Source organism: Phascolarctos cinereus, unplaced genomic scaffold, assembly GCF_003287225.1.
Source record: "Phascolarctos cinereus isolate Bilbo 61053 unplaced genomic scaffold, phaCin_HiC Scaffold_4;HRSCAF=312, whole genome shotgun sequence".
NCBI classification, from domain to species: Eukaryota; Metazoa; Chordata; class Mammalia; order Diprotodontia; family Phascolarctidae; genus Phascolarctos; species Phascolarctos cinereus.
The window spans coordinates 623,008,297-623,145,927 of NW_027555847.1; the positions used below are offsets into that span (position 1 = coordinate 623,008,297).

Consider the following 137,631-nt stretch of genomic DNA (forward strand, 5'->3'; position numbering starts at 1 on the left):
TGTGCCTTATCTGGTTCAAAGCAGGAGGTTGGCTGGGGGTTCACTTGAGAAATTTTTATTGGCTATAAACTGGTTTGGGACATGGTTTGCTCTGCTGTATGGAGGAGTGTTTTATATTAGAGGCCATGAGATCTTTAACTCAAGCTCTGTACTCCTGGGCTAGACAACTGCATTTATAAAATTCTCTTTGGGCCATGGAAGGTTGAATTTTCCCCAGGGCTGCCGTGTTCCTGGGGCTTTGACATTCAGCTCCAGAGGGATGTTTGTCTGAAGACAACTAGCATTTCTTTCCCCAGTTTGTTTCCTTGCTTTTGCCCCCAACATTCTCCTCACTTGATCAGGAACAGTCTGCTTTTTCTATTAGGAAGACTTGTTTATAGGATATATGATATATTTTCCTTTTTCTCTGTTGTCTCTTTTTATAACCTGCATTTTCCAAAACACTTTCAAAAAATTTCTGGGTATAGATATACAAACTATGATTATAAAGTAATGTGACCAAGCTTGGCACGAAAGAGAGATATGGGAAGCCACCTACCCCCTACTGAAGTGGGGGTTCATTGGCATGGAATACTGCATATAATGTCAGATAATTTTTCAATAGTTAGTTTCATTGGTTAATCTGGAATGCTTTCCTTTCCTTTCCTTTCCTTTCCTTTCCTTTCCTTTCCTTTCCTTTCCTTTCCTTTCCTTTCCTTTCCTTTCCTTTCCTTTCCTTTCCTTTCCTTTCCTTTCCTTTCCTTTCCTTTCCTTCCTTCCTTCCTTTCTTCGTTTCTTTCTTTCTTCCCTTCTTCCCTTCTTCCTTTCCTTTCTTCCTTCCTTCCTTCCTTCCTTCCTTCCTTCCTTCCTTCCTTCCTTCCTTCCTTCCTTCCTTCCTTCCTTCCTTCCTTCCCTCCTTCCTTCCTTCCTGTAATGAGAGGGGATGGGGAGGGCTGGCAATGAGTACTGGAAACAGGCTTATCAAATGCCCATGCTCCCAGGACTGATCCTTGATTGACCAGTCTCCTGTTACATATATCATAAGAGATGACTCTCTGAATAAGGGGAAGGTTACAATAGGAATTATAGTTGATGTTAAAAGAAGAGATATCAGTAACAATTTATTTAAATAATAAATGAGATATTCTGCAAAGTACCCAAGAAAAGAATCACATGATGACTGTCACACTTTGTTTCTCTCTGTGTGTTGTGCTTTGTCTTTATTTAATATTTATTTTGAATATGTATTCAAATATATTTATATAACTGAAGGAATGGTCACTGAGTCCAGCTCTTATGAGTATATACAGTGTGCCACTGATGTAATTCCCACATGGAGTAGGCCGGGATGCCAGATTCTAGAACAGCTGTGACAATGTGTAATGGAAGTGCTTTGAAGAGACTTTGGAGCACATGGAGACATTTTGTAACTGGTTACAATCTACTTTTCTTGTAGTGAGAAGGAGTCTTTAAGATTGTTGGAAGTACTTCCATGAGGCAGAAGCCAAGTAAAGTGTTAGCCTCTCTGTCTCTGTCTTTCTGTCTGTCTTGGTCTCTGTCTCTGTCTCTCTCTGACCACTTATCTTCATTTGACTTCTTCCTGGATGATAGCAACCAGTAAGAGACAGTTCCTTTCTGTAAGAAGAGCAGTCTTAGGCTCTCTCATCCAAGACCAAAATGTGGCCCTGTGAAAATGGGCCTTGGTTCTTGACCCCTGCATTGGTCCACTTTAGATGGAGGAAGTTGGAGTATGACCTTATTAGTTTTGAAAGGCCAGGAAAGAAAGCCACTGGGGAGTTCTTGAGACTGGGAGTTGAGTACAGAATATATACCCAGAGGATAGACCTTCTAGTCCCAGCCTGAATGCGGCTGAGATGTGCACACGTTTGGCAGTGTTGCCACATTTGTACATGAACTTGGTGAAACCAATGCAATGTAGAAACTTTTTAGGTTTGATCCTACTCTCCCTGGACGTGGGATAAGAGAGTAGTCTATGCCCCTTCCTGTATCCTAGTTGGGGCTGAATGGGTTGTACTCCTGTTCTTTTTCCATTTTCTCAGTGAATATCTCTTTGGAAAAGCTAATTGATGTTAATTGGTTAAATGATCCTGAGTCACTATTCACTGGAGAATATCAATAATATAAGGGAGATGCTATACCCAGTGAGTGATGTGGTGGGAGAACACACACTAGAATGGGTGCTCAGGCTAATAGCATTAGAAATATGCCTCAGGGATATAGCCAGCCTCACTCTGGGGACCCAGTGTTTCAGGTCAAGGGGAACTTGGGATATGGATGCCCATAACTACAAAAGCTACAACAGAGTCATAGAGTTTGAGAGCTGTAAGAGACCTCAGGGGGCATCTACTCTAACCTACAATGTTCCTGGGATTCAATGTTGTTATTTATAGAATGAGGGAGTGGATCAGATAACTTCTTAGGTCTTCTCTAGCTATAAATTTTATAATCTATGAACTCTGAATAACACTGAAAAAAGGTCAGAACTCTTTCACTTTCAGGGAGGAGGCCAGGTGGTAGAGGATTCAGTGCTAAACAATTGAGGTAAACAAGAACAACTCTAGGGAGAAGAGGGAAAAATCAATGAAAACCTTATTATATATTACATAATTATATTATATATATATATATATATTATACATATACTGCTATGTATATATATATACTGCTATATATATATATATATATATATATATACTGCTATAAACTGACACACACACATATATACACACACAAAGATGTATGTATACATATATATATATATATGAATGATGATGATGATGATGATTCTGAGAGACAGAGCTGAGAGAGTGCATTCATTCCAGGCATGGGGAATAATTTGTGTCAACATAGAGAGGCAGTGAATGGAAAGTTAATCGCAGGGAAAAATCAATAATCTAGGCTGAATGGAACATAGAATGTGGGAATGGGGATGATGTGAATTAATACCGCAAAGGTCGTTTTGAGATAGATCACGGAGAGCCTTAAACGCCAGACTGAGGAATAGATATACTGTAACTTAGAGGCAATAGGGAGGCACTGAACGTTTTCAAGTATGGGAGTGATGTGAGTAGTCAGTCATCAAGCATATATTAAGGGCTTACTATGTGTCAGACAGGCACTGGGGATACAAGCACAAACAATGAAATAAACCCTACAGAGCTATGTCTTACCTATAGTATTTTGGCAGCTGCGAGAAAGATTGATCAGAGAAAGAAGTGCAATCAGAGAGGCCAATTAGAAGGGCACATTAGCAGGTGTTACAGGCTACTATTGACCATTGTTAGATGATCTTGTGTTTGCATTTCACAAGCATGTTTGAATTTTATGAGTCTTACATCTTGCCTCCAAGATGTGTCAAGAGTTCTTTGTAGATATCTGTGACAGAAAAGTATAATACTTGACTTAAGCAAATTAACATTAGCAGTCTTTGAGAGCGAATTTTGGAGCAATTGGAGATTGGAGCAGGTATGGCATAATAGAAGGAATTCCTTGGGCATGGAGCCAGTAAAAATCTGGATTTTACATTTATTGGTTGTGTGACTGTGGGCAAGTCACTTTTCTGGACCTCATTTATAAAATGAGAATGTTAACACTCCCACCACTGTATAAATACGAGCTGTTTGTTTTTTTTTTTTAACGAACTATTAAGTTTAAATGACAGTGTGGGTATGTGTGTATTTACATAGATGAAGAGAGTGCAGGTAAGTGGCACAGTGGATAGAGCACTCTCTGGCCTTGGAATCAGATACTTGTCAGCTGTATGGACCTCAGCATTGCCCTCAGCCTCAGTTTCCTCATCTGTGAAATGGGGGTAGTAATAGTTCCTACCTCATAGAGCTGTTGTGAGTGAGGATCAAATGAGTTAACATATATAAAGTGCTTTGTAAACCATAAAATGCTATATAGATACTAGCTATTATTGCAGTAGCCGGAGAAGCTGTCCTTGGAACCAGGAAGATCTAGTTTTGAGTCTTGTGCCTAACAGAAGCTTGCTCTGTGACCCTGGCAAGTTGCTGAACTTCTTAGTGCTCTAGGTAACTCTTGTAGACTCAGTTACTGAGAATGTGGGGATCTTCATTAGTACAGGGAATTTCCTCATCAGGAAGTTTCCCGAATCAGTGAAATCATAGGTCCAGTGCCTAGCCCCATATAGATGACAGGCAGCATGACATGGCCAATAGAAAATTGGTTTCCATGTCAGGAACACCTGGGTTAAAGTAGAGCCTCTGACTCATACTGACTGTGACCCTAAGCAAGTTACAGAACCATTTTCTGAAGTAACTCTTCAAGATTCAAAGAGAATGCAATCTGTATTGGTGGAGGAAATTCCTCTCTGGAAGCTGCCTATACCCACTAAATTACAGGTCTGGGCCAAACACCCACACACACACACACACACACACACATATACACACATAATACATATGTATATATGTTATAACATACACATATATGGATCTATACACATGTGAAATATGTACACATGTGAATGTGTGTACATATACACACACACAAACACAAACACAATACACACACATAATATTATAGGACCATAGGGGTCATTTAGTCCATAACCTTTATATCACAGAGAAGATAACTTGGATGAGGTTACAGATCTCATGTCCATAGGGCCTGGGAAGGCCCAGACTGTGCATTCAGCTAATTGAATTAGTCCATATAAGTATATATGAGGACTAGCAAAGTGAAGTAGATAGAGGGTTTGCCTTAGATTGAGAGGATGTGAGTTCAGATTCTGCCTCTGACACACACTAGTTATATGACCATAGGCAAGTTACTCCATGGTATCCTAGGTGAATCTCTTAAGATGGTTAAGTTAGAAGAGAGTTGCTGATTTGCATCAGTTGAGAGAGTTTTTGCAATTTCTTGTGTGTCAATGAAATTATAGGTCCAGGACCCTCCCATCTCCCCCCACCAAAAAAAAAAGACGAGTATAAACAGAAAGGAAATGAATGAATCTGCTTATTGTTGAATTCCGATGTAGACATTAATCACTTGATCCAGTCAGAATCCCACCCCTCTAATAACACAAATGCCTTTGTGAATGTATATACATTTTTATTATAAACACATAGCTTCTCATTAGCTTCTGGTTTTGTGCTCTGCTGTTGTACTCTATAAACATTCTGTGACATATTATAAAAGAAAAAAAAGAGAGTGAGAGACGAAAAGTGCTGAGACCATTTATGCTGGCACATTTCAGCATGGGTTAATTACACAAGCCCGTTGAGAATGATATCCTCAAATAAGCCTGCTGGCATGGCTGTGGCAAACAGGGCTTGGAAAATAAACTCATACACTTGATGGCCTCTCCTGCCTATTTCATATTTTTCATCAGGATTTGGAAAGTGCCCATGGTGAAGGTAGTTCTTCCCTCTGTTCTTGCTGCTTCAGGAGAGGCTCAATGTAGGAGAGCCAATAGCAGCTTCCTAAAGTCTCCAGATGTGTCAGAGCGAATGGTGTCTGCGAGAGATTTTTGGTACTTCTCTTGAAACTTTTCTTGCACTGTCTGGAGATCGACCTGTTAGGAGAGAAGACAAGTGAAAGGCTTGTCTGGCCCTTGGCAGGGCTGGAAGGAATCAGCTCCCCTTTGGCCCCAGAAGCAGCCTTTAGTCAGGGGGAGAGACAGAGACAGAGAGAAGGAGGAAGGGAGGGAGAGAGAGAGAGAGAGACAGAGAGAGGGAGGGAGGGAGGAAGAGAGAGAAACAGAGACAGAGACAGAGACAGAGAGACGGAGGGAGGCAGGGAGGGAGGGAGAGAGAGAAAGAGAGAGAGAGAGAGAGAGAGAGAGAGAGAGAGAGAGAGAGAGAGAGCGCGAGAGAGAGCGAGCCATTTTGGTTCCCAAGGCCAGCAGCAAGAAACTGCCATCAAATCAACTTCTTAAGATAGATTCACTTCCCTATTAACAATAGCTTCCCAGCTTGAGAGCTTATTCCTGATAATGCAAATTGAAGCAAAATAGTTGAATATTGGTTTTCCATTATCCTTTTCCATTGGAGTTTCTCACTATTGTTTGATTTTCCTTTTGATTCCAATACTACTTAAAGAAGTCCTTTTTGTTGTTGTTAGAATTTATTGTGAACCTCAACTGGACCTTATCCTCCCTGACATCTCTCGGGACTTTGCCACACATTTGTACTCATCTTCATTTAACTTCTCTGCCTTTATCTCTTGTATCTTTTTTATTTTGGGCTGAAACTATGCCATTGGTTTAGGGAATTCCAAGTGAGGAAGTAAGCCTCTCTGCCAATGAAGATAGGCACCTGCTTGGCCACTTAGAGTCTTAGAAAATTGCTTAGAGTCTGAGAGGCTAAAATAGATGCCCAGAGTCACAGACGTAGGGTGAGTCAAGAAATGAGAGTTGAATCCAGGTCTTTCTCACTTTGAAGGTAGCCCCAAATCCTCTATAAAATGCTGCCTTTATTTATTTGTTATTTAAAAACTAGAGTTGGTCAATGACTTGTTCATGTACACTGGATTCTTTAGCTATCTTACCCACCTTCTTTCTTTCTCATCAGAATTAATTAATACTGTCACCAGAATTTTATTCTTGAGAACCCCTTCTTCCTGAACCCATTTCCTTTCTAGGGTCTCAATCCATGGGATCCTATTCATAATTTTTATAAACTCTTCAAAACAAGTTATCTTAAAGGTTAGGATACCGGTCTGATTCTGGTCCAAAATTTCTTTTCTTATCTATACGAACTCCTCAATGACATGATGATTGTCTCTTTAGTTTCCCTGGATCTTGATTTTACCAACTGATTTCCTCCTTACTGGTCAGAATTGGGCTCAGAATGATAGAAATTCATGTTACTCTCTCTAAATTTAAAAAGATCATCAGGAAGACAGGTCAAGAATTAATTATCTGCTGTGCTTTGGCAGAAATCCTGGAGAGTTGAGGTTCCCCATCTGTGACCAGATCTTGCCTCTGGAAGCTTTGTGCTCATCACCCAATGCCTCTAGCTGGTCTGGTGGTCTATAACAGTGTTTTAAAAACTTTTTGGTCTCAGGACTCTTTGACATTTTAAAAAAACTATTGAGGGCCCCACAAAGAGTTTTTAGTTATATGGAGTGTATCTGTTCATATTTACTGAATTAAAAATGAAAAAGTCTTAGTGCTATTATGAAAATAGTTTTGACCTCACAGACTCCCTTAGATGATTTCAGGGATCCAGAGATATCCTTGGACCACACTTTGAGAACCACTGGCCAATGGTGTACTTCCACCATTATATTTCCTCTGTTTTTTCCTCCTGTGATCCTCATGGAAATGCTCTGACCATGCCTTATTACTCCAGTTTGTTGACTGACAATGTTCCTTAGGCTTATCTTCCTATCTGACCACAACTGGGAAGGATCTTAAAGATTCCCATCATTTTACTTTACTTGTTATTTGAAACTCAGAGAGGTAGAATGTTGCCCCAATACTACACCAGTACTAGGAAGTATAGTTAATCTTGTCCTTCCAGTGCATTCTGCTACCCCAAGCCCAGTGGAATAAGGTATAATCTTCCATTGCTATTTATAAGTTGCAGTCCACTAAATGTCAGTGATACTTAGGAAAGGAGTTGAATGAATGGTATGTGTCTCTGGGAAGTCTAGTTCCACACAGGAGGAAAGCGAGAGATGCAAGGAGAAAGAAGAGAAGATGGAGGGAAAGAAAAAGAATGAAAAAGAGAAGAAAAGAGATAACAGGAGAGAAGAAAAAAGGGAAAGAGACAGGAAAAGAGAATGGGAAATGATAAAGGAGGAGGAGAGGGAAGAATCATTCCAAGAATAGAAGTAAAGAAGAAATAACTTTCCAGTTGCTAATTTCTATTTAAATCTGGTACCAGATGTTTTATATTATTTGTCAAAAGGCTGTGGATCAAAATTACTCCCTTCTTTTGACAGCTTTTTGAGAGACAATTTATGTGGGTCCCAAGTATTCCTTTTTTATCCCCCTTTTGCATCCCCTATGAGATTTCTCCCATTGAAGATAAGAATGAAATGCTGTCTTTAATAAGAATCTTCTGTCTGCAGACCTTAAAAACCTTTCCCAAACAGCAGGCAACTAATCCACCTGTCCTAGCAAGGTTATTCCTGCCCTGTTCCAAGATGGGGAAGGCTCGAAGAAGCTATCCCAAAGTGACTCAGTGGTGTGTCCTCCTGCAGGACCCTTCAGACTTTGGAAGGAAACTTTGTTTTGGACAAAACTCTGACAGAAGCCTTGCAGTCAAATCTTTTAAAATGGTCTCTTTCTATTTTGCTGTTATGGCTGTTCAGTTGTTCAGTCCTGTCCAACTTTTCCAGATCCCAAGGACCAGAGCAAAACAGGCCCTTCTATCCTCTACTACCTACTACCAAAGATACCAAATAGCATAGAGCTAATTAAGAAGAGAAACTTGTGTTCTCAGATCTAAATTATTTTGCTTCTAATAATATCATCCAGCATGTGAGGCAATAACTTACCTTATAAGATGTACTATTCCAATGTTTATTTTCCCTTTTACTTGTGGAGGATTGAGTCCATTTTCACATTTAAAAAGTCAAATTTTGTTTTAAAATTCACTTGTTCATAATTTTGTTAGAACAATTTAAGAGTTGGGTAACATATACTCAAAATTAATAGAAGTAAACACAAATTGGTGCTTACTTATCATCACTGTTATGTTTCTTCTGCATTTGGGATCTGGTGCTCAGGGGAATTTCAAAGATATGTGTTTCATTATTAGAGTCTTGGTTATTCAAATTTTGCTTTCTACTCTTTTCAAACTTTCCTATTTTACCCAATTATGCATAATGGATTGTAGAGACACCTTGGTGTAGTGGATAGAGCATAAGGCTTGGAATCTGGAAGACCTGAGTTCAAATAGGGCCTTATACACTTTTGGCTTTGTGACTCTGAATAAGTCACTTAACCTGTGTGCTTCAGGCAATTCTTTAGATCTTATGTTCAAAATCATAGCTGATATGGCTCTGTGTTTATGGAAGGGAGCCTCACACCTGGAATTCCTGAAGATGAGGGAAATTATAGATCCTTTGACAATTGGCTTATGCATAATGGACACTAGCACAAAAATATCTATGGTAGAAACTAATATAAATGGACAGCTGTTATTTTATATGCTCTCTGCCAAGGCAAAGTGACATTCAAGTCCTTATACATATTGTTAAGTTCATTATTTTAAGTTAATAAGCCAATTTTCAGTCATGTGAATGATATTTACCAACCTCCAGTGGTTCTCCATGTTGGCTGAACACATAAACAATGTATGAATTGCAAAGACAGCAAATTATCATAGAATGACAATTTTAGAGTTGGAAGGCATCTCAGTAGCCATCTGATCCAACCCATACCTGTCCCCAGCAAATAACTATCTAGCCTTTGTTTGAAGACTCTGCAAGATGGGAATCTATTCCCCCCTAAGGTATCCATTCCAGTTGGGACAGTTCCAATTGTTTGGATGGAGATGGGCTGGCAGCCATGGGCTTGTCTATCACAACAACTGTTTCTTTGCTTTCCATCCACTTCCACTGCTTTGCAGAACTGAAAAGTACCATTTGAGAAACACTGCCCTAGAGCATAGTTTGTGAAGCTTAACTCGTGGTCCTAAGCTCCTAAGGCTGATTGTCCTTTCCATGTCTACTTTCTTCTGCCCACCAGTATTTTTGCAGATTACCACAGTAGAGTCTGCAGAGTTTGAGAAGCAGAAAGAGACTAAGGCAATGAGGAAGGTGACAGAGTTGCCATTATGCTGTGACACCCCTCCTGGGTTTTTATTTGACCTTCCTTGTAATGGAAACAAGGACACCTGTACTTTTGTCACCACCCACTGGAGCAAAAGACCCCTGCACTGTACTATGACTTGAAGTCTTTTTAACCATGTGCCACAAAAAAAGAAGCAATGGTTAGGATTTTTGTCTTTTTATATAAAGATGAGAGAGAGAGAGAGAGAGAGAGAGAGAGAGAGAGAGAGAGAGAGAGAAGAAAAAAAGAAAGAGGAGGAGGAGGAGATAACAATGAAAATGACGATGATGATGTAGAAGAAGAGGGAAGAGGAGGAGGAGGAGGAAAAGTGGAGGAGGAAGAGGAGAAGGAGGATGAGAAGAAGAAGGAGGAGCCAGATTTCAGAGCCAGGAGTTCAAATCCTACCTCTTACATATATTGGCTGTGTGACCCTGGCCAAATCACTTTATGTTTGTGCTCTTGGAAACTCTCAAGACCTATAAATTTCAGAGAAAGTGCAAAGTGCCAACTTGCCTGGGTAGAGAGAATTTCCTTGTACAAGAAATTCTAGACCATTTAAATCACAGGCACATTTCCTATTTTTGTACCAAATATAAAGTGAGGCATAGAAATGATAAACCTGGGCAACATGTATGATAATGATGATAGAGTGCTCTACAAATATTAATTCATTTTTATCCTCACAATAATCCTGAGAGATAGGTGCTATTATCCCATTTTACAGATGAAGAAACCAAGGCAGACACAGATTAAGTTACCTGCCCAGGGTCACATAGCTAGTAAGGGTCTGTGGTAGGATTTGAGCTCTGGACTTTCGGACTCCTAGTTCAACACTATTCATTGTACCACCTCAGGTAGGGACTTCTATCTCATTTACTTTTTCTGTATAACCCCTCACACACCACCTTTTTCATAGAAACACACAAATAAAAACATAAAACTCTTGCTTGATATAGACATCTTGATGATGCTGTTGCTAAAAGCCACAGACCTCCTCCTCAAAGGAAGGTGTCCACTCTCTTACTCACCTCAGCCCTGGTTACAATGATTCGGATTAAAGTCTCTTCATCAGTCCCAGCTCCCTTCATGGACTTGTAGAGGAGCTCAGCAAAGTAGCCTTCACAGTCTCGGGCACATTTCACTGTGCAGGACCATGGGAAATGAGAAAAATGAGCCATTTTTAGACCCCTGCTTACTCAAATAAAAGGAAGGTTGAGGCAGCTGGAAAAGATTTGGCTTGTCAAAGGAGGTTGCCAGTCAACAGCTGCTTTTGAATCCACTGATGAGGTTAAGCCAGTATTTGGGCAGTGACGGTGGTTATGGGGAGGAGGGATTAATTCTAACTTGTCATAAAGTGGGATCTGGAGCAGGCCCTTTGTCCAAAAGCCTCCCATTCAGCCAAAGCCACACTTGGACAATAATTCTGGACAAAGGGAAGATTTCATGTAACCAGCCCCGTTCTCCTAGACTAGAATGGAAAAAAGATTTCAAGGTTAGAAAACAGTTCTTCATGGCCTTCATAGCTCTCCACTAAAGTCTTTGTGTCAGGGAAGGCCACCTCTTCCTGGCCTGTAGATAGCCCTGACTCTCAAAGACAATGCCAGCTAAGCACATACTTTGGCAGATCCTGCTGAATTGGAAAGGCTCCTCAATTAACTGCACATCTATCATCTGAGAACCACACTAGGTAAGTACGGAGAAGTTCATTAACAGAGAATGGATTACCAGTTGATTAATTTCTTTCAGTCACAGAAGAATCACTTGTGTCCTGTCAACATCTTAAACTCAACATGTCCAAAAACATCAATAATGTTCTTTACCTCCAAATCTCCCCGTTATGAACTTCGTTATTTCTATTAAGGGCACCATTATCCTTCCAGTCACCTAGGCCCACAATCTCAAAGTCATCATTGACTCTTCACTCTTCCTCACCCCTGCTCTGGGCAGCTAGGTGGCACAGTTGGTAGAGCACGGGACTTGGAACCAGGATAACTCATCTTCATGAGTTCAAATCTGACCTCAGAAACTGGCAGTGTGGCCAAGAGCAAGTCATTTAACCCTGCCTGCCTCAGTTTCCTCATCTATAAAAAGGGCTGGAGAAGGAAATGGCAAACCCACCCAGTATCTTGCCAAGAAAACCCCAAATGGTGTCACGAAGAGTCGGACATAACTGAACAACAACCCTTGCTCCCATGTCTGATCAAATGGCAAGCGTTGTCAGTTTTATTTCTATAACATCCCTTATATCCACCCCCTCTCTCTAATCATGTGACCACCCTCCTAGTTCAGACCCTCATCACTGCTCTCCTAATTGGCCTCTTAAATCTTAAATCTCTCCTCTCTCTAATCCATGCTGTCTCTACACAGCCGCCACATTGAGATTCCTAAAGCACAGGTCTAAGTCACTCTACCATGAAGAGGCAATCTGTATAGGACAAAATATCATCTCCTCTTCTTGGAATTTAAAGGCCTTTACAATCTGGCATTGGTCTGCTTTTGTACGCTGATGGCATATAACTCCCCTTCATGTACCCTTGATTCCAGCCAAACTGGCCTGCTTCCTCTCCCCTGCACAAAACATTCCATCACCCACCTCCTTGTCTTTGTACTGGATGTTCCTTCATGCCCAAATTGCACCTTTTTATCACCTCTTCATAGAACCCCCATCTTCCTTTGAGGCTTAGCTTAAGTGCCACCTCCCATGGGAAGACTGTCCTGATCCTCCCAATCTCTAACATTCTGTCTCTCTCTCCTCCCCCCCAAATTATTTGGTGTTCATGTGCTGCTGCTGTTCAGTCATTTCGGTCATGTCCAACTCTTCGCAGCCCCATTTTAGGATTTTCTTGGCAAGGATACGAGTGTTTTGCCATTTCCTTTTCTGGTTCATTTTACAGATGAGGAACTGAAGCAAACAAGGTTAAAGGATTTGCCCAGAGTCACACAGCTAGGAAGTACCTGAGGCCAGATTTGAACTCAGGAAGATCAGACTTCCTTATTCTAAACCCACTGCTCTATCCACTGCACCACCTAACTGCCCCTTGTATTGGTTGTTTCTTTTCCTCTAGGGCAGGAATTGTTTTCAGTTTTTGAATTTTAATTCCAGTGCCTATCACACAGTAGTGGCTTAATAAATGTTCTTTGAATGAATTTATAAAGATAACCTACTCAGGCATAGAGGGGTTGTGATCTGTTTCAATGGAGGGACTATCTTCTCTGATGAAACCACAGATCTTTGGAGTATGATGGTACATGTAAGCTACATCTTTTAGGCTGCAGTTGAGTTCCAGATGGAAATCATGATGAACTCATCAGCAGCTTCTCGGTACAATAAAACTTCATATTTCTGAATACAAATAAATTGCCTACAGTGTTTGCTTCATAAGCTGAATAATTTCAGTGCCCCTATTTTTTTTTTCCTTTTAGGTCTTATTTTCTAATCCTCAGATTATCTTTATGGTTCTTCTCTGAATCTTCTCCAAGTTCCTCTTAATTTGTGGGGCCCAGAAATGGGCTTTTGTAAACAAATTTGTCCAGTGCTCAGTAGACATCACTCTTTCTACCATCTTCTTCCAACAAGTGCTTTCTCTAGAATGACACAGCATTACTTTGCTAAGTTAAGTTCATCTCATGATTCTCTATAAGCAGTAGAACTCATTCTTTGGCATTCAGGCAAATCTAATTATTCTTCACCTGGAGCTTGGTCAGTGTATTTCTCTTTTTTAGGTTTATTGACCTTAAAGTTGCCCCTGTTGAACTTCTCCAAATGAACCCCAGCATCTCAGAATTGGAAAGAAGCTCTTGGGCCTTGTCCCAGAACTACCAGAATAGGGAGTCCTTCTATAAGTGGCCAGTTACTTGTGTGACCCTGGGCAAGTCACTTAACCCTCTTTGTTTCAGTTTCCTCATCTGTAAAATGAGCCAGAGAAGGAAATGACAAGCCACTCTAGTATCTTTGCCAAGAATACCCAAATAGGGTCATGAAGAGTAGGACATAACTGAAACAATTCAACAACAACAACAACACATTATGTTACCCATGTGTTTTCTCTAGTTTTAACATCCTCAGTTCCTTCCTCTGATCCCACAGTGGTATAATTCTCAAGTTCTTTTACCATCCTGCTTTTCCTTCTCTGTATACTCTTCTTCATGTTATCAATAGTCCTACAATGACATCCCAGAATGACTGAGTACCGAACTCTATGCCCACTATGTGGTCCGACTAAGGCAGGGTACCACAGGACCACTGCCTACCTAGTCTTGCTGCCATATCACAATGCCTCACATCAGCCTTTCAGTTTACTAAAATCCTCCAATCTTTTTCATAGGAACTGTTATCTAATCATGCCTCCTCCATCTTGTATTTGTGAAATTGATTATTTGATCCCTAATGCAGATTTTTACATTTATCTGTATTAAATTCCAACCCAACCTTCTAGTCTGTTAAGACTTTTTGGGATCCTGCCTCTGTCACTCCAAATGACCAAAACCATTCAAATTTTTCAACCTATCCTTTATTATTGAGCATTTTTACCCCATCCTTAACCCCCTAGCTTGATGTGATGTTTAACCCATATTCACAGCACAGTGACTATTAAGTTCAAATATGTGAGTAAATAAGATAGGTCTTTAGAAAACTACACGGTAATAAGCATTCTTCCCCAATCAGATATCTACTAAGAATGAATGAAGAATTCAGAATTCATCAATGATGTGTCCAGGAGTTTTCTATAATCTTCTAATAGAAGACTACGTGATTAAATATGGTTACCTATAGCTACAAAGATTTGTGTTGTATTTATAATATATTTGTATTTGGAAGAAGCATGCCTTAAGTGGAGCAAAGGTTGGACTTGAAGTTAGAGGAGCTCTGGGTTCAAGTCCTCCTTTGGATAGTCAGTTGATTCTGACTCTTTGTGACCCCATTTAGGATTTTCTTGGCCTTGGGTCACATAGCTAGTAAGTGTCTGAGGCTAGATTTGAACTCAGGAAGATGAATCTTTTTGACTCCAAGCCCAGCACTCCACCCTGTGCGCCACCTAGCTGCTCAGTCTGTTACTAGCTGTATGATTAAGGGAAAATCACTTAATTCTAGGAGTCTCAATTTCCTTATCTTTAAAGTGGCAGTGATAATATCTGTAGTCACCTACCACACAGAGTTTTGTGAAGATCATCATCATCATCATCATCATCATCATCATAATTAACATTTATATTGAACTTTAAGATTTGCAAATACTCACAAATATTATCTCATTTGATCCTCACAACCACCCTGGGAGTTAGGTACTATTATTATCCCCCATTTTACAGATGAGGAAGCTGAGACAGATTGAGTTTAAATGACTTGGCCAGGGTCAGACAAGTAAGTGTCTGAGGCTGGATTTGAACTCAGGTCTTTCTGACTCCAGATCCAGTGCTGTGCTTCCTAGCAGCTTTATATAAAGTACTTTGTCTGTCTTAAAGTACTATCCAAGTATTAGTTATTATTATAAATTTTGCTGCCATTTGGGAGCCCAATTCCTCACTTTTCTCTTCTGGGACAATGATGTCAAACATTTAGGGAAGAAGTGAAGGCCTCTGGTGAGGGGGGAAGGGTTTATTAGGTCATGAAGAACCCTAGATCCTGTTTGAAGAATCCTTCTTTAAGCCCAAAGCACAGTCTTTGTTTGAGGTCTTATGTGTTTATTCAGTATGAGTCATAAGTAACACTAGGGACATTCATGCCCACATAGATCATGGCAGAAGTTCCACTAATCTGAATGCAAAACTAGTGTGGATGAAACAATCAATTACTGCCAATATTTTTTGGGGAAAAAAAAGAAATGTTTGGCAATTTGAGAACATTTTTTAACTTCCAGGGTTGTTTTTAAATTTTTTTCATATTGTCTTCCTTCTTCTGAGAATACTCCTTTTAGTTCCCTTTGGTATGGTGCCCTGGACTCTTTACTGTTGGATGGTGGACAATGGACAATACCTTCACTCTGGGTCTTGCAAAAAGAAGGGCTTCTGCCAAGACATGCTCCTCCTGTGCCATCCCTGCTATTTCCTGCCTATCAGCAAAGACTGGCAAGTGAGTGCCCTGGTGTTTTCCTGGCAAGTTTTAAAATCAGGACTCCCCTCCCCCCTCTCACAGTAGATTTCTTTTTTTTTTTCCAAAGAGATTCAAAATGTTAAGAGAAATAAAATAGAGGAAGGCACCCTTGCCTCATCTGTAGCTTATTGCTTGGATTCTATTTATCACTACCTTTGGTCTCACTAATAAATCCATTAAGATTAAATTATATTGGTAGGTTTCAGACATGTGCTGTTAGGTAATGATTATGTTAGCGGGGAGACTCTCCCAACCCGATGTTACCTAGAGTTAAATAGACCTTCTTCAAGTCTCCAGATGTTTCTCCTTCAATGGCCTCTTCAATATCCTTGCCGATTAACTAAAGATAAAAATCAAAACGCTGTTGTTATTAGAAGTTTTGTTTTTGCAAAGAGGGTGCTAACCTCCTGCCTAGCAGCAGTCACTGAGCCCTGGCAGATTGAGGCCCAGCAGTTTAGCTTGACCCTGGCCAAGCTGGTCCTTGCCAAGTCTCTTATTGCTGAGGGTTTTGTTCAAAATATGAGTCCTAACAGATTTTTCCCTGAGGAAGCCACTTCAGTTCACTGCACTTCAGTTTCTTCATCTAGAAGACACAAACACTGGATTTTTATCAAGATAAATATCCAGATCTGAGCTTTGGTTCAACAATGGAAATGCACAAATAGAGGAATGGGGGAAACATAGAACAGGGGTGTCTGTGAAGCCATCCAAGTTTTAATGTCAAGAGAGGCTATTACTAGGAGAATTTAGCTTAAGAAAGGAATGTAAATTTAGGTCACTTAAACAGAGATACAGTATCTGAATCAAGGGATGTGACAGTTCTATTCTATTCTGTTATGGTCAGAACACATGTGTATTATTATGCACATGCCAAGATATGACATTTCAGAAAGTGTGATGTTACACTAAATAAAACATGTATGGAGGCTGACCAGGGTGGTGAAGAGGGACCAAAGCATGAATCCATTGGAGGACCTTGTACTTTGCAAATTGGCAAAGATGACACAGCATGGAAACAGTCAATTTTGGAAGGGCTATGTAAATACAGATGCACTAATTCATTACAGCAGAGCTGTAAATTGTTCTAAACACTCCGGATAATGATTTGGAATTATTTAAGCGAAGTGCCTAAGACCTGATATCTCAGCTATCTCACTGTTGGGTATGTACCCAAAGGCATTTAAAAACAGAAAAGGCTGCAATATGTACCAAAACATTTATAGCAGTACCTTTTTTGGGATCAAGGAACTGGAGGAATGGCTAAAGAAACCATGGTGTGTGCAGTGAGAAATGACAGATATGAAGAATTCGGAGAAACTTCAGAAGGCTTGTATGAACTGATGCAGAGTAAAATCAGCAGAGCCAAAAGAACAGCATACAAAATAACTACAACAATGTAAATGAAAAGATATCTGAAAGGCAGCTGATGTCTGAGCAACTGGCAGAAAAACAATGATCCTGGAGAAGAGGTAATGAAATATTTATCATCAGAGAGGTGGGGGACTCTTATGACAGAATGTTGTATGCATTGTCAGACTCAGTCATCTATTGGTTGTTTTTGCTGAACTGTTTTTTTTTGTTGTTGTTACAAGAGAGGGGCTCTATTCTAGGAGAATAAGGGGAGTGAATGTTAATGGATGTATCCAGATAACTGTGATGTGAGAACAAAAGAAGATTCAGTAACAGCAGGATCATTATCTTTAAATATCCAATATTTGATTATTTGCTGGTGATTGAGACTTAAGAAAGTATAAAGAACATGAGTTAAACTTAAAAGTGCATCTCACACACATTTTTCTGACGATGGTTAAAAACTTTACTAATATGTTCTTGCACTTAATCTTGCCTCAGTCTCCTCAATTGCAAAATGAGCAGAACTCAAGAGAAGCTCTCCAAGTACCCATCTCCTAGGGTGGGTGAGGCTCACAGCAGATAGGGTAGATCAAGCATTTTGCAAACCTTAAAGAGCTCTATAGATGTGGGCCAGTAGCCAGCAAGCTGAAGTAAACGTGAGTACTCTAAGGTCTACAAAATAATCTTTCTTCTCCAGGAATGGGTTGAGGGTGGGGTAGGGTTAAGACAGATCACTGAGAAAAGAGATCACAGTTAACACGACCCCTTTTCTCATTGTTTTTCCCCATTCAGATTTGGTATTTCCTCTGTGGGTAGAATTTCAACATAGAAATGTCATTCACTGATGGAGACCCACAATGTGGGGTCTTAGAGAATCCTAGGGGCACAGAGAGGTTACATTACTTGCTCAGGGTCACACAGCCATCATGCCTCCAAAGCAAAATTTGAAACCAGACCTTGTTCATTTCAGGGGCAGCCTTTCATCCACAGAGCCAAGGCTGCCTCTCTTTCTCAAGTCTGGTGAACGTCCAAACCATTCTACAGTCATCATTGGCCAGTGTATCTCCCTGCAGCACCACATTACACATTAGGCCTCTATTCAAATATTTATAGACTCTGAAGTCTAGTGTAAATTGTGATTAGCTTAACACAAATACTGCCTGGGCCAACCTCAGGGCAGGCAAATAAAGGGAAAGGCAAGTTTCATTCTGCATTTGGGGGAACATATTTGGAAATCAGAAATATTGAAAGCCATTCCTTAGGAAGAAAGTATATAATGCTGAATTTGATGAAGAACTGTACCAGGCTCTATAAATAATTGGGGTCTTAGGATAAACACCAGTGGACTTTATGTAGTATGTTTTGAACATTCATACACAAATATAAAATACCCTACAGGAAACAATGATGACGATGAGGGGAGAGGGGCACAGTGCACAGTGCGTGGAGGCCTGGCCTTTGAGCAGGAAGACTTAAATTCTAAGTCAAACTCAGAGATTTAACTAGCTGTGTAACCTTGGGCAAATCACTTAACTCGTTACTTCCTTAATTTCTTCATCTGTAAAATGAGATTGTGGGACTTCATGACCGTTAAGGGAGTGGAAGGGAATAAGCATTTATACAGTGCCCACTATATGCCAGGCACTATGCTAAGGTAAGTACTATTATTATTCCAATTTTACAGTTGAGGAAACTGAGGCAGGCTTCAAGTGACTTGCCCAGGCTCATATAACTAGTAAGTGTCTGATGCTGGATTTGATTTCAGATCTTCCTGATTCTAGAACCAATGTTCTTTCCACTGAGCCACCAGTTCTCTCTAAGCTACCTTCTTGCTTTAAATCTATGATCCCAAGAACTGGGTTCAAGTTTCCTCTCTGACACATGCTAGTTCTGTGACCATGAGCAAAGCACCTTATCTCCTTGCCCCAGCTGAGTCTCTCAGCCTCTAAATTGCAGATGGAGTTGCATATTTGTGGAGGCAGTTTTCACACTGGGAGTTCTCCACATCAATGAAATGCCAAGTTCAGAACCCCTTCTAAAAAATAAAAATGAAGTTACATGAGGTCCTGAGACCACATAATTAAGTTGTTAGTCATAATAAGAGTGTCAGCCCAATGGGTAGAGCGCTGGGCTGGGAGTCAGGAAGTTCAAGGCTAGTCTCAGATACTTATTAGCTGGGTGACCCTGAGTAAGTCACTTACCTTCTATTTGCCTCAGTTTCCTCAACTGTAAAAATGGGGCTAATAATAGCATCTACCTCCTAGGTTGCTGTGAGAATTGAATGAGATACTATTTGTGAAAAGCACTTAGCATGGTGCCTGGTACCTAGTAGGAGCTATATAAATACTTATTCCCTTTCTCCTCTCTCCCCAAGTGACCCCAGTTGTGTGGTATTGGAGACCTAGTTAGAAGGTGATTATGGGAGATACTCTCTCCCCAGAACCCGCCCCCAATCCACCAAAGATCCTTGTCAAGAGCTCCTCCAGCCCTTCTCCAGCTCTGGAGGGCTGTGAGGTGGGCCCAACACTCCTGGTCCACGTGCCCGAACTGACTTCCTAGGTGCCTGTGTCTCAGCAACTAGTTTGATACATTTCATACTCTGTCTCATTTCTGCTATTCGAGTAATGGATGCTCTTTGCCAAAACATAGATTGCTAGTAGACTTTTATTTTCTTTTTAAACCTGGCTAATTGGGGTTTCCCACCCATGCAGAAAACCACTCTGTAAAAATCCCTTAAATTAAATTACTGACCCCAGCTGGGGGGAAATATTTTAACCATGAGGCTCATTTTTCTTTTTTGACCCAGACCTGTAATTTTTTCCTAACTCCAAGGCAGGCTGCTCTCCATGACACCATTCTGCCTCTCAAGGTTGACTTATGCACCCCAGAATATATGATTTAAAAGCATTGAGGAGAAGACAAATTCATAGTTCTGTAGCTCTTTAAGGTTTATAAAAGACCATTCTGTGAATGAGTCCATTTCTCTCTTTTATTAATCTATCTGTCTGTCTGCCTGTCTATTGTCTATCATCAACAATCATTTATTAAGCACAAATGCCAAGCATTGTGCTGGGAATACAAAGACAAAAATGAAACTGTTCTACCTTCAATGAGCTTGCATTTTACCAATGGAAACAACACATACACAGATAAGTCAGTTAAAATATATGCAAAAGAGTGCTGGGCCTAGAGTCAGGAAGACCTGAGTTTGAATTTGGCCTCAAACACCTACTAGCTGTGTGACCCTAGGCAAGTCACTTAACTCTATCTGCCTCAGTTTCCTCATCAGAAAATGAACTGGAGAAGGAAATGGTAAACCACTCTAGTATCTTTGCCAAGAAAACCCCCAATGGGGTCACGAAGAGTCAGACATGACTGAACAACAACAACAACTTTAGGGAAGAGGCATGGAAAGGCCTCAGGTAGAGCAGCACTTGAAGTGAGCTTTGAAGGAAGGTTTTTGTTTATTTTTTCTAGGCAATTGGGGTTAAGTGACTTGCTCAGGGTCACATAGCTAGTAAGTGTCAAGTGTTTGGTCTGAAGCCACATTTGAACTCAGGTCCTCCTGACTTCAGGGCCAGTGCTCTATCCACTGTGCCACACAGCTGCCCTATGAAGGAAGTTTTTAAGAGATCTAAGAAGAGGGAGTAAGGAGAGAGAGCATCCTAGGGACAGGGGCCAGCATGTGCAAAGACAGAGAAGAGAGAAGCTCCATCTTTCACCTCCATGCCTTTCTCTTGGCTGGTGGGGCCCCTCCCTCTCCTCACCTCTGCCTCTCTGAGTTCCTGGCTCTCTTTATGACCTAGCTCAAGTGCTATCTTCTGCATGAGGCCTTTCCTAGTCCCTAGAGCTGCTAAAGCCTTCCCCTCCAAGGTTCCTTTGTATCTGCTTGGTGTTTGGATCTCCCCTTCTAGAATGTAAGCTCCTTGAGGGCAGGGGTTGTCTTTATATCCCCGGTGCCTACCACAGTGCCGGGCACATAGCAGATCTTTAACAAATGCTTAATTTGTTGTGATTGGAGATGGCCTGTCATCTGTGAGAAATGGCAAGGAGGCCAGTTTGGCTAGTGAGTAATATGTAATAAGCCTGAAGAGCTGGACTAGAACTGGCTTGTGACAGACAAAATGCCAAAAAGAAGAGTTGCGTTGTTGCTAGGAGCAATAGGGAACTACAGAATTGGGGGAGTGACTTTCCTTAAGACCTGTATTCTTTTTTTTTCCTTGTGAGGCAATTGGGGTTAAGTGACTTGCCCAGGGTCACACAGCTAGTAAGTGTTAAGTGTTTGAGGCCAGATTTGAACTCAAGTCCTTCTGACTCCAAGGCTGGAGATCTATCCACTGTACCACCTAACTGCCCTGACCTGTATTCTTTTTAAATATCCCTTCTGCAGAAGGTGGAGGATATCTTGGAGTGGGGATGAACTTGAGGATGGGAAACCCATTAGGAAGCCATTACAATAGTTTAGGCTAGAGGTGAGGAGAGGCTGAACTGAGGTGATGACTGTGTAGGCAGAGAGAAGGAGGTAAAGAGAGGTTGTGGAGGTGGAATTGATAAGGTTCGGTCGAATGAATATAAGAAGGGAGGAGGATTGAGGAGAGTCCAGGATGATACTGTGGTTGTGAACTTGGGTGACAGGAGGGAGGTGGTGCCCTTGACAGAAACAGGGATGTTTAAAGAAGGGGTGGGCTTGGGGGGAGAAAACGAGCTTTCTGTTGGCCGTGGTAAGTTTGAAAAGCGCATGGGACATCACTTTGAAATGATCACTAGGCAGTTAGTGATATGGCGCAGGAGATCTACATGAAGTGGTTGCTAATATGCTAGTGTAACCCATGTGAGCCTATGAGATAGCTAAGAGAAAGTATAGAGACAGAAGGGGATAGGACTCAGAATAGAGCCTTGGGTGATGTTTGCAATTATAGATGGGATATGGGAGATAACCCAGCAAAGTAGACCAAAGGAGGAGCCAAAATAATAGAACTGGGGGTGGTGGGCCAGTGTCAGGAAAACCCATAGAAAATTTATAGGAGGACAGACTGGTCAACAGTGTCAAATGCTGCAGAAAAATCAAGAAGGTTTCAGGCATTAATGCCACCTTCATTTTTTACAGGTGAGAAAACTGAGGCTCAGAGACATTAAATGACTTGCCCATTGATATGAAGCTACTGAGGGTGGCATTTTGCACACATGTCTTCGGACCCCAAACCCAGTCCTCTTTCTACTACATTGCCCTACATTGGTATGATTCATACAGCAGGATATATGCAGTAAGTGACAAAAGCAAGATGTCAGATCAGGATTATAACATTTAGGGCCAAAGGTCATTGTAAGGTTTACAGAGTAAGGGGCACCTACACTGATACTTTAAAAAAATAATAAAGATGAACACACAACCTAGTTGAAGGATTTTTTGATCTAAGAATATGTGATATTGTAAAGATGATTCATAAAGGAATCACTATATTGTTTTAATTGTAGTGGCCAAAGCATGATTTAAAAAAAAATTTGTTATAAATTTAATAATCATGAACAAAGCAAATAATCAAATAAATAAACCAAATAAGGAGTAAAAGCTTATCTAAAACCCTTAGCATTTAAACATAGTAGAACAAATGAATTAACAAACAATAAACATTGATTTTTTCCTCCTTCCTTCCTTCCTTCCTTCCTTCCTTCCTTCCTTCCTTCCTTCCTTCCTTCCTTCCTTCCCTCCTTCCTTCCTTCCCTCCTTCCTTCCTTCCATCCTTCCTTCCTTCCCTCCTTCCTTCCTTCCTTCTTTCCCATCCAGATTGCCTGTTATTATGAAAGCGCTAGCAAGAGCCAAGGAGAGAGCTCAGGCTGGAGAATCTCGAAGTTTTCATCCACTTTCTGACACTTACTTGCTGTGTGGTCCTGATAAGTTACAGATGGTCTCAATTTTAAGAATAGTTTCCTAATCTATCAAATGAGGACAATAATACCTTTCCCATCTACCTCCCAGAGTTGTTAAAAGGATAAAAGGAGATAATAGAAGTGAAGGGACTTTAAAAAGTTAAAAGCATGATGTGAAAACAAATCCGTTGTGGGATGGAAGGAGCACTGGATTTAGAGTCAGAGAGCCTGGGTTAATATTCCAGCTCTGTGGCTTGCTCCTTGTTTGACCTTGGTCAAGTCATTTCCCCTTTGTGGGCTGTAGCTCCTCGTCAATAAAATGAGAGGCTTGGACTGAATGATCTCCAAGGTTTCTTCTAGCTCTATGTTTGTGATTCTAGTATCCTATGATATAATACATGAAAATCCAGATGGGCAAAAGTGGCAATGGGGGGTGTGGAAAGAGCAGTCAATGGTCCAGGAGTCTGGAGACCAGGGACCTAATTCTAACTCTGCCTGGAGGATCTGCCAGCATCACATTCAGAAAGTGACTTTTCCTTTTAGACCTCAGTTTTTTTCATTTGGAAAATGAAGTAGCTGGACTAAATCCTTTTAAAGGTTCCTTCCAGCCCTAAATTTTCTGATTCCAAACCTAGCTTAACTCATAGTTGTTGTAACCCTGGACCAGTCACTAAATTCCACTGAGTCTCAGTTTCCCTGTTTGTGAAATGAGTCTGATGGACTAGATCACCTCTAAGATTTTGTCTAGTTCTAAAGTTCTTAGATTCTAACTTAAGTAGAGGCTACTTTCAATGTGAGAACATTCTGCTAATGAAGATAAGTGATAGTCTTTGAGAGTTCCCTGAGGGCACAGGGAAGCTAGGAACTTGCCTATGGTCACACTTCCAGTAAGTGCCTGAGGCAGGATTTAAACTCAAGTCTTCTCAGCTCCAAAGCCAGCCCTTTAAAATGGATGCACCATGGAATAGCTTAAGCTAGGCAGGTCCCCCTATGCATATAAAATGTTAGATTTATGACAATTTCATTAAATGACAACCTTTCAGGGATAGTTCTCTGGGGTACTAGGGGGGTACACCTCTTGTGTCATTCTATTCCATTTTAAGTTGAGATCATCATAATACTGATAGCTCACTTTTCCATATGCTTTACAATGCCTCCTTCACAACAACCCTGTAGGGTAGGCAAGAAGAGCCTCATTATCCTCATTTTATAGATGAGGAATCTGAGCCTCAGTATGTGAAGTGACTTGGCCAGGGTCACACATGCTACGCCTCAAACCCAGGTCTCAACTCCAGATTCAGAGGTTCTTCTACTCCTTTGCAATTATGTTAGCCTATGCCCCAAGGCCCCAAGGATAGTATTGTAAAGTGTTAAGGAAGCAAAACTCCCCAGTTCCTAGCTCTCTGGTTTTGTCTTATTCTCAATCACGATTAGTGGTAAAGTAATTGTTATTTCACCAAGTCACTTACAATTTGATAGGCTTGGAAGGTGGCCCTCAATTGCTTGTAGTTCCTCTTTGCCAGGACCTCATTGAAAGCCAGTTCATCTGTGCCCCAACGACCTTCCCCGGCCTTCAAAGTTCAAAGACTGACATTTTATTAAAAACTCTCTTTAAGAAGCCTAAAAGTGCTGTTTTTTTAAACACCAAATATCACTTAAAAGAAATTATATGCACAGACTAGAGACGTCTCATTTGTGCACTTTAAGCTTCTAACAGAGGTGAATATAAATGGAAGACAATTATCGTTTATTATATCATGTATTGTATTTATTGTATTAGAATGAAAGGCCTATATATAAATGAGCATATTTTAATTTAAAGATAAGAGCACATTTTCATTTCTCAGATAGTGTAATTACTTCCTGAGTAATTAAAACCACCTCTCCCATACAGTGAGAATAATGTTAAGTGGTAAACCAAAAAAGAAAAAAAAAGTCTTCACACTTACATCATAGAGATCTTTTGCATCTTGACCAGCTAGATCTTCATCAACATTGTCTCCTTCATCTCGGTCAGCCTACAAGAAGAGAAACATTGTCAATTACAGTTGCTAGGTGACCCTGGGACATCAGAGGAAAAGTAAGAGGACTGGGGGTTTCTCTCTGATCTGGTGGGAAGTTTGACCCAAGGCCCCTTCTAACTTTGAAGTTTACATTCCTGTGGGAAAACCCACAACTATTGCTCTTTGCTGCCATCTATTGGGCACTGTGATAACAGTGATGTCAGTTGAACCATTAAGTAGAATTGGTATGTGAAAGTGTGTGTGTGTGTGTGTGTGTGTGTGTGTGTGTGTGTGTGTGTGTGTGTGTGAACTCAGGACTAGTTTCTTAACTTGTCATTGATTCCAGGGCTGGAAGGGACCTGAGGAGACTAATTTGTTCAACCTCTTGCCAGAAATTTTTTCCTGAAGAATGTCAACCTCTCTTTAAAATGTCTCCAGTCAGAGGGCACAGAGAGGAAGGAAGGCCTTCTGAAAGGACTGACCTGAACTCTCCTTGCATCAGCTTGTGTCTTTTCTTTCTTGTTCTCTTCTGCCAGTCTGTCACCACAAAAGGATGGGAACTTGGGTGGGAGGGGGATGGGGTTCAATCATAAAACAATGGGGATACATAAAGCTTGCAAAGACGGGTGAATCAGATGTGATGTGAATCAGTGGATTGTCTATTTGGTTGGAGGTCCAGTGAAGAGGACTGTGTGTTCCCATAGTGCACATTCTGAATGCCCTGTGTTAGACATTGAATGGCTGGCTTTTGTTGTCAGAGGTTCTTTGCTTCAGTTTTTATGGGACCAGTCAATAGGTGAATCTGGTTCCTTCCCTTGGTTAAATCCTGGTTAAGAAAGTTCAGTCTCATATAACTTTCTTATCCCCTCAATCCTGTCACCTCCTGGCACCTTCTCTGAGTTTCTCCTGGCTTTGGTTTCCCCATCCCCTGCCTTTTAGCTGCCCTCTACCCTGCTTGGCTATTTAGCCTTGCCAGTGCTGAATGCCTCTTATAACTCCATTCCCCAGAATGTTTTCCCTTCAAGTGCTTCAAGGAGGCCACCAAGTGGAGGTTTTTATCTGGAATTAGAGATGGTAAATTCTGGGGCCACCAATTATTTTCTCTAAATCTCAATAGTCCAACAGATCTGTCATCTCCTCAATGTGACTACTCCTCCAAAGATGCAGTATATAACCCATCCATGCCTGCTCATCCTGTCCAATTCTCCCCCATGTCCTTCCATAAATTTACCAAAGGGAGCCCACCTAACATGCTGGGGGTCATCTGTACAGTCTCTTGACATTGTGTGGACAGCCAGATGTCCACCTGTTATCCCTCCCTTGTGATTGGCCCATCATTTCCATCTCTGACATTTAATAACCTTATGATCATGGGCAAATCATTTAACCTTTCTGAGCCTTAGGCTTAAGACTTACTATTCAATTGTCATGTATATTGACATACTCAATATTTGAAACCCCAGTCTTAAAAAACACTAGTTTTACCCAAGGAATTAACTAGCTGAATCTTTTTAAAAATTTGTTGTCACCCAAACACTTCTCTCCTTGTCTTGCAATTTTCACCATAGAACCTTGGTGCCTAGAGATAGTTGCTGTTCAGTTGTGTCTGACTCTTTGTGACCCCCTGGACCATAGCACGTCAATATTGTCTATGAGGTTTTCCTGGCAAAGATACTGATGTGGTTTGCCATTGCTCTCTCCAGTGGATTAAGGCAAACAGAAGTTAAGTGACTTCAAATAGCTATTAAGTGTCTGAGGCCAGATTTGAACTCAGCTCTTTCTGACTCCAGACCTAGGGCTCTATCCACTGGGCCACCTAGCTGCCTAAAGTAGACCCAATATAAAACAAGAGAGCAAAGCCCCTGTTCTCTTACCTGTAGCAAGGACATGAGAATCTTTTCAAAGTTTCCCCTTGTGTCACCTTTGATATCAGATTCAAGGCTCTTGTTAAATACTATTAGAAAAGAAAAAAAGGGACCAGGTTTACTCTCCCAAGTAGACTGTGAAAGGACCATACCTTCTCCAAACTAGGTGGGATTGAAAGAAAATGTCACTTACACCTTTGGTATGCCTCTTTTATGGCTTTGATTTCCTAGAGAGAGGGAATAAAAATAAACATACCAACATCAGGTCAGTGTGCAATGGACTCTAAAGGGGGATAGATGCACAGAGAAAAGAGACATGCCCCCCCTTTCCAGGCTGCTTGATGCAGATTTAACTACCAGAAGTTCATACTTTTGTAGTTTGAATGGACCTATCCAATCCCCTCACTTTGTAGATGAGAAAATTGAGGTCCAGAAGAGTTAAGTGTCTTGCCCAAAGTCAAACAGGTCATAAGTAGATCATCGAATGAAACTTCATATGTAAAGCACTTTTTAAACCTTAAAATGTTATGTAACTATCAGCTATCTTCTAATTATTATTTTTAAGTAACAGCTGGCATTTCAATTAGAGTCCTTTGACTCCAAATCCAGAATCGTTGTTGTTGCTGTTGTTACTGTACTATACTGTCTATCAGGGTACAGATCTCTGAGCAAATCATTTTGCAAATGACGTAGGAGGCAAGGTTTTACTTCACCCCCAACATGTTTATGCAGGTAAAATCTGATTGAATTGACACCAAGGACAGCTGTGCAGGAAGAAGGCAGAGAGAGGTTGTGGTTTAGTGTGCAAAACCATCGGCCAGTGGGGTTGGTTGCTTTGTCTTGGTGAGGGGAAGGAGTGGGAGATTTACTTGCTTACAAATTTTATTTGTTGATTATATTCTGTTATATTTGTGATGTTTGTTCTGCCCTCTCATCTTCCTTCTCCTCCTCTTCCCTCTTCAGTTACCCCCTCCTCATTGTCCTTCACCTTTTCCTCCCTGACTTCCCAGACTTTCAGAACCCCAAGCATGACTCTGCCCCTAGTCACTTTGCTCTCATCAGATTTAATCGGCTAAAAGTGTGGGAACAGCCATAGGCTTAGAACCTGAAATAAACTGGTCCAGACCTAAAATATATCGAAAGGACTATGGCCAAATGAGACTTCTGGTGGACAGAGAATCAACCTAGGAGCCAATAAGATTTGGGTTCAAGCCATGCCTCTGAAACATACAGGCTGTCTGATGATTGGATAAATAGCATAAGTGCTCTAGGCCAGGGTCTTCAAATTCAAATGGAATCAGGTCCCTGCAGGCAGTAGGATGACTCAGAAAATCACAAACTAATGTTATCTGTGCTTTGCTGCATTTTTGTTTTATTTTGTTAAGCATTTCCCAATTACATTTTAATCTGGTTTGGAGTGTTTGACACTACCCTAGGCAACTCTCTAAGCTTATAAATTGCAGATATGGTGCCGACTTGTATTTATAGACGCCATTTTCCCCTCCAGGGGAGTTCTTTATATTACTGGAATCATAGACCTAGTTCCTATCCCGAATATTAATGACTTAATTATTAGTCATCAATTAATAATCAGCCCTGGCATTATCTCTTTGATTTCTATTCCTCCTGGCTGCCAGATGCCTGTAACTCCTGCAAACCTGAAAAAGACATAAGAAAATCTGTGTGGACTTTTGGATAGATATCTGTGCTACACTGGGCTTTGAGTCACACTCTGCCCAAAATGATCATTTTGTGGAAGAAAAGAAGTACTGGTTGTCAGGAAATAACTATGGTGTGAAGAATAAGGCATCAACAAAATCTTGAAAGATGAAACAGGGACATCTAGGTGGTACAGGGGATAGAGCACTGGTCCTGGCATCAGGAGAGCCTGAAGTTCAAATCCAGCCTCAGTTACTTACTAGCTAGCTATATGAGCCTGGGCAAAGTCACTGATTGCCTCCAAACGAAAAATGAAAAGAAAGATTAGAAATAAAAGTTTACCTTTTAAGTTGGGAAAGTGTTTGCAGCTATGGAATATGGATGTTTGGTGAAACCTTATTTATGTTCACACATCTTGGGCAAGTGCTTCCATAGCCATGTATCTCTCATGACCATTTTATAATTAATGATAATAATAGTAATAATATCTCTCATCTTTATGGTACTTCAGGGTTTGGAAAGCACCTCCCTCACTACAACCTTGCGAGGTAGGTAGCACAAGGATTATTACCCCTGTTTTGCAACTGAAGAAACTGAGGTTGTTGTAGTTGAAAGGGCACAGCAGCTGAAAGCAGAGGACAGGAGTCCGAAGCTGGGCTCTGTTCCTTACCACGTGCATGATGTTGCACAAGTAATATAATCACTATCAGCCTCAGTTTCCCCTTCTATAAAATGAGAAGGCTAGGCTAGCTGATTTCTAAAGTTTCCTTCTAGTGCTAAATCAAGATTCTATGACCTGATTATGCTCACACAGCTTTAATGTGTCAGCTGGTAAAAAGAATAGGATGGTTTGATTCCAAGAACAGGGCTCTTCCTGCTATATCTTATCTCATTTTTAATATTTTGATAGACCTGTGATTTCATCTGTTTGGGCATGCCCCTCAGATGCCACCACAGATCAAGACCCCTCTTCATCTGCTCGTTGCTTAAAATTCTTATACATTCTTCTGTATTCTTATATATTCTTCTGTAAAATTGTCTATAAAGTAACTACCTAACATATTGGAAGACTTCCTTCCTTTTTCTCTTCCTTCCTTCCTCTCTTCCTTCCTTCCTCTCTTCCTTCCTTCCTTCCTTCTTCCCTCCCTTCCTTCTTTCCTCTCTCTCTTTTCCTCCCTTCCTTCCTTCTTTTGTTTATTTTTTTAACCAGGCTTGTGATTTTATTGGCATGGGAAACTTGTGGTGAAAACATTCTCTCTATCAATGAAAGCTGACACCTGCTTTGCAACTTATATTGTGTTGTCTGGGAGCCTGAGAAGTCAAACAACTTGCCTAGTGTTACTATCTTGGGGATACCAGTACAACACTTAAGGATGCTTTTGTTATCTCTCATCTGTTCTACAAGACTGTTATTGTCAGACAGCATGTGCTATCTTATAAGTACATAAGTACGTATAAGTATATATTTGCTGCAGGAGAAAAAATTAAGACAAGAGATACTAAAATGTACCCTTATATTCTATTTCATTTAAGGTGGGACAATAATGGAATTAGCCCAAGGATTCAGGGGACTTCATTGATTGATGCAATAATCTCCAGAGAAGTGCAGGCTGCCAGCCACCAGAGGGAGTGTCTTCTCACATAAATCCTCTGTAGTAGGGACCTCTGCCCCATCAGGCTATTTACCTTCCTTTTGTGAGGGGTGAGGGGAAGGAATAAAAAGCTCTGGGTCTTGTCTTGCTGGAGCATTCAGAAGCAGAAGAAAAGATTTGTGTAGTAATAACATACTTGCTCTTTCCTCACAACAACTGAGTCAGCTAGGGAGAGTATACATATTATTAGCCTTGTACTATAGATGAAGAAACTGAGATTCCAAGAGACTTACCTATGATCATACCCCTGATAAATTATAGGGTCAAGACTCAAACTCATGTTTGAGTCACCCACATGACCTTAGGCAAGTCACCTGTCTCTGGGCCTCAGTTTCCTCATCTGTAAAATGAGGGAGCTGGCCTGTTAGGTTCCCTTCCATCTCTTAATCTATTTATGTCTTCTGACTACAAGTCCAGTGTTATTTCTACGATACCAATGCCTCATTAATGAAAAGAAACTGCCAAATGAAGCACTTAGGTTTTCAAATTGAAAGATTATGTACAACCACAGAATCTTAAGAGTTGGAAGCAATACCAGATTCCATTTGTTCAATTCCTTCTTCCATGTATGAATCCCTGTTCCTTCCCCCCACAACAATGGTCACCTAGCCTAGCTGTCACTGTTACTTCAAGTAAACCTGAAGTATTTGAACATAGAGATTTACATTCCAGAATAGTTAAGTGATGAGGACCCACCAAAAATTTCCTGTAAAGAGAAGTTTCTGGCTTTTTTGCTTTGCTCTGCAGAATCTCAAAGTGGTAAGGGATCTTAGAGGTCACTAAATGCAACTCTTACTGAATGGGAATCTCCTCTGTAACAAGTGGTCCTTCAGCCTTCCCTTGAAGATCTCCAGTTAGGGTGATCTAACTGCCTTCAGAGGCAGGCCATTAACTTATGGATGGCTGTCATTGTTAGGGAGCTTTTCCTGAGATCAAGCCTAAATTTTCCTCTTTGTAACTTCTGCTCATTGTTCCTAGCCCTGTCCGCTAGATCCAAGCAGAGTAAGTCAATCCTGTTTTTGGAGGCTAATCATTCAAAGAGATTATGACAGCTATTATGAACACTCATTCTGGACATCATGGTTCAGTGTGGCCCGTGACAGCTTTTTAGGTGGCTGTGCCATACCATTAAATCCTACTGAGCTTGAATTCTGCTAAAACCACTAAATATTTTTGTATGAACTTTGTCTGGCCACAGTCCCTGTATTCAGTATGAGGTCAATGTGAAAAAAAAAACCTAATGTAGATCTTTGCATTTATCCCTATTAATTTTCATATTTTGTTTGGTTTGTCATCCTAGATAGCTGAGGTCTGTTTGGGTCCAGAACCTCTCATCCAATGTATTTACTACCTCTCAAAGCATTGTGCCATCTACAAATTTAAAAAAAAACACCATGTTTTTTATTCTTTCATACAAGTAATTGCTAAAAATTTTGAACACTACAGGACCAAGGACAGATCCCTAAATCCCTTTCCCTATTTCTCTTCTTAGATATTGACTCTTTTATGACTACTCTTTGGATCTGTCCATCCAACTAATTCCAAATCCACTTGACTTTATTGTCTGGCCTATATCTCTCTATTTGTCTATAAGCATAGCAAAAGAAACATTGTCAAATGCTGAGCTGAAAGCTAAGTGTACTATGTCTGTAGAATTCTCTTGATTTACCAATATAATAATCCTGTCGATAGAAAGAAGAGTAATGTGGCATGACCTGTTCTTGAAGAATTCATTCTATTTCTTTGTGATCATCACTTCTCTTTCTAGATGTTTACTAAGTATTTTATAATACTGTATTTTAGAATTTTACCAGGAATCAACATCAAATTTTCTGGTCTATAAATTGGCACTCCACTATCTTCTCTTTAAAAAAAAAAAGGATATTTGCCTTTTTCCAGTCCTGTGTCACTTATATCATTTTCCATGCCCTTTCAAAAGTCACTTACAGAGGCTCAGCAATGACATCTGCCAGTTTTTTTTCAATGTGTAAGATTGTAGTTCATCTGGAACTAATGTCTTAAACCCATCAAGGGTAAATATATGTTCTTTCATTATCTCTTCATGGCCTTCTCTAGTGCATTAAAATATGACTAAATTTACAAAGATTTTGCATATTTATGACTCCCCAGGAATATATGAGCCTATGCTATTTCACATTTTTATCAATGTCTTGGATAAAGACATAGGTGACATATTTAGCAATGTGCTGATGACACAAAGCTTTGAAGAATCACTAATACTTAGGATGATAGGTTTAGGACACAAGGGGATCTTGACAGGCTAGAGCAATAGGATGAATCTAATAAGATGAAATTCCATAGTACTAAATGTTAAAGTCTTGTACTTGGATACAAGAAAATTATCTTTATAAGGATCAGGTTGAGAAGGCATAGATAGACAGTAATGTCAGTGGGCTGCAAACCCAATATAAGCAAACAGTATAATTGTGGTAGCCAAAAAAAATGTAATTCAATCTTGGGCTGCATTTAGAAGGGTATAACTTCTAGGAATAGAGGGGTGACATTACCACCATACTCTGCCTTCTTCAGACCTCATCTGGAGTTCTATGTTCAGTCCTGAGTGCTATGGCTTAAGAAGGACATTGATAAGCCTGAGACTGTCTCAAAGATGGCAACTGGGATGAAAGGCCTGAAGTCCACCTCACATGAGGATCATTTGAAGGAACAGGGCATGTCTAGCTTGGAGAAGATAGGGCTGGGGTGTGTGTGACATAATTCAGTTACTCGATCAAAAAGCATGTATTAAGCCTCTGCTGTGTGCTGGGTACAATGCTATTATGTCGCTGTGACATAATCACTATCCGTAGGTATTTGAAGGGCTGTTATATAGAAGAGAGATCAGATTTATTCTTTTTGGCTCCAGAGGACAGAATCAAGGGCAACAGGCAGAAGTTCCGAAGGAGTCAATTTAGTCTGATGCTAGAAAAACCTTCCTAGCATTCCTACTGTTCCAAAGTGGAAATGATCTGCCTAGAGAGTTAGGGGTTCACCTTCCTTGGAGGTCTTCAAGCAAAGGCTAGATGGCCATTTGTAGTATGTTATAGTGCAGATTCTTTTCCCTCATAGATTGGACTAGGTAGCCTCAGCAGTGGATGACTGGCAGAGCTGATTGTTAAATTTTCAGACTTAGCATTTACACCTCAGAAATTGGCAAATGCTAAACATCAGGGCTTGCTTTGTTATTTTGTTGCATGTCTAGACTTAAGAAAATGTTAATCATGCAGATTAAATGGAAAGTTATGTCTTGTGCACCCCCCAGCTGATTGTTAAACATTTGCTGATATACCTTTGCCTCTGAAGTTCCTTCCAAATTTGAAATTCTCTATTATTGTGATTATGTCATTTATCATGTAAAGTGGGGTATATTAACACTGAGGCACTTCTTTCCAGACTTTGTTCAGGGTCATTTTCATTGTGGGAGTCCTCTCTTCTAGAGCCCTGAGTAGTATCTTAAGGTGGGTTTCATACTACCAGGAGAGAGTGGCTTCATCCTTCCCCTTAGTGGAGTCTTTGGGAGAAGTCACGTGACTGTGGTTCTAACCTTATTGGTTCTGGTGCAGAGAATCTCGATCAGCACAGATTCATCAGTCCCAATGCCTTTCATGGCCTTCTGTAGCTCTTTGGCACTGTATTCACTTGGGAGATCCAGAAGGGCTAAGGCTGTCTTCTCAAAATTCCCACTGAGCTCACTCTTCAGCACCTTTTCCAGCTCCTACAAGTACATACGAGATCAATGTAAGAGGGGGATATTCATCCACTTTTCTTTCAGTGTTCTACTTTAAACATTGAATGACCAGAAGATCAGGTGGCCTCAAGGTCTACAGGCAATCTTCCATGGATACATGGAGCAAAACCTAAAGAAATACATCACAAGCATGAAAACTATTGATCTTCATAGGATCATAGATATAAAGCCAGCATGGACAATATTGTCCAATACCCTCCTTTTACAGACCGAGGCCCCAAAAGTTTAAGTGATTTGCCTAAGGCCATACAGGTAGTAAGCATCAGAGGCAGGATTTGAATCCAAGCCCTTTGAACTCAGAGGCAAGTGTTTTTCCACCACAGCAAACTACTATACCTTTCTGGAGACAGTCTAAGTGAATTTTCACAAGGTCTTCCAATTAATTAAAAAAGAGGCAGGATTAAAACCTACATCTTCTAACCAAGTCCAAGGCTATTTTCATTCCACCACATTTATTCTTTAAATGACTCTAATACAAAGTTTAAAAAAGAGCATGAAAGTGAAATGAGAGATAAAAACAAAGTTCTCCAGGAGTTCAAAGAAACAAGAGATTATCTTGGCCTCTAGGAGGAGAGTGTGTGTGTGGAGGAAGACTTTGTGAAGTAGGTAAAGTTTAAGCTGGACCTTGAAGATGAGTATGAATTGATCACCAGAAGTTAGGGGTTGATGAGGGAAAGATATTCCAAGCAGAGGGACAAGTGGAAGCCAGGACATCAAGGCAAGAAAGCACAAGGATTGTTCTGGTAAAGGTGAGTCATTTGGTTTGGTTGGGATATAAGAAAGTCAAAGATAAAGAAGGTATAGGTTAGGGGCAGCTAGGTGGCGCAGTGAATAGAGAGTACTGGCCCTGGACTCAGGTGGACCTGAGTTCAAATCCGGCCTCTGACACATAATGCTTAGTAGCTGTGTGACCCTGGGCAAGTCACTTAACCCCATTGCCTAACCAAAAAGAAAAAAAAAAAGAAGGTACAGGTTGGGGTCAAATCATAGATGGCTTTGAACATCATGGGAAGTAACTACTGGAGAAAAGTAAGGGAGAAAATAAGTAAAAGAGAAAGCAGAGAGTAATAGAGTAGATATAAGAACTAAGAAACCCACCAAACTCTGGGACCCTTTAGTGTAGGGGCAAAGAGTCTCGAACACTTCCATAGCTCTTGAGGGTATCACTTTCTTATGATACCACGTCATTCCACACCATAATAATAGTTCATATTTATATAGCCCTCTCTCTTTTTTGTCTGTCAGATTCTACCTTAAAATTCCAACTCAAATGCCAGCTATGAGGCATTATAGTGGAAAGAATACTAAGTCTGGCATCAGAGAAGAATGAGTAGATCCAAAATATTAAGCTCCATGTACAGAAATTGGTCCACTTGCAAATCACTGATCCATCTGCAAATTGGCAGATGGAACTTGCCAGATTCTAAAGAAAAACAAAGCCTCTATTCCAGGCTTTGTAAAAATATAATCAATATTTTAAAAAACCTTAAAGGAGTTTAAGAACAGTCAAGTCCAAAATGATAGCAACAACAAGTTACTAAAATAATCTAACAGTTTTGAGAAATCAATAAAAGGTATATTAAAAAGGGTTTCATTATTTTTGAATATTCTGAATAAGGAAGAGTAGGAAAACGTAAGGCCCAAATGGATGCCAAAGAACAATAACAAATGTTCATTAAGCTTATACTATGTTTGGTTTTAAGGAAGATAAAAATTTAAATAAAACAGCCCATGCTTTTTTGGAAATGAATCTAATAAGAAGACTGTGAGTGTGAGAGTTTGTGTGACTGCCATATATATATATGGGGTGTGTGTGTGTGTGTGTGTGTGTGTGTGTGTGTGTGTGTGTATGTAGATATAATGCCATACATCTTGAGATTACCTTGCCGTACTTGGACTTATATTTCTCCTTTATTTTCTGTCTCTGGTCTGCTGTTCTGCTTGACAAAACTTCAATGATGGCGGCTTCATCAGTTCCTATGATACAAAGGAGAGAAAAAAAGCCTAATTGGACAAGAAAGGGGTTTTATTTTGTCCAAGCAGGGGAGAATCAGAACAAACTGCTTCTTAGCAGGTTACACCTTCCAAGTCAAATGTGCAGTAGAGCCCAGATTGAACCCAAAACTGCTTTCCTGTAGTTGACACGCATTGACCCAAAAATTGCATTGTAGATACAGAGATCTATTCCTTCAACAGATATTTATTGCACATCTTTTCTGTGTGAATCCCCTGCTGGATAGGTACTATGGAGGATATGAGATGAATAAGAGAAGCAGTAGTAGTAGAATATACTGGACTAGATATCAGGAAATCTGGACTGACATCCTATCTTACTCAATTAACTCTTGGTCTCTTCACATTTCTGGACGACAATTTCCTTGTCTTTGATGTGAGGGAGTTGGACCCCCAGACCACTTCCATCTCTAATAGCTCACTTTCAAGAATAAATATTATTGTCCTTATTTTGTAGATGGCTAAACTGAGGTGAAATGATATGCTTGGGGTCATATAAGTAGAAAGTGTCAGGGTCAGGGCTTGAAACCAGGTTTCTTATCTCTAAGTCAAGGATTCTTTCAATTCCGTCATTTTGCTTTTTTCAGTTCTAAGATGTTATGCTCAAGACATAGGCCCTAACCAACCAGTTGCCATATCTTATCTTTTATACCTCCACCATATTTTTCACATCTTTCCCCTCCTTTGTTATTATCACTGATACTGCTCTCAGTTAGGCTCTCACCTAGATTAGCCTTCTGGTTCGTGTCTGTCTCCAGTGTCTCCCTTCTACAATTCGCCTTTACACTGATGTTAAGGTGATCATCTTAAGTCATTGATCTAATCATATTCTTTTCCTACTCAAAAACTTCCAATGGCTTTCCATTACCTGATAGTCAAAACCTTCCATGGTCTGGCTCCAATTTTCCTTTCCAACTTTATTTCATACTATTTCCCTTAATGTATTCTATTTTCCAGATAAGAATAGACTCACTATTCCCCATCCCCCTCCTGCTCTTTCCCATCTACCATGCATTTGTGTATGCAAAGAAAGGATCAGAGTCTAAGAAATAGAATGCTGGACTTGGAATCAGGAAGACCTAAGTTCAAATCCTGCCTCAGCTGTGCTACCCTGGGCAATTTGCTTAACCTCTCAGCTCCAGTTTTTTCATCTGCAAAATGGGAATAGCAAAAGTCAGTCAATAAACATTTATTAATCATCCACAATGTGCCAGTACTGGGGTTAAAAAAAAGAAGCAAAAAGTACTCTCTGCCCTCAAGGAGCTCACAAACTAATGGGAGAGGCAACCAGCATAGAAATATGTGCAAAAAGGCCATGTACAAGATAAATGGAAATCATTGAAAGGGGGAAAAACATTCTTCAATCTGATAGACACAATAGAGTAAGAAACAAAATTTTTCTAGGAAATTATTAGGAGAAAGACAATCTATCACCAGAAGGCACAAAGCTCAAGATGGCCAAGATTTTGGAGGCAAGAAACATATGTGTGTATATATATGTATATGATATATACATATATACACATATGTATATTCACACATATATAATATATGCATATGTGTATATACATATATTTGTTCCATCCTGACCCTATGCAGTTTAGAGGAGAGTTTTGTTCATTCCTGGGATGGTAAGGCCGGTGAAATTTGCAAGACGCAGGAGTCAGGCTGGAATAGGTGGAAACAAAACCAGTAGGTGTGGTTATCACAAGAATGCTATGGTGTGGACCTGTAGGGAACCCTCAAGGTGCACAGTCTGGGGTTTAACCAGGAATGCTGTTCCCTTTTTGACCAGATCCTTCTTTATCAGTATTTCTGTAGATCTCCAGGTAGGGTACTGGTGAGATTGCTGGGCATATTTAATGGATTATGGGCCTTAAAGCCAAAGTGGATCTCAGAGATCACAACCTTATTTTAGAGATTAGGGGCACAGATTTAGGGACAGTAAGTGACCTGTTCTAGCAGAGCTAAGATTCAAACCCACGTTCTCTGATAGCAAAACCAGTGGCCCCCTAATGACAACATGGTAGTCCTCTGGTCCTAGTGTCACAGTCCTAATATGAAATTCTGATTGTACAGTCAATCCCATAAATGAGTAGCCCAGGGAAATGATGCCACAGCTTCAATTGATCAGATAGATGAAGAAAGAATGTGGCCCATGAATATACATTAAAAAACCCCAATACTACATTTTCCAGAATATCCTTCTTGAAGATCAATAACAATTTTTTAAAAATAGCAAACCTGTCTAGAAATGGCTCAGAAATTGCTTGTAGAGAGGTTGGAAACTGGATTATATGACCTCTTAAACTTCATATGGTGCTTCTGATTTCCCCAAAGGAGATGTTTCTACTTCCCAGGCAAGAGGATGATTTATTAAACAGTGACCTCATTTTACATTTCACCACATATGTGTCATGCATAAGCGGTCCTTGCCTTGGAACAGTTTCCTATAAACATTTACAATGCTTTGAGGTTCTGTGACCAGTCACCAGCCAGTGGTTCTTGGAAATTAAAAAAAGGAAAACCCCAAATCTTGACTGGACATTGAGGAATAATGACATAGTATGGCTAAAACTGAAGTGATGATTAACCCCTTGAACTGCCAGAGGGCTCTGTTTATTTTGTAGCCTTGAGAAATTCACTAGGAAAAAAAACTGAGAAAAACAGGGAGGAAATTGGCCAACTCTTCAATGGCATGGAGGTCATTGGGTTTGAAGAAGCCAAAAGGGATCAATGTGTCCTTGAGACCACTGAAATCAACTGTGGTTGCTTGGTCTTTGTTTCAAGCACTAAAAATTGTGGTTAGCCACAAACAATTACATTCTGTTCAGCTCGACTTACAGTTCAAGCCTCAATACTGGATGGACAACAAAATAGCACATCCTGTTTCTATTCCCAAACCACCACTGAGTACTTTAAGCTTTGGGGCCTTTAGCTTCCCCTTCTGTAAAATGGGGATACTGGAAAGGTGAGTGAAATGATACGTGGGAAACACTTGAGCTTTTTATAATATTAATTTTGTACATGTACATATATAGATATACACGTTCAAAATCTCTCTCTCCCTCTCTCCATTTATCATCTTTCTGTCTGTCTACCTAGCTCTCTAGCTACAAAGAAATATCAGGAACTCTTTATAATAACAATTTATACATTCATGAGATAGACATGAAAAATATCTGGAGTTCCTTATAATATTAACTTTATACAGTTACATTTGTGAATAGACATATAGGTCCAGAATATCTATCTATCTATCTATCTATCTATCTATCTATCTATCTATCTATCTATCTATCTATCTTCATTTCTTTCTTTTTCTTTCTGCCTAACTCTCTAGCTCTACAGATATACCTGGAACTTTATAATAATTTCATATATTTATGAGAAATACATGAAAAATACTTGGAGCTCCTTATAATATTAATTTTATATGGTTACATTTATGAATAGATATATGGGTCCAGAATGTCTGTCTGTCTCTCTCAGATGATACATGAGAAACACTGGGTGGTGTAGTGGATAGAACACTGGGCCTGGAGTCAAGAAAGCCTCAGTTCAACTCCTGCCTGTGTGATCCTGAACAAGTCACTTAATCTTTGCCTCAGTTTCCATCTTTGTAAAATGGGAATAATAGCAGCAACCAATAATCTTGCAGAGTTATTGAGAGGATTAAATGAGATAATTGTAAAGGGCTTAGCACAGTACCTAGCACATAGTATATGCTAAAAAAAATGTTAATCATATTATTGTTGTTATTGTTATAGTGATAATTTTATACACACACAGATTAATAAAACCTATAATTCCATCAATGTGGAGAATTTCTAGGGCAGAAACTCACTCCTTGGATGCAGATCTGTGATTAGTCTGTAATTTTGATTCATCAGTGGTCTTCTTGGGCGCCGAGACCTTAATTGAGGTTGTATTTGTTGTTCCATAGCCAGTATGTGATGTTACTCCTTCTAATAATAGCATCTTGTATTTGCATTATACTTTACAAAGCCCTTTGCACCCACGATCTCATTTGGGTCTCAAGACAACTCTAAGAGAAATTCCTAGTACAAGTCTCATTCATTATTGTTATTTTATAAGTGGAGGAAAAAAAGGCTAAGTAGTTTGCCCACAGCTAATGAGGGGAAGAACAGGGATTCCTGACCAAATCTGATGCTGTCCATAGTGCACCTCCTGTACCTTCCTTCTTGCTTCTTGGTTTGTCCTTAATAATGGACACTAAGCATTGATAGTATGTGTGTTTCCTAAACCCATCATGGTAGGGTTAGTTTTGGGATACTGGATTCGCGAAACAGAGCCTTTTTTTTTTTTTAACACAGATGAGGGTAGGTGACCTAGGGATTTGTAACGTGGACTGTGGTGAACAGTCGGATAAAGGGCCTGTGACCTGGCAGGTCTTACTGTATAAAAAACCTCTATTTACTATGAAAGACTTTAAAACTCTGATCAAAGCAATGACAAGCCACAATTCCAGAAGACTGAAGATGAAACATGCTATCTACCTCCCAAAAGAGAGGGGATGAACTCAGGGTAGAGAATGAGACATATGTTTTTGGATGTGGCCAATGAGGGGAATTTCCTTTGCTCTATTATGCATATTTATTACAAGGTTGGTTTTTTTTTTTGATTCAATGTGGGGAGGGGGAAGGGGAAGAAAATACTTATTGAAAATAATAATAATATTTAATTTTAATAATCCCTGTTAAAATTCACACTTGGGAGGTTCATCATATTTATTTTTGTTACATCATCTTAAGTTTAGGTCACATGATTTAGAAGGGACTTAGGGATCACCTAGTCCAACACCCTCATTTTACATGAGTGTGAATGACTTGCCCAAGGTCACAGAGGGCCTATGGGCCCTAGATTCAGGATTTGAACCCAGATTTCCTTCAAGTTCTGTGGATTTCCATTATACCATGCTACCTTTTAATGTGCTAATACTATGAGCACATTAGTCAGTCAGTCACTCAAAAAGCATTTATTAAACACTTAGTGTTTGCCAGGTACTGTACTCTGAGGATGCAAAGAAAGGCAAAAACCAGTTTCTGCTGATGCTTTATATAAGTTTGCTACCTAGAGAGAGGCAGTTAAGTGATCACGTACAGTGGTATCGGATTCAAACACAAATAGGGGCCACTAAACTGTACAAAAGGATCCTTGTGGGCCACATATTGACTTACTTTTAAAATATAACAATATTTGTGTTTTTATTGTATTTTACTTATTGTATTAACTATTTCCCAATTACATTCTAATCTTGTTCCAGTCTCATTTGGGAGTACTGTGCACTGCATGCTTGATACCTCTGGTTTACTAGATAGAGAGAGGAAATTGCATTCAGGAAGACTTGATTTAAAATCCAGCTTCAGATATTTATTATATTGTGAATCTGGGGAGTCACTTAGCCTGTTTCCTCAACTGTAAAATGGGGATAATAATAGCACCTACCTCTTAAGTGGAGCAGCTAGGTGGTACAGTGAATAGAGTCTCAGGCCTGGGTCAGGAAGACTCATCTTCCTGAATTCAAATCTGGCCTCAGACACTTAGTAGCTGTGTGACCCTGGGCAAGTCACTTAACCCTGTTTGCCTCAGTTTCCTCATCTGAAAAATGAGTTGTAAAAGGAAATGGCACCCTCTAGTATCTTTGCCAAGAAAAACCCCAAATGGGTCACGAAGAGTCAGACATGACTGAACCACAACAGTCTCTCAGGGGTGTTATGAGGATAAATGAGATCATATTTGTAAAATGCTTTGCAAATTTTAAAGTAATATGAAAATGTTAATTATTATTGTTATAATGTTAATTGTTGTCATGTTAATAATGAAAATAATAATAATTATTGTTATTTGCCATGACCTACAAAGAAGACTGAAGGAATGAGGCACAGGACAGAAGAACAAGGGAAAAATCCAGAGTATGAAGGTCAAATGTTGGGGGGGGGTATCTTAGGACAATACTGGAGCTTGAAAGTAGGGGATGCTCAATGGCTGAGGGGAGGAGGGTGATGGAATGGGATACTGGGAGGTATTATAGACACATTTTATCTGTTTTAAAATTGTGACTTGACCAGTCTGGTGACATAGCTTTGTCCTCTAGATAAAGCCTGAACACAGGGGGTCTACAGCTCTAATAGCTGTATGCTAGGGCAGATCTAATCATTCTCAGCAGCCTGGAGGGGACTCTGGCTCACAGGCTGGTTTTTACCTCTACTTAAAAGTGAAACAACGCAGGGAAGGAGGATCCTACAGACAGCTGACAGTGGCCTGAATGAGGCGGAAGTGGGCTGAGTGTACCTACAAGCCACCACAGCTGTTAGAAGTTGAATTTCACATCCTGGGCTTGACCAAAGCGAACAGCCCAAAGAAAGAAGTGGTTTATCTGGAAGCCTAGGTCTCCAAGGGACAGGATGTTTGTGGCTCTGAGATTTCACTTAGAAGGAAGCCTAATTAAACAGGTGGTCCCTCCCATCAGCCCTGGCAGGCTGGTCATAGCTACCCCTAGGGTGCCTGCAGAGGAAACCTATCACATGATGTCTAGACTCCTGGATGTTGCATGGTACAACGGTGAAAGAGGTCAGTGTGGGCGTGGGAATGTTTTAGCCATGGTAGATGACAAAGCCTGATTTGTTGGGAATTGCTATCATATTTATATATTTCCATTCACTAAGTGCCCTGAAATGAATGGATTTTGTGCTAGGCACTGATGGGAATACGATCATAGACATTTGAGTTTTCCATTTTCCTGCATTTCCTTTGGGATGTAGCCACAGCATTGGGTCAAGAACATTTCACTCCACTAGGCTCAGAGATGCCTTTGTATGATATCAGGGCAATCCCGAGGGTTTTGGGGGATGAGGAAGGAATCCTCCATTGTTAGAGGTAACACAATTCATCCCAGCAAGGGAGAAAGGGTTCACTGCACTAAAACAAACAAACAAAAAACAAATAAGCAGTATATGGATAGCTCACATTTATGCAATACTTTAAGCCAGGGGTTCTTAAATTGACCTTTTTTTTAAAAAAAACATTTAGACAATTGTATTTCGATATAATTGGTATTCTTTGTAATCCTCTGAATTTTATTTTATGCATTTAAAAACAGTATTCTGAGAAGGGAGCCATAGGTGTCCCCAGATTGCCAAAAGAGTCCCTGACACAACAGAGTTAAGGAACCCTGCCTTAAGTTCTACATAACAACTCAGTGAGGTAAGTAATCTGAGTATTATAATGCCCATTTTCAGATGGTTATACCCATATTCAGATAGTCTTATAGATAACATTATATGCAACACACATGTAATATAGTATCACTCACATAAAATGTGTTATATAAGAGTAATACATGCTGTCATGCATGTAACTTATATAACACATATGTAATACAATAATATGTAGTCTATTACATGACAGTGACATAGTATGTTAATATGTTGGGGCATGTAATCTATTAATGTATTATACAGAACATATATTACATATAATTATACATTAAATTATATGTATTCAGTTATACCTAATTTAGCTTCAGAATGATAAAGTGCCCAGGCTGATCTAATTGGTAAGTGCCAGAACCCAGACTTTTTGAGCCCCCAACTGAGTTTACTATACCAGGTTGTGGGCATGTGCAAATAATTAGCATAAATGTTGCCCTTTCATGTTTTTGTTTCCCTTTCAAGTTTTCTCTTGCCACACATTTTAACTTAGTATCACAGGATTTAAAAAGAAAGAAACAAGCCTTTATTAAACACCTATAACGTGTTAGGCACTGTGATAAGGGCTTTACAAATATTATCTCATTTGCTTTTCACAACAATTTTGGGAAGTAGGTGCTATTATTATGCCCATTTTATAATTGAGGAAACTGAGGCAGGCAGCAGTTAGAGCAGTTAACTTTTCAGGTTCACACAGGCGGTTAAGTGTTTGAGGTGAAATTTAATTTAGGTCTTCCTAACTAGTGCCAGCTAGCTGCCTCTAGCAAGCACCTTAGAGAACTTGAGAGTTGGAAGGGACCTTAGAGAATATCTATAATAATTTTCAGAGAAGGAAACCAAGGTCCACAGAAGGGAAGAGATTTGTCTGAGGCAAGTATCAGAGGAGAAATCTGAGTCCAAGTTCTCCGATAAACATTAATGTGGTACTGGCTCTATTCCCCACCTCCTTCTCAAGGGCACCCACACAATGAGATTTGTTCTAGGCCTTGATCCTTCTAGGAATGGCCCTGGGGCTTCTCAGCTTCTTAGGAACAGCTCTGCCTACACAGAAAAGAAAATCTGGTCCAAGGAGAGATTTCATTACTTTAGTGTATCCCAAAATGAAATGCAACTTCACTACTGACCTCCCTGGCTTCCTTTAAGTCCCAACTAAACTCCCACCTCCTACAGGATACCTTCCCTAGTCCCTCTTAACTCTAGTGCTTTCCCCCTGTTAATTATTTCCTATTTATCCTTTATGTAGCTTCTTTCTATACATTTACTTGCATGTTCTTTTCCCCTCCCCCTCCCATTAGATTGTAAGCTCCTTGAGGGCAGGGATTGTCTTTTGCCTCTTTTTGTATGCCCGGTGTTTAGCGCAATGCCCGGCTGGTAGTAAGTACTTAGTAAATGTTTATTGAGTTAAATTGAATTGAATATATGGCTTAGCTTTCACTGTGTGACAAATTCCTCCACCACTTTCCAAGACGTGCCAGCTTGGCTGAATTCCTTAACCTCTCTGATTCTCAGTTTTCTCATCTGTAAGGGAGCCTAATAGCTAACATGTGCACTGCCTCCCTGGGAGGTCAGGGTCATTGCAAGGAAGTAAGGGCTTTGTCAATTTGTGGAGCCCTGACTACATGTGATCTGTTTTTGGTGTGTGAACTCCAGGAAAGACAACAATCTTGGCTCTGAAGAAATGACCTCCAAGTGAGAAATTTTAGCTTCATGAGCTAAGGAGGCAGTAGAGGTTAAAACATGGGGAATTCCTTCAAAATTGAAATGAACAAGCATAAAGTGGCTTTCATACCCATCCCCTTGCAGGCCTTGTACAGCTTCTTGGCATCCTGAGCAGCATCAAAGCCTTGGTAACTTGAAGAAGTGGTCTGAAAAAATAAGGAAAAAGAGTAAGTACAAAATATAGTCCTTCTTAACTTTGTATGACCTGCTGAAACTGGGCACCCGCTGAAAAAAGTGATCAGGCAGCCAGCCTGGGGAGCAGCTGCTTTTGAAGTCAGGGACCCACTAAATAAGCTCTGTAAGTCTCTTAACCTCTCTGGATCTCAGTGTCTTCATCTGTAAAGTAGGAGGGTTGGACCGGATGACTTCAAAGGTCCCTTCTAGTGCTAAATCCATGATTCTATTTATAGAGCATTTCAAGTCCTGACATACTACAATTATTCTTATTGTACAGGGAAGGAAACTAAGATTAGGAGATTAGGCAAGATTGCCCAAAGACACAAAGTGCTTAAGTGGCAAAGCCCCTACTTGAAACCAGGTCTCCTGACTTTAAGTTGAGCTCTCAGAATCACAGAATTTCAGAGTTATAGGAGACTATACACCCTACCCCCTCCAGAATCCCATCTACAACATACCTAAGCATTGATTATGTAACCTTTGCTTGAAGACCACCAGTGACAGGGAACCCAGAGCTTCCCAAATCAACTTTTTCCACACCGACTTAGTTCTATTTATTAGAAAATTTATTTCCTTGACATTAAGCTCAAATTTGCTTCTGTGCTTTTTCCACCCTCATACTTCCCTCAAGACTCCAAAGAACAAATCTACCATGAAAGCCTTCCACTTGAGAGCCCCCTCCTTTTCCCCTCAGTTGTAGAGGGCCGATCTTAAGAGTCTGATATGGGTTTAAGATCCAGGACAGAGTTTGACCGTTGCCCAGGCTTTTACCCAAAAGGGCTCAATAATTAAGAGGCACAGCTCTCCAATCTCTCCCTGTTAGGAGGTTCCTGACATATTCCTTCTCACTCTTTGAACCTTAGACTTACATATTTACTCCTCTATACCGGCCTTGGAATTTACAACTCTATCTAGGAACTCTGATAAGGAGGAAATGTATGTTATCACATCCTCAGCAGATGTTTCGGGAGTATCTCATGGGGAGGGCTCTTTGAAGTTAGGATGGATTTTCTCTATATACCCTGTACCCTCAGAAAAATAAACTGAGTCAGTTTTCTGCTCCGCCTGGTCCCACTTCATGTCTTATTTCACGCCTTTCCGTTCGACGTACTGTCTGGTTGCGGGCAACACTCAGTCTCCTCTTCTCCGTGGTAAACATCTTCACTTCCTTCAGCTCATCTTCGCAGGACAGAAACTCAAGACTCTTCATTATTTTGCTTGCCCTTCCCTGGACACTAATCGACTCACCAATGTTGCTAAATTCTTCTTCTAAATTGTGGTGTCCAGAACTGAACATGATACTCTAGGTGTGGTCTGATGAGGACAGAGTGTAGTGGGACCATCACCTCCTTATTTCTGGAAGTTGTACCTCTCTTAACAAGCCCAAGCCCAGACATATTTTTGGTTTTGTTCTTTTTACCTGCTTTGTCTCAAAGTCAACTTATACTGACTAAGGTTACAATCTACTAAGACCCCCAGATTGCTTTCTGCCTTGGTGCGTTGCTTCACATCTGTAATTTGGGGATATTGGCTTCCTTGATGCTCCTCAAACAAGAGAGTTCAGCTCCCATCTTTGGGCATTTTCAAGGCTGTCCCCAATATCTGAAATGCTCTTCCTCCTCATCTCTGCCTCCTGGCCTCTCTAGCTTCTTTCAAGTCCCGGCTAAAATTGCACTTTCTACAGGGAGGCTTTCTGGATCCCTCTCAATGCCAGTGCCTTCCTTCTGGTGATTATCTCTAGTTCTTCTTATAGGTAGCATGTACATAGTTGTTTGCGTGTTGTGGCCCCTTTAGATGGTAAGCTTCTTGAGGACAGGGCCTGTTTTTTGCCTTTCTTTGTATCCCTAGATCTTAGGACAATGCTGGGACATAGTAGGTGTTTAACGAATTCTTATTGACTGACTGACTAAAATTGATTACAGAGAAGGTTCAGGTAAAATGTTGGAAACACTGAGGTCTTAGTGAATAAACTTTACTTCAGGCTCATCCACACTCCTTCAGGTCAGTTGGTGTGAGGCTGACTGCTACAAAATGGAGACTTGGTGTTCTTTTAGTTCAATCTGTCTGGCCAATGGGAAGCAGGGGGGAGAGGGAGAGAGGTGAATGACTGTCACATTGCTACCACCACCAGCAGGCATTTTCCCTTCATCAGTCAGAGGGGACAATGGGCCAGTGTCCTGCAGTTCTGAATCATTTTGTTTGGCTAATATATGCTTTAGCCTTCTTGGCCACAAGAAACAATATTGTTCAGGGGATGAAAGGAGCAAGGGGGCTGGATGAGGAGGGGGATGATCTTTTGATTAGATAAGAGACATTTGGTGACCTAGAATCTGAATTTTGCCGTCAAAAATATAAGGACTGTGTCAATTGTCCTTCACTAATAATTAGTGCTCCCCACATGCTAATTAAGAGCATTCTGTGCTCCATGGGAGGGAGAAGCTGTATAAAGTCTTTCTTTCACTATTTGTATTTTCCAAGGTATTAAAGCTTTCTGAGCTCTCAGTTTCCTCATCTGTAAAATAGAGACAATAATGCCAGCTCCCCACAGGACTTTGGAGAGGAGGTATGTAAACTATTCGGTAAAATGAAGGTGTTCTATAAATGTCAGCTATTATTATTGGCTATGTTTGCCAAGAAATCTTTGAAATTATTAGTGCTATCCCCATTGTACAGTCAAGAAAACGGAGAGTCAGAGAGGTTAAGTTTAGTGATTACACTTGGACTCTGAAACACAGTGGGCTTGCTTTAATGTAGAGGCAGAGGAAGCAAGTACCTATAGTTTGTGTTTTATGAGCTTCCCTGGATGGTCCCAGGAGGAGGGAATAGGAGGGTTTAGTTAGTAGGAAAAAAAAACAGAATCAGGACACTTGGATTTAAGTTCATGACCCAACATTCACCAGTGATGTGTGACTTTCTCCTCTGACACCTAATACTGAGGGGGTATAAGGCTAGATTTGAGATCTGAGCCCTGCATATAAGAAGATATTTGTGGGGGTGGATAGGAGTGTGCCCAAAGGCCTAGAAGTGACAGTGGACTTACCAGCCAGAAACAGGAAAAGCAAGGACAAGAGGGAGGAATGGTGGGCATAGATGAAGTCTCTCCAGCTGCAAAGAGCCAGATTCTATACAGTTCAGCCCATGAACCATCTGAGTCAGGAAGCAACCTGAGAGGTCCCGGAAACAGTAGAACAGCCAGCAGTGGGGATGATGGGAGAGAAGCTTAAGGAAGAACTAGTATCCTGGATCCTGAGTTCACTAACTGATTGGATATTAACCCTTAGAAAAATAAGAGAATGGGAAAAAAATTGAGACTGCTTATTAGATCAATGGGAAAGGCCTCACTCTAGGCTCTTGAACTATGTCTGTGAACTGGGGAGTGTGAGTTGGGATAGGGGTGCGCTGATAAATGTTTAACAACTAGCTCTCTGAGAAAAAAATGTATACAGGACAGACTTCTAAGTTCAATAGGCATTATTAACATTTTGTCAATCACTTTCTTAAGTCTAGATAATCAATAATACAACAAATCATTCTTTGCTTTGCAACCTTTGCCAATTTCAGATGTAAATATTCACAGCAGAGGCAGCTAATAGCTCAGAGGATACAGCACTGGGTTTGGAGTTGGGAAGACCTGAGTTCAAATCCAGCCTCAGACACTTGCTAACTGTGTGACCCTGAAGTAACTTAACCTCTGATTGCCTGACAAAATAGATACACTTGATCCACTGGAGAATAACTCCAGTACCTTTGCCAAGAAAATCCTAAATGGGGTCACAAAGGGTCAAAAATGCCTGAAACTACTGAACAACAAATGCTCATATTAAAAATTTCACAGAGAGATCTCTGGAATCAGTTTGAGTGGTTCTAGCACAACCTCTGGTTTAAGGTGTTCCTACAGATTAATTTTGGGCTGCTTAGTTTTGGAAGACAAAGTGCATGTGGTATTCATGTACTATATTTCCATTCTGGAGGAGTATAGCTGTTTTAATATATTTGATTTTATTCTATAAGTTTCTCTGAGTATGGGCAAAGAACTCTAAATACTCAGCCAGGCTTAGGTTATTGACTCCAGTAAGCTATGCTAGTGACTAAGTGTAAATTCAGAAAGAATAGAAGATTTTCAATGGGGAAGGAGGTAGGGAAGAGGAGTTCAACTGAATAAATTCATTCAAACTATACCCTTAGACTAACAAGATGAGCACATCTACCCACAAAATGAGTAGTGCATACAAAAAGAAAGGAGTTAAGTGATAGAGGGAGCCAGCTTTGTGAGAACCATAGAAAGTCTGGCTGTCTCTTTGAGCACTTCCTAGCACTGGGTAGCCCTCATGATGCTGGAGTGAGGGTAGAACTGTCACTGACTGGTCCTTATTGTTGAATCTGACCAGTTAAGTGGTCCTCAGCACCCTCTGCAGTTAAATGTATAACCATGGACAAACTACTTAATCTCTTCTTCCCAGGATTGTTGTCATTGAAAAGAAAAAAGATAATCAACTCTAAGCGGCTATAGAGATGTGAGCCATTATGACAAAGAGATACCACTTCCATGTGCTTTGCTCTGTCTCTGATACTTGTAAATCCATTGGTAGAATGACTTACATTAAAGTTTGAGTTTTTGTTAAGGCAAATGGTCTTGGCAAAGCTAGCATTTTAATCCGTCATTGACGTCATACCTTATTCCATTCTTAAACAAGTTTTCCAAGGAGGAAGTTTTGATTAGGAGGAGAGAAGGGAGCAAGATGTTCCATGTACCCAAAAGGGTTGAGACATCACCATTGTGTGGGAAATGTGTGACTGCTAAAGTGAAATTTCACCTATTTCATGATTATGCCTATGCCCTGAATTCCTGACCAGCATGAAAACAGGTCTGGTTATGGTGGGAGAACAGTTCTGCACCAACTTAAAGCTAGAACTACTCTTTCCCCAAGTTTATATCAACTAATTTGATTCAATAAACACTTTCAAAACTCTAACTATGTATAAGGTACTGGGCTAAGTGCTGGGAATAGCAAACTTTTAAAATGACCTAACCTGCCTTCAAGGAGATTATATTTTACTGGAAGGAGAAGGGGCAATAGGGCATGTAGACATTTAAGTATTACACAAAGTTGGTATAATGGGAACAAAGAAAACAGGTAAAAAGCTGAGGAAATAAATATGAGCCAGGTAGGGTCATCAACTGAAGAAATCAGAGAAGGAGAAGGTGATACCCATTCAAGCTCTAATTTTGAAAGGTGGAGATGAAGAGAGTGAATTCCAGACATGGGGAATGGCAGGTCAAGATTGGAGAATTGCTACTGGTGCAGACCGGCCAGAATGCAGAGTGAGTGAAGGGGAGTACTGTGAAATAAGGGTAGAATTTTTTAAAAATAATAATTTTCAAAATCAAACCTGTCTATTGCCACGGTGGTCAGTGCCTTCACGTACCTAACCTTTTGTGTTTGGATGGCTGGTCCCATGTCATCCAATAAGCTAGTGAGAGAACCAGGATTTTAATTTATTGCAGTTACTACTCTTAGGCTCAGAGGTCCTTTGCTTCTGTCTAGACAGATAAAGGATGGCCGTTGTCTCAGCATTCCTTGCTCGCATGAGATCAGAGGTACATAGTAGTTAGAACTGAAGGTGACCCCAGAGATCATCTGGTTCAACTTCTTCATTTTACAGACGAAGAAAATGAGACTCAGAGAAGGGAAGACTCTTGAAGGAGTTGACATAGGTAGTTAGTAGTTCATCTGGGACTAGCAGCCTGGCATAGTAGAAAGAGCACTATATTTAGAGTCAGAAATCCTGGGTTAAGAATTTGGCTCTTTTGTGCAACCTTTAGAGAGTTATTTTCCCTTTCTTAACCTCAGTTTCCTTACCTGTAAAATGCAGAGGTTGGATCAGATTATTTTTAAGGTCCCCTTCAGTTTTAAATCTATTATTCTAGTACAGAGTATGCCTAGTATCCCCAGGCATACCCTAATGACTAATTTTAAAGACTTTAGTTAAATTTTAGTCTCTTTAGTTTGTTTTACGAATAAAATAGTGTTCTTTATGATTGAATGTTCAATAAATATTTCCTTTTAAAAAACAGAAGTCCCTTAGTGCACTCTTTCATGAAATGTGCTGTGTATGCGTATGAATTCTAGACTAACGTTCTTTCCACTGTGCCATATTTCTGTAACCCTGGCTTCAAACCTGAAATCTTCTCATAAAGCTCTCCTCACTCATCAAGAGAATGAGGACTCAACACTATGTACCTGCTTGAGGGAAGAGAGAATTTCTTTCTACCTGCTTCAAAATAAGACATATGGTTGAGACACTCTTTGGAGAGAAAGCTAGAGGAAAAGAGAACAGACTTGTAGGAGAAAACTGGTTCTTCAATACGTTCCTAATTTGCAGCTTGCCTCTAGAGATTTTGGTGAATTTCCTCTTAGGTGAGATTGAGCTCTCTCTCTCTCTCTCTCTCTCTCTCTCTCTCTCTCTCTCTCTCTCTCTCTCTCTCTCTCTGTTGCACTGAGATATTTCACTTCCAGTGGGAGAACTCATTCATTTTGCATATTATCTAGTATATTTTAATCTTTATAACTTCTCTGATTTCTATTTGCTACCTGCTTGAATGTTTGCTATTGTTTTTTGTGTAACTAGCATTTGGTGGGGAAAGATCAAGCTTTAGGATATAAGTGGAAGGCATCTCTTCCATTTTAAGAGACAGTAACCAAGAAATCTTAAATCTAAGAAAAAAATTTCTCTCTACTAGCAATATTTAATGGAGGGGGCAGATAGAAATAATTCTAATCTCTAAGTCTCCATTGGAAGGAGCTTGAGATTCTCAAGATATCTATCAAAGCCTCCTAAGAGCCACATTTAGACAAACCCAGGGGAATTCAAGTAACATTCTTGGCAGCTCACACCACCCTACAATATTTCCTCAGAAGTTTCCTCACCCTCTGCTCAGATGAGTCCCTTTAGACTTGAACATCCTGCCTATACTACATCCACTCAGCTGTGATATAAAGAGCATATGTATTAATCAACAGCTGTGATTCCAAAGGGCTGATGATAAAGTATGCCACTCACCCTTGACAGCGATGGATTCAGGGTGTAAAATGAGGCATATGTTTTTGAACACAACCAGTGTGGGGATTTGTTTTACTTTGGAAAGTTTAGGTGAGTTGCCCAGGGTTACAAAGCAAGTTAAGTGTCAGAGCCCAGACTTGAAGCCATGTCTCTGAGTTCTTTAATCTGAGCACTTAGAACCACAGAATGTCAGACTTGAAGGGGACTACATACCCCCCAAAGAATCTTCTCTCCAACATATCTAAATAATGATTATGCAAGCTTTGTTTCTCCTGTGATGGAGAAGACCTCTTCAGGAAGCCCATTCCACCCAGTTGTGGTTTTAATTGTTAGGAAGTTTTTTTTATTATCAAATTTAAATTTATCAAAAAATTTAAATTTCTCTCAAAAGGGACAAATCCATCATGATAGCCACAGGACTATGCATATTTGTTACAAGGGTTTTGTTTTTCTATTTTATCAATTTGGAATGGGGAGTTAGGAGAGAGAGAAGGGAGCTCATGATAGGGTTGATAGGAAAAAAATAAAAGAAAGTCAGTGATGCATTAAAATATGCATAAAAGAGAACACAAGGAAGGACAGGAAGAAATACAGATAAGCACGGCAATTTTGAAAGTTATATAGCACATTTATCATTTACTTGAAAAGAAATCTGTATATAATAGAGATTTACAGTTTCATGCACAATCCTTTTTTTCTTCTCTACTTGGTATATGGAAAGGCTTATTTATTTGATGCTTGTTAACTTCAGAGTTAAAAAGACAAGTATATTCTTGAACACATCCTATGTGTAACCTCACCCATATTTTAGCACATGCCACTTTCTGTTCATGAAATGACTTCACTCTTTCTCTCCATCACATGACATCCTACTTATCTTTTAGGCCTGACTTTGTCTCTGCCCTCATAGTACTTATAGGGATCAGATATAAACACAGATAATTATAAAGCACATGTAATCTGCCTTTGTCATGCCTCCTAGAATTTCTACAAAAACTTTGGATGTGGGAAGTGAGCTTTCATAGTTAGGTAGACCACCTAGAATACTTTAGGTTTTTGTAGTTTTGCACCAGACCTAAGATGGTCTCCTGGAGAGGAGGAAGAGGCCATGTTGGACAGATTCAGGGAACTCACCATAGTGCTGACAGAGGGCCATATCTGATGTGGGAGGGATGATGACTAGGAATAGGAGATTGTGGAAATGTTCAGATCATAAGCTCAGGATGGGGATAGACATTTATTGCTGACTCAATTCAGTTTGAGAGGAGTGGAGATGGTGACCTGTGGCCCTTGGAGTGGTAAGTGACCTAAGTCTGGCTAGCAAACTCCCTTCTGCCCCTTCTTTGTCCACCCAGGGAAAGGTAGTTTTGCCTGTGGTCACTCAACACCCTTAACTTTCTGCCCCTTATCCTCTTTGGTGGCTACATAGTGTCCAGCCAATTTGGGATGAGGGTTGGGATGGAGGAAGAGTTTGATTTCTCTAAATGTTTCACTTTCATGTCTATGTCATCTAAAATGTTTATATAAATCTTAATATTTATGGTCATTAACTCTTACCCAGCTTGGATATCGTATATCCAGTTTGAGAGAGGAAGAAGGGGAATCTTTCCTTAAAGAGGTGAGAAATCATTTCCCTCTCAATGCAAACTAGAGACTACCTTGGAGTAGACAGACAGACAGACACACACACACACACACACACACACAAAGATGGAGGGAGACAGTGATAGAAACACAGAGATGAAGGGAGTGGGGGGGGGCAGGGAGAGGGAGAGAGATTGTGTTTTTTTTCCCATAAGCCTTGTGAGGTACATATGAATTCAGAGGTACCTAAGACTAATATGTGTGTGTGTGTGTGTGTGTGTGTGTGTGTGTGTGTATCCCTAAACTCTGAATAGAGGGGATAAAGCTGCTATTTTAGCTTGAGAGGCTTGGGGTAATTAGTTCCAGCTGAGCTTCTAATCAATCGGTGCCAGCTTTAGAAAGGCAGTGCTTGGAACAGTCAGCACTTGAGGCTAGAAGGCCCTGGCCTTGTTCACAAGCTCCATCTAGAGGTCAGACACATATTGTAGTGAGCAAATAAAAGTTCTAGGTTAGCTTCAAGGCGGCAGATTGTTATTGATAGGGAGGGGGATAGAAGCTAGAATCCTAGAAGACTGTGTGAGACGTGGCATTTTAGTGGTGATGTAGCAGTCATCAAAAAAAGTTCATGGGATCTTAGGCTGCATTAATATAATTTCCAGAACAAGGGAGGTGATTCTTTCACTCTTTTCTGCTTTGGTCATACCACCTCTGTATTGTGTACAGTTCAAGGCACTACATTTTAAGAGGGACACTGATAAATTAGGGTGCATACAGGAGAGGGCAGACAGAATAGCCAGGCAACTAAAAAAATATTAAATGAGGAACTCAGTATTTCCTAAAATAGCTACTTTCACTTTTGAACAATTAATCATTATGAAGTTCTTCCTTATATTGATCCCTAATCTGTCCCACTGTGACTTTCACCCATTGGTCCCTGTTCTCTGCTCTGGGACAACACACAGTAAGTTTAATCTTTCTTCCACATGATAGCCTTTCAAATATCTGAAACAGTTATCTTATTTCGTCTAAGTATCTTTGAGATAAACCCACTGAATATATCCAGTTTATTTTCCTAAGGCCTCAGTTTTCATTGGTATTTCTATCTCAATTAGCTCATGTTTATGTAACACTCTCCTGTTTACAATAGACATTCTTTACAAAAAAATCCGTTCATAAGCATTTACTTTATCTTTTAAACTTTTTTAATGCTGTTTTAAAATTTTGAGTTCCAAATTCTTTCCCCTCCATCCATCCCTTTCCCCTCTTGGGAAGGCAAGCAATTTGATATTATGCATTTGAGATTATGCGTGTGAAGTCATACAAAATATATTTCCATATTAGCCATGCTGCAAAAGAAAACACAGACCAAAAAAAACCCAAGAAAAATAAAGAAAAGTTTAAAAAATGCTTCAATTTGCATTCAGACTCCAGTTCTTTCTCTGGAGGTGAATAGCATTTCTCATTATGAGTCTTTTGGGATTGTCTTGGATCGTTGTATACAATACACTTTCCTCAAAACATCCCTGTGAAGTAGGTAGAGCAAATATTCTTATCCTCATTTTGCAAATGAGGAAACTGAGGTTAGAGTTTTTGTGACATGGCCAAAGTAGAAAATTCAGGATTCAAACCCAAGTCTTTGGGTTTTAAGCCTAGTACTCTTTCCTCTAAACTGCCCTGTCTCTCAAGTGATCAATTTATCAACAGTTTACTGAACATCCAGTTCAGATGTTCTTAGCCTTTGTGTGTGTGTGTGTGTGTGTGTGTGTGTGTGTGTGTGTGTCCCAGACCCTTTTGGCAGTCTGGTGAAGCCTATGGATGCTTTCTCAGAATAATATTTTTAAATATATAAAACAAAATATATCAGATTACAAAGGAAATCAATTATATTGAAATACAATTATCAAAATATTTTTTAAAATACAAAAAAAGTCCACAAACCCTAGGTTAAGAAGTCTTGAATTAGATTAGAGATCTTAAAAGATATTATTTTCTTAGGTATGAAAACTGACAGTCCTCATTTCTTTTCCCTTCCTTAGTTAGAATACTTGTTAGAGGTATGCATCAGAAGCTTTACCATAAATCATCAGGGAAGTTTGGAATCACATTCCCCCTTTTTACAAGAACTAGTATAAGCCATCTTGATTTTCTTTCCCTTGTGAAGGAATGATACTTTTGAGAACATAATTCATTCTTGTTCCTTACAACAGCAACATGTTGGCTTTCAGGATAATGAAACTATATGATTTAACCAAAGGGGTGGAAAAAGAAGAGAAGAAATCCATTTGGAATTTTCCTCTTTGTGTGACTAGCATGGCATTCACAATGGATGTATTCACTAATAATACATAGTGTTTGTTCAAGGAGTGTCAAATAGCTTGTTCCGATGAGCTTTGTAACAAACTTCTCTGTAATTTATGCAGAATCAACATTCCATACCCATTGTTCATTGTGTAGAAAGGATAGGCAGCTGACTTTGGGACTTCAGCCCTTCTGTTTGCCAATCAATACCCCCTCCTTCCTTCCTTTCTTTCTTTCTTTCTTTCTTTCTTTCTTTCTTTCTTTCTTTCTTTCTTTCTTTCTTTCTTTCTTTCTTTCTTTCTTTCTTTCTTTCCTTCTTTCTTTCTTTCCTTTCTTTCTTTTCTTTCTTTTTCTTTCTTTTTCTTTCTTTCTTTTCTTCCTTCCTTCCTTCCTTCCTTCCTTCCTTCCTTCCTTCCTTCCTTCCTTCCTTCCTTCCTCCCTCCCTCCGTCTCTCTCTCTCTCTCTCTCTCTCTCTCTCTCTCTCTCTCTCTCTCTCTCTCTCTCTTTCTTTCTTTCCATGAAGACTCTAGGCTGAAATGTCAAACAATATGGGTTTGTAGAGACAGGTACAATGTGGGCAAGCATCTAGTATGTAACTACAGCAACAGAGAAGTATGTATATACAAATTCACTTTTGCATTTATCTGTATATGTAAATATACACTGAAATAAATGTAATATAAGCACATATGTGCATATATATTTACATATACATATATATGTGTGTATATATACATATATATGTATATATATTATATACATATTTGCACATCTAGCTTATCCTGCTGGTAGATATCTATGAGGCACTTGTAGATATCTATGGGTATACTGACAGTAAAATTTCTTGCAATTGCTCTCAGGAGGCAAGCAAAATTTTATTGTAAGTAACATTTTATGAGGTGTGAATTAAAATAGACAATATGTTCTGTTATTTCTGGGGGGGAGGGGGCTCCATACCCGTGGTTTCATGACTATAAGGAAACCACTAGCTTAGAAATTTGCCTTAGGGGGGTACTGAGGCACCTATGAAGAGTAGTGGATAGAGGTAGACTTGGAATCAGGAATACTTGGGTTTAAATTCTGCTTCAGATGCTTATTAGTTATGGGACCCTGGGAAAGTCACTAAACCCTTCTGGCCTCAGTTTCCTCATCTATAAAATGAGGGGGAATTGGATTTGATGACCTCTAATGTTCCTCCCAGCTCTAAATCTATAATCTGCAACCCTATAACTCGTTCAGAGTGACACCATCAATATGTGTCAGAGGCAGATCTCAAACTAGAGTCTTCCTGATTCCAAGGTCAGCTCTCGCTTCACTATGCCATGCTCTGCCAATCTATGCCTTTTTTAAGTGCATTCTGGATGGAATCATTATGGACAATTTCAAATCCTGATGTCCATTTCTCTTAACAGGTCACTTATCTAGACTTCCATTATTTCTCTCATCTTAGGAATAATAAAGTTGTTGTTTCTAACTTTGTTGCCAAATTTATATGTCTAAAATATGAATTTGACCATGTTATTTCACTCAGAAATTGTCAGTGGTTTCCAATTTCTACTAGAATAAAAAATAAAATAATTTGCCTGCCACTTAATTTTATTAGTAATAATTCTATTAGAAATTTTATTGGCATTTTATTAGCAACAATAATTAGTTAATAATGAATAATAGCTAATAATAAGAGCTAGCATTTAACTTCAAGGTTTACAAAGCACTTTACAAATTTTAGCTCATTTGATTGTCACAGCAACCCTAGGAGATAGATGCTATTATTACCCTCATTTTACAGATGGGAAAACTGAGGAGACAAAGGCTAGGTGACTTGCCCATTGATATAGATTGTAAGTGTCTGATGCTGGATTTGAATTCAGGTCTTCCTTACTCTAGGTCTAATGCTCCATCCACTGTGCCACTTAATGAACTCCAGAGGTAGGGTTCTGATTTACCTTTCTAGTTTTTTTTCCCATAGCAATCTCCTTTACCTACCCTCTATTCCAGTCAAATCAGTTTGTTAGCTGTTCCCTATATATGATGTTCTACCTCTTGCCTCAATGTCTTTGCACATATGGTCCCCCATGTCTGGAATGTACTTGCCCCTCTGCTCCATAGAATTTCTAGCTTTCTTCCGAACACAGCTTGCATGCCACCTTCTCCACAAGCCCTTCCTGATAACCTTCACTTCATCACTGCTTTCTCCTTCTGAAAGTTACTTTGATTTACTTTGGACATTCTCTGTACTACTTATTGGTATACATGCTGAATCTTCCCCAGTAGAATTCTTGGTTTTTGTATTCTTTGTACTTAAAACAGCACCTAGCCCATAGCAAGAACTTTATGAATATTTGTTGAATTGAGTTTGTGGATTGGAAGAGAATGAGATTGCCGTGGGTTTCTATGAAGCAGTGAAGGTATCATCCAAATTGAAAAGACTGCTTGCTGTGAAAGTGTCATGTAATCTACTACGTCAGCAGTAGAGGGGAAACTCAGCATTAATGTGATGAACACCCACGTCCTATTTCCAATGGTTGATTCATTATGTGTAGCAGAAGTCCCAGCCAAATCAATCAATGCCAGCAAGTTTCTGGGAAATCTCCACTGGACGGATAGTAGCAGAGGCTTACAGGAAGATCCTCTCTGGTGCACCATCTAATCCTGGAGATGCAGTTTTTATAGAGTTGTCTGGGGTTTGCATGGAAGTGGGATGAAAGATGTAGCAGTGCTGGACAGTAAGACAATGCTAATTCAGAATAGTTTCTGAGCAAATAAAACCAGAAAATCTAACATGCAAATTAAACTGTTCTGACAGTTATTTTGGATGCTTGTGACTACGTGTTAAAGGTGCTACTAGAGAAGGAGATTCAGCAGCAAAATGTCTTCCCCAAGATCACATAAATATTAATAGTAAGTATCAGAGCTGAAATAATCTCCAGAGGAAGTCAAAGATAGAAAGGTCCCATCTACACCAAAAATAGTCATAGTAGAACTTTTTGTGATAGTAAAGAAGTGTCATGGCACAGTGGATAGAGAGCTGGCCTTGGAGTCAGGAAGACCTGGGTTCAAGTTCTGCTTCCGAAACATCCTGGACAAGTCACAACCTCTCAGTGCCTCAGGCAACTTCTGTCAGACTTGAGTTGCTGAGAAGGTGCTGCTTTGCATTGTTAGAGGAAGTTCCTCACCCAGAGCTCCCTACATAGAGAAAATCATGGATCTGGTTTAATAATAGCTAACATTTCTATAGTACCTACTGTGGGCTAAAACCAGGGGTAGGGAACCTGTGGCTTCGAGGCCACAGGGTTTAGATCAGCCAAAGAGCCACACTTGAGGACTTAGAGGTCCACATGTGACCTTGAGGTGGCAGGTTCCCCACACCTATAAATTCTTTACAATGATTATTTCATTTGATCCTCACAACAACCCTGGGAAGTAAAAGCTATTATTATCCCCATTTTACAGATGAGGAAACTGAGGCAGACAGAGGTTAAGTGACTTGCCCAATATGATACAGCTAGTTAAGTGTCTGAGATTGGTTTAAAAAAAAAGAAAAGAAAAGAAATAGAAACAAAATAGATGCCCATCTATCAGGCAGAGGTTAACAGATTATGGCGCATGAATGTGCAACAATGAATATGAAGAATTTAGATAAATATGGGAAGACATATAAATTGTTGCAGAGTGAAGTGGCACCAGCTAAACAGCATATATGATTAACCAGGTGGAAAGAATAGTAGCAAAACAAAACAACCTACAAAACACCCCAAACAACCCCCTGTGCAATTATAGGGCAGCTAGATGGTGCAGTGTTGAGGGCCGAACTTAAGAGTCTGATAAGGGTTTAAGATCCAAGGCAGAGTTTGACCTCTGCCCAGGCTTTTACCCAAAAGGGCTCAATGATTAAGAGGCACAGCTCTCCAATCTCTCCCTGTTAGGAGGCTCCTGAGACATTCCTTCTCACTCTTTGAACTTTAGATTTACACATTCACTCCTCTATGCAGGTGGTGCCAAGGCGTCTGGGAAAACCTTGGAAAATACAACCCAATCTAGGAACCCTGATAATGAGGAAATGTATGTTGTCACATCCTCAGCAGATGTTTTGGGGAGTATCTCATGGGGAGGACTCTTTGAAGTTAGGCTAGATTTTCTCTATATATCCTGTACCCTCAGATGAATAAGCTGAGTCAGTTCTGCTGCTCCGCCTGTCCCATGTCTCAAGTTTATTTCACACCTCTCCATTTGGTGTACAATCTGGTTGTGGGCAACATTTTGGCGCGTTGAACAGTGACAAAAAGTCAGAGGGAGAGCGGTTCCTTTGAAAAGCTCCAGAAGAAAAAGAAACCCTTGCTGGTCACTATGCCAGGAAACAAGGTCCTTAAGTGGCTGGACGCCGCGGTACTAAGGTAAAAGGAACAAGGGTCATTACAGGTTTCCCCTTAGAAATATTAGGACTAAGAGGGGGAGAAAAAATCGCCAGGCTTACGTGGGAGATTATAAATTACAAAAAAAATGATTAGAAAAAAGTCTAGAAAAAGGCTCGGTAATAGAGCATAAGAATAGAAAGGAAAAGGGGCTTGAGCTTAAAAAATAGTGTTGCTTTGGAAAGGCCACATGCACTTACTTTTGGTTTTGGGAGGTGTGCCTGGGATCAAAAGTATGGGTCAAACACAAAGCGGAATCATAGACAAAGAATGCTATCTAAAACTTTTCAAGGAAATAGTGACAGAAAGGGGTTTATTTATTACAAATAGTCAGCTACAGGAATTTTGGGACATGCTAAAAATATGTCTCACTCCTCCAGAGAATGTGCCATTAGCAATAAAAGTGCCCAGTGTAAGTGCGGGGGCAGAAACAGAGGAAGAAGAAGAGAGGAATAGACTATTTGATGAGATGCAGAAGAGGATGAGGTAAAAGGTGTATTCTGTTTCCTTAAACAACAGAACTGGAGAAAGCTCATTCTCCAAAGGAGTTGTCTGATTTGTAGAGGGGATTTCTGACTAGTCTCCCTGTCATTATGTTATCTGTTCTATGTGAGTGTCTGTGTGTGTGTGTGTGTAATGTGAAACCTTTTGCAGCTAGCTAGCTTTCTCCCCTTCCCCCTCCCTACTACCAGCTGCCTCCCGGGAGCGGGTGGATGGGGTGAGATGGAGAGAAAAAATATTTTATTATTTACATTATATGATTGATAAAAGACAAGAAAGTTTAAGCATGCAATAATGAGAGAAGTAGGAGGTAGAAAGAATAGCATAATCTGTCTGCATTAATAGCATGAATGGAGGATTTGAGAACAAATGATTTGAAAACTTTTGAAGAGTTATTAGGAAGAAATTCTCTTTCTTTTTTGCATTCTAAAGCCCTGGCCAAAGCTTTGGGTGTAAGATTGAAAGATTATGTTGAAAAATATTCTCTTCCTTTCTCTCGCATTCCAACCCTGGCCAAGTTGGGGTGTGAGAGACAGAAGAATACTGAAAAGGAGGGTACAGCCCCTCAGTTCATAAAGCAAAGGTTTTTATGTATTTGGAACACAACCAAAACATAATTTAGCTCATTCAAATTAGTAATATGCTTGTTTCAAATTTTAAAAATCTAGTATCATTACAAATTGGTAAACTTTTGTATTGTTTTGTGTTATGTCAAACAATTTTTAATAATTTAGATGTTATTAAAATGTGAATTAAAGACTGCAAGATAGTGGGAAAGCTGTGTAAAAACCAGCTAAATTATTTTATCAAGTCCAGTTAATTTTGTCTCATAATGTTTTATAACTGTCAATTAGAAAATCAGGTATTTCCATCTTTACCTGTAATCAAAGAACAGCTTATAGTTAAAACAATTTGACTATCACTTATGAAAATTACCAGATTGTTAATTAAGTTATTTGAAGTTACTGTTTTAATGTTAACCTAGAATTTTTAATTACTTATGAGTGAAAAGGAGGGGCACAAGGCAATTCTCTCTACTTTGTAAATTTACCAGCGCTCCTGGAAACTATCTGTTGTGGGCAAGGTCATCTGCCCTGAAAAGAGAGAGAGAGAGAGAGAGAGAGAGAGAGAGAACTTGTTAGGATTATGCAGTTCCTAAACAATTAATTTAGCTTGCTGAGAAGCTGCAACTATATGAAATGATTCCTAATAATTGGCTTTTTACCAGAACAAGTTTAAATTTGAGAAAGAAAGATGTTAAGTGAAATCTATTATGTATGTGACTCATGGTAAATCTTTGTTACTTATTACAACTCCATGGGAGTAAAATTAACTGTATCTGGCTTTAAGCCAAGATTAGTGAAACTTGCTGCTTAAGGTAAAAGACTTTTAGGACTATAACTAATTTTGTTTTGAGTTTTAATTTGGGTATAGTCATCTCTATTAAATTAGTATTTGAAGTTTTCCTATTAAAGGAATGTTTTCTACCATGTGCAAAAATTTTGTTCATAACACTATTAAACTGTTGGCAGAAAATTCCCAGACAAAAATAATTTATTATATGGATGATAAACTTAGTGAACTTTCCTTATTAATGTGTGAGCTTTAACAAGCTCTTCAGTCTCAAAGATTTATAATTACTCCTGATAAGGCACAAAAGAAATCACCCTTTGCTTACTTTGGACATATTGTTTCACAGTCTACAATTAGACCCCCAAAATATTACAAAATAGGCAAGATTCTTTAAAAACTCTTAAAGATATTAATTAGCTTTAGCCTGCCTAGTAGATCACCACTAATCAATTATTTTAAGATGAATTTACTAAGTAGAATAATAGCTGAAACTCAATTAATTCCCTTTAATTTGTGGGGGCAGATATTTTACATCTAAGGGGAGCTGTTATTGTTTGGGTGAAACAGTGGCTTTTGACAAAAAGGAAGCTTTTTACAGTAAAACAATTAGTTGAACAAGACTTTTAAAAGGACATATAGAATTCTTTACAAATCCTTGGAATTCACCTGTTTTTGTTATTAAAATGAAGTCAGCAAATAGAGGATGCTTCATGACCTCTGAGCTATTAATGAAGTCTCCCTTCACCCATTATGAATTCTGTTTCCTAGCCTTTGATAGTTATTGATTTAAAAGATTGCTTTTTTTACTATTCCACTCCAAGAAGCTGACAAATGTTGCTTTGCTTTTACAATACCCAGTGTTAATGCAGAACACCCTGCAACCAGGTTTCAATAGAAAGTCCTTCCTCAAGGCATGAAAAACAGCCCTACAATGTGTCAAAATTTTGTTAATAAAGCTATACAACCAATTAGGAAAAAATTTCTCAATGCAAAAATAATACACTATATAGTGACATACTTTGTAGCTGTTCCACTGAAAACTCACACATTTATTTCCTCAGCCTCAATTAGCTTTACAAGAATATGGGCTTATTATAGCCCAAGAAAAAGTTTAAGAAAAATCTTCATTCTCCTACCTAGGTCATATTGTCACCAAAACAACAGTAAAGCCACAAAAGGTACACTTATGCTTTAATTCTTTAAAAGCACTTAATGATTTTCAAAAACTTTTAGGAGATATTAATTGGCTCCGAGCACCACTCCAAATTACTACAGAACATTTGTGCAATCTCTTTTTTACATTTAGAGAAGATCCTAATCAAAATTCCCCTAGGACATTAACTCCTGAGGCAAAAAAGGAGCTTTATTTAGTCAAACAGAAAAATTCCTGAAGCTCAACTCACCCATATTTTTTTAAATGAAGAGGTACCAGGTGCTATTCTTAGTACTCCAGTGTCCCCTACAATTTTTAACTTACAGGAAATTTACTTTCTGTTATTAATCAACCTTATAATAAAAGACAAATAGGTACTCTTGTTTCCTCTTTAGAGGACTGGCAAATTGCTATTACTATTTTTTCTGGTTGTATTGATATTGGTAATTACTTACTATTTCTTAAGATATTAACCTTTTTTTATTAATTATTCATAGGTATTTCAAAAAGACTGTTAGATTTAACCCCATTCCTTCAGCACCCATGACATTCATGATGGGTTAAGTACAGGTATAGCAGGATATTATGAGCCTATTAATGTTGTTTCTGATAACAAGTAATCTGTTTATGTCTCTCAAAATATAGAGACTGCAAAGTTAAAATATATTACTAATACACAATTATATACTGAAAGCAATGCCATTATTGATTCTTAACTACAATGCTGCCACTTAACTTTTATTAAGCTTTTATTGAGCCTTTTATTAACTATATTCTGCCAATACAACAACCTTAACTGTAGAGAAGAAAACATTTTGTGACTATTTTTGAATAAATAAACTCCTACAGTATTAGAAACATAGTATAAAGAATAATGATTATTTTTTAATTAACAGCCTGTTTCAAATCTATCAAGAGGCTTTTCTCCCAAACATATTTGACAATTGGATGTAACCTATATGCCTTCTTTTGAAAAGCTTTCTTATATTCATGTTATAATGGATACTTTTTTCTTTCATTTTTGCCACTTTACAAACAAGTGGTACAATTAAATATGTGATCAATCATATTTTACAAGCCTTCACAGTTATGAGTGTACTTAAACAAATTAAAACAGATAATACTCCCAAGGAGCTTGCATTAGCAAAACATTCTTATGTCTTTTATGCTTTTTATAACATTTCTCTGATCACAAACATTTTATATAATTAAAAACAAAGATATTAAAATTATTCTTTTTAAACAAAAAGGGGGGAATCTGGGCTATTACCCCTCATTGATAATTGGTTATTAATTTTTGACAATTGGCTATTAATTTTTATAATTGGCTATTAATTTTCTAAATATTAACAAAGATGAGTACACTCCAGCCTAAAAACATCCAGAGGCCCAGATCCATTACTGGATCCATTACTAACAAGGGGATGAGGATGTACTCATATATTTTCAGAAAACTTTGATAAACCTGTCCAGATACCGGAGAAAGATGTCAGAGTGTATATAACAACTCGCAGCTTGAATACAGAGTATGACAATTCAGGGAAAGTGCAGAAGGAGCCAATTTACAGTGACAAGTCGCCTTCCCACATGGGGTCCAGTGAAAGTTCCCTCTCATCAGTGATGGAAAAGACTCCTGAACTTGTATTTTAACAATAGTAGCTTTACTTTCTGCTCAAGTGTGTAATGTACAGACTGCTCAGCACTGGACTTATTTTTCCTTTTCCACCTGGATGCAACTCTCACATATATGGACAAATTGGGACTATACATACACTAATAACACCTGTATAATTCGGAAGACAAGAAGATCCCTATCTCCAGGATAAAGTCAAGATTACAATTGCCCTCAGATCTCTACCATCCAGGACACCTACATGTTTTTCAAAATTTAGCAACAATATTGAATCATGTTTTCCTTGTTACATCATTTTTAATACCAGTTTATCTATTGGATATGTAATTTTATTCAATCTAATATTACTTTTGAATAGTATGATACTTGTATCAATTGTACTCTCCAATGTATTGATCATAATGACTATATTGTACTTTTGGTAAACAATCATCATTTGTTATTTTCCCTACTAATTTACATGAATAGTTCCAGAATCTGGTAAACATGTTTAAATTATTATTCCTCCTTAAGTCAATCAAAACAATTTATTTGTCTCCTTATTATTGGTTTAATCACTGTTGCTTCTTTTATTGTATCTACTGCTGTTTCATCTATTGTGCTACAATCTGAAATCTAAACTGCATAATTTGTATATGACTTAGCAAAAAATATGTTTAGTACTTAATGCACAAGAAGCTATTGATACATTGTATAAAGTTAATTTATTAGAACAATCAGTATTGTATTTAGCAGATAAGTTAGAACCCTTGAAAACAAGGTTGCTATTGCAATGTGATTACAGACATTCATATATTTACATTATCCTGCTACCCTATGATGCTTCAGATCCTAATATCTCATGAGACAAGACAAGTGCCTGCCTATTGGGGGCCTGGCACAATTCTAAATACCACCCAGGAGACTGCAGACAGTCATTCCCCGGGGGCCAACCCAAAAAATCTGGCTGTAGAGATCTTAGAAAAATTAAGTGCGATCAATATATTTAAGAATTTACCTGCCTTGTTACTTCATGCATTTTCTTGGGCAGTGTTATTATCCTCTGTATTGTTACCTTAATTAAATCAAGGATCACAGTGTTGGGAACGGATGTTCACCACCTCAAGCTGCTTGCTAATTCAAAAAGTGAGGAGCTTGTTGAGGGCCAATCTTAAGAGTCTGATAAGGGTTTAAGATCCAAGGCAGAGTTTGACCTCTGCCCAGGCTTTTACCCAAAAGGGCTCAATGATTAAGAGGTATGGCTCTCCAATCTCTCCCTGTTAGGAGGCTCCTGAGACATTCCTTCTCACTCTTTGAACCTTAGATTTCCACATTCACTGCTCTATGCAGGTGGTGCCAAGGCGCCTGGGAAAACCTTGGAAAATACAACCCAATCTAGGAACCCTGATAACGAGGAAATGTATGTTGTCACATCCTCAGCAGATGTTTTGGGGAGTATCTCATGGGGAGGACTCTTTAAAGTTAGGGTAGATTTTCTCTATATATCCTGTACCCTCAGATGAATAAACTGAGTCAGTTCTGCTGCTCCGCCTGGCTCATGTCTCAAGTTTATTTCACACCTCTCCCTTTGGTGTATAATCTGGTTGTGGGCAACAATGCAGTAGATAGAGCAGTGGGCCTAGAATCAGGAAGACCTGAGTTCAGATTTGGCCTCAGGCAGTTATTGGCTGTTTGACCCTGGGCAAGTCACTTATCCATGTTTGCCTTGGTTTCCTCATCTGTAAAATGAACTGGAGAAGGAAATGGCAAACCACTCCAGTATCATTGCTATGCAAACCTCAAATGGGGTCACAAAGAATTGGACATAACTGAAAAAAGAGACTGAACAACAGTGTAGTTATAATGACCATGCCTCAACCCTGAAAATGAGAGGTGAAAATTAACTTTCTTTTTAAAAGTGGGCCATGATGGGTGTGGAATACTATTGCTTTCCCTCTGAGTTTATCTGTAATTTATCCATTTATACCTTGTTTCTACATGATTGTTTACATGTTGTCTCTGCTAGTAGACTGAGCTCTTTGAGCTCAGGGACTGATTTTTACCCTTCTTTGTATCCCCAGCATTTAGCACAGGTACCTGGCAAATAGTAAGTGCATAATAAATGCTTGCTGGTAGGACATTGAATATACTATCAAAACTATTTGATGTGTTGATTCATTTTGTTGAAATTTTTTTCCCTTTTGAAAGATCGTTTTTTTAAAAAAGATAGGAATGGCTCATTAGGGAAGACAGAAGAGATATATTTGTTTAAAACCAAAGGCTATCAATAAATACAAAAATAAAATAAATTGAAATTTTTAAAAAAGGCAGTACAATTCCATTCCAGGTCTTCTGACTTCCTTATCCACTATACTGACTCTGTTCTGACAGCTGACTGTTTTCATGGGCTTTGTTTGAGTTGAACTGCTCTAGAGAGCCAGCAGGTTACATGCCAGCCTTTTTACACTTTCCCTATTTTTCCAGGAGGGGGTAATATAGGGCCCCTCACAAGAAGGCTAAATAAGAAGACTCATCTTCATGAGTTCAAATTCAGCCTCAGACACTTACTAGGCTTTGTGACCCAGGGCAAGTAATTTAACCCTGTTTACCTCAGTTCCTCATGAGTTGGGGAAGAAAATGGTAAACCACTCTAGCATGTTTGCTAAGAAAACCCCCAAGAGGGGTCACAAAGAGTCAAACACAACTGAAATGACTCAATAACAAATGTTTCTACACCAAGCCCTATTGCCCTGAGATTTTCAAATACACTCACACTACCTCCCATTATATTATGTCATTTTAATTACAGGCAGCCTTCCATAAGCAAAATTCTAATCCCATAAACTTCTCTGTTTAATCTCTATTTGTTGAGAAAGTACCTCAAAGCATTGGAACATATCAGGGCATTGATGGAAAAAGGTTTAGTTTTATTTTATGAGACAAAAGCTCAGGCTCAGCTCATTCCTGGAAGGATAGAAAACTTGGGGAGATGGGGACGTACAAGACTTCTCCTCAAATGCAATTTAGATATCATTAGAGAGGTTTCTCCAAGTTTCTTGCCTCACAGACTGCATCGCAGGTAGCAGAGGCCAAAGAAGAAATCTTTTTCTTATGCAATTTCTCATCTAGAATCAGTGGGAAAATATAGGCTATGTAAAAGCTTAGTAGCAAAAAATATATACTAGGCAAAATACAAGGCAACACTTGGCCTCATCACTCCAGGAAGTCCTGCTTTCTTATTTCCCATTTTCCACGTGCTTCTGCGCACAGTTTTGTAAGGTTGGGCACCTATTTCTTACATTTGGGTTTATGTGTTCATTGTATCTGTTGTCTCCCTTGGCTAAATAGTAAGCTCCTCCAGAGCAAAGAGTTGTTATACTTTTGTCTTTATTATCCTTGATACCTGGCATGGCTCTTGGCATATAATAATTAGCATTTTATAGTGCCTACTACTTTACAAATATCTAATTTTGATCCTCACAATAATCCTGAAAGGTAGGTGCTATTATTATCCCCATTTTACAGTTTAGGAAACTGAGCTAGAGAGAGGTGAAGTGACTTACCCCAGGGTTACACAGTTAGTAAGTGTCTGGTCAGATTTTAACTCAGGTCTTCCTGACTTCAGACCCAGAGCTCAATCCATTGAGCCTACCTAGCTGCCTCCTATAGTTACTGCCCCCCTTTTATAGTAGGGACCACTGCTAAGAAAGATTTTCCTTCACCTTCTGCCTATCCCAGTGGACTTGGTTATTACATGAATGCTGGAATGGACAGTTAGAGAATTCTTGGCTCATAATTTAGCCTATACCCTCTTTCCCAAGCAAGCTTGTTTCTCTTGGGTTCTGTTAATTGTCCCTACTTACCTGTAGAGCTCATGCTCTTCTCTCTCCAAGAAGCAAGGATTCAGTGGTTTGGTCTGGCCCAAACCCAAGCAAACACATTTCCTCACCCTTGCCTCATACAATGACAAAACTTCAAGTCTCTAGCTGTGACCCCTGGATACTAAGGTACTCTAAGCCAATAGCTGCGCCAGAGCCATAGAAAGGGCTATACTTTGGGGAGTTTTGAAGCCTTATAGGAAGTGAATGAGAGACTTCAGAAGTGAGCAATTACCTTACAATCTGGGGAAAAGAAATACCTAGGTGGGTGAATGAGGGAGATAAGCACAAAAGAGAGTAAAATAAGTACAAAGAAAGAGTCCAGGAAAAGGACTGTGGGAAATCTGAAGAGGGAGCTAGCCCTTTCTTAGAATGGGGTGTGTGTGTGTGTGTGTGTGTGTGTGAGAGAGAGAGAGAGAGAGAGAGAGAGAGAGAGTTAGTTTGTAGGACTTCACAAGGAAGTGACACCTGGATGGGTCTTGATGCAAAGAAAGACTTTTAACAGCTGGACAGGGGGAAGAGCTCCATTTAGCCATGGGGGATAGTGACAGCAAAGGTGCAGAAATGGGAGAGGGCTAAACAGGGGTGTGCTAGTCACCGTAAATGGGCTCCTGAGAGCAGACTGTTAAATTTTCAGTATGAGCATTTACACCTCAGGAGTCAGTAAAATGATACAAATCCAGGATTGACTCATTACATTTTTACATTTTCTAGACTTAAGAAAGTGATAGAAAAATGTTAATGCAGATTAAATTTAAAAGTGTGTCAGAGAGTTGGTTGTTAAACATTTACCAATGCACCCCTCAGGACAAGTATTAACCTGAAGCAGAATTTTCTCTAGTTTTAGCAGAAGCTATGTTGCTCCTTTCTAGAGTAGTCTAGAAGTGTTCACTGCTTCCCTTTGCATTATGTCTTCTTTGACTTCATGCTGGTTCTCCTCGATTTAGACCAATGCATTGTATACCTTTCCTACTTTTTCCTAAGCCCTTAGGATTTGGTAATTCTGTGAACTCTATCTTCTCTAGGAATGGCATCCTTTTTACTTTCTTGGCTTATGACTTGGACCCTACCTACCCTGTTCAAAAAGCATGGAAGTTCTTTCCTTCAGGTTTGGTTAATTGTCACTATCACTCTGGGATGAAAGTCCAGGTCTAAGTAGGAGCTACAGGAAAATAGATTTATGTTTAATATAAATTTTTATTCTCATAATTTCGAGTCCAGGAACCCCAGGCCACTTTCTGCTTCTGCTGTTCACACCTTGGCCCCTTCCCACCTTCGCTGTCCTTTTACATAATATTCTTCTCTAAGTCCAGTTTATTGACATATTTGCAGTTACTCTTACACAACTCTCCACCTCTTGTCTCTGTGCCTCTTCATTGGTTGTTCCCTGTGCCCTGGATGCTCTCCCTTTTTACCTCCACCCTTTGGAATTCCTGGTTTCCTTAAAAATTGAGCTCCAGTGCCAACTTCTATATGATGTCTTTCCTGGTCCTCCTGGTTTCTAATGTCCTCCCACCTAAAACTATTTATTTTGCATATATTCTGAAAGCATTTATATATGGACATGCTATTTCTGTCATTAGAATGCAAGCACCCTGAGGGCAGGAATTTGTGTCTTCTTATCCTTAGTTAACATAGTGCCTGGCACATAGAAAGCACTTAATAAATGCATTCAGATAATAAAACCTAACAGATTGGCTACAACAATAGAAGGGAAAATGACTAGTGGTAGAGGGGATGTGGAAAAATTGGGACATTGATACAATGTTGGTAGAACTGTGAACTGATCTAACCATTTTGGAGAGCAATCTGGAATTATAACCAGAGAGTTATAAAATTGTATATACCCTTTGACTCAGCAACACCACTATTAGGTCTGTTTTTCAAGGTGATCAGGGAAAAAGGAAAAGAATATGTTCCAAAATATTTATAGCAGCTCCCTGTGTGGGGGCAAAGAACTGGAAAATTAGGGGATGTCCATCAGTTGGGGAATGGCTGAATAAGTTGGTGATTGTGGTGGAATACTACTGTGCCATGAGAAATGATGAGTAGGTTGATTTTAGGGAGAAAAACCCCAGAAAGTATGAAATAATGAAAAGTAAAATGAGCAGAATCAAGAGAACATCATATATAGTGAAAGAAATATTGTTGGAAGAGCAAATGTGAATGGCTAAGTTATTCTGAGTTATATAAATATTCAAATCAACTACAAAGGACTTGTGAAGGAAGAAGCTATCCACCTCTAAAGAAAGAATATATATATATATATATACGTGTGTGTGTGTGTGTGTATGTAAAACTATGTATTGTATAGTTTTACATCTATACCTATGACACACCTTCTCTAGTTTGGGGTTGGAAGGGAGGGAGGAAAACAGCCTCAAACTCAAATGAAACAACAAAAAAATTTAAAAAAATGCTTGTTTATTGATTGAGTTATCCTATAGTATTATCCTATAGTGGGAAGGGCTGCCTCCTGAGGTTGTGAGTTCTCTATCTTTTGAAGTTGATAGGGCTACATATTATTATTTCTATTTTACCTTTAAAGAAGTTAAAGCTACCAAAATTTAAGTGACTCACTTGTGGTCACACAGCTGATAAGTATCCAAGCCCAAACTCAAGCCAGATCATCTGATTCTAAGTCAATATATCACTTTTCCTCTGGTGGGTGTTAAGCCATCAAAAAACAAAAAATAAAACCCAAGCAATTAAGAAGATTTTACAAAAAATATATGGCAGAGATTAATCTCCTGATTATCCTTCCATGACATGGCGGGGTGAATAGAAGAGCTGGGAGTCAGGACACCTGGATTCTCATTCCAATTCTGCTATGACTCAATCCTATAGTCTTAAGTAATTTCTCTATGTGTCTCTTTTTCCTTATCTGTAATATGGAAATAAAAATATATGCCTTACCTACTCCCACCTCCAGCAGACCTTTATGAGAATCAGATGAGACAGTGAAATTCTATAATACTCCAAAGAATATGTAACTTCATCATTGTGGATGCATTCCCTCCAATTACAACCCATCAATGCCTGTCTATCTTGGTTCTGACAATCAAGATGAGAGAATAAATGGACAACTTGAAAAAAATTTAAAATTATAAAATTCCTCAATTAAAAATAACAATGTAAATGCCAAGTGTCATTCATGTTTAGAAATATGGAATCAGTAATTACTTCTGCATTCTTGTTCGGTAACCCTTGAAAAAACATTTTGAAAATAAAAGGCAGAGCTTTCTTCTCATTTAAATATGAATGTTTTATGATAAATGGCTTTAATTATGTTCCTTTAAGACCTGGTGTCCTTTCTTTGTGATGAGAGATTTGATAAAGGCTTTGCTTTTTTTCATTTAAATTTGAGGCCTTTTAATATTCGTGTCTAAGCAAAAATAAACTCCCTATAAGTTAGTGAAAACTGATACTTTTTGCAATGTGTTTATAAAGTGTTAAGTCTGGTGGCAAAACATAGTAGCATCATCCAAGTTCTTTAAATGTGTTTTTCATTTGGACTTTTCCATAATGACGTATTAATCAATGGGATCATATTGATAGCTTCACATGTATCTGGCAGTTTCTGGTTTATAAAATGCCTTACAAACTCTCATTTCACTTATGCCCCACAATAACTTGTGAAGTAGGGGGTATTATTATCTCATCTCACAGATAAGGAGACTGAGGCTCCAAGGGGTTAAATGAGTCACCCATGGTTACATAAGTACAAAGGTTCTTGGTCAGGATAAATGTAATGAGAACATCTTCCCTTCTCAAATTCTACTGCTCCTTTTACTTCATAAGACAATGATGACAATCACTAATGATTATATCAACCAATCAATCAACTAAAAGAAAATTTACTAAGCACTTACTATATGTCAGGCAGTGTGCTGAACACTGTAGAAAAAAAACAAGACAAAACAATAATTATGTAGTTATTTCCCTCAAGGAGCTTGATTCTATTAAGAGAGACAACATGTACACATGCTAGTACATACAAAATGAATACAAGGCAAGTAATTTTGGGATGGGGGGAGGGGAGGCACTAGCATTTGAGGAGACTCATGAAAGGCATTGTGTAGCAGGTAAGATTTGAATTGAATTTTGAAGAAAACTACTTCTAAATGGCAGAAAGGAGGAGAGAGTGCATTCCAGGAATGGAAGACAGTGTGCAAAGGGATGGAACCAGGAAATGGAGCGTTAGGTGTGGAGTAACAAAAAAGGCCAATTGGCTTAATCTAGGAGTACATGGATGGGAGTACTGAATATAAAATAAGGCTAGAAAGGTAGCTGGAAGCTAGGTAGTAAAGGGCTTTCAAAGCTAAATTGGAGGAGTTTTCATTTGATCCTAGAGCCAATAACCACTGCAGTTTATTGAGCAATGGAGTGATATGGTCAGACCTGCATTTTAGGAACATGACTTTGGCAGCTGTGTGAACTATGCACTGGAGAGGGGAGGTACTTGAAATAGGGAGATGAACTAGGAGGCTATAACAACAAATATATATAGCATATGTAAGCATATGTACTATATATAAGTGTGTGTGTGTGTGTGTGTGTGTGTGTGTGTGTGTGTGTGTGTATTGGAGGTAGAATTGACAAAGATTGTTAACAGATTGAATATGTGGAGTAAGGGAGAGGGAGAAATACAGGATTATTCTAAAGCTGAAAGTATGAATTCCTAGAAGCATAATGGCACCCTAGACAGAAAGAGAGGTGAGTTTGGGGAGATTCATTCATTCATTGTCAGTCAGTCAGTCATTCAGTGGTACTTGAAGCAGACAGGCAGGATGTTTAACTGACTGTGTTGGGAAGCTTTGACTCTACCTATTACTGGAAGGTGAACCTGGGAAACTACAAGAGGCGATAGGAACTTTTTGAGGCTTATTGAATCTTAGAAAGCAATTTGCCTTTTTCTGGGGTAGCTGTTGGGGATGGTGGAGGATGGACAAAATGATAGTTAGATGGGTAAATGAAGACTGGCCCATGTACTTATCTCCATCTTCTGAAAGAATAAGAGTTACAGGTCTTGGCAACTGGTCCCATCACTTCCTGGCAAACAGAGGGAGAAGAAATAGATGCAGTATAAGATTTTATATTCTTGGGCTCAAGATCGCTGCACATGGTGACTACAGCCACGAAATTAAAAGATGCTTGCTCCTTAGAAGGAAAGCTATGGCAAGTCTGGACAGCATACTAAAAAGCAGAGACATAGGTTCATATAGTCAGATTTGTGGTTTTTCCAGTAGCAATGTATGGCTGTGAAAGTTGAAGTGTAAGGAAAGCTGAGCCCCACAGAATAGACAAGTTCTAATTGTGGTGCTAGAGAAGACTTTTGAGAGTCCCTGGGACAGAAAGGAAATAAAATAATTCAATACTTAAAGAAATTAATTGAGGCTATTCATTGGAAAGTTAAATGCTGAAGCTGAAGCTTAAGCACTCTGGCCACATAATGAGAAGATGGAACTCATTGGAAAAGACTGTTGGGAAAGATTGAAGGCAAAAGGAGAAGGGTATGGCAGAGGATGAAATGGATAGATGGTACCATGGAAACAACAAACATGAACTGGACAGACTTCAGGAGTAGCGGAGGACAGAAGAGCCTGGTGTGCTGTGGTCCATGGAGTCATGAGCGACATGACAAAAAAAGAAGAAGAAGGAGGAGGAGGAGGAGGAGGAAGAATAAGAATAGGAGTATAATGCAGAACATTATTTTGCCATTTAGGTAGTAGGGCCCTTTAAGCCATGGAAAGCAAAAGCTGGTGCTGAGTCTTGCCCCAGACCTCTTTCCTCCTAAATCTAAACAATAGTGAAATGTACTCTTGCATAGCTCAGCATAGCCCGTACCTCCAAAGCAAATGGATAAGAAAGCTTGCAATATAATTGCTTTAGATAATTATGTTTATACCAGAGACCAGGACACCTGGTCTAGTTTGTGTGATCTCTGATCCGTAATAATGGGGTACTCGGGTGCTTGTGCTTGTACTTGTGCCCCAATTTCTCCCTAGTCTCAGAAACACTGTCTCTGACAACCACTCCCCAGCCCAAGGACACTGTGCCTAGCAGTTATTCATGCATGGGCCTCAGCATGACCCTTATCTCTCTCCCTGATACAGCTACACAGAGCTGGGCTGCTCAGGCCCCAGCCCTCAGATCATGTCTCTGGAAGCCTCCCAATTCCTTAGTAAGTTCCTGTGTTGTGAGAAAGCTTTCCCTTGTTGCAGAGCATTCTCTCATCAAGACAGAGGGAGAGGAGTGTCCTTGGCCAGCCCAAGGACTCTTCCTCCTGCCAGACTCCAAAGATCCATCCCCCTCCCTGTCCAGTGTACTCCCTGTACTTTCCCATCCATAGCCCCCAAAAGACACCTGCACCTTTGGATTACCTCATCAGTGTTCCTGGCATTTCTTTCCCATGCTCTTTTCCATATAAACCCTAGCTTGAACCCTGATTGGGGCTGCTTGATTTGGGTGTGCCTACCCTTTGCAGCTGCTCATGCTAATAAATCCACATTTTAAATTACATCTGGGTCTCCCTCGATGATTTCTCGGTACAACAGGAGGAGGAGGAGAAGGAAGAGGAAGAAGAGGAAGAGGAAGAAGAAAAGAAAAAGAAAAAAAGGCAATACGTGGATAGCCAAGTGTGCATCTTTTGAATATGAAGTGGACTTTTCTAATGAAATGGAGAAATGTTGATTGGTTCTGACACATATTGGCCTGGAGCCATTTTATTAAAAAAAAAAAGCTATAACAAGCTGCTTGACTAGGTTTACTATCCCTGCAGATGGCAGCAACAACTCAGCAAAGAAGCGGCAAATGGCTTCAGAGGCAGAGAGTAATGGCAGAGGACAGAGTTACAATGGGACAATAACATTTAGGCAGAGTGGGGTGAGAGTAGCAACAGAAAGTTGAGCTCCAGACCATGGCAAGATAATTGAGAAAGGATGACCCCCAAAACAACAAGACTTAGCCTTTTTCTTGAAGCCAGAGCTGGGAGAGGCTTCTCCCCCTCTCCACCCCAACTATAATGTATCCTTCTTCTTTTAGGAGAGTGAGTTTTATAGGGAATGTCTTCTAGAACCACCTACTAGGTAAGTTTATTGGATATTGTACCCTTTGACGGAAGGAAGCTGAAAATGACTCAACTGTAGCTTCTCTATGTTATTTAATTTTCTATTTTATTCTATTTAAATAGTTTGCTGTTTGATTTATATTTCCAGACTGGTCTTTAGAGAATGAGTTGGGTGAGGGGCTTAAACTCTATTTAGATCATTGAATTGTACAGTAATTAACTGAGAGGTAGAGGCAATCTTAGCACAGTTGTGTCAAACAAATAGAAACAGGGGCCATTAAATTGTACATAATGATCCTTTGCCAGCTGAATATTGGCTTAGAAAACCACATATTAACATTATCTATGTTCTATTGTATTTTTATCTATTTTGTTCAATTTCCCAATTACATTTTAATCTGGTTTGTCAGAGGTCATCAATTCTAACCCACTCAATTTGCAGATGAAAAAATAGGTCCAGAGAGGTTTTAAGTGACTTGTCCAGGTATTAAGTAGCAAGGCTAGCTATGATTCTGTGTCTCCCAAATTTAGCAGTCCAAGGTCAGTTTTTCTTCTTTACTATGTTGCTTCAAAAATTAAGATTACAAAACAAAAAAACCCAACCCACAAACTGGTAGGCAGATTGCCTTTGGAATCCCAAGTTGAATCATAGCTTCCCTACTGTACTCCTTTTCAGCACCTGTTCATTATCCTGCAATTAGTGGTACATCTCAGGCCCGGCCCCATAGAGGAAGGGGTCTTAATACCATCATTACTGAGATGCAGTTTTAAGTGTTGCTTTGTTTCCAATAGGATTTTATTTATTGATGCTCTTTGGTCACCTCTTCCAAAGTTATGGCTTTATTGGGTTTTTTTTTTAAATCATTCAATAAACTAAGTGAAAGACCAAAACAGAAAGTCATTGTAACTTGATGACTAAACTGAGACTTGTTTGGTTTTACTTATTACGTAGTCTCATATACATACTAGCATTTTATATGTTAGCGTGCCAAGGATTTGAAAGTGACTTCATCGATCCATTGATGAAGACTATAATGCACCCACATTTTAGTAGATACTCTTCCTGCATTTCTGCGACCAAAAAGAAAAATCGTCACTTGGTAGCCAAACCTGTGGTGACATGAAAATTCTCTGGATGTCACAAGGTAGGTCCTTGGATAACAGAAATGGAATCCATCACCAGACAGGTATTCCCAAGCCTTTCTAATGCGCGTGAACATTTCATGGTGTATACTCTATTGGTAAAGTCTTCAAATACCCAGAATCATCTTAACACCAAGATAGGGTACAAACGTAGGATTCTAATGGAATCTAGTATGTCAACCTTTTAAGGCTAAAACAATATTTTCCCCAAATTGTGGTTTACTTAAGTTAATAGTTCTAGCTATCTCTCTAATTAGGCCCACTCCATACCATATCTAAGTAGTTCCTAACAGATTTTTGTCTGGCAGGGGATGGGGAAAAGAAAGATTCTCAGCTGCCCTTCAGTTGTTCCTCCTGATATTAGGATGAACTCGTTGAGTCAACTTGCAATATATGGTCCAAAAGGAAGAGCTACAAGACAAACTCATCATAAGTAAAGAACTCAGAAAACATGAATTGCTATAATTACCCCAAGGGAAGACCAGTAGCAGACCCTATAGTTTCCCCCAAATTAGTTTAACAAAATACCTGGAATGTAGGTCTGAAACGTAGACAGAAGAAAGTAACTGGGAGAAAGAGAATAATATGAGATCATTGCAAGGAAGTAAGAGACCTGTCATCATCCACTTCATTGTTTGGAGCATGGCTCATGAAAGGTATCAGGTACAACCCAAATCAATTTCTGTAATGTTTCTCAATTTCCTCATTCCTAGAGGTATTTAAGTATTGTGTTCTGAGGGAGGTTTTTTTCGAGTGCTTAATTGCAGAGGAGCAACATTAATTTCAGAAAAACAAGATTCTACAGCCCATGACAAATGAATGTCTGCTTCACTGGGTTCCTCAGATTGAACTGGGACTTTAAAGACCTCAGAAGTGTGTTTTATAGCCAAGTAACCAATCACTGCTTCTTCTCATCAGCAAAATTGGATTTTGGATGGAGGTGGGGGAAATGGGGAAAGAGGTTTTTTCTTTTCCTCCTTTAGCAGTGAAAGTAGCTGTGTCCATTAGTGTTATGAAGAAGGAAGTATTACTTAGCTTAGGAAATAATAATCCATTTCTTTCTGATGTTGCCAAAGAAAGTCTTTTGGCAACTTAGTATGAGTACAAACATGGGACTAATAACACGTGAAAGGAAGTGGCTAATGTGCTCTGGAATTCCCAAGAGGACACAGAGGAAGCTTGGGGGGTGGAGGTGGGCCGACAAATAGCATTAAATGGTGCTATGTGGTCAGAGAGAGCTGACAGAGCAGAGGAGCAGGTTATCAATTTACCGAAAAGGAATAACAATAGTGCTTAATTTACTGCGAGCCAATTAATGACTCAATCAAGATAAAAAACAATGAACTTCATTTCTCCCCTTTGCTAGGATGGCTTAGGCCTGTCTCAACTTGCTCTGCACACAGAGTGCTAAGAGTTCTTTGCAAATGCATTCTGTCACCTCGTTTCTCTCCTTTTCTTTACTATCATAGCCACCTTTATTAAGCCCTTCGATACCTCAGGGCTACGTTATGCTGATGGCCTTCTAGAAGTGGAGCAACATCAGGTTCAGGGTCAAAGAACTTGACCATAAATCCCGACTTCTCACTGACTGCCTATGTGAGTTAGACAAGCTGATGCACTCTCTAGGACTCATTTTCTTTGTTTATAATATGAGAATCGAACTAGATTCTGTTCTGTTCTATTTTAGTCTATCCTTCTGAAATCTCTTCCAGTTCTAGGTAATAGCTAACTTTTACAGAGTGCTTTAAAGTTTGGCAAAGCACTTTACATATATCATCTTATTTGAGTTTCAGAACAACCCTGTGGGGTAAGTATTATTTATTCCCATTTTTACAGATCAGGAAATTGAGAATCAGAGAGATTAAGAGATTTGCTCCAGGTTGCAGACCTAGAAAGCATTAAGGGCAGAATTTAAACCCAGGTCTTTCTGTCTCCAGGTCCATCATTATTATCACTATACCATGTTGCCATTAGGAATCTGCCTTTCCTAAAAGGGCTCTTTCATCCAGTTACTTCCTTATCAAAAGCCTTTCATGTTTTGCATCAGCCTGCAAGATAAAGTCCAAACTCCTCAGCCTGGCATTGAAGACTTCCATAATCTAACAATACCTTATCTATCCCACTTAAACAAAATCTAGATTTGTGATTTTATCAATGAAGGAAATTCCCTTGTGGGGAGCCTATCTCACAAGGTTGTTGTGAAGTTCAAATGAGATAATATATGCAATATTTGCAAGCCTTATAGAGCTAGTTATAATTATTATCCATGTCTCTCCCATCTCGTACTTATGAAGTCTTTTTTTTTTTTGACGAGTAGACGAATACTGTCCATTCAGTACATTAATTACACCACCAAGTTTCTGGTGGCAGCTAGTATAGAGGGCTAGGCCTGCAGTCCTCTTTCTGAGCTCAAATCTGGCCTCAGACACTTACCAGCCATGTGACCCTGGGAAAGTCTTTTAACCGTGTTTGCCTTAGTTTCCTCATCTGTAAAATAAGCTGGAGAAGGAAATGACAAACCGCTCCAGTATCTTTGACAAGAAAACCCCGAAGTGGGGTCATGAAGAGACAGACATAGCTGAAATGAATGAACAATATACGTATGTACATATATTTATGTATAACTTACATGCATATATATGTATATGTCTCCAAGACTCTCTCTTTATACTCTCTTCCTCGATGAGCTTGCACACTCATAAGCTTTTGATGAACAGTTCTGTACAGAAGACTAGTAAAACTATTCCTCCACTCTTATCCTTTCCCCTGAGCTCCAGTATAATATTTCCAATTATCTCTTGAACATCTCCATTCAGATGTCCTGTTGATACCTCAAACTTAATACATATAAAATTGAATCATTCATCTTTCCCACATAACCTGACCCTTTCCCTAACTTCTCTCTTTTTGATTATGGTATCACAATTCTTCTAGATTTGTCACCTTGGCATTATCTTTAACTTTTGCTTCTCCCTCACCCCTGCATCCAATCAGTTATCAAATTCTACGCTTTCTAACTCCGTAATTTTGACATTGTCAATCACACTCTTCTTTTTGATACTTTTTCCTCTTTGGGTTTTCATGACTCCAGTCTCTTCTGGTTCTCCTCCTACCTATTTGATCTCTTCTTAGTCTTCTTCATTGGATCTTCATTCAGGTCACACCTGCTAAGTGTAGGTGTTTCACAAGATTGTCTTAAGATCCTCTTCTCTTTTCCTTCTATGCTATTTCACTTGTTGACTTCATCAGTTCCAATAGATTTAATAATCATTTCTATGCAGTTGATTCTCAGATCTACTTATTCATCCCCAAACTTTCTCCTGACCATTCTCAAATTTCCATCTGACTATTGGACATCTTGAACCAGAAGTCTCAAAGACATCTTAAACTCAACATGTCTAAAATTGAACTCATTATATCCCCCCCAAACCCTTTCCTCTTCTGAACTTCTCTATTACTGTCAAGGGTACCACCGACTTCCTAGTCACCAGGACTTGAAACCTAGGTAACCATCCTCAACTCCTTACTATTTCTCACCCCCCTCCACCCTCATTTCCAGTCTGTTGCAAAATCCTCTTGTTTCTACCTTCCTAACATCTCTTGCATATGACCTTTTCTCTCCATTTCCACTTCCACCACTCTGGTGTAGGTTCTCATCTCATGCCTGGACTATTGCAATAGCCTGCTTGTTGGTTTTCCTGACTCACGTTTTTCCCCTACTCTAGTCTGTCCTCCATTCAGCTGGCAAATTGATCTTCCAAAAGCTTGGATCTGACCATGTCACTTCTCTACTCATACTCTAGTGGCTCCCTATCAACCCTAGGATGAAATATAACATCTTCTGTTTGGCATTCAAAAGCCCTTCATAACTTGGCCCCCTCTTTCCTTTCCAGTCTTCTTCTACCTTATTCAATCCCATGTATTCTGTGCTCTAGTGACACTGGCCTCCTTGCTGTTCCTTGAACAGGATATTTCATTTCTGAACCTTAGATATTTTTACTAGCTCATCCTCATCTCTGCCTTTTAGTTTTCTTGGCTTCCTCCAAGTCTAAAATTCCACCTTCTATAAGAAGCCTTTCCTGACCCCTCTTGATGCTGTTGGTTATCTCCAGTTAATCTTAATCCCTAATTAAGCTGTTAGCTCCTTGAGAGTAGAAATTTCTGCACTGTCTTGCCCTTCTTCCTTCCTTCCTTCCTTCCTGGAGGTAATTGAGGTTAAGTGACTTGCCCAGGGTCACACAGCTAGTAAGTGTCTGAAGCTGGATTTTAACTCAGGTCCTTCTGACTCTAGGCCCTGTGCTCTATCCACTGTGCCACCTTGCTGCCCTTGTCTTGCCTTCCTTAATCTCAGCATTTAGTACAGTGCCTGGCCCATAGTCGGTTCTTATTTGTTGTTCATCCTCCGTTCTCAAGGACCACAAGGAGATAAGGTAGGATTTCAAATGACACTAGATTATGGCATCTTGAAAAATCACAAATTCTAATCATTTTCTACTAAAGACATTTCCTATAAAATCCTTAGGAAGACTGGTCTTCCTATGTTTCTTGTAGACCTCTGTTGACTTGTGCATTTTGTAGCATTGTTTTAATGGGATTCTAATGACTGAATAGCATTTCTAGCTGAAAGAAGTATGCCTCTCCCTAGGGAAAGAACTTCCTTCATTACAGGTTTTGAAAATCCACTAAATGTCAATTATTTTCATTATATCCTCTGCCCGCCTACAAACTGAGTGCTTATAGCTTTTCTAGGTTGAATATAAAATTATGTTTCTTGGTCAGCCAGATAATCAGCATGTAAGTGGTGCCCTGGGATTTGGTTGACACATTTAAAAGGGCATTATAAGTCTTCTAGATCATTAAGGCATTATTTAGTTCATTAGAAAACATAATGAACTATGCTTTAGTGCACTCAAAGAGTTAATGCTGTTCATAGAATCACTTAAGGGCTGGACTAGAATAACAATTCATTCATGAGTCTCTGACATTTCTTTTGCAAAATGAGGGATTTGCATTAGCTGATCTCCAAAGTCCCTTCTGGCTCCAAATCCTATGATCCTATTGTGACTTACTTGCATTTGTACCTGCTCCAGCACTTAGCTTAGTGGCTAGCTTGACAAATAGTTGTTGACTTGAATTGAATGATACTAGTCTAGCCACTACTTTTACTACCGTGCTACTGTTATTACTAGCTAATATTTACACAATATACAGTGGTTTAAGGTTTTCTAATATCCTTTATAAATATTACCTCGTTTGGTCCTCATTACAACTCTAGCAAGTAGCCACTATGATTATCCACATTTTACAGATGAGGAAACAGAAGCAGAAAGAGGTTAAGTGACTTGCCCAGGGACGCATAGCTAGTAAGTATCTGAGGCCAGATTTGAAGGTAGGTCTTCCTGCCTCCAGGCCTAGTACTCTATCCACCGTGCCACCTAACTGCCTAGTCCTGAACTTGACTTGATGTCGGACTCCTAATACCACCTGTACCTCAGTGCTGGCTACTCACCTTAAGTAATTATCTTGCAACATTTAAAAGAAATGATGTAAATAGCTTATTCTTAATCTGTTCAGTGACTTTTTTTTTGTTATAATTCAACTACCTAAAAGAATCTATAACCCATTGGCATTTTATCAGAGAATAATAGACTTACAGGTAAATGTATTGATTAGAAGTCTTGTGAATCTGATCAAGAGAGCTTTAAATTGAAAGGAAAGGAGGAGGAGTAAGATGCCCATATAGTTCTATTGGTTTCAACTCCAGGGACAGTAGCAGAAATAATGAAGGCAGAGTTATAGAAAAGAAGAATAAAACTTTATGAAAGGCAAAATCCAAGAAAGGAGCCAGCAATAAAATGAATGCCCTCAAATATCTAGATACAAGGGCGCAATGTATGAGTAATAAACAAGGTCAAGTAGATATCCTGAAGCAAGGAAGCACATTTGATCTCCTAGGCATCCCTGAGACTTGGTGGGATAGTAATAGCAAGCCTTTATATAAACCCTCTGTATATGTTATCTTATTTGACCCTAACAGCAACCCTGTGAGGCAGGTGCTATTATTATTCTAATTTTATGGTGAAGAAATGGAGAGGTTAAGTAACTTGTCCAGCATCACATAGCTAATACACGTGTGAGATAGGATTCCAACTTAGGTCTTCTGATTCACTGTAGTAGGTGGCTAGGTGGTGCAGTGGATAGAGTGTTGGGTCTGGAGTCAGGAAGACTCATCTTTATGAGTTCAAATCCAGTCTCAGACTCTTACTTGACCCTGGGCAAGTCACTTTATCTCTGTTTGCTCATCTGTAAAATGAGCTGGAGAAGGAAATGGCAAACCACTCCAGTCTCTTTAACAAGAAAACCCCAAATGGGTTCACAAAGAGGCAGACCTGACTGAAATGACTTAACAACAGCAACAGCTCACTGAACCACCTAGCTTTGCTAGAACTGTGATAGGATGGTAACCCATGACTCAAGTAAAACTCTGGAAGATTATAACTTTAAAAGGAATAGTAAACTAGCCTTGTACATTAAGAAGATGTACTTATGAGGAAATTCAGGAAGTGAGAGGCGAAGCATGGCAGAGTACATTTGAGTGAGATCAGTGAAGGAAGAAAAGAAAAAGAGAATTATTATGGAGGGCTATTATAGACCACCTAAGAGAAAGAAGAATTAGAGGAGGAGTTTGGGCAATAGCTCACAAGTATCATAGTAGTATGGGAGGGGAGTTGCTGTGTATGGTAACTTGGTGGTACTCGTTCTTTGCCGAAAGAAGAGAAGCTGCTTGGGAGGTAGTAGAGGCTACATGGCTGTGTCATGTGAGTTTCCTCATCTGTATCCCTTGAGAGTCCAAGGAGAATTTCACCCACCATCAGGTGTACAAGACTATTTGATTGTAAGCTCCTTGAGGGCAGGGTTTGTCTTTTACCTTTTTTTAAAAAAATATCTCCCACACTTAGTATAGTGCTGGTTCATAGCAGGTGCTTAATAAATATTTATCGTAGGGGCAGGTAGGTGGCGCAGTGGATAGAGCACCAGTCCCGGAATCAGGAGGACTTGAGTTCAAATCCAGCCTCAGACACTTGACACTTACTAGCCATGCCATCCTGGGCAAAGTCACTTAATCCCATTGCCTACCCCAAAAAAAACCCCAAATCCGTATTGATTGATTGAAGACTGAGGGTCAAATAAACTGAGTAACTAAATTGAAAGGAAAAGAAATTTATCAGCACACTCAGGAAGACTGCTCAGGCTGGTAGTAGCTTCAACTTCTTAAGGTATAGATAGGGTTTTCATAGCTTTTAGGCTCTTTTAGAGTACACAGTCAATCAGAGGCATTTCTCAGCAAAAGAGAAATGAGGGAAGTGTATAAGCCTTGAAGTCACAGGAGTTGCTAAATGTTAGGTTTCCTCCTTTGAAAAAGATTTTTCCCCCTGTGGTTAATCTTATCAGAATTCCATGTTGGCAAGAAATCCCAAAGATTCTGCAGGACTCTTTGAAATCAAATTGTTCTTGCTCTCCTGCTGTCGCCAATAAGGAGGGGAATAAAGAACAAGCTCTGTGGGTCTGTTTCATCGGCCTTAGGGGTTACTGTTTCATTGGGTGGTGATGTCTCCCCCAGACCCTTAGTACTCACGTATCTCTATCCACTTCCTGCACAAGCACTTACTACAGAAGAGACTTTTCGTCAAGCGTGGCTTGGAGTCCCTTACAGCTCTGATATTCCATCCTCATGAGCCGCAAGAGTTTCTGGGTTTAAGTCCAAGGCAAACTATGGCCTGCCAGTCCAATCCGTCCGGCTGCCTGCTTTTGTATGACCTGCGAGCTACGAAGGTTTATAGCTTAAGCCATTCTTAGTCTGTACGCCGTACAGAAGCCGGCGGTGGGCTGGATTTAGCCCATGGGCCACAGTTTGTTGATTCTTAGTTCAGTTTAACTCCCTCCTTTAGAGGTTAAGTGATTTGTCCACGTTACATGGGTATAAGGAGAGCCAGGATGAGAGGATACTCTTAGGAAGGGCCCCCAACTTTCTTGCTGGCCAGAGTACATTGGAAACTGTCCGGGGCACCTAGGTGGTGCAGTGGATAGAACTCCAGCTTTGGAGTCAGGAGGACCTGAGTTCAAATTCAGCCTCAGACCAAACACTTGACGCATACTAGCTATGTGACCCTGGGCAAGTCACTTAACCCTAATTGCCTTAAAAAAAAAAAAAGAAACTGTCCACCCTCAAGACTGTGATACCTTCAGAATAGTTGAGAGGGTATAAACTTTACTGTGAACAGACCCCTACTAATTTTGATTACCTGTTACTCTTGGAATCAAACCATATTTGTCTACTGAGTCCTCCGGGTCTGTTACTTTTGTAGATTTCAGATGTGACCTTGAAAGTTTAACCCTATTATTATTTTTTGATCACTGGACCTTAAGCTTGGGCTAAACTCCCTTTCTGTTATCTTTATAATATTTGCCAGTTACTACTATACTTATACCCGACACCCATAGGCAATTTTCAACGTCAGTGGGAATGCCCCATTCTAACTAATATTCTTATCAAGGTTTACAAAGTCCTTCACACACTATCTCATTTGATTCTTGTAACAACCTTGTAAGGAAGTTAATGCAAGCATTATTACCTCTATTTTACAGATAAGAAAATGAAGTTTGGGTCAGCCAAGTGGCTAACTTAAAAATCTTAAAGCAGCTAATGAGTGGTAAAGTTGACGAGATGGTTTCAACAACGCTGGGATGAAGCATTTGCCATCTCGAGTCAGGGACCTCCCACTTATTTGAAGGGCAAGTGAGAGCTCTGCAGGATAGTCATTCTTTGACAAAAAGGGCCCAACTCTGCTCCTCTGCATATGATGGATAATAAAGACACAAAAACCAGGCAAAAACAAAGAGAGTCTAAGTTAAGCAACAAGGAAAGTGGGACTATTACATCCAAGAAAAATAAAAGGGCCTGATTTGGCCAAGGTTATCTTTTAGGGGATCAATAGAGATAGCCCCATCACATGCCAACAGGAAGCAAGATAGGCATCAGTGGAGCCTGGTATAATTATAAAAGACTCTAAGGTCCTTGAAAGGGGTAGCCACAAATAGGGCTACATAGCGTTTGTTAACAAAAATTCTTTGGTGACATGAGCTATGAGTACTTGCAAGTTGGAGGTGCTTGGTGGTCCAATAGGATCTATTTCTTAGATTACCAGGTGGAGAAAACAGAGGTCCCCAGGAAGTAATCCAGAATTACGCCCTACACCAGTGTAGACTCAAATAGAGATGGGGCCACTAAACCACACAGAAGGATCTCTGCATGCTGCATGTTGACTTAGAGGACCTATAATTAAATATATTATCAATGTTCCATTGCATTTTTATTTATCTTGTTAAGTATTTCCAAATTACATTTTAATTTGGATTTGGCAGCACTGGGGAGTGTTGTGCCCAAATTGCCTGTTTGATACCTCTGCTGTGTAAGTTGAAATGTGACAAAACATTAGTGCTTCCCCCCCACCTTTTTTTTTTTAGCCTGTGACACATTTGTGAGCTTTCTGGGATATAATATCAGTACACACTAGGTTCCTTTATCACCTCCACCTATCACTATGGTATCTGTCAATTCACACATCCTACATGAACCACAGAATATGTATACACTGTACAGAGAATGAAAGAATGTTAAAGTAGGAAGGGTTCTTAGAGATCATCTAGTCCATCCTCCTACCTCCTCCCCCCTTTAAAAATAATTAAGGACACCGAGTCCTCGAAACAGAAGCTGTTTGGCCAAGGTAACAAAGCAAGCATGTTGCCAGAGCAAAGCTAGAATAATAGTGGTTCATCATCCTATAGCACCAAAGTTTTACAAAGAAAACCTCTTTGACCTCCCCTTGACCCTCTGAGGTAGACAAGGCAAATGTTTTTATCTCCTTTTTATGGAGGAAGAAAATAAGATGCTTAGAGGTCAAGGAACTTATTTGTGGTCATAGAACTAGTAAGTATATGAAGAGGGAAACCCCATTCTCCTTATTCCAAGTCCAGTGATCTGCCCATTATATCACACTGCCATTCTAACTTGTGAGGGTGGTGTGGAGGTAAGAGGGCTGATCACAGAGTCAGGACTTCCTGGCTTCAAGTGCCATCTTTGACATTCACTGGCTTTTTGACCTTGGGAAAATATTTCCGTTGTCATCTTCCTGCTCAAAACAACATTCAAAATGGGAGGAAGAGATCCTGGATACTGCTAGACACCAAATACATCTTCATGATGCACCCAAGTATTTTGCTTCATGGGCTGAATAGTAGCATTGTATGTGGGGGTCCAGGGATATCGCTGCTGCCTCTGTGTGCCTTAGATGGTGAGCTGTTACAGGGAGGGGTGCCAAGATCAGTGCTACATGCAATTTGGTACTTACAGAAATAGAGGATTTAGAGCTAAAAGGCACATTAATCAGGCTCATTAATCCAACCCTCCTTTATTTTATAAAGGAGGAAACTGAATTTCAGTGACCAAAGACACTTAGTCAATTAATGTAAAGACTAGGATTTGAATCCAGGTCTTTTGACTTCAAATCAAGTGCCATTTCTTATGCCGAACACTACATTTTAGAAGATACTGGATTTGACTTTGTGCTACCCATTATATAAATTCATATACTCATAGGATGTCAGAGCTGGAAGAATTCCCCTAGCTTCCTTCAAGACAGCTTAAATCTCACCTTAAGGCAACTTTTCCAGGTGCTCCCTTTCCCCTTGCTCATTCCCCCCAGGTCCTAATGCCTTCTCCTTTCAGATGATCCTTATAAACTCTCTACATATGTGGCTAATAATAATAATAACAACTAGCATTTATATAGCACTTACTATGTGCCAGGCACCAAGCTAAGTACTTTACAAGCATTATCATATTTGATCCTCACTGCAACTCTGGGAGGTAGATATTATTATTTATTATTATTATTATTATATTATTATTATTATTATTTATTATTACAGTTGAAGAAATTGAGGCAAAAAAGATTAAGTGACTTACCTAGGGTTGCATAGATAGTAAATGTCAGAGGCTAGATTTCATAATGAATACAGCTCCAGCCTTGGAGTCAAGAGGACCTGGGTTCAGATCTAGCCTCAGGCACTTGACATAACTAGCTGTGTGACCCTTGGTAAGTCACTTAACCCCTATTGCCACCAAAAAAAAAAGGGACTGTTTTTTTGCCTTTCTTTATAACCCCAGGGCTTAGCACAGTGCAAGCCACATAGTAGGTGCTTCATAAATGCTTGTTGACTGACTGACCTTAGAGATCATCTGGTTCAGTCCTCTCATTTTACAGGGTAGGAAACAAACCCAAAGAGGAAATGTAACTCACCCAAGGTAATATAACCAGTAAAATGGCAAATCTTGGATGAGGACACAGCTTTCTTTCCTGAGATCACATGATACTCAGCGAAAACTCCTCAAGCCTGTACCAAACGGCTTTAATTTAATTTCAGGTAGTTTGGGTTTTGGAAATTCCAGCTGAATGGAACATACTTCCACCTTGCAAAGCAATAATTCTAATAGCTCCAGGTTTTAGCAGTGATGGTGAATTGTGTGGCTTAAGCTTAAATATTACCTAGACCTGGGTTTGTATCATGATGCACTTCTCGTCCTTGACTACCCAAGTGATCTTGGGCAGGTGGCTTAACTTCCACAGGTCTCAGTTTCCTCCTCTGTAAAATGACGTCTTGGCTTCCTTCCAACTCTCAAATGCTATGCACAAAAATGCTCATAAATCCAACTGGACTATCATTGGGAATTTTACTTTATGATAATTCAGTAGCCTTGACATCCACTGAGTTCTTTTATTTACTCTGTCAGTTGGCGAAATGCCCTATTTGTCATTTGGGTGTTTCCCTGGGGAACAACAGTGAACCAGTCTCAATTGTGTGGAGGACTAACCTCTCCACTTACACAGGATGCTCTCGATTCTGGTCTTGCTAAAGCCTGGATTTTGTTCGTTTACTTGGTTTCATTCCAGCGGTATGGGAGAGTGCTAGACTTCAGGTTAGGGGACCTGGGGTCACTTCCCATTTCAGATACTTTCTAGCCTTGGGCAAATCCTTCCTCATCTGTAAGATGGGGATAATCACAGTCAGTGTTGCGACCTTAAAAGCCATCTAGTCAAATTCCCTCATTTTACAGATGAGTAAATGAAGGCCCAGAAAAGTGAGGTAATTGGTCTAGAGTCACAAAGATAGTAGTCAGAAGAGCCCTCAAAACACTGGATCCCTTGACTCCAAAGCCAGTGAGCTCTCCATGGCAGCATGCTTGCCTTCTCTTCTTCCCAGGGTTGTTTGAGGAAAATGCTTTGCAAACCTCAAAAGCTGTAAGAATGAGGGTTGTTACTCATTTGTGGATGTGGTTGGGCAGGTCAGGGGACACTCAGCAAGAAAAGGAGAGCTGGGGAAGAGAAACCAAGGGGACCCAAGAGATCTGGGAAGGGGGCAGTCTTGGAATCCGAAGGCCTAAGCCTGAGTTATAGCTCTGCCCCTTACTGGTTGTGTTATGTGACTAAGCCGTTGGAATATTGTACAGGTCTCTCATCCTAGCATGGACCTTGCTCAGTTTCAGTTTTCTTATATGTAAAATGGAGATAATTAAGGATTTATTCTACCAACTTTAAGGTTTTCTTGAGAATCAGAGAAGATGATGAGTGAAAAATTGAAATCCATAAAGCGCTGTAAATATAATTATATAAATTATATATAATAAAATCGCAATATATTATATACTATATAATATATTTAATATTTACTTTATATTATATATGCTATAATATAGAATAAATATATAATTATATATACATATGTATATGTATACTTATGTGTATATGTGTGTGTATAAAAACACATGTATGTGTACATATGCATATACATGCATATATACGTACATATTTTATGTATACATCGATTGCTAGATAGATAGGTAGATAGATGGATATAGCCAGTATGATATAGTGGCTACAGTGGAAAGGGACCTGGAGTCAAGAACATCTGGGTTCAAATCCTATCTCAGACACTTGCCTTCTGTGTGACCCTGGGCAAGTCATTTAACTTCCTCAGACTCAGTTTCCTCATCTGTAGAATGAGGATAAGAATAGCACTTGCCTCATGGGGTTGAGGGTCAAGCAAGATAATATACATATGATGCCTTGCAAGCCTTAAATCACTATGTAAGTGCTAGCTATTAATGTTATTTTCATCATCACATTATGTCTTCAGAAATTACTAGTGTTGGAAAAACACTGGGGCCAAAAATGTTTAAAACTTGGAAGCAATTTTGTTGCCTTAGCTGTTGTTCTGTAGAAGCTTAATAATACAGGACTTTTAAAAAAAATATGACATTCAGGTGGGTGACAGCCTGTCTTTTGATAATTAGCAGCAGTGTGACCAGGAGCAAGTCACTTGACTTGTCTGAGTTGCAGATAACTCTATAAGACTCATCTGCTCAGTTATGGAAGGCTAATGATCTTCCAGGTGATGGGAGCTCCTACACTTTTGAAACCATAGATCCTTGGCAACTTGGCAATGTTCCATTGTCTTTAAAGTTTTTCTCCTTCATGTTGTCAGCTCTCTGCTTTTCATCCATTTCTCACTTCTGGTGTATTTTGTACAATACTCTCTGGCAGACTCAATGTGACTTGATTGATTGATATTATTAGAGAGATCTTAATGTCATAGGATATCAGAATTGGAAGAGAACTTTGAGACTATCTAGTCCAATATTCACATTTTACAGATAAAGAAATTGAGGACCAGGCACATGAAGTGACTTGACCGTGTCACACAGGTAATTAGTAGCAGAACTGAGATCATAGCCTAGCTCTCAAACTCCCAGTTCAATATTCTTTTCAGTATATACCAGATTGTTCCTAGAAAACCATAGTCCATCATTCATTTAAACATAAACCATTTCAAGCTCTTAAAGGAAAGGGTCCGTTAATGATATAACATTATTATCATTATAATCACTGAAATAAGAGAGTTTATGGTATAGCAATATATGCGAGCAGAGGCATTCTCTGGGCATCAGGATTCTCAAACTGGTTTACATCTATCCTAAGGGGTATGAGAAGCTTGTCAAGAGGGTAAAGGGAATATGTGGTAAATAACCATATCATCTGATTGAAATTAATCTATTTTATTTCTTATGTGCACATATATTTACTTTCATATTGAATAGAGGGATATGAAGGTTTTCCTTATGTGAATATGTATGGTAAACTCCAGAATTTATTTCCATTCATAAGAAATAGAGGACAGAGGAAGGTTAATGAAAGCCAAGGAGTACTGTGACTGAAAGAGCTTGGGAACCATTACTCTGTGGCCCAAGTTACAGGGTATAACCGGAAGATGCTGGGCTTTGAAAGGTCTCCAGCTAGGCTCTTCCTTGGGAGAAGGAATGAGAAGAATGCTTACGGGTTGCTGGCTCCCTGGTTGTTGGCTCTCTGGCTGCTGAACTGGCAAAGTTGATGGTGTTTTCCCTTTGGATACCTGCTGATTGCCCTCTGAAAGTTGGTAAGACTGACTCTGAGGATCCAAATAAAGAAATAAAAAAATGCTCAAAGGCCAGCCAAATTGTGACTTTTGAAAGACTGAAAACAAATCATAATAAGCTAACCAAGCTAATCAATAAATGAAAATTTTCCCAATGCCCAGTATCTTTGAAGAGTATTCCAGAAGTGGATCTTAGTATTTCCCAAAGGTAACCTACAAAACTACTGTTCATGGTCTCGGATCACTTGCCAAGGGGACCTGCCTTCCTCTAGCTTATTAAATAGTGTCTCTTTGAAGACAGTATCTTTAGGCTTAGGATCTTGAAAATTTCTGAGCAAATATGGGACAGCTAGTTGGTACAGTGGACAGAGTGCCAGGCTTGGAGTCAGGAAGACCTTACTTTAAATCCAGTCTCAGACAATTACTAGTTGTGTGACCCTGGGCAAGTTACTTAATCCCTGTCTGCCTTAGTTTTCTCACCTGTAAAATGGGGATAATAACAGTACCTACCTCACAGAGTTGTTGTAAGGATGAAATGATGTGATATTTGTAAAGTACCCGGCACGTAGTGGGTATTATATAAATATTTATGCCCTTCCTTTCCCTATCCCCTACTTACTAAATAGGCAGAAGCAGAAAAACCTTGTAAGCAATGCTATAGTAAGCACAGAGATCTAGCCCTTCCTGATGGGTTTCAGGGTACATATATAAACCTTATTATATTCTGTAAACCTTCCCTCTTAAACATCACTTGTAATGACAGGCAAACACAATTGACCTCGGGGATTTTTTTTCTCCTTAAATATACAATTCATCAAAATAAGAAGATCCTGTATTCATTAGCATGTTTTTTATAATGTCCATATGACTTCAAGGAATGCCAAATGTTAATGCTATTAACAGAAATTAAACCCAAAGTAAAACATTTAGTCTACTAACTGGGTATTTTCATGTATGTTTGATAGCTGGATGACTGAATTTTCCCCTTTACATCCATATCGCATGTTGCTCCGTTCAGACAGAACCACAGGGGACACATCTTTCCTGCTATCTGATTGGCACATTTGTGTATGGAGATGAACTTTCTCTCCAACCAAGACAAGTGCGGAACTTAGGGTTTGTGCAGTTCTCTGAGATGAAGCAAAAAAGCCTTCATTCTTTCAGTCATCAAATATTGATTGCATACCTATTATAGGTAAGGCACAGCGATGTGTTTGGTTGCTTTCTTAAGACACATTTCTTTCTTTGTTGCTTACTTAGGATACATTATATCTGAGCTAATTAACTGAATTCTATTCAAAGAAATGCCCAGCACTTGTTAAAATGTTGGTGCTCCCTAGTTGAAATGAATAAGAAATCACATTAACACTCCCCTCCCCCGGGGTATGGAGAGGGGAAAATTGGTTATAAATCAATCCAGATGTCAGATTGTAAATTTGTATCATCACATATATTTGTTAAATTTATATAAATTCTCATCCCATGCATGGCAAAATTAAGGCTTGATTTCTATGTTGGCTTCCCCAGTGAAATTACTTACATGGCGATTGCCCATTTTGTAGATTTCTTGGATGAAAAAGACAGAAGTGGTGTGTAGGTCGATAAAATGATAGTGGTAGGAGTGGTGAAGGTTTATAACACTTCTCTGAGGGCTTGGGACAGTTTCTGTCAGGTTAATAAATAACTCATGGAATTTAATTTGAATAAATTGTTGGTGGGAGGTTTTTTTTTACCTCCCCTTTCTTAATATGCTGTTTTTCATTCTGAGGTGTAGCAACAGCATTTCAACAATAACTATTTGAGAACTTAGAATGGCCAAGTGGTCTTGGTCAGAAGTCTCATGCAAATTAAATATTGTATCAGTCGATAAATATTAAAGCTTATTAATGTTAGTAACTAATTAATCACTAGGGGTGAGTGGATCAAATAGAATTCTCTGACTTGAAACATTATTATTATTATTGTTTTATTTTTCAGTTTTTTCTAGTAGGGCCTCAGTTTCCTCATCTATAAAGGAAGGAGTTGGATTAGGTGACTTCTTGTGCAGGGTAGGAAGGCTTTTGTTGTTGTTTAGTAGTTTTCAGTGACCTCTGACTCTTCATGACTTTGGGGTTTTCTTGGCGGAGATACTAAAGTGGTTTGCCATTTCCTTCTCCAGCTTATTTTACAGATGAGGAAACTGAAACAAAGAGGGTTCAGTGACTTGCCCAGGGTCGCACAGCTAGTAAGTATCTGAGGCTGGATTTGAACTCGGAGTCTTTATGGTTCCAGGCCTGGTGCTCTATCCACTATGCCACCGTAAGTACATACCAAAACTACAAAAACAACAAGACTACTTCTTTGTTTGGCAATTAAAGCCCCTTACAATCTGGCTCCGTGTTATCTCTCCAGACATTGCAGTGTTCCCCTCACACACTAGACCTTCTGACTTATTTATCAGTCAGTCAAATGTATTTATTAAGAGTTTACCTGCTCCATGATCTAGTCATAATGGCCTCCTTGCTGTTCCTCACACAAGACACTCCTCCCAACTCCCACTACGTTCTCCCTGGCTGTCCACCTGTCTGGGATTCTCTCCCTCCTCATCTCTGCTTCCTGGCCTTTCTTCAGGTTTCAGCTAAAATCCTCTCTTCTGTTGTTCTTGTTGTGGAGTTGTTTCAGTCATGTTTGACTCTTTGGGACCCCACTGGGGTATTCTTGGCAAAGATACCCAAGTAGCAAAGATATAGCTCGTTTTGCAGATGAGGCAAACTGGGTTAAGTGACTTACCCAGGGTCACAAACAGCTAGTAAGTATCTGAGGCCAGATTCAAACTCATAAAACTGATTCTTCCTGATTCCAAGCCCAGCACTCTCTCCACTGTGTCACCTATTTGCCTTGCTTCCAGAAGTCTTTTTCTAATCCTCCTTAATGCTAGGGACATCCCTTTTAGATTATCTTCAATTTATCCTGCTTATATCTTGTTCACATGTTATCTCACTCATTAGAATGTGAACACCTTGAGGGTAGAGATTGTCTTTTTCCTTTGCATCTCCAAGCTCTTATACAATGTTTGGTACACAGTGGGCACTTAATAAATGCTTGTTTTGTTGCTGTTGTTAAGTGGGAGGGATACAAAGAAAGCTAAGAACAGCCTCCCTGTCTGAAAAAGGCTTATATCTATTGGGGGAACAACATGCCAATAACTATGTCCGTGCAAGGGCAGACACTAAGTGTGTGTGTGTGTGTGTGTGTGTGTGTGTGTGTGTGTGTGTGTGTGTGTGTGTTCAGGTGGGGTGAGGAGGGTGGGATAGTAACAAGGAATGGCCTGATGTGCAAGGTGGGACTTGAGTTGGTCTTGGAGGAAGTCAGGGAAACCAGTAGAGGAAGATGACAAGGGAGAACATTCCAGGCAAGGGAAACAGTGGGGAGAAGGAATTCTGTGCAAGGAACAACTAGAAGACCAGTGTCATTTTATTGTGGAATAAGTGGAAGGGAGTAAAGAGTAAGAAGATTGGAAAGGTAGGAAGGGGCCAGACTATGATGGACTTTAAAAGCGCAACAGTGGGTTTTATATTTAATCCTGCAGTTATGGGGAGCCATTGGAGTTTACTGAGTAAGAGAGTAAGAGGTCTGACATAATCAGACCTGCACTTTAGGAAAATCTCTGGCTGTCCTGTGGAAGATAACACCCTTCATCTTGGTTGCTTTGCACAGCCTGTCACCCATAACTGGAAAACCCTCCCTCCTCATTCCCTCCTCTTAAACTCCTGAGCTTCTGGGAAGCAAGGAAGGGGTGAGATAGGGAAAGGCCTCCAATCAGAAGATGGTATCTGAGCTGGCTCAAAGGAAGCCAGAAAAGCCAGGAGGCAGAGGTGAGGAAAGAGAATGTTCCAGGCATGGGGGAGAGCCACCACAAAGGCAAACGTGTAGAGATAGGGTGTTATGTGCAAGGAATACCAAGTAAGCCAGGTACCCGATGATAGAGTACAATGAAAGGAGGAAAGTGTAAGGACACTAGAAATGGAGGAAGGGGCCACCTTATGAAAGGCCATGAAAGCAAAAGGGAGAATTTTGTATTTGACCATAGAGGTCTTTGGGAGCCACTATAGCTTCCTGAGCATAGCAGATGATAAGGTCAGACCTAGGCTTTAGAAAAATCACCATCGCGGTTGAGTGGAAGACGGATTGATCAGAATGGGGAGAGATTACAATCTGTTAGAAGGCTCTCTCAATAATCCAGGAGGTAATGATGGCCTGCCCTGGGGCGGGGGGGGGGGGTTGTGTAAGTAGAGAAAGGGGGATGTATATAAGAGATATTTGGAAGGTTGAAACTACAAGACTTTGCAATGAATTTGGTAGGTAGGGTGAGTGTGAGTGAGGAGTTAAGAATGTTGCTGAGGTTGTGAGGCTGGAAAACTGAGAGTGGTGCCCTAGATAGTAACAGGGAAGTTTGGAAGAAGGGAGGGTTTGGGGAGAAAGGTAATGAGATTTTCTTATGTCAGAGGCCCATAGGAGCTTAGATTTCAGGGCTGGAAGAGACTTTGGAAGTCATCTGGGACATTTTATTTTTTTTAATTTATTTTTATTTTTTAATTTTTATTTAAAATGTATTATTAAGACTGGAAATATATTAATACATTCTTTATAAAATATATACTACTTAAAATAAATTTTATTAAATTTCTCATTTTGTTTATTTCAAAAATAAGTTTTATTAATGCCTTTTATTTCTGACATCACAGTTCTTTCTGTAAAGTCCCATTCCTTCCTCTTTCCCGGGAAATATTGAACCTTCCCATAACAAAGAAAAAACAGTTAAGCAAAAAGAATCAGTATGGTGGTTGTAACAGCAACAGCATTTTAATGTTATTTTATAGGGGCAGCTAGGTGGCACAGGGTCCAAATCCAACCTCAGATATTTACTAGCTGTGTGACCATGGGCAAGTTACTTACCTCTATTTGCCTCAATTTCCTCATCTATAAAATGAGCTGGAGAAGGAAATAGCAAACCAATCCAGTATCTTTGCCAAGAAAACCTCAAATGGGGTCACAAAGAGTTATACATGACTGCACAACAAGAAAACATTTTTATACTGCTTACTATGTGCCAAGCATTTTACAAATATTATCTAATTTGATCCTCACAACATCCCTGAGAGGTAAGTACTATTTTTGTCCCTACTTTATAGATCAGGAAATTGAAGCAAAAGGAGACTTAAGTGACCATGTCAGATAATACATGCAACATTCTTTCCCGACAGTCCCCCTCCCCAAGTATGCTTCACATCTTTTCTCTGGGACATTATTCATCCGCCTTATTTTACAGATGAAAAAAAAAATGGAGACCCACAAAAGTTAAGTGATTTGCCCGTGATTATTTAGGTAAAATCAGCTCTCCTATGTTCCAAAGCCCAGAAGTCAAGCTACTATTATTATTATAGTTTTTTTTTTTGTGGGCTTTGTGGACAAGCTTGGGAATTGAACTGCAATTTATAACATTTTTTAATAATGGTAAATATATGTTTCAACTTCCAAGCAGCTGAACAGTGAAATTTAAAGCAAAAGTTATGTGTAATTTGGGGTTCAACTGTATCAGCTTTATTATCTGAACTCGATTATAAGATTCTTGAAACAGGGGCCCCAGATTTATACCTTTTTGTATCCCCAGCATCTAAATCTAAATTTAAAAAAAAAGTGTGCACACACACAGACAGGCCTACTTGATAATTGAACCTAAGACTAGTCCTCAACAACAACAAGTTCTAACCATTGGAATTCCCCAACAAGAAACCAACCTACACCTGAGATGTTTACTCAGAAGTGAAAGGTCATTTCAGTTATCTGGCCTACATTCAGAACCTGAGGAAATTTAGGTCTCTGAAAAAGGAAATCAAGCAGAAGTTTTATGTAATGCATATATGAATTTAGAAGTTCCAGATGTGATGTTGCCACAGAGCCAAAGATGAAGGTCCTCTTTCCACAACCATTTCATCATGGACAAGGATGGATGAAGAGCTAGGATTAGAGGAAATGGATAACTCAGCCATGAATGAAAGCCTAGTGAGGTCTTCAGACTGAATCTCTATATCCGATAGGCAGTTACTATTAAAAAAAACTGTTAAGTATTATTTCAGACTTATTCAGGGTAGGCAGTCCATAAGGGTTGAGGGCCTGAAGGGTTTGCAAGGTAAGATAATGGCTTAAGAGCTTTCTGGGCTAATGTATTGAATAAATCTTTCATGATAAAGCCCTCTAATTTTGGTTCCAGGATTTTGTAACTTCTCAACTTATAACTTGTTTAGATCATTGACTGAGAAGATTTTCTTGGTGTCTTCTGTGGTTGTTTTATAGGCAAAGTTTTGGGGGAAGTTTCACAGTTTTGACCCTTCACTGTGACATGTTGACTCCTCCCCCCAAATTTAAATATGAAATAAAATGAGCATTTCCATATACATACTAGAACAGAGAAAAGATGATTGTGCATGAAACTGTGAATATTATAGACAACTTGCTTTTCTTTTTAAACATACACTAAATTTAACATGTAATTTTCAAAGCTGTCCACTCAGCTTATTTATGATTTTTTTCTGGCCTCCCTTTTGTTCTCTTTTCCACATGAAAAAAAGGTTTCAATGACCCTCTAGTCTTTCTCTTCTCTCTTCTCCTCTCCTGTCTTCTCTTCTCTCTCTTCCTTCCTTCTTTCTTTCTTTTTTCTTTCCTTCTTTCTTTCCTTCTCTTTTTCCTTCTTTCTTTCCTTCTTTCCTTCCTTCCTACTTTCCTTCCTTTCCTTCCTTCCTTCCTTCCTTCGTTTTCCTTTCTTTCTTTCACTATTCTATTACTACCCTCCAACTCCATTTGGGGGAAGAAAAGAAAAGAAAAATAAAGCCCTTGTAACAAATACATCAGAATGACTCTTGGCGGTGGGAGTCATGGATGAATCATAGTCCCAACCCTTCTTCCTTGAACTCTGAAACTATGATAAACATATGAGGGAATGAATAACATGGGCATAATTCATTTCAATTCAACAAGTATTTATTAAGTACCCACAATGTGCCAAGCCCCATACTAGGTACTGGGGATATTAAGACAAAGATATTGTTAACAATCCTTGCCCTTAAGGGGCTTATGAAAGAAATAACATGCATATACATGCTTGGGGGAGATTGGAGGGAGAGATGGGCATAATAGCTGTCATCAAGGTCTTTAAAGGCTCTCATATGGACCAGGAATTAGACTTATTCTGTTTGGACTCTGGTCAGAACCAAGAGTGATAAATAGAAGTTGCAAAGAGGCAAATTTGGGGTTGGTGTCAGGAAAAATATTTCTTAACAATTAAAGCTACCCCAAAATGGAATGGGCTACCTTGGAAGGTGGCAAGTTCCTCTCACTGGAGGTCTTCAGACTGAGGCCAGGTAAAAACTTGTTGGGTATACTATAGTAGCATTTCCTTTCAGGTATGAGTTAGACTCTATGGCCACTGAGGTTCCTTCCAAACCTAAGATTTTGTGAATAAATACAAAATGCATTCGAAATAAAGTAATTTCAAGGAGAGGGAGGGTATTAACAACTGTGGGCATCAGGCTTCCTGTAAGAGATGGCACATGAGCTAGGTCTTAAAGGAAGCAAGGGATTTTAGGCGGAAGAGATGAGGACAGAGAGCTTTCCAGACTTGAGTGCCATGGTGCATAAATGCACAAAGATGGGAGGTCTATTCTCCATACAGCTGCCAAAGTGACTTTCTTAAAAGTCAGATCTGACTATGCTATTTCTCTACTATTTAGTAAGCTCCAATGACTCCTTCAAGACCAAATACAAAACCATCTCTTTGGCATTTAAAGCCCATCACAACCTGGCCCCCTCCTACCCTTCAGATCCCTAGCACTTAGCATGTAATAAGCATGTCACTAATGTTTGGTGACTTGCTGACTGACAAGTAGGCCAGTTTGTCTGGAATAGAGAGTTTGTGAAGAGGAGTGCTGTATATTAAGTCTGGAAAGGAATGCTGGAATCAGATAAGAAAGGCCTTTAAAAGCCAGCCAAAAGAGTCTGTACTTTTGGAGCATATGTCCTCCCAGAGTGAACTTAGTGGGAATGGAAATCCCCAAGATTAAGCTAGTTGAAGGCCACATTAGGTCTATGACCTGTTGTTTCTCCCTACCATATGAATTTCCCTTATATGTTTCATTTGCTTTCATTGCATACAGAATAAAGTCTGCATTTCTGAGACCAATTTTTAAGGATCTTTGCACACTGGCTTATACCTACCATTTTAGATTTATTGCTCACCAATCCCTTATTGGAGTCCAGAACTCTCTAGGCACTGTCTCCCTAAACATATTTTACATATTCCAGACTCCACACAATACTCTAGGCATTTTTCTCTCCTCTTACCCTATGTTCTATCCCTTCTTCTCAATGTATTCAATTCCTACACATTTTTTTTAAGGCAACTGGGGTTAAGTGACTTGCCTAGGGTCACACAGCTAGTGTCAAGTGTTTGGTCTGAGGCTGGATTTGAACTCAGGTCCTCCTAACTTCACTGCCGGTGCTCTATCTATTGTGCCATCTAGTTGCCCGATTCCTACCCATTTTTAAAGACCCAGCTCAGGTCCCACATAATCTATAAACACTTCTCTGACCAGTTAAGTCTTCTACTGATGAATTTCCACAGCATTAGCTGTCTGAGCCACATATAAAATATGTTGCTTGGTATTGTCAATTATCTTATTATGCATATGAGTCTTGATTTCCAAACCAGACTATGAGCAGGGACTGTGTCTTGAATTATTTTGTATCAATCACATCACTTAACATAGTTCCTTGTAGATATTAAGTAATCAACAAATATTTGTTGATGAGTGTATAATGCTCCTGCTAAATACGTCTACCATATCAAAATCTTTTTATCCTGTAGCATGTGGGAAAGAGGTCCTAATAAATGTGGTGCTCCATGAAATTTTTCCTTTTGGCTGCCAAAAGCGTGTCTCAGATGAATAATTATGGTTTTGGAGCATCAGAATAAACCTCCAGAATATTTCTGGCATCAAACTCCTTTTCCACTCATAAATGGTGAGGCAGCTAGGTGGCTAGTGCTTCATGTAGAATTAGGAAGAGTCTAATTCAAATCCTGCTTCAGATGCTTCCTTGCTGTGTGATTCTGGACAAGTGATTTACCTTCTTTCAGCCTCAATTTCCACACTTAGAAAGTGGGGATAGTAATAGCACTTACCTCCCAAGATGGATCGATATTTAAAAAGTTCAAGATACATAATTTTGGGGTGATTGATCATTTTATTAATAAAAGGGTCAGTGATACTCTCAAATACCAAAGAACCATCATGAGGGTGGGCTTATAGTTTATATGCCCTTGGAAGAGTGGGTGGTCCTGAGGGTTAATCAACTCTGATTGGTTAACAATTAATGAGAGAGAACGAATATTACAATGAGAGGTAGACCTATTCTATTGAGGGGCTGGGAGAACTTCGCTTATGTCATTTACTTCTAAATTGCTGGCCTGTGGTAATCTAATCAATGAATCTATCCCCACCCATACCTGTGTAGAGCACAATGGGCTTCCCCACCTTAGATTAAATTCCTTGTAGGGTTGGGTGGAGTCTGAACAAGACTGCGGAAAAAGTTAATTCAGTCTCATCATCAGCAATGTCCTTCAGAGACTGAACCTTGAAATGAGGGTTTTAGAAAAAAAGGGGGAACTCTGGATCTCCCCAAATCATTGGCTATCATTTCTCTCAGTGGTTATGAATCAAATAAGATTACATATGTAAAGTGCTTCTATCACCCTAATTCAGTCAGAATACCAATCAGGAAAAAGAAAGAGTACTTTGTGCTAGAAGACAGTCTTGATGATAACACACAGGATTTCTAGAATCTACTATTTAGTCATTGGATAGAACGCAGGGTTGGAAGTCATAAAGAACTGGATTCAAATCCTAGCTCTGACACCAGTTTCCTCACCTATAAAATGGGGATAACAATACCTATAGTTCCTCCCTCACAGGGAGTTGTGAGAATATGGGACAAAACATGCAAAGTTCTTTGCAAACTTTCCAACACTACCCACATGCCAGTTTATCATTATTTCTGTTCTCATTGTCTAGATCCACACTTCTATTTCTGCTCCTTAGCTTTAGCTATGTGAATGTTATCTCTCTTTTGCTGCAGTGTCTCCCTTCTGGGCTGGTTCCTACTACCAAGCCTCAGACTTCTTGAGGTATTGCACAACCCCTACTGTGGTGGCAGTCTTTTGTGCCAACCCTCAACTCCCCCAAATGACATAAAGAACAACTCCTTTCTCAGCCTTGAGTCATATCTTCTCCTAATCAGCCATACTCAGCAGAGTTTCTTGAATATCAAAGGTCAGAACCTTTGGGAGATAGCTTAGGGGTATTCATTTCCGTTTAGTTTAAAAGAGTCAAGTGAAACTACACTGGGAAATTCCTGGCTGCGAAAAAGATATGGTTTGCCACTATAGGATGATTGATACTAAAAATGAAAGAGGCTGGGAAGTAGATGTGAAACCATTCAATTTTTCAAAGTTAAAACAAGCACTCCATTCCCCAGCCCACCTCACCTACTCAGGTGCAGACAATGTTTAATTTAGCAGAATCAAAGTCACTCACTGTCACTGCTACCTTTGTCTGCTCCCACTGATAAAATTATTGGTGTGGCAGGAACTCTAGGAGGAAATTTTAAGGACAGAACCCCAACTGGCTTTTTTTTTTGTATCTGGCACAATGCAAATCACACCCAAGGCAAGCAGCAAAAAACATGCCCTCAAATACCTGAAAGTGGAGAAGAGGTGGAGATGGGGAGGAAGGAATGAGAAGAGACTTTGTTAGGGCAGAGTTCTAAAGCAAGTCACCTAGTAGCTTTTTATTTTTTTGAATTCTTCTAGCTAAATATATGCTAAGCTTTGTTATTTCCCTCCTGAAGGAATGCACCTTCTAAACATGGGGTGTGTATGAGTGTGTGTGTGTGTGTGTGTGTGTGTGTGTATAAAAGTCCTAGTCACACCACCTCAGTTATACAGTCAGTCCTCAAAATTTGAGTGTTTAACTTTGGCGACTTCCAGCATTCCTGTGATTTTACTGGTAACCTCATTTTCACTTTCGTGTTGGCAACCCCACACATTAGGGGCTATATACAGTAGAGAAAAAAAAGGACAGTATTTGTAAAAGAGCTCATGAATGCACTCCAGAAAGTGCTGAATGGGATGTCCCAGTGAAGACTTCTCAGTGTAATTAAGGTAATGAGTTCAGAACGTAGTGTGAGAAATGAACTCTCAGAAGTGAAGGTTCCTCAAAGGGTCAAATAATTCTTGATTATTACTTTCAAAATCCTTCCCCACTCAGACCCTGTTTTTAAGCACTTAACAGAAAGAATAAGCCCTGCCTCACCCCCAACCTGAGCCCTTTGCCCTTGGTATCTGGCCTCTTTCCTTGTCTTTGAATTTTGTGCCTAGAATGTAAGCCCCACCTCCCAGTTAGAATGTAAGCCCACACCCAGTTAAGGGGGTAAGGGATGGTGGTGGGTGAGGGGCCACTGTTACGGGGGGGGGGGTGTCTCTCTCTCTCTCTCTCTCTCTCTCTCTCTCTCTCTCTCTCTCTCTCTCTCTCTCCCTCTCTCCCTCCCTCCCCGGTATCGGAGGAGTAGACAGCCATCTCAAGGGATTGTAATAAAGGTAACCTTTGCTTTCCACCTTGAGAAGTCTGAGTTTAATTTGGGTTGGGGTCATTGTTCCACACAGTGCGAAATTAAAGTCTCACGCACATGATGAAAAAATGGAAAAGCAGCTAGGCTTGTGGGTAAATGAAATGGTGGTCACCCCTGCCCTCTTGCCAGGTGCTAACTATGTCTGGGGAGGTTTGACCTAGCTAGGCTGAGGACTCATCCCAAGGCAAGTGCTGAAATTTTTCATGTGGGAATAGTTCAACCACAGAACTGAAAAGGAGATTAGAGATGGAAGGTTCCCCTTTCTCTTTTTTACCTTGGGGTTCTGACAAGTAGCCACTTTCCCTTCCCATCCTGTCCAACATTGCCTCTCCTCTCCCTAGCATTTTATGTTATTTTATGGTTACTGTGTTAGGAAAAGTGCATAGCAGAATGAATATTTTGTTATAAAGAATTACATGCATAAAAGTGAATTTTCAGCAATCTCTAGTGAAAGATTACAGTTTTGGATAGTTGAGGGAACCTAACCCTCTATTTCCCATAGGTTCAATGTATCAATATTGGCATTTTTTACTTTTGTGTCTTTTTCTAGGAATGGCATCCCAGCAAAAGGTGAGGATTGACTGTAGTTCTTTTATGGTTGGCTTCAACTACAGTTGGTGCTAAAAATAAATGGAAAAGCAATTTTTAAGTGTTAACACTATGCCAAACATTATGCTAAGTAATGGGGGATGCAAATATAAAAATGAAGGTAGGTCCTGCCCTCAAGGAACTTACATTCTAATTCTAGAGAAGCTAGAAGGGTAATGATCAAGGAGTGAAAGTTTGGTTTAGAAAGTTACAGAGCTGGTGAGTGGAACCATAGAGGTGTGGATTGACCCACCTTTTCTAGGAGCAATTACAAATTATGCCAAAAATGGAAGGTGGGGGCTGGAAGGGGAGGGGGAGGGAGAAAGGGAAATGCAGTAAAGGAGGCTGATGAGAACATTGCCAGGGAGTGAAGTGAGGCACTGCTGGAGCTCAGCCTAGATATGATCAGTGTGAACCAACCACCAATCAGGAAAGTGAGGTGGGCTTTGGGTATGGAGGTGAAAGGCTTAAGTCCTTCAAGCTATTTCCGTGGTCTAGGTGGAAAAGGAATCTTTATTCATAAACAATGGAGAAAACCATAACCATGGCAAAGTGGTGACACTATTGCTCCCTTGTGACACATGCTCATACTTCCCAGGCTGCCTTTTTGTGACTTCCTCTTTCACTGACATCTACTCTTGGGGGCACCAGCATCCTTTTGGGGTTCACAGCTTTGACTCTTCCTTCTCCCTTACCATGTATATCCAATCATTTATTAAGTATTGTCAAGTATATCTCTGTATCATTAGTTACCCCCTCTCCACTCACACAGCCACTACTTTAGTTCAGAATCTCATCACCTTTCACCTGGAGTATTACAATAACCTATTAACTGTATTCTGCCTCCAATCTCTTCCCTCTCTAATCCACCCTCCTCCCAGCTGCCTGGTTCTCTGTTCAAAAATCTGGAGTAGTTCTCTATTACTTTTGGGATATAATACAAAATGAATGAATGAATCAATATCAATGCATTTAATAAGCACTTACTCTCTACCAAGCACTGTGCTAAATCCTCAGCCTGGAAATTAAAGTTCTCTATGGTCTGATTCTCACCTATCTCTCAGACTTAATTAATTCTATTCTTTTTTTAATGGGCTCTAATATTCTCAAACTAGTTTACTAGCAAGTTTCCTAACTGACATTCTAGCTCCCATTTATCTTTATGTCTTTGCAAAGTTTGTCCTCTATGTGTAGAATATATTCCTTCTCCTACTGCTTGTGAAGCCTTTGCTGATTCAAAACTGGTCCCTCCCTCCTCAAATTATCTAGTGTTTACCTATCTGTGTGCATATTGTGTCCTAGCTACACCACCCACATTTCATTGAAGAAGATAGAAACTATTGGCTTTATCTTTGTCCCCTCATCATCTTGTACAATGCCTTGCTCATAGCAAGTGCTTATAGATGTTTGTTAGAAGGTGTTGATGTTCATTTTAACCTAATTTTACTCTGTAAAAATGGGATGTGATGGTGGTGGTGGGGAAGCATGCTGTGATTTACTGCACAAAATTCCCTAGGGAAAGTTCTGGATAAGAGGAAGCTTCTGAGTCTCCTTTTTTATTATCATTTTAAAATAAAATTATGAACCTAACAGGCTTCAACAAACAGGAACAATTCATTACATTCATTTCTTTTCTTCCCTTTTCTAGCATTGTTATTACTCCAGTCCCCCAAATACTCACCCCTCCTCCCCCTGCCAAAATAAATGAAAGTCCTCTTTTATAGCAGGTAAGCCCAGAAAAACAAAATGAATTCATACATTAGTTATATCTGAAACTGTAGGACTCATTCTGTGCAGATAGTCCATTATTTTTCTACCAAGACATGGGAAGCATACTTCATTATCAGTCTTCTAGAGTTATTAAGTCTTTCAAAATTACTTTGTTTTACAATATTGTAGTCATTGCATAGATTGTTTCCCTACTTCAACTTATTTCATTCTGCATTAGTTCATAAAAAAATCTCCCTAGATTTTTCTGAACCCATCCCTTTTGCCATTTCTCATGATGCAACATTATTCTAGTACATCCATACACCACAATTTCTTCAGTCTTTCCCTCTGTTGATGAGTGTTCACTGTTTCCTTTTTTTATTTGTTTATTTTGTTTTGCTACAATAATAAGTGATGCTAAATTTTTTTTGTGTGTCTTTAAGTCCTTTTCTGTGGACCTCTTTGGACTATATGCCAAGTAATGGTATTTTTGGGACAAGGGGTACAATTTAGTGACTTTGGTGGGGTTAATTCCAAACTGCTTTCCAGAATGGTTGGACCACTACACAGATTGTCTTTCTTTGTATTCACAGTAATTAGCACAATACCTGGCACTTAGTAGGTGCTTAATAAATGCCTGCTAACTTAGACACTATTGAAAAAATAGGATACAAACTTAAAATAAATATGAAATTTGAATAATAAGTGTTTTATAAAGGCTATTTGATTGATTGACTTTAGAAGATATCGCATAGTATACTCTCCCATTCTACAGATGAAGAAACTGAGTTCCAGAGAGGTAGTAATGATGTAAAACTGATGGAAGCAGATGTATAAAGGAAGAGACGTGTATGAGAAATATTGTGGCAATAGAGTCAATAGGACTTCTTATCTTTTCGGATGTGGAGGACAAAGAAAAACGGAACAAAGCAAAAGTGACTTGGACTAAGAGCATGGGTAATTGGAACTGTGGCGGTGCCATTGACAGAAATAGGGAAGATAGGAAGCAAAGCAAGCCTTTGGCAGAAAGATAATGAATTACATTTGAGACGTGGTGAGCTTCAGATATGATTGGAGTATCTAGGTGGACACACCTGAGTCTCTGAGCAGAAATGTGCATCTAAGCCTCAGAAGAGAGGTCAGTCCTGGAGTTACCTATTTGAGAGTTATCTGTTGAAACTATGGGAATAAATGAGATCACAAAGGGAAAGAACATATAGAGACAAGAGGGAAGGTGAAAGTGGGCAAGTCTTGGGATACATCAATATTAACAGGGCAGGGGATGAGAAAGAAAAGCAGAAGGGGTCAAAGAATTAGGAAGAAGATGAGAAGAATGCAATGTCTTGGCATCAATGAAGCATTTACTGTGGTAATTCACCAAGTGAGATGATATTTTCTTTGCCCTTGGGAAATTTATTATTAATGGAGACAAAAATATATAAACACACATGACAAGAATCTTCATTTCTTTGCTTTTGCTTCCTTATTGAAAAATATCAGCCGACCAAGAATGCACTGTAGCTTTTGTGCACTCTACAAATGACACAGAATAAACTGTCACCAACACTCTAATATGTGAAAGGGTTGGCCAAATACTTTACTTTATCTTTATATTTAGAAAATCACCATCAACATGTTTTTGTTTTCTAGCTATTACTAAGACAGCAAAAAAGCCTGAATGACTTTGGGTCCTATTAACATACAATGAAATGTTTACTCAGTGAAATTCTAAATATGGACTTTATGAGAAATTATTCCTGAATCATCTATTTGCTGGAGGCAAACTGTTTTTCTTGGTTGCATAAAGTGTAATTTTTAAGAGTGAAAGAAATTTGACCAAGGAGAGAAATTTTGGAAAAGTTTAACTTGTAACTGGATATTAGAATCTTAGTATTTATAGCTGGAAGGGACCTTAGAGCCCATCTAGTTCAATCCTCTCAGGAAACTGAAGGGGTAAAGTAACTTGCCAAATGTCACTGAGGTGGCACAGGCAACATTGGAAGCCATATGTTCTCTCTCCATATCTGCTGCTGTTACAGTCAATATGAACATGATCACATGCATTCTTTGAACCTAAAAGAATTTGGGAAAGCCAACAGCAACAATAACAACGATACCAACTACAAGATATTTAAGCACTCACTATGCTAAGTGCTGGAGATACAAAGGAAGGCAGAAACAATTCTTGTCTTCAAGGATTGATCTCATAATAAGCAAACCACTGTGTACAAACAAGATGTGTACTTGGGTAAATTGGAGATAATTTCAGAGGGAAGGCTTTAGCATTGAAGGTGACCTCAGAAGACGTCTTTCAAGTCAAATGAATACCAAGATGTTACTCTGAGAGATTTTGCTGTGGAAATGTATATTCATGAGAGACCTCTTCATTTTTGGCTGATCAAGGCTAGAACTAGCTAATAAAATGCATTCACTCACAAATCTTTTAGCCGATCCAAAGTCAGATTTGAGTAGACCAAGCACCATTGTGTAGTGGAAAAAGTGCTGGCTAGGAGTCAGAAGTCATGGAGTTCTAGTCCTGGTTCTGCCTTGGTTCTTGAAGCAAATCAAGATTGCTCTGGGTTTTTATTTCCTCATCTGTAAAAGGAAGGGATGGAACTAATTAAACTCTGAGGACCCTTCCACCTCAATAGTCTCTGAGTTTTGAGTACTAATGGATAGCACAAGATAGATGAGAAAAAACGGAAAGTGAAGAAAGGACGTGAAGAAAGAGGATTGAGAGAAAGAAGGAGGGGATGTCTCAGGGCTGCATGTATCCCCTCAAAAATGGGGGGAATGAATTGAAAGCCACTGGAGGAAGCAAAGGCTAGTCATCTGTGCACATAGGTCATTTGGTGGTGATGGTGATGGTGGTGGTGGTGTTGGTGGTGTATGTGTGTGAGTGTGTGTGTGTGTGTGTGTGTGTGTGTGTGTGTGTGTGTGTGTGTGAAGTGCACCCTGGGACACTATGAGATTTCTAAACTGCTAAAGGGGAGGAAGTCACAATCCTCAGGATGGTGTCATCAGCACTTTCTAAAGTTCCTCCCCAGAAGCAAAGCTCCAGTCAGCCTGCTCTAGCTATGGATCTGAAAAGGAGGTCCAGATGTTTCTTCCTACTGCTTCTACCAATCTCAATCACTGCTTTTTCTCTATTCAAAAATCCCATTTTGGGGGCTGTCTTATGAGTGATTGAACAACTTCCTTTGGTCCATCACAGGATCTCAGAATTGGAAGAGACCTCAGAGGCCATCCAGTCCAATTCAGATCTGAATAAGAATCCTCTTTAAAATATGCCTTTCCACCTTTTGCTTGATGACATCTAGAAAGGGGAGTTTTCCTTCCTGAAGCTGGTCTCTTAAAGAGATGGGTGGGCATTTTCACCTATCTCCAGCACAAACAGATGAGCTAGGCTGAGGTAAATGATATTTTAGTGCTTGTTGACTGGCTAAGTTCTATGCCTCCATTTATAGTGATCCTGTTAGGAGAAACTTCCACCTATGTACTTCACTATGGATTGCTACGTTCATTCATTCAAAAAGTACTTACATAGCATACTGTTGCATAATGTTCTACCAGGTGCCATAATAGATCAAAAAAAGTACAAAACATACTTTGTTCCCTCAAGAACACAAGATAAACTCACATGACTCTTAATCTCCTAACTCCATACCTTTTCCCAGGCTGTCCCCTGTGCCTGGAATGTGCTCCATCTTCACCTTGGCCCTTGGAAGCCATAGTTTTCAAAAATACTCCATTTAAATGCTACTTTCTGCTAGAAACGTTTCCTGATTCCCATAACTACGACTACCTTGCTTCCAATAATATAAGTATCATTCACATATTACATAAGAATGGTATTGTGAATGTTATTAATATAATAGGAATATTATATGAATGATGATATAATTATACAATATATTATATTATATAGTTATATTTGTGTGTAAATATATATGCAATATATTGTATAATTATATATAGTATATATAAAATTAATATAAAATAAAATATAATAGATAATGAATAGTCCACAATATTACTATTATGTGTGAATAATATGAATGTTATTAATATGACATGACTATATTAATTATATAATATCTACATGTACACATGTTGTTTCTGATAGAATGTAAGCTCCTTGAGGGCAGGGACTATTTCCCTTCTGTCATCATATCTGTCATACCTAGCAGAGTGCTGGGTAGCAGAGTGCTGGGGTAAATGATGGTGTGTCTTAGGAATGTCACTTGCTATAGAGAGCTATAGGAGAATGACAAATGAGAAAGTCCCCTTGGATCTGACAATAAGGAGATGTTGCTGGAGAACACGGAGAGTGAAGTTTCAAGAGTGGTGGAAATAGAAGCCAAATTGTGAGAAGTTGAGATGACCAGTAAGAGAGAAGTAATGGATGAAAACCTCTCTTTTGAGAAGTCTAGCAGCTAAGAGGAGAGAAATAGAGAAGGAACAACAGAGAGGAGAGAAATAGATTAGAAGAAAGAAAAGTGAGTATTTTCGAGATAAGAGAGACAAATGCATTAATATGTTTACCTATAGAGTACTGGAAAGTGTACTCAAGCGAAAGGTTGACACAGCTTCATTCTTTATGGCGAATATCTTGTGGGACTGTACTTGGATTATAGCACAATATCCTGTTAATAGGATGTTGCTACAATTTTAAGTTGTTCTTTTTTTAGATTTCGTAAGTGTGTAATTGTGAGGGTATATTAGCTAAAGTTAGCAGTGATCCTTTGATTAGAATATCTGATTTCTATAAAGTTAAAGCAATTTTAAACGGATTTATTCAGAGTACAGCTAAGAAGTCACATTAAAAAAACCAACAAAACATTTATTAAGCATCTATTATATACCAGGTACTGCAGTATACACTGGGGATGTAGATATAAGCAAAGATAGTCCCTATCTTCAAAAAGCTAAAAAACAAATGAAGTTCTTTAACAAGAAACTTCATAATGATAAAATCTTATTAGAATTAGCTGATTATTAGCCTACAAATGAATTTGTTGTGTTGCAATTTTGTTTTATTTTTTTCAAATTTTGCTTGAAATAAGTGGGTTTTTGGCTAGCAAAACTTTCAGTTGTATAGGCATGCCCCACTGAATAAATACAATATATAAAAATCAGAATTCATAAAAATAATATTAAAGGGGGATAAATATTTTGTGAAAGGATGAATAACAGGTTATCTTAAATAATGATCCTTGTTGATGGATTTAAAATAAATGTATTGTTCCTCCCTTTCTATTTGCAGAGGCGAAGAACTATGGTTTTGGAACACTGAATATATTATTGGCTTTGGTTGCTATGTTGGTTAGTTTTACTGAACTGTTTCTTTTCTTTTTAATTTTTTTTTTGTTTAAATAAGAGATGGCTCTCTGAGAAGGATAGGAGGATAATACATTGGGAGATGAAAGTGATGAAAAAGCAAAAGATAATGATAAAGAGTTAAGTATATATGATTTTGTCAACAGAACTTGACATACATAAAATTTTTCCATAACATTTGTTAGATAAATTGAAGCACACATACACGAAGAATTTTGTTGCAATGGTACTTATTTTGGAATTTAATCTATAATCAGAATCAGTTTTATGTAGAGGAAAAATAAGTGATTACCTATATGGTATGTTTTGCAGGGTTTCCATTATAACGTCCCTCCCCCTCACTCCCTTTCTATTGAGACAATGTGGTGTGTTGAAATGAGCATGATTTGGTGTTAGAGGAGACCTGGGTTCTAATCCTGTCTCTGACACCCAGTAACTGTGTGACCATAATAAGTCACTTCCCTTCTCTGAATTTCAGTGACTTCAAATGTAAATCAAGGATAATACCTGTAGTATTTACCTTACTGGGTTGTCAAGTGGATCAAAGGAGATGCTATATAAAAAATACTATGTAACTGTCACAATTATGACTTCAAAAATGCATAGTTATAGGAAGTAATTTTAAGGTCTTTTCCCATGTTAATTTGTTGATGCCAGGAAGCCTTAGTGTTATGACAACGTAGTCAGAGGAACAGGGCTCCAGGGAGTCTCTCCTTAAGTTAGGCAGATGGGCAAGGTTTGAAGACCTAGCTGAGAACTCATGTTGTGAACTGAGGGAAGCTGACAGATTTTGGTGGGGGGAAATTTTTTGCTTAGTCCTGACTCTGGAAGGCTTGAGGTAACAGGTTGTTTTGTTCAGCTGCTTCTAAGGGAGGGAGGGCACTGAGAGTCAACTCAGGGAACCACTGGAACCGCTCTGCAGGAGTTTCTCCTATCTTTGTCTTAAGGTACTTGCCCAAGCAACAGACTCCCTTAAATTTAGAATGGATCAAACAGAAAATGATGACTACACGAGACAGCAGGAAATACTAAACCGAGACCAAAAGACAAAAAAAAAAAAAAGAAGAAAACGAAAGGCATGTCATAACGAAAACAACTGACTTGGAAAACAGATCAAGGAGAGGTTATTTAAGAATTAATGGTCTATATGACAACCATCACTTAAAATGAATCTAGATGTCATATTTCAAGAAATCATTAAAAAAACCTGACTAGGTCTCTTCGAACCAGAGGACAAAGTGGAAATAGAATCAATTTATCATCTCCTAAAAGAAACCTCAAAATTAAAACTCTCAGAAACATCATAGCTAAAATCCAGAGTTTCTGGGTCAAAATAAAAAATGTTGTGAGCAATCAGAAAGAAACAAAGAATTTAAGTATGGAGGAACCACAGTCAGGATTACACACAATTTAGCAGCCTCTAATATAAAAGTGAAGAGTTTGGAATATGATATTCCAGAAGGCAAAGCATATAGGCCTACAACCAAGAATAACTTACCCAGCAAAACTGAGCATTATCTTATAGGGGAGACAATTAGACCTTTAATGAAACAGAGGACTTTCAAGAATTCCTGTTGAAAAGACCAAAAGTGCATAGAGAATTTGAAGTGCAAATTCAAGAGTCAAGAGGAACATAAAAAGCTAAACAAGAGTGAACAACCATAAAGGACAAAAGAAGGACAATGTGTCCACATTTTAAAATAGGGAGATAATATGTGTCCCTTGAAAAACCTGTCATCATCAGGGATCTTAGTGGGAGTCAAATTAGATGGAGATCCTAAGAATGGTTCTGTTATATTTTGATGACCTTAAAAGAAGAATGGAAAAGGAGGAGAAGAGAAAAAGAAGAAGGAAAGATGGGGAAAATTATGTCACATAATTAGGGTACACAAATAGAAGTCTATACAAACAAAGAGGAAGGGATAAGGGGAGAGGTTGACACTTGATCCTCACTCTCATCTGAACTTTCCAAAGGAGGGAAAAATTCAAGAATGTGTGTGCGCATGCGCACACACACACACACACACACACACACACACACACACACACAAATGGGACTGGCACAATTGTGTACAGGGATAACAGAAAGATTGATCAGCTGAAGGGAGTGATTAGTCCTAAACAAAACAAACTGAGGATATAAAAACATATTCATAGGATTTTCTGTGGTGGTAAAGAATCCGAAACTGAAGGGGTGTCCATCAGTTAAGGAATGGTTGAACAAGTTGTGGTATATAAATGTGAATACTACTGTGATATAAGAAAGGATAAAAGGAGTGGTTTCAGAGAAATGTTGGAAGACTTGTGTGTACTAGTGCAGCGAGGTAAGCAAAACCAGAAGAATAGTTTATACAGTGCAACAATATTGTAAAAATAAATAACTTTGAACGACTCATCAGCTCTGATAGATGAAAAGACTGATAATGGCTCTAAAAACGTGTGGTGAAATCGACCTCCTCATAGAGAGGAGATAGACTCAAAGGGCAGTTTGAAACACTTTTTTATATATGATGTAGGAATTTGCTTTGTTTGGTCATACCTATTTGTTACAGGATTTTTTGCTTTATCAGTTGTTTGGTTTGGGGGATGGGGAGGAAGGTGAAAGGGAGAAAAGGTAGATTTTTGTTGATTGAAAAAAGTATGATATAATTATTTAAGAAACCTTGGCTTACCTTGTCAAGTCACTGAGCTTCTACAAACCTCTGTTTCTCTAGACCTCAGTTGTATAAAAGAAGGGTTAGTCAGGGATGGGGAACTTTGTTCTATGAAGTTTAGATTCAGTCAAAAGGCCACACTTGAGGACCTAGAGAGGGATTTGTTTGGTAAAGTTTGGATTCTGTCAAAGACCCACACTTTCGGACCTAGGGGCCACGTGTGGTCTTGAGGCCACAGGTTCCCCACCCCTGGTCTAGAGGGTTCCTTCTAGTTCTTACTCTTGTGACTCTAAGAAACATTAGATGCTCTGCAAATTTGCCTGATCTTGTTATATAATAGCACGTAAGGCAATGCCATTTCTTTTCTTCCTATTTCACTCTGACCTCTTGACTTTTACCAGAAACCATCAGCAACAAGATGGAGCAGTTCCATCCCAGAAACATTATTTTTCCATCATTTATTTTTCAACTTCATTTTCCTAGTTTTATATAAAAATTTATTTTGCTGGGATGCAGAAAGGGTCCTGAGATATATGAATTACTTCTTAACATTTTTGTCCTATACTGCTGGCCTACTCTGAGATGTGGTGGTGTTGAGATTTGTCTAAAGAAGTCACATGCTTAAATTCTTTGCTCTGTGGCTAGCTGTTCCCTTGTGGCCACTCTAAGTGATAGTTCAGAATTCAGCCAAGGATCCAAAGTATGGTTCATGCGATACTCTATATGTTGCAAAGAGTGAAGGCAAAATATTTTTGGGCCACAAAAATGTTTTCTAAGCACTGAGCTTTGGAGGTCATAAATAAATCTAGTTGGGCACAGTGAATTTACATAAAATAAAGGTTGTAAGAAAACTGTATCATAAGATTTGTGCTATATTAGCAGATTGGTAAATAAGAGAAGAAAGCAATAAACCACGTGTAGACTTAGAAACATAGCAGCTTACTAATAATGTATGTTGAAAATATAAATGCTAGAGTATGGATGGATGCCGACTCCACAATAATTTTTTCAAGAAAATGTGGTTCTCTAAGTTTCTTTGCCATCTAAAACTGCTTTTAATGACAGATTTCTAAAGGCAACAAAGAAAAATGAAGTACCCAGAAAGAGAGTTTAGAAGTTTTGTTTCATTTGCTTGTTTTATTTTACAAATGAGAAAGCAAAGTACTATGCAAATACACGTAAAGTGCTAATCAAATATAAGGTATTATTTTTTATTGTTGTCTTACTTTAACATTTTTCTTACCTCTTTTCATATTTATATTAATCAGCCCACTGAGTTGGTGGGGGAACATATTAAACATTTGGCATATTACTTTGCAGGAAGGGTGTATGGTTTTTTTTTTTTGATAAGGCAATTGGGGTTAAGTGACTTGCCTAGGGTCACACAGCTAGTAAGTGTCAAGTGTTTGATCTGAGGCCAGATTTGAACTCAAGTCCTCCTGACTCCAGGGCCAGTGCTCCATCCACTGAGCCACCTAGCTGCCCCAGGAGGGGTATATGATAAAAGGGTAGGGTAACTTACAGTTTCTAAGTTACCAAAGAGTGATAAAGCTCATTACTTGAATATATATTCAGGAGGCACTCAATAAAAATGAATGAATCCCTTTTACTTAGTACTTCAATGAATTTATGATCTAATGAATATGAATGTTCCATCCATTGGGACCAATCACAAATCATTCATGGTTTCTCAGGCTTCTAGTCTATGGATTTTCATAAGTCGCCTATTGAGAATCTGCCTAAAATGTTGGAAAATGTACTCCAGGTTATTTCCATTCCATAAGTAACAAAGCAACAGTTAAATTATCCATGGTTGTTATTCTTTGCTCTTACTTCATGATTGGCCCAACTTTTCTTTGTTTTTTTTTTAGGCAATTGGGGTTAAGTGACTTGCCCAGGGTCGCACAGCTAGTATGTGTCAAATGTTTGGTCTGAGGCCGGAGTTGAACTCAGGTCCTCCTGACTTCAGGGCCGGTGCTCTATCCACTGTGCCACCTAGCTGCCCCCCAACTTTTCTAAACATACATTTCCTGGATCATAAGTTTTATGCTTCTTGTGTACAAATCATCATTGACATTATGCTTCAATCTATATGCCATACCTCACCTATCTGGTACTATTACAGTAAGCCACATCTACTTCACTAATTATCACCATCAGGAAGATAGCCTAGCCAAGTAAAAAAAAATTAACAGAGCGGAATAGTAAAATACATGGGCGGCTGTGAGATGTCTTCTCCTTGAGCGCACAGCTATTTCCTCTTCAGACATCAGCAGTCTGGACAACAATCATTACTTAATAAATTAGGTCGTTACTGGGTGTACTGTTTGCCTTGTCCCTTTGGGTGGTTGTGTGTCTCATTGGTCACCCCCAAATGGGACTATTTGGAGTACTTTCCCCATGTTCCATTTGTGTCCTACGCAAGATCTCCTCTGCTCCAGTAAAAAACACCTTTGGAAATTATACATCTTCATGATTTATGACTCATTTGATATTATTCACCAGAGAATTGTTGGAAAAGTTGATATCTCTGGTTGTGTTATGTGTTTCAAGAAATCTTGTATGAACTTAGCATGTGCATGGGCAACATCTTATTTGAAGGAGTCCTTTAAGACCATATAGTGTTGTACCAAGTCAGATTTTTTTTTTTTGTAATTGAATAATGGTCATATAAGGCCAGGTTGGTGGTACATACTGGAAAGAGTGCTAGATCTGGCTGAATTCAAATTTGGCCTCAGACACTAACTGTGTGATCCTGAGCATGTCATTTAACTTCTGCCTCAATTTCTTCATCTGTCAAATGGGAAAAATAATAGCACCTGCCCCCCTGTGTTGATTTAGGATAAAATGAGATATTTGTAAAGCACTTTGCAAATCACAAAGCAATATATAAATGCTAGCTATCATTATTATTTTGAGAGTTTATATTCTCTATACCTTTCAGTCAATTGCTCAGTGCCTTAAGCATGGCATTTAGCTTATATAATTGAATTAATATGCCTCTAGATCAGAAATATCAAATTTGAGTGCCAAACCAGATTAAAGTGTAATTAGAAAATGTTTAAAAAAATAAATAAAAATATTATACAACATAGATAATGTTAATTTGTGGTTTTCTTTTTAAAAAATTATTTATTTTAGTTTTCAGCAATCACTTCCATATACTTTTGAGCTTTAAATTTTTCTTCCCCTCCCTTCCCACCTCCCTCCCCAAGATGGCATACAATCCAATATAGGCTCTACATATACATTCCTATAAACATATTTTCACATTAGTCATGTTGTAAGGAAGAATTAGAACCAATAGGAGGAACCACAAGAAAGAGGAAACAAAAGAAAACAGAAGAAAAAAAAGAGCTAATAGTATACTTTGATCTACATTCAAATTCCATAGTTCTTTCTCTGGATGTGGATAGCATTTTCTATCATGAGACTTTTGGAGATGTCTCAGATCCTTGCATTGCTGAGAAGGGCTAAGTCTGTCAATGTTAGTCATCGCATAATGTGACTGTTACTATGTACAACGTTCTCCAGGTCCTGCTCACTTCACTCAGCATGAGTCCACACGGGTCTTTCCAGGTTTTTCTGAAGTCTGCTTGCTCATCATTTCTTATAGCACAATATCATTCCATTACATTCATACACCACAGCTTATTCAGCCATTCCCCAATTGATGGACATCCCCTCAATTTCCAATTCTTTGCCACCACAAAAAGAGCTGCTATAAATATTTTTGTACATGTGGGTCCCTTTCCCATTTTTATGATCTCTTTGGGATACAGCCCCTAGAAGTGCTATTGCTGGGTCAAAGGCTATGCACATTTTTATAGCCTTGTGGACGTAGTTCCAAATTGCTCTCCAGAATGGTTGGATCAGTTCACAACTCCACCAACAAGGCATTAGTGTTCCAATTGTCCCACATCTTCTCCAACATTTATCATTTTCCTGTTTTGTCATGTTGGCCAGTCTGGTAAGTGTGATGTGGTACCTCAGAGTTGTTTTGATTTGCATTTCTCTAATCAGTAGTGATTTAGAGCATTTTTTCACATGACTATAGGTAGCTTTAATTTCTTCATCTGAAAACTGCCTGTTCATATCCTTTGACTATTTATCAATTGGGGAATAATTTGTGGTTGTCTAAGTCAATATGCTGTCCACAGGTATGTTTCTATTTGAGTTTGACACCAGTGCTCTAGATCATTCCTATAAAAATTTTAGAGATGAAAAAGTAGTTGGAAGGGCAGAATACATAGTAAGTGTGTATCCCATCTTCTAAGATGGTTCCTACAGGTATATTATCTTTATTTTGCTGATGAGGAAATTGGTTTAGGGAACATAAGTGACATTGACCATCATAGAGCTAGTTAGTATTCCAGCCAGAATCTGAATATAGTCCACTCAACCACCTTTCTGAGAGGCTATAACACCATCCATTATTTTTTCTAATTGTTGGGTATCTTTCTCCTCTTTCTTGAGAATCTCTTCCTCAAAGTTTTCAGAATTATGCCATCTCATTTGGTCTCATCCAGATCAGTTCCTACCTTCGTCGTCCATATCCTTATTCAGTATATAGTGTACTGAGTTGTTAGAGTCCAAATGTGGTGGTTCTGTTGCCATCCATGATGAAGTAGATTATTATAAAAATGCTGGGAAATCTTTTCTATTTTTTTTCCTGTTTATTCTTCTCTGTTCATCTTTATCTGTAACTGCTCTTGGGATGATGGTTTGGCTTGATTTAGTTCATGCTAAGCTTGCTGTAAACTCACTTTTTACTTCCCTTCCACTTATTCTTGTTATTGCTGTTCTTGAGGTGGTATTGCTCATTCTCTTCTTACCACCCTTCTTTGTAACCTCTAGCAAATCAATGTATTTTCTCAAATGATGTTCCCTTTCCCCTCCATGTCTCTTCCTGGGCAAGGAGATCAAGTGTTTGCTGGCTGGTATTATTTCTGGGTTCTTTTGGTCTCATTGTGGTAGTTGCTTTTTATAGGTACCTGGAAAATATGCAAATATGTGTTAAAGAAACTCTCAGAGTGAGTAATGAGAAATAGTAATTCCATTGGGACATGAAATTCTACTTTTCTATGCCAAAATTCTTTCACGTGTTGTTTGTTCCTGCCCTCCTTCCTTTAAACATGTCCACTTCTCCTTATGCCTTTAAAAACAAACAAAACAAACAAAACCAATAGATTCCATTATCCCTTCAATCTGTTAGCCTAGATTTCACCTCCATTCCTTAGCTAAATTCTTAGAAAAAGCTATCTGTGCTTGCTCTTTCCATTTATTCTTCTATCACTTTCCAACAATTTGCAATTTGGCTTCAACTTTCAACCAAAACCGCTCTCTCCAAAGTTATTGATAATCTCTTTATGGACAAATGTTTTAAAAGTCTTGCTCTTTCTTGACCTCTCTGCCATATTCGACACTGTTGATTGGCACTCCTCTCCTTGGAGACTTTCTTGGTCTTCGTGAGAATACTTTTTGCTGGTTCTCTCCCTAGTTGTCTTCCAGCTCCTTCTCAATCATATTTGCTGGCATGATCCAGATCATGCCCTTAATTGTAGGTCTTCCACAAGATTCTTCCTGGCTCCTCTCTTCTTTCTATATACTCTGAGCTATCAAAACCCAAACAATTGCACCAGGGGCCATCACCAGTCATCCTGATCTATGTCTTACCGCTGGACTCAGATGACTGGAGGAGAGATTGAGGAGGATGACTTTGAACAGCTCTGTCTCACTCAAATCCAATTCACTTACAAGTCAGTCCTCTTCAAGAATGAAAGATCACCACCATCACCACCATCACCAACAGCAATCTACACACTCTCTTGGTGACTTCATCAGCTTCCATAGGTCTAATTATTATCTATATGCTGATGACATACAGACCTATATAACCAGTTCTAATTCAGTCCCACTTCACCAGCTGTCCATTGAACATTTCAAACTGGACGTTTTAGAGATGTCTTAACCTCAACATATCCGAAACAGAACCAATTCCTCCGCACCAAACCCTCACCTCATCTAGCTTTCCCTAATTCTGTTAATGGCAACACCATTCTTTCAGGATCCCAGGTTCATAACCTTGTCATTTCCCTCAACTTCTTCCTCTCCCTCACCACACACATCCAACTGGTGCCAAATCTTGCTGTTTCTACCTCCATAACATTTCTCATATCTGACCCCTTTCTACTCACACAACCAACACCTTAACTCAATCCCTCCTCACCTCTTTCCTAGTCTGTTGCAATGACTTCCTAATTGGTTTTCCTGCTTCAATCCCGCCTCCCCTCTCCCCATCCAGACCATTCTCCAAAGGGATGCCAAAGTGATTTTCAAATGCAGACCTCTCTCTTTCACTCCCTTCCTCAATAAACTGCAGGGGTTCGCTGCCTCTAGGATAAAATATAAATTCCTTTTTTGGGCTTTTAAAGCCCTCCACAACTTAGCCCCAACTGATTTTTCCAGCCCTGTTGTACATGACTCCCCTTTCCACTGTAGTTCAGGGATGGGGGAACCTGTAGCCTCGAGGCCATGTGTGATCTTCTAGGTCCTCAGATTTAGTCCACATTTGGATACAAAGTGCCACACTTGAGGACCTAGTGAGACACATATGGCCTCGAGGCCACAGATTCCCCACCCCTGGACTAGTCAAGCTGGCTTTTTCTCTGCTTCACACATCCCAGCTCTAGTCTCAACACCTCTGCACTGGCCATTCCTCATGTCTGGAATTCATTCCTTCTCACCTCACAGAATCTTTCTATTCCGTCTAGACACAGCTCAAATACCACCTTCTACATGAAGCCTTTCCTGTTCCCCAAGTGCTAGTTCCCTCCCTCCCAAACTATCTTGTATTTATTTAACCACTTCATATTTATTTATATGTATTTTATCTATATTTATTGTGCACGTACTTATGGAAGGGTGTGCCCCCTTTTATACTTCAGCACAAGGCAAAGGTTGTGGAGGGAGACAATAAAACATTAGGGAAAGCCCTTTCGGAAGTAAAAGAAGCCTTCCATACCTTTTATGGTCTAAGGTTTTTAAAAGCTCATTAGAGTAGGAGATGACAGAGACAATTAACTTGCCCAAGGACACCGACTACTGCTACTACTAATTTGCATATGATCCAATAGGATTCTGGGAAATGCACTGGGATTGTCACCATAAATTAAGGGTGAGGACCCTCAGAGAGTCTGAATTGAACTGGAGAGACTATGTAACACCTAGCTGACCCTGAAGTTGAGAGGCAGTGGAGACTGAAATTTCCTGTAGAGTTATAGGCCCAGAAAGTCTAACAGATCAACCCTCGTAGTGATGGGGTGTGGCCCAGGCCAAGGTCTTTGCCCCTTGCCCTAAAAGGAATCTGGCTCCCCTTTTGTCTATAGACCCCAGCTCTTATCTCCCTTTGAAAGCCTTAGCCTTACCTTTTAATCTTATTCAGATCTGGCTCCTTTTTGTCTATAGGCCCCAGAAAGGCCTTCCTTTATCTCCTTTTGAAAGTCCTAGCCCCACCTTGATTTTGTGCAGATGCCTTTCAAACTTCTGCCTTCCTGTGCCCTCCATTATCTATTCCCATTGTCTATTCAATCTCTCTGACCTAGGGCAGCTAGGTGGCTGCAGTGGATAGAGCACCAGCCCTGAAGTCAGGAGTACCTGAGTTCAAATCTGGCCTCAGACCAAACACTTGACATTTACTAGCTGTGTGACCCTGGGCAAGTCACTTAACCCCAATTGCCTAAAAACCAAAACAATCTCTCTGACCTCCCCAATTGGAATTCTTACCTAGACCCTTTTCCCAAACCCCTTCTCTGGCCACCCAAAGTTACTTTAGTATTTAAGATCTTCCTTGGCCCTCATTCAGATGCTGAGAATCTCAGGCCCACAAGTCTGAGAAACTCTCATGCCCGCTCGTCCTTACAGGTGTCACCCGGCCTATATGTTTTATCACTAATAAACTTTTCCTCTGGCTGAAGAAGATTTGAGTTGAATTCTTTCAGGCAGGGCCTGGTACCGCGATCTTGGGGTCCCAGCACCCCAAAATCCCTAGACCTCTTCATATGGTTCCCTGACCGGGAAATAACTGCCAATCTCAAATGCTTCTTCAGCCACAACTGGCAAGCCTCCCCCTCCCTGATTCCGCCTGACGTTCTCAGGCTTTTCAGTCAAGTGTCTCTGCTTGAGCACTTGGACCTGGACTTCCAAAACAGCTAGCCAGGCTTGTCTTGGAAGTTTTTTTTTTTTTCGGGCCTGACCTCTCAGGTTACCTGAGGTCAGACAGTTACGAGGCTGTCTCAAACTCCGCCTGACATTCTCAGGCTTTTCGGTCCAGTGTCTCTGCTTGAGCACTTGGACCTGGATTTCCAAACAGCTAACCAGGCTTGCCTTGGAAGTTTTTTCAGGCCTGACCTCTCAGGTTCCTTTAGGTCAGACAGCTAAGAGGCTGTCTCAAACTCTGCCTGACGCTCCCAGGCTTTTCAGTCCAGTGCCTCTGCTTGAGCACTTGGACCTGGGTATATACCTTCCTTAGCATAGAGGATGGACTCCCTATTAGGAAGCATAGGTTCAAACTTCTCAGTTCTTTCGGTGCTAGGGAATTTGGAAATTGTTGGATGTATATTTTTTTCATTCTTTTGCTTTTTTTTCCCCCTAAGCCCACAATAGGTCAATCCTTTTCATTTCCCAAGAATTTGCCTTTGGGCTGTCTTTTACTAAATTGGAAAAATCTTAGCTTCCCGTAAAGAACTTAAAAAGAAAAAGCTGGTGCATTTTTGTAACATCATTTGACCTCAGTATCACCTGGAAAATTGTGAGGCATGGCCCCTTTTTGGGACATTACAGGTAAAGACCCTCTCAGAGTTAGAAAAACATTGTTGCAGAGAAAGAAAATGGGTGGAGATTTCTTGCTTAATGGCTTTTGTTGAGCTTTCTAGAGATCCTATTCTCAGAAAGGATTGTAAGATGCTCGTAGCTAGAGCCATCCCACTAGTGGTGAGTGGGGACCAAATAGACCTTTTGGACAATCCTCTTATGGCTCCTAGGGTTATGGCATCCCCCTCTTCCCAACCTCACTTGGCACCACCTCCCCAGCACCTATCTCCACCCCATTGTCCTCTGGCCTCTCCGGCTGTTCCTCATTCTACCCAGACCCTCCCTTCTGCTCCTCTGGTCCCTCCATTTCCCCTCCCCAGGCCCCTGCTCTGGAGGCTACTTCTACTCAGGCCTTGAGCAAGGGCCTTGCCCCAGCCTCTACTTCCAGAGAGACCCCAGCTCAAGCTCTGGACGAGATTCTCAACTCGGTGCCTCCTCCCCAGACCTCTCCTTCGGACGGGACTCCTCCTGAGGCTCCAGACAAGGGTATTACAGTGGCATCTTCTCCCCTGATCCCTCCCCTCCTCCGGTGTCAGGCAATCTTCCCCCTTGCCAGCCTGATTCCTCGGCCTTGCCAGTTCAGCCAGCACTTTCCAGTCCCTCACTCACAAGAAGTGGGACTTCCTACCTCCCTCCTCCACAAGCCCCTGCTCCCGCAGGACCTTCAGGGCTTTTTCCTTTAAGGGAAGTACCCGCCTCTCCTAATGGGACACTTAGGGTACATGTTCCATTCTCCATTTCAGACCTCACCCAGATTAAGGAAAGGCTGGGTCAATACTCTGAAGATCCAACTAAATTTACTGAGGGCTTCAGGGATGTGTCCTACAATTTGAACTTTCTTGGGGTGATTAGCATGTCCTCTTCTCCACCTGTTGTACCCCTAAGGAGAGGAAGAGAATCTGGGAACAAGCCCAAAATTTTGGGGATCATTTGGCTAGCAATGACCCCACAAAAAACCCCCCAGGAACAGCTGCTTGTGGTCTCTTTAACCAATGTTCAGGTTGACAATGGTAATTAGGAAATTATAAGCTGTTTTTAAGAAAAGGAGATTCCTTTATGAAGAAGATGTTTTGATGAAGTCTTTGATATTCTTTTATAGCCTGTTCATATCCTTTGACCATTTATCAATTGCGGAATGACTTGTACTCTTATAAATTTGACTCGGTTCTCTATGCATTTGAGAAATGAGGCCTTTATCAGAGATACAGCAAGTAAACTCTTGAAGCATATCATCAGTAGACTGTAAGTTCCTTGAGGGCAGGAATCATATAATATTCATCTTAGTAGTATATACAAAGTGAGTTTACATACGTAAAGGAGATGGAGAAAGGAAAAGAAGAAGGAAATGATGAAGGAAAAGGAGAGGAGATGAGAGTGTTTGCTTATAAACACTCCAGTTATAAATAAATATAAAGGTCAAGATTTCTACTATTTCTTCTTCCTTCTCCTCCTTTTCCTTCACATCTTCTCTTCTATCTCCATCTCCTTCTCATCTTTTCTCCTTCTCATTCTCCCCTTTTTATCCTTTTCCTCTTCTCTTTCTTCTCCTTCTCTTTCCCTTTTCCTCTCCTTCTCCATCCCCCCTTTCTCTCTCTCCTCCTCTTTCTCATTGTTGTTGTTATTAACACACAGTGGCTTAGCAAATGCTGAATTTCCCTTGCCTACCACAACCACCAGATGCAAGTGATCTTTTTTCTTTTCATACTTCCATCACATTTAATCTGGACTTTCCCTTTGCACTTAACTCGTTCTTGTTATATTTTAGTTATTTGTATACATATCTAATTCCATCTTAGACTCTTGAGGGGATCGTTCTTGTTTCTGCATTTTAAAATCTGTTTCATTTCATCTTTGACTCCCTAGTACCAAGCATATGACCTTGCAATAGGTACTTTTTAATAAATGGAATTGAAAATTTCTATTCAGCATAGTTTGGATCCGTGGTCAGGGTATCGGGGGTAAAGGAATGATTTTTCAAACCACGTAGTTGCGTAGATAGAAATCCACTGAATATTTTAACCAAAATTTGTTGAGAAGCCTAGTTAAAGCTGGATGTTGCCTATCAGTGGGATTGCTTTATGCTCTGGCTTCTTTCCTCTAATTCACTCATGATAGAATGTCATCATTCACTAATAACAGGTGTGTCTAGTTGCTCATATCAAAGACAAACAAACAGTACCAACTCACAGTTTGTACCAGCTGATAGCTTGTAATGATGAATCTTGACCTTTATAGCTTACTTATAAACTGGAGTGACGCATCCAGAGATTCCAGTTTCACTAATTTCTATTTCTGTGGCTATGCAGTTGGCAAGAATCTCTATTAGAATGTAACGTACTTGAATATCTAAATCCAACTACATTATTTTACTACATTTTCCATTTAGTCATATCAAGGTTATATTTTTTTGTTCTTCTTAATATGGAGTAAATTGCAACATTACTGTTCTGTATATGTTTTTGACATTTTGACTGGATTCTGCAGCATAAAAGTCAAAATTTTGACCATGATGTAGTAACACATAATATCAAACATGTGGATAGCCCCCCTAAAAAGGACAAATAGTTACCCAAGGGCATAATTTTACTTTATTATACCACTGGTGCCAGAGGCAAGCATAAGAACTAACTTTGTTGTCTATTTGAAGCACTTCTGACCTCTGACATTCCCTTCCATCTCTGACTCTTGAACTTCTATTTCGTATTTAGGGCCTGGCTTGACTGAGAACTCCTGCGAGAAAACTCCCTTTACTTCCTCTTTACCGCCAGTCTAAAGCAAACTCTCGTGGCACTTTACTCATACCCCATATGGCACTTACAGAGTCCAGATGTGTTTTACGGTCTTTTCTGTATGTGTCTTATCTTTCCAATTAAAGAGGCTATACATTTCTTAAGAGTTAGGATCTTTTTTCATGTGTTGTTGCATTCTCTATAACATTTAGCAATGTGTTTTGCACACTATAGGAGTCTAATGAATGTTTCTTGAGATTGGCCCTTTGTTTCATCTGCCTTTATTATTAATTGACATCAGAAATTACTTCCATTTTTCCAGATGAACAAGTCAGTTGTCAGTGTTTTATCTGAACTATTTTATTTTTAAAAAGGCTTAATAAGCATTTAGGCTGTATTGACAATTTCTGGCAAGTATAGACTTCTAAAGTTGAAGAAACATTTATGAATGCAGAACATACAGAGAGTCTAGAACTTCTGAAAAGAAAGAGAGCAAATGACATGTGGGGACTTGGGCCAAGAAATAGCAAATTTATATCTTGGGATGGTTGAATCCATAGCCAAGAATATACTCTATCTCTCATTCAAATCTCATTTATAGGGGCCATGAAGCTGACTTACTTGTACTTGGTTTTTATCACTGATCACAGTTTATACTAGTAGTGAAACTTGTATTTCTTGTTGGACAGTTAAGAGATTGTGTGCTGCTAAGGGATATAAAGTTTGATTGGCACATAACATAGAAGGAAACAAAAGTGTTTCATGCCCAGCCAACTTTTCTGCCATTCTGATGATACAACTAAATAAGCCAAATACAACTAAGCCAAACCTATGCCATGTCTGTTACATAAACTCTGAAAATGCCCATATTAGTTCAGCAATACGTAGCTCTATGATCATGTCTGCCAATTGTTAGCAAGGGATGGGGCTGGTGGGGATCATATAGCTTATAGAAAAATCTGTTGATTGAGCACTTGTTTATTTGATCATGACAGAGCATTAACAATAGGGCCAAGTTGGGGGGTTGGCATTTATTGGGGGTCACCTTTCATAGAAAAAGAATTTGTCCTGTAGTCGTTTCTAGTAGTTAGAGTTGAACAACATGTTTTAAGATAATTTTGTTCAACACATTTCATTACTGAAGGAGCTAAGGCCAAGACAGTTTAAAGTGATTGGGCCAAGGTCACAGACCTAATCAATTGGAGATCTGTAACTAGGACTGATGTCTCTAGGACAAACTTTATACAAAACTGGGCAGTTGAGAAGTTGTCTTTGGTGTACATTCCTCTCTCTCATCAAGGATAAGCTGCCTGGACTCACTATGGTCCAATGATATTGGTCTACTCACTTCTTCGCACATCCATTTTTCTTCCATGCCTTTGTACTGGCTGGCCCCCCTGCCTGGAATGATCTCTTTTCTCACCTGCAACCTCTAGCTGCCCCCCAATGCTAATGTCTTCCCTTTGAGATCACCTTCCATTTACAATCTTTTTGTATCCCCAGTACTTCATGTGATGCCTGGCACATAGCGTGTGCTCAACAAATGCTTTTTCAATGATTGACTGGCAAGCTCTCTGCGCATTCCAAAGACATAACTGATTAATAAATTAATCTATGTCAGTAGGGAAAGGGTAAAGAGGCTTCAGGTGGGTGTTAAAAAGAAGTATAGAGTTTAGATGTGAGAGGAGGAAATTTTCCAGATCGTAGCTTAGGAGCAAATTGACTGAGATGAGAATGAAGATGGTAAATATGCTAGGGGTGGGGTGGGGCTGGGGTTGAACAGTGAAGTAGGGCAGAATATTAGAATAAATGTTTGGATAGGTAAGATGAGGTCAGTGGCTCTATTTATTCTAACTTCTTATGGGAATCTTTTTTTTTCCAATTTTATTTTATTTTCAGTTCCAAATTTTCTTTCTCCTTCCATCCCCTCCTCCACCCATTGAGATGACAAATACATTCTTAACAGTTTTTGTTAGGTGTACTACTCCATCTTCAGTTTATCTAATCCCCCCTATATATTAAGCCCTTATCCAGAGGTCCAAATCCCGTTCTTGGACACCACCTTCTTAGCCATCAATCTACTTCCCAAGTTCATTTTTCTCTTCTGAATTCCTTGCTTTCAGTGGGCAACAGCAAGAAAAATGGAAATAGTGCTCCACGTGGTTTTCAGTTTCTTTACCAAGATTTCATGCACTATCATTCTTATGTACTCTATGGTCTAGCCAAACTGACTTATGTGTTGATCCTTACACATAATATTCTCTCTCCTACCTCCATGTCTTTATGCAGAATACCTGGCATGCACTCCCTTCTCACTTCCATCTCTCTAATTGCTAGTTTCCTTCAAAGTTCAGTCCAACTGCTACATCATATATGAGTTCTTTCTTAATCTCCCCAGATGCTAGTGTCTTCCTCCACTAAAGTTACTGGGTTTTTTTGGGGGGATGTGTATATTTTATGTATACGTGTACATATTCTATTAATAGATTGTAAGGTTCTCAAGGAAAGGAACAGTTTTGTTTTTGTCCTGATATCCCCAGTGACTATCACAGTTCCTGATTGTACCAGCACTTAATAAATTGCTTGTTTACTGATTGACCTGGGGAGGGGAGGGGGTGGATAACTGACTCCTTCCCCCCTACCCCTGAATCTGGATAGAATGACATTTCTGAGTTGGAGTGAACCTCAAAGAAGGAGAGGTTGCTGAGTGATGGTAGTAGGTGAGAGTCTGGAAGTGGCTATGAGGGGCAAACATTGTTATCTCTCCGTGTGTGTGTGTGTGTGTGTGTGTGTGTGTGTGTGTGTGTGTATTTCAGGGAGGGGAATATAGAATATATATTGTGTATCTTTAAAAAGGAATCTTCTACTACAGAGGGTGGCTAGGGCTATGGCTAGAAGAACTTGAGAAGAGGCATAATATAAAGAGCCACTTGCAAGTAAAAGAATGGAGAACCCATAGGGCAAATGGAAGGGGAAGGCAGAGTGAGGTAGGGTCCTGGGAGGAATAGAGCTAACAAAGATAGGTATGAAAGACAGGGAAATACTATCAGGGAAGAGGATTTTTTCCCCCCAAAACAGTCTATAACCCTGAGTCAGAGATTCTGAGTGGAGGAGAGATATTACTAGCTATAAGACACTAGGAGACTGTCATACTTACTCGGAGTCATTAGCAAAGGTAACCATGTCCCAGGTTTTATCATTCCCTCATCAAAAAGTACAAAGTGGATGTGGATGGCATGGGACAGTGACAGTAAGAGGTTTGTGTCTGGGCCTTTGCCCAGACACAAAAATTTATGTAATACATAACACCTGCCTTCACGAAACTTAGAGTCTAATAAGGAAATATGAGAAATATACAGGTAATTACAATAGAAAATAAGATAGAGAAAATATATGAATGTTTATAGTAAAAAAAAGGGAGCCAAAATATTCGAACTGTTTTTTAGTCTTCTAAATTCCTATGTTAGAAAACCATTTGCTAACCTCAAAAGGTAGGTTCAATTGCATTTTAAGGACAATAGAAATATTGTATGATATCAGCCTCTAGTGGTTGTTTCAACTATTACAGTTCTGCTTGTGTATTGATCAAGTTTTACAACAATAATATAAATATCCATATCAGGGTAACTAGAGTTAAAAAAAAACCTTAAATATTTCATTTCTTCAATTATTATTAAACTATATAAAATGAGCCTTTCAAAAATTATAATAGGTGATCTTTGCTGCTTTCTGTGCGACCTTAGACAAATCTTTCATCTTGTCTGTGCCTTAGTTTCCTTGTATGTAAAATAAGGGGGCTATTTGAAAAAGGGACTTTTAAATCTTCTTTAATGTCAATCAGGGGAATGAGAGATAGTCCTCAGGCTTTGGGCAGGTGGCATGATATTAACAGAGGTCAGAGAATGCTCTTAATCACTATTTTGCTTCTTTTTTCTCTGTTTTGTCCATCTGATCTCCAGTCTGGAGAAGATAGAACAAAGTTCAATTTAATTCAACAAACATTTATTAAGCACTTACTGTGTACATGGTACCATAGTTCTGTATGGGAAAAATAATTCAACCCTTGTTCTTAAGGAGCTTTTATTCTAACGGTGAAGTGGGGGAAGATAGAATGGGCACACAAATCATTAAATACAAGAAAATACAACATAAAAAGTTACTTACAAAAGGAGAAATTAACAACTGGGGGGGATAAGAAAAAGCCATCTGTAAGAGATGGCATCCGAGCTGTATGTGAAGGAAGTTAGGGATTGTAAATGAGTGAAATGAAGAAGGACTATTCCATACCTGAAAGGCTACTGTACAAAAGTATGGAGGTCCGAATAACTTAGAAGAACAGTTATCAGGTCTTGCTAAGACAGAAGTTAAGCTAAAAATTGGAGAAAACATTAATAGGAGAGCACCTAGCATCTCTAAATGAATTGAACTCTCTTGTCTTGGACAAATCAAACCTCAGAGCATTAAAAGAACTGTAATATTGTTCCACCAGTCTGCCACTGAGAATCTGTGACCTTGGAAAAGTACTTTATTTCTCTAGCCTTCAGTTTCTGTATCTGTAAAATAAGGAAATTGACCTAGGTGATCTCAGGGATCCCTTTCAGCTTTAATATTATATGATTAGCTGATTGAGGAAAATTTGAAAATGGATTTCACTCCCGGAGATAAGGGGTGAATAAGTGTTCCACTTTTCAAAAAGGGAAAGAAAGGTGAATTTATCAAAAAATGTGCATTTATTGAGTGCCTACTATATGCTTCAGAGGCACTCAGAAAGGCATGTTAGTTTCAGACTCTTTTGTCTCATTTGCTCTGGGTGGGTAGGGGGATCGGTCATGGCATCTTGTGAGAGACCCTGTCATCAGGGGAAGGGCTTAGGGCTTTTCCTCCTCTGAGGTCATATAGTTCCAAGAAACAACCTCAGTTCTTAGCCATATTATTTATTCTTTTCTATTGTAGGTGAAGGGAGTGGAGTCTCTAACATTGGGAGTTTCGAAATGTTAGGAAAACAAGCCACAGTAATCTGGGTTTTGGAGTCCTGGTTAAATTTTTCAGCAACACAGCATGAATGCTCTGAGGAGCAAGGAGTGTCTTTTGGAAGTGACTTTTGGGAACCTAGCCCAGTGGTAGCTGAGACAAGGCTTCATTTACCAGATATGCTACCTTTGCATGTGAACATGGTAGGACTGATGCTATGCAGAAACTGAGCTAAGTCTTTTGAGTTAAATTCCTCCGAGATTAAGGTGGTATAGAAGAGAACCTGCCCTCCATACCCCCTTCTTCCTCCATCTCCAAGTGTTGGGGCAAGGAAATACTCGCACTTTGCTCTTGTTATGTCTTCAAATATCCCTGTGTAAAAGCTATCTGATGTTAAGTGATTAAGTAGAATTGGGATGCTGCAAGTCACTGCCAAGACAAAGTCACTGGGACCTAAGCAGATGAAAACAGAGAAAAGAGAAACACCCAGCTTCTCAGTGTTCTCTAGGGTGGTACAGGCAGCCTGGCGCTGGGAGAAAGAGCCAGGGCACCCATTCTCCAATAGTGTAAGGAAGCTGGAGATGCTGATCTCATTAATCAACTGAACCTGCTCTCTCTAAAGTTATTAATAATCTCTTAATTTCTTAGCCTTTTCTCAGTTGTTGTTGTTTGTCCTTCGTTCTCAGAGAAGACCATGACATCAGGGAGGTGACACCATGACATGCAAGTGAATTGGATTTAAGTCACCAGCCTCACTTTCCCCTCTGGAGCCATCTGGATTCAGTGGCAAGATATAGATCAGAAAGACAGGAGATGGCCCCTATGCAGGGGGACAGTCTATGAAAAGGAAAAGAGAGAGGAGATAATAATAACAACAGCAATAACAGTAATGATGGTGATGATGATGATAACAACAGCCACAACAACAATAATAGCTAACATTTATATGGTTTTTACTATGTGCCTGGCACCATGCTAAGCACTTTATAATGATTATCTCATTTGAGCCTCCCTACAACGCTGGGAGGTAGGTGCTACTATTATCCCCATTTTATAGATGATGACACTGAGGCAAACAGCGGCTAAGTGACTTGTCTAGGGTCACACAGCTGGTGAGTAGCTGAGGCCTAATTTGAATTGAGGTGTTCCTTGCTCCAGGACCCGGGCTCTGTGCAGTGTGGCGCCACCTAGTGGTTCTAAATGTAATACCATGAACAGCATTGTATATCAGTTTTGTTGCATTTACAATGTGAAAGGAGTAATGTCAGTGAGTCAATAAACATTTATTAAATGCCTGCTGTGTGCCAAGCACTGTGCTAAGTACTGGGGATACAAAAACGGCAAAAGCCAGTCTCTGCTTTCAAGGAGCTTACAGTCTAATGGAGAAGACAATACGCAAACAACTTTGTAAAACAAGCCACGTACAGGATAAACCGGAGATAGTCAACAGAGGGAAGTCATAAGAATTAAGAAGGACGGAGAAGGGCTTCCTGTGGATGAGGGGGTTTTAGCTAGGCCTTGAAGGAAGCAGGAAAGACAGGGGATGGAGCTAAAGAAGGAGAGAGTTTTGGGCACAGGGGACAGCTAGTGAAAATGCCTGAAGTTGGCAGAGGGAATTTCTTGTCTGAGGGACAGCCAGTGTCACGGATCACAGAGCATAGACAGAGGGCGGTTATAAGGGATAAGAAGACTAGAAAGGTGGGGGACTAGGGAGGAAGGACAGACTACGAAGGGCTTTAAATGCCAAACAGAGGATTTTATATCTGATCCCAGACGTGATAGGGAGCCACTGCAGTTCACTGAGTCAGGGGGAAGGAGGTGACCTGAACGTTAGGAAGATCATTTTAACAGCTGAGTGCTTGATGGACTGGAGTAGGGAGAGCTTTATGGCAAAGAGACCAGTGAGCAGTGGACTGAAATAAGGTTAGAAAGATAGGCAGGAATCAGACACCAAACAGAGAGGTTTGTTTTTGATTCTAGAGGCACCAAAGAACCATAGGAGCTTCTTTAGCAAGGGGGAAACAGAGTCAGCCCTGTGCTTTAGGAATCTCACCTTGGTAGCTGTGTGGGGTATGGAACGAAGGAGGAGCCAGGAGACAGGGAAACCAACCAGAAGGACATTGGGATAGTTGAGGGGTTGACTAGGGGGGTGGCCATGAGTGGAAAGAAGGGGATGGTTGGATGAGATGTAGAGGTAGAAATCCTAAGACTGGATTAGTGGTGTGATGGAGAGTGGAGATGAAGATGACACCAAAGTTGCAACCCAGGTGACTAGAAAAAATCATGGTACCTTCTGTAGAAATAGGCAAGTTGGAAAGAGTGACAGATTTAGGGGAAAAGATAATGAGCTGTGTTCGAGACAGATTTAGTTGAAGATGCCATCTAGTTTGAACTATCCAACAGGCAGTTGGTGATGGGCCACTGGAAGTCATGGAGGGGACTAGAGCTGGATATAGTTCTGGCAGCCATCTGCTTAGAGATGGTAATTGGTAGTTGATGAGCTCCTTGAGAGGGGAAGAACTAAAAATGGTCCAGGACACAGTGTTGGATAGGGGGCATGGATGATAACTGAGACAAAGAAATTGAGGACAGTTAGAAGGTGAATTAAGAGAGAATAGTGTCATGAAAACTTAGGCAGGAGAGAGTATTTAAGATGGCAGTAAAGTGTCAAATACTGCTGAGAGATCAAGAAGCATGAGAATTGAGAAAAGGCCACTAGGCTAAGAAATTGTTAGTAACTTTGGAGAGAGCAGGTTCAGTTGATTACTGAGATTAGGAGCCAGACCATAAGGGCCTGAGAAGTGAGAAGACAGAAAGTGGAGATGAGCATAGACATCTTTTCTAGGAGTTTTGCTGTGAAAGGAGAGTAATGTGAAAGGATGATAGCCTCAGTGTGGCAGGAAGGTCAAGGGCCATTTTTGTAAAGTACAGGCTTCAATATGAGTCAAAAGTGTAACGGGACTACCAGGAAAATGAATTCAATCTTAGGCTTGGTTGGAAGAAGCTTTGTGTACAGAACAAGGGAGGTTACTAGTGAGACCATATAGCATTGTGTTATGTAGTCAGCATCATATTTTGCAAGGGACATTGTTAAACTGGAATGTGTCCAGAGAAGGGAGAGCAGGAAAGTAGGGGGATCGAAATCATGTCATATGAGAAATGCTTGAAGAAACTGGCTGTATTGGGCATGGATAAATGAGGCCATGGTAAAGATATAATAGCTATCTTTAGATTTATGTTGCATTGTTTGGAGGGAGTTTGTTGTCACTTTTCAGTTGTGTCTGACTCTTCATGACCCCATTTGGGGTTTTCTTGGCAAAGAAACTGCAGTGGTTTGCCATTTCCTTCTCCAGCTCGTTTTACAGATGAAGAAACTGAGGCAACAGGGTTGAGTGATTTGCCCAGGGTCACACAGCCAGTAAGTGCATGAGGACATATTTGAACTCAGGTCTTCCTGATTCTAGGCCTGGTGTTCTATCCACTGTACCACCTAACTGGCCATGTCTTCAATTATTTCAATTGAATTCAATTCAATGATTTCAATTATTATAATGAACAATTTGAGCTCTTCAAAATGGCATAAACTGTCTCACAAGGTATTGACTTTCTTGTCAGGATTCTAACCTCAGATAAGTTAGACTTATTTTGACTTGGGGATTAGACTAAATGACTTGTAATGTCCCTTCCTACTCTAAGAGTTAATGAATTTTGAGAGGGCCTAAAAGTTACATTCAGCTCAAAACAGGATATGCATATATAAGAAAGGAGAATTTCTCCTCATTTCTTCACATAGGTACCTCCTATCCCTCAATTTCATATAGGTAAAAAATTAGGCTAAAATAACTATGGAGGGTAGCTATAGGGGAGAATAAGGAAACAAGGGTAGTACCATCTGTTTAGCCTTAGTGATTTATATATGAACCTTAGTTCTTTTTTTTCAGTTAGCATTAACTAATCTACCTTCTTCTTGATACTCTTCCTGTGCCACCTTCTCCCCAGCAGCTGCCATTCTGCCTCACTTGCCAGTCAATTATGACTTCTTTTTGCAAGAGGAAGACTGGGGAGGAGGGAATGAGGGGAAAATGCATCACAGAGTCACCTAAAGGACAGGATGCTGGAGTAATTGTTCCTATTCTGTGCTCACACAGCAAAGTAAATGTATCTGTGGTGCCTGACCTCATGACTGGTGTTAGATTGGGCAAAATAAGCAAGTAAAGTTTCTCTTCAGGGCACTAGCCTTCCCTATCTGGAACCTTTCTCCAACTCTGTGAGATCTTCTCCATCTTTATTGACAAATGTCTTCTGTTCTTTCTCCCCCTAGCCTATCCCCTATAACAATCTTCTGTCTAGAGAGGAATTTACAAACTCATTCAAATTAAGACACAAAAAGCCGATACAGCTTAATGGGTGCAAGGATTTATATTCTAATTCAGGGAATAGGACTAAATATCTAATTTGGGAACTTAGCTAGAAATCAATTGTGTGAAGGAAGCATTTGGGCTAAAAAGGGTTTTTGAGCAACTTGAAATCCTAACATTTGCCTGACTGTCCCTTATCCTAGGAACTCCTTTAAAAACTCAGTGCTTTCCAACCTCTGGTGTTTGGACACCAATATATTTTCACATGCTGGTCTTTTCTTCTGCTCTGATTCTAGATTCTACTTTGTAAGAGCTGCTGTCAATATGGCTTATTACCATATCTTTCCCTAGTTCTACTTCTTTCTTTGACCTTTTTCAGTTCTCCACCTTGTTGAATTAGAAGTTCCCTTCTTTCTTCATCAAAGTCACTTTTTTCCCCCCGAAGGTGTACTATATCTCTAAACCCCATTTTTTCAAAGTATATAAGATTAGTTCATCCATTCCTGGCCTAATTTAGAAGTGTTTGAAGTGATAGTATAAGTAAAACAAACACTAATTGAATTGGTAAACAAAAGCTAGAAAACAAAGTCTTCAATCCTGAAGTATTGAAGTAAGAAGTAAAAGTGTAATAGAACTCAACAAATGGTTGTGGAACCAGTGCAAAAACCTTGGGAAGTACTGCCTTAAGTGAGGTTAATCAGTCAATAAGCATTTATTAAGTGTCTGTTATGTGCTGTGCTAAGTGCTGAGACAAAAAAATAGAAACAGACAGTCCCTACTCTCAAGAAGCTCACCATCTAAGGACAATCAGTCACTAACCTGTTTGATTATTATGAAACAGCAGAAGATATGTGTTATGTCTTGCATGGTATAAAGTCTTAGTTTATAGAGGACCATTATGATATTTAAAACAAAATTTTCATTGTTCAAATAATGAAATTTGTTTTGCTAACACAAAAACAAAGAGGAAAATATAGGCAGCTGGGTAGAAGAGCTTTTCTGTTCTTTTAAGTGTTTCTTTCACATCTAGGAGAATTTAAAAAGATAATAAAAAGCCTCATTGGTTTTGATTGAAAGTTTCTCTAGTTGTAACTGAATAGCTCAGACAACATAGAATTGAAAGAATCAAATTAAGGATTACAATGCCTGCACAAGTTTTAAGATTGGTGCGTCTAATGAGATACGTAACATACATACATATATGTATATATACATATAGATACCGGCTAGGTGGCACAGTGGATAGAGCACTGGGCTTGGAATCAGGAAGCCTCATCTTCATGAGTTCAAATCTGGCCTCAGACACTTATGAGCTGTGTGACTCTGGGCAAATCATTTAAAACCCTGTTTGCCTTACTTCCTTATCTGTAAAATGGGCTAGAGAAGGAAATGGCAACCCACTCCATTATCTTTGCCAAGAAAACCCCAAATTGGGTTATGAAGAGTCAGACATGACTGAAATGAACAACAACAACTATATGTATTTGATACGCACACACCCATACATACATATGTACATACATACATACATATGAAGCAACTTAAACCAGAAAAATGGTCTTGGAAAAATACTATACTGATCCATTCATGTGGATACCACCACTCTCCTATCAGAATGATATTAACATTTACAAGCAGATGGCACAAGTATGTCAGCAATCGTGATAGCAATTCTGGGAGAAATGATCCCTAAAGACCTTTTTCTTATTGGAGCCCAAATAGGATGAATTAGATTTGATCCTTGAAAAGTGTCATTAGAAGGACATCTATGGAGGGAGAGGATAGAGGGTGGCAGAATTGGAGAAGGGTCTCTTCCATTTATTTAGATTTGCTCTGGATCTGCCTCCTTGAGGGGTATAGTAGACAGAGAGCTGGACTTGGAGGCCAAAGGCTTGCATTTAAATTGGACCTTAGATATTTACTATCTGTGTGATCACAGACAAGCTGCTTAACCTCTCCAGGATTCAGTTCTTTCACACGTAAAATGGGAATAATTATAGCACCCACCTCATGGGTTGGCTGTGAGGATCAATCAATCAGCCAGCAAGCATTTATTAAGCACCTGCCAATGTCAGACAGTAGGGATACAAAAATGGAAGTGAAAAGGGGTGTGTGTGTGTGTGTGTGTGTGTGTGTGTGTGTGTGTGTGGTGAGATATAATTAAGAAGGCCAATTTGTTTAGGCTCTAGGGAGTATGAAAAGGAATAAGATGTAAGGTCCAGGAGGATAGGAAGGGGACCATGTTTTGAAGGGATTTAAATGCCAAACAGGAATTTATATTTGAATACATAGGTAATAGGGAACAACTGGAGTTTACAAAAATCACTTTGGCAGCTATTTGGAGAATGGGTTGGAATGGAGGGAGATTTGGTGCCAGGAGCCAATAAGGAATCTATCACAATATCTAGGTGAAAGGTGATCAGGACCTGAACTAAAGTAGAGGAAAGGCATGGTTGTGAGATATAATGGAGGTAGAAATGCCAAGATTTGTCAATTGATTGGTTATTCGGGGTGAGTGAGAATAAGAGTTGAGAATGACATTGATGTTGCAAACATGGGTGACTGGAAGGATGATTATACCCTTCATAGAAACAGAGAAGTTTGGAAGAGGAGTGTGGTTAGAGCAAAAGAGAATGAGAGTTCTGTTTTGGACATAATAAATCTAAGGTGTCTGCAGGATATCCAGTTTGAAATGTCTAATGGGCAAATGGTGATGTAGGACTGGAGTCCAAGAAAGAAACTAAGGCTGGATATCCAGATCTGATTGCCATCTGCATAGAACTAATAATTAAACCTATATTTAGGAGGTCACCTCTTAAATGTAGAATGTAGAAAGAAAAGAAAAAAAAGGGGACCCAGAACAGACCCTCAGGGGACCCAAGCTAGGGAGTGAAATATGGATGATAATCCAGCAATGGAGAATTAGAAGGGATGGAGATTCAAGACAAA

At 39.5% G+C, this 137,631-nt stretch overlaps 1 protein-coding gene across 1 annotated transcript; it reads right to left on the reverse strand.

Moving 5' to 3' along the window:
* Window positions 1-5,035: 5,035 nt before the first annotated feature.
* Window positions 5,036-93,298, reverse strand: ANXA13 (annexin A13). The gene is made up of 12 exons (XM_020965006.2): window positions 93,284-93,298; window positions 91,666-91,776; window positions 45,043-45,118; window positions 35,891-35,985; window positions 33,805-33,975; window positions 27,125-27,158; window positions 26,941-27,020; window positions 25,013-25,081; window positions 24,533-24,634; window positions 16,107-16,182; window positions 10,780-10,892; window positions 5,036-5,539 (listed from the first exon to the last, which is right to left on the reverse strand). Exons 1-12 carry the CDS (start codon window positions 93,296-93,298, stop codon window positions 5,420-5,422), a joined length of 1,062 nt encoding a protein of 353 aa, XP_020820665.1. The 3' UTR covers window positions 5,036-5,419.
* Between the last annotated feature and the right edge of the window lie 44,333 nt (window positions 93,299-137,631).

Bases quoted from the DNA above. Each gene is read 5' to 3' on its own strand.
- ANXA13 (XM_020965006.2), bottom strand. The intron at 25,082-26,940 runs GTAAGAGAACAG...CTCTTCTTGTAG, and splicing joins TTCTCATGTCCTTGCTACAG to GCTGACCGAGATGAAGGAGA. The intron at 16,183-24,532 runs GTAAGTGACTTG...TTTTATCTTTAG, and splicing joins CCTTCCAAGCCTATCAAATT to TTAATCGGCAAGGATATTGA.